This window comes from Passer montanus, unplaced genomic scaffold (assembly GCF_014805655.1).
Source record: "Passer montanus isolate IOZ18808 unplaced genomic scaffold, ASM1480565v1 scaffold15, whole genome shotgun sequence".
NCBI classification, from domain to species: Eukaryota; Metazoa; Chordata; class Aves; order Passeriformes; family Passeridae; genus Passer; species Passer montanus.
Window position 1 is genome coordinate 5,965,632 of NW_024362051.1, and position 144,179 is coordinate 6,109,810.

Sequence of the window (144,179 nt, forward strand, 5' to 3'; positions counted from 1 at the left end):
AAAACTCCCATTTTTTATTAAGTTGTTTTTCCATCCACACCAATGTGTGGTTGTGCAGCTAGCTGGGCTCAGTTGCACTTATTCTATAAGCATAACTCAGTGAAAGACTTGACCTCAAGAGATTTCCTGTTTTACAAGTGGCCTGTTCTTGAAACAAGAGGATAATAAACAAAGGAGTATTTTACTACCCTGATTCAGCAAATGGTTCCATATTGGTAAACTCCAGTACTGAGCAATAGGAGATCCATTTACTTCTTCTTTGCATATACCATCAGCATTTTCTTGCTCATCCACAGGAATTTAGATAATTATGTTAACCAAAAGCAGAGTTAGTCTGCAAAAGCGCCCTCTGCTTTTGCATGATCTTTTTTTCTCCATATTTGATGCTCAGTTATTCATCTACAACTCACAAAACCTTCTGCTTACCTACTTCAGTGATGACTCCTTCCCAAAGCTGAATTCCTGTATTGCAATGTTCAGTTTTACAGGTTAATAGTTTGTCATTTGCTTGAACACACAGGAACTCATTGGCAATTTATCATTCTGCCTTAGTTCCTTTTGTTGAATAGGCAGGTCCTGGTGAAGCTGACCTTTGCACGGGTTTAATGTTTCCCCTTCACACCTTCAAGGCTAAGGAGTTTGAGTGACATCAATAATTAATTTTTGAACAAATACAGCACACCTTTTCTATGGTTCCCCTCCAAGGTATGAGTCTGTGCATTGCAAAGGCATGTCATGGACAGGGGAGTCCAAAGGACACTGGTGTGGGTCAAAGTCTAAGATTCATCCTGTCTCAGTGCAGTTGTTAGTGCTGTGTCTCACCTCTGCTGTGCTGACATGTCCTTCTGGATGCCATAGACCAGACAAAAAATTAGGTGTGTGCACAGCAAAGCTCAGTGCATTCAAGACAGGCAGGACCAGCTGCACTGAACAACTCAAATATCTGCTTTGGGCACATTAATAACCACAGCAGTTCATTATGGGTGCAGGTCACTTCAATCAACTGTATATGTCAGAGAAATTCAAAAGAAAAAAAGATCCTCAGATTCTGCCCAAGCAGAAAGTTCCCAGGGGCAAAAGAGGCCATAACATTGAAAAACCCAGCAGTGGTCTTGCCCCTTCTTTTACTGTTCTGGCCTGAATGGGAGATCTTGGTTTGCAGGGCCATGTGAGGACTGGAGCATTGCAGCAGGTCATCTCCCTTCTCTTTCATTTCCAGGTGATGTAGGTGAGTTGTAATCCAGTTAAATGAAAGAGAAACTGTCCTCTTTGACAGTCTGATGAGAACTAAACACTCTCATAAGGTGATGGAGAAAAGTGGAGAGGATTCTTTAGAACAGAATATTTATCTCTTCTGTTATAGTTGACCATTGCTCATCTCTGATCTCTTCATTTGAACTGGTCACCCGTATTGGCACAAAAACCTTAACAGGCAGAAAAGTCTACTGTGAGAGTAAATGATACAAACTTGGAAAAACCTTTGCTAGGCCCGCCGTGTCAGCTGTGCTGTGTGCATCAGCATGTGCTGGCAACTAAGAAAAACAACAAGAAAAACTAAGAAAAACAACAGTTAAAAAACAGTCAGTCATTAAATGTGCACAGGTAATCTGTCTCATATTTTGCTTGCTGGGTATTTGTTATTATAATTTCTGATCTTTTCAAGGATGCTTATACTAAACAGCCAGGGTCCTTTTAGCCATTAGTACTTTTATCATCCCTCTATTTCTTTAAATGAAGCATCTTTGAAATACCTGATGTAAAATATGGGTAAACAACCCTTTTGATGCCTTCAGCTTTCAGAGTCCTGGATCCTAAGCCATGCTGGCCATGACTCGACCTTGCAAGAGACTGATCTGGGGAGAGGGGAGGAATCTGGACAACAGGTGCTCTGTCAGAATCCCTTGCCTTTGAGGGCAGCATAACTTACAGTGCAATTTGTATTGCAACATAAATCAGGGCTGCCTCAAGCTCCACGTAATTCCTCTGGTGCAGAGTCTGCAGTTCATGTGATACGGTGGGGGCTGAGGGCTGGTGGTGCAACAGATGTTGGTGAGGAAATGAGGTGACAAGTGACATGGCCTCCATGGCACCAGCCTCCGAAGAGAAGTGACAGACAAAGGCATTTTCTGACAGAGGCAACTCCTCGACAGCAGATGAGCAGAGGGAAGATCTGGGGAAGGTATTTTGCTTACAGAAGGAGGTAAACAGATGCTTTGGAACAGCCCATTCAGACTTCTACCTGCATTTGAGAAAATGGTGAAAATCTGAATCAAGATGGAGGCAAAGTGAGATGAGTGAGGTCTGTCCTTCTGCGTGCAAGGTGGAGAATTTGCTTTGCTTTTGAACATGTGGCAATGTGGCCTTTCTGTCACATATAGAAAAGGAACACTGGTGTGTTTAGATCTGCAGGAGTGCTCCCAAATATGCAGCATGTAATATTACAGGTTCTTCTGGGAGATGCTCAATGAATCTTCTTGCAGGTGGCTATTTATTTCAGTCTCCATGGGCAGGAAGCAGGGAAAAATTTGTAGGTGGAGAAAGCCTGGGCTAAAAAGTCTGTGAGGAGCTACAGCCAGGTTTGGTGAGAAGATCTGTGCATTATGTTATGAGATTCCATGTACATAAATCTGGATTGTAGCAGAGGGATCCACAGACTGTGCAGTGTCTGTGGCTGCTTAGCAGTGGTGGAGAGACATCTGCTTCTGAATACTGCTTTATATTTCCCTCTTGTCAATGAATCTGTGTGAATTCTTAGATGCTCAGCTCCTGGGGAATTCCCATCACCTTCATTCCAAGGATGAGCTGGAGCAGGTTCTCCCCATGTGTCTAACTCTGCAGGGCCCAAGTCTTGTTGCCCAGCAAAGCCAACACGAAGCCAGACAGCACTGGCCACTCATAATGCCCCAGGTCCCAGTGTAAGGAATTGAACTATCTCCATTCTCCTGAGTATGACAATGCAGCTGTGCCACAAGCCCCTGCAGATCAGGGGGCAGAAAATCCCCCTGAATCTTGCCGTCATGGTGTTTTGACCTCATTCTAGGGTAACTCTTGTGTATGCTGTAATGCCCAGACACCAAAAGAGCAGCAAAGATTGATATTTCATGGCCATTGTAGGACAAACTCAAACATATGGACACAGGATGGAGGTGGGACATGGTTCTCATCTAGTCATATTCTTAAGTAATGTTCTTGTCACAAAACTCTGAAAAAATGGAAGTCACCTGGCACTCGAACAGATGTCACTGTTCTTCATCCAAACCCCACTTCTAATCCTCTTTTTAAATGTATTTGAGACAGACTGTAACAAAAAAAAGGAGAGAGAATGAAGTCCGGGGAATCGTAGATCTTTACTGCACATACCACAAAGAGGCAGCACAGTGGAAAGCACTGCTGAGCTCAGAGGAGCTGGAAGGCTTGAAAGTTTGCAGGCAGGATTGCAGGAAGTTTCCACTTTTACTGGAACTTGGAAAATTCATTAGGCCTGGAAATTGCCAAATCTACTCCAAAGGGAAGAGAGAAGAATAATGTAAAGTTTGGAGAAAATTCAAACTGCTTTTTTTCTTTTTTTTTTCTTTCTTTCTTTTTTTTTTTTAATTTGCAGATTGTGAGAAATTGACCTGAGCTTCCAATTGTAAAATTTTGTCAAACATTTATGTTGGGTGGGGTGGATAGAGCCAGGAGATACAGTGATGAAGTGTTGGGCCTGGGCAGTTTCCACTGGCAGAGATCTTCTGGAACCCAGGCTGGATTTTAAAGCTCCCAGCAGGAGCAAAGCTGGCCACCAGTGCTCATTCTGTTCTGCTGCTCCATTGGCACTAATCCATACGTGCAGCAGCACCCCAGTTATTTATAGTTGACTTATATTCAAAAGTTGATTATGATTGTGCACCAGAAAGATGCAGAAGGAAACCTGGAGGATGCCCAAGGCAGAGGTTGTGTAGAGTGTGTATCCAAAGGGTGAGGGCAGGGGTAAGAGCACAGGGCAGGTTGAAAATGAGTTCTGAATGACAGGATTTGTTGGCCACTGATTAACAAAATGGAAGACTGAGGTAGAGTGCAAATTAGGAGGATTACTGTGTGTTCATAACTCCTCCCCAGCTCCTGAGAGATTGGTTTGTTCAACTGATTTTTTTGTTGGGCTGGGCTGGAAAGATATAAATTAGTTCAATGCATGAATATTTTCATTTAATAAAACTGCCCCTACATTTTTTTTGGAGTTCCCAGGCTTCTTGGGAGAAAAAGAAAGAGATCTATTATGTTCTACAAAAACAATGACATTTTACCCTCTGTATTTATCTTCCAATAGAAAATCTGCAGTCAGCCAAGGTCCCTATCACAGCAGCTCTCCCACCCTGCATTCCACATGCCCTTACAAACACCCAAACCCACTCAGAAAAGCACTTGACTTCATCCACCAGTCAGGGCTTCACTGTCCCTGCAGCAGAACAAACTACCCCAAAGTCTCACTGACAGATAAATCCTCTTACCCTGAAGAAATTAAAAATAGATGGGGAAGAATACAAAACCATTCAAAGACGTGATGTGTATCCCAGGAGCTGCTGGAGCCATGTTTGGGGCCATCCCCCAGGGCACTGGGAGCAGGCAGGAAGGGCAGGAGTGCTTGGTGCCCAGCAGCTGCTGAAGCCTGGGCGTGTTGTCCTCACGCCTGCTGCCTCCAAGCTGAGCATCATACCAGGGCAGGGCTGGCCAAAACCACTGAAAGCTCAACAACACCTGCTAAATGTTCATTTGGAAACTCCAGTGGCATCCCTTGTGCAGTGCTGCCTGGGTGAAACGTGCTGAGCTGTCCTCTCCAGCAGTGGCATGGGGAGGGTCAAGGCGAAGTGCCACCAAGGCTGGGGGACACGGGGCAGTGTGAAGCAATCCCTCCTCTCTCTTTGCCTCAGCTCCTTTGAGCCATGGCACACACAGAGGTTTTGGGGCAGAGGCTGTCCAGAAATTAGCCCATAATTTTTAAAATAGCCCCAGATTAAACCCTGTGTGGTGCCCCAGTGACACATGTTCTGGTACAGGCAGGTGTGCCCAACCTGCCCCAGTGCATTTCACAGAGCCCGAGAGAGGCAGCACAACCTGAGGGGAAAGTACAAAAAACAAGGGGACATTTTATACCCAAGCAGGAAAGGGGAATCCTGGGCCAATCACAGGATGATTTGGTTGGAAGGGACCCTAAAGATCTTCCTTTTATAACCCCCAGCCTTGGCAGGGACACCTTCCACTAGACCAGGCGGCTCCAAGCCCCATCATCCTGCCAGGAATGAGCTATCCCATCCTCTCTGGGCAGCCTGTGCAAGGGCTTCACCACCTTCACAGGGGAGAGTTCCTTCCTAAAACCCAAACTAACCCAGGCTCTGTCAGTTTGAAGCCATTTTCCCTCTGGTGGCTGACAGGGCTGAGGTGCTCTGCATGGAGGGCAGATTCAGACACGGGCACTGAGATGGGTGTCAGCTGTCTCAGGGGCACTGAAGAAATGTGGAGAAAAGGAATCACTGAAAAGTCACTAAAATATCCTCTTTCCTTTGAAAACCTCCCCATGTGGTTTGCCTGAGTACCAAGCAACTTAATTGCTGGACGCATTTGAGTAATATTAAACTCTGCTTTTTTATCCCCCATGTTCAAAGGAAAAGAGCCTGTATCGGTGCGATTCATTTTTTAAAGCCTTTTAAAAGTTCTCTTTGGCAACACCTCTTTGAAGTCTAATCCAATCTGCAATATATGTCTTCCAAGTTAATCCCAATTTTTGCAGGACAACCAGTAATGTTACATAAAAACCTTCCAAAGAACAACAGGAGTGCAAAGCACAAAATAGTGAAATCTCCTGATAAGGGGGACAATTCTGCTATTTACAACAGCATAAACCCCCAGTTCCTTGAGCAGTGTGTTGGCCATGCAGGACGAGCCCTCCTGGAAACCAATTTGCTTCCATTCTGCTGGGTTTATTCTGTATTTGCCACTCAAAGTGAGATTCAGGTTTAAAATGTTAATTTTTAATAAAGCAGCAGTTTTATTTTAGAAGCTTCCAGGAACTGGCTCTGGTTTGTGTTCATTGCAGAGCTTTATAGCTTTCTCAGGATCTCTAGACCTTCCATATGCATTTTCTAAGTACCTTCCTTCCCAATCTGTGCTGTATTATGTGTGATCCCTGAAGAGTGAAGTTAGGGACTCCTTCTGATGCAAAAGAAAGCACTGGGTTAAAAAAAAGGAGTGGAATGACCCTTAAATTGAAAGGCATACCCATAAGTAGAAATTAAATTCTGGGTTACTCTACCAATCCTTAAATATCACAAATAAAAATCTCTTTAGGGTTGGCAGACAAAGTCCTCTGGCTTCATGTCAAAGAAGGAAAAATCAAACCTGGAAATAAGAGGTGAACTTATACACACAGTGTAAGTTATTAATAAAAGAGTTTCCCAAGGGACATGATAGAGTCTCCATCACTTGAACTCTTGCTGTCCATTAGGATTTTCATCACAAGACCCTTTTTTCCAGCCAACTCTCCAGAACTCCAGTTCTCTGTCCCACAGGGTTAAACCTGATCACCTTCCTCATCTCCTCAGCCCCAGTCACCCTTTCTGCCCAGCCTAACAGGATGACTAACATAATTACACACCACAGAGATGGTTTTCTAAGCCTGTGTTGGTTTTGACATTGGGTGTTTCTACAAGGGCTCTTGTGCCCCGAAGCTTCTCCTCTGTTTTCCAGGAGTATTTGGTCTAATGAATAAGCAACTCTTCTCACAGACACCACCTCTCCAAATCTTTTATTTGCCAAAATCCATAAAGGATCTCAGTCACGTGCTGCAGACCGTGGTGCAGGAACAATTAACTTGAGTGAGAGAAGGGAAGCCCCTGTTATTTGTGTCATCCAGGTCCTTCAAACAGCAGCTCTTTTCCCCTGTGTTAGCACTCATCTCCAGGCTGAGCTGGGAAAGGCTTCATGTCAGGGTTTGCCCCAGCCACTCCCAAGCACTGAATTATGTTCCTGCTTCTGTGTCATCAGAAAAACTCCTGGGCAAAAGCAGTGCATGGTCTGAGCTGGTTTGGGTTTGGCTGCTGGCCTTTATGCTCCTGGATGGTGCATGCAGGGATATGTTACACACCCAAGCAGCTTTTCTGAGCCACAACTGCTTTCCAGGACTTTCATTATGTGGCACAGGTGTTCTGCATTATAACTCATTTTTCACTCCTAGGGCTGTAAGGGGATAGGGCAGTCCTACTTATTATTGTCTTTTTTTTTTTTTAATGATCTGCATTGGTGTTTGCAGTTTGCTGATGGCTCATTTGCACCGTGAATGGCATTGATATGTCTGCAAATGTGACCCAGAAGATTTACTGCCCAATTGGCAACACTGGAGAACCCTGAGACACCAGCCAAAACTCAGAATAGATTAGGTAGATTGCTATTGCAGATAAAATATACATCTACAGTGTCCTTCTCAGGGTTCTTTTGGATGCTGCTAAATGTGTGTGGCTATGGAACATAAATCTGCTTCCATCTGCATTTATTTACCTTGCAGAGTGTACATGATGTTGGTGTGTCACATGTGCCAGTGTGCTCCTATATATGAGTGTAAAGACAAGTATATTATGTATCTACCACATATTTTTCAGTTCAAGAACCTCTCACATGTCAATCCATCTGTTCTCTTTTACTGATGGAAAAGACATGTTTAGTGATAAGTTATTTTCCCTTATTCTCTTTCCTGAAGATGTGCTGTCGGTCTGAAAAAGAAAACATAATAAAAATGTTTACACAACAAGACACAAAGGTGGCATAGACTTTGCAAACAGAAAATAGTGATGTGTAGAGCTGATAAAAGCTTAGGTTAGATTTTTGTGAAAAAAAAAAAAAAAGTGATGGAAGCAGAATTTCCATTAGGAGCAATTTGCTGGCAGGAACTAATACATAAAATTTGCACTTTTTGGGAGATTCATTTTGGTGCCCAGGTTCTCCCTTTTACAGAGAAAATATGGTGTTTTTAGCAGAAGAAAAGCACTGTCCATGTATTTCTTTCAGTTGGAATAACAGTTTTCCACAGGCCCCCCCCCCCCAAGTTTTTATTTTATTTTGTTTTTAATGAAGTCTAGCTGTGTGGTTTCCTGACTTCAGTCAGAAATTTCAGAACTGGCTTAAATGAATATCTGTCTAGATGAGAAAATCTGAGTTAGATTTAGGTCATATGTTAAACACTCATGTCCCAAATCTTGCCTTGTGGCCTATTTTAGTTGGAATAACAGTTTTCCACAGCCCCCCCCAAGTTTTTATTTTATTTTGTTTTTAATGAAGTCTAGCTGTGTGGTTTCCTGACTTCAGTCAGAAATTTCAGAAGTGGCTTAAATGAATATCTGTCTAGATGAGAAAATCTGAGTTAGATTTAGGTCATATGTTAAACACTCATGTCCCAAATCTTGCCTTGTGGCCTGTATGACTTCATAAGTTTTCACCAGCATAATCTGACCCTTTTTTTAGACTGAAAAAAAGCTCATTAGATCATGCTGCCATCTTCAGAGTGAGTTGACCTCTTTTTCGGGTCAAAAAAATCTGCTCACCTCACTTGTGATGATTGGAGAACTCAATAACTGGTTATGGAAGCACTAAATTTGTGCAGCCATAGTGGGAAGGACACAGCCCCACCCCAGAGTTACACCATAACACGGCACAGCTATTATATGATTTTAGCTGAGAAAACCCATATTTGCATCCTGGAAGAGATTTGTCCAAGTTCATACCTCAAGGTGGCTGGTGCAAACCCAGTGGTTGTTGACTTTTTTGGGCAGCCAGGGGCTGTTACAGATCTGAAGAGACTAAATTCATTTAAGTTGGAGAAATTGAAGTTCAAAAAAAGGATTAAAATGTCTACATCCCCTGTAGTAAATATCTGGCCATTGTCACTCCTTCCTCTAAGCTTTACCTCCCACGGAAGTTTTCCCAAAATCAAAACACCTATGGTTATGGGTTTCTTTTCCCTGGCTGCAGAAAACCTGGCCTTGAGCAAAAAGCAGTGGAAGAATTTTGGCAAAAATAATTCCTCTGTCTTTACCAGAGCTATATTTCCAAGAACACAGCCCCTGAATAAAAGGGAGAGCAACTCATTCTTTTAATTTTAAACTGAAAACCAAGATTCTGCTTCACAGTTCTATGTGTCCTCTGCCTAGAAAAAAGACAGAAAGGCCAATGGTTTTGCACACCTACAAAATTCCCCCTGAGCTGTTCTGAAAATAAACAGCATCAAAACTGAAAAGTTTTGCTGAAATAAAACCCTGAAGTAATAAAATAAATGACTAACACTTTCTATTGGTCTACATAGCATAGAACACGAAACATACATGTAAGCAAGGCAAGATGGATGAGTCATCTTGACTTAATAAAATGTACAAATACTTGCTAAATATTTGAGAAGTCACATGCCAGGAGCCTTCATCACTTGTTTTGTTAGACTCCTGCTTTGCCAAGTCAAAACAGTCAGAAATCATAAAAAATAATCCACACAATCTGTCTGAAAACACAGTTTTCTCGCATTATTTTTCTTGCTTTACAGCAACGAGTCCCTCATTCTGCCATCAAAATTTTGCAATAGAGAGCATGACTTCCTCATCATAAGGTAAGCAAATGTTTTGCATTTATCAAGTTCCCAGAGCCTAAATGGAGGGAGAGTCAGCAGACCTCACATGTTTATGTTTCTTTACTGGAAATGAGCCACGGGAAGCTGCAGTTAAAAGGCTGCTGTGTCTTGGGGTTCAAGGGACACAATAGGCTTCAATGACTTTAACACTGCTGAACATCTGAAGCTCTTTTTGCCTTAAATATGAATTATAAGTGCTCAGAACCTCTGCAAACTGGGCTGGAAACCAGAAAATGACATTTATTAATGAAGTCCACTGCTGGTTCAGATTGATTCAAAATCTTGTTTTCCTATTAAAAAATTAATAATTGCCCTCATCTCTGCACCACCAATCTAAACCACATCCAACCTAGATTTTCAGCATCTGGGTTTCTCTGGACACATTTTGCCTCTTCTCTTGGAAATTTTGCCTGAGTTCAACTTGGTGATTTTTTTTTAAATTTTGGAGGGGATATCCAGATGTTTAGTAATCCATCTGGTTTATTGTGCCAGTTAGGCTGCTGACCACCCTGAAACTTCAGCTCTGTCCATTGTCTGTGAGCAGATCAAAGCAAATCCACATGTGATTTGGGGATGGTCAGACCTTTGGCTCAGGAGCTGCAGGCACAGCCTGCACCAGTGATAAACATGATGTGTTCAAGACACAGTGGGCTTACTGTGCCAGTGCATGCACACCAGGACTGAGGCTTCCCAGAAACGTCAGGCTCGTTAAACATGCCAAAAAAGTGAAAACCTCAATTGGTTTCTGGAAAGAAATATTACAAGGTAACCCAGCAGTGCATGGAAAGTCCACACAGGTGACAAGAAAAGCTTGTCACGTCAAACAAAAGCAGGGGATACAGCTGGACAGGTGCAAGAACAGAAGGTTCCCTGCTAATTTCCCTCCAAGTTACCTGTGCAGGCTGAACCTGTTACTCACTAAGCAGAAATGTAATAATCAGCAGTGAAACTGGCTGCTCTTCCTTGCAATGTGCTCCATAAATCAGAGCTCAGGTGTGGCCCTTTAGCAACAAAGATAAATAAGTGATTGAATGTCAGTGGAACAAAACAAGTGATGGAAAGGGCTAAATGTTATACACTGAGTTGCTGGGGTATTAAATTAGCTTAATTGACCATAGATGGATGAAATTTCTCTCATTACCTACCCGTTGTGTTTCATTTGCCATCGAAGGGCTTAGTGCAGCTTTAGGTCTCTGCTGTGCACATGTTCAGTGGCTGGGAGGAGCTGGTGCTCTGCTGAGCCAGAGTTCTGCAGTTATAAACAGGAAGAAATATAATTTGGCTTTTAATGTAAAATTTGTGTCCCACAGCCTTCCTCCCGTCAGAATTCATCATTTGTCTCTGACACAGAGGAGGAACCGCAGCATTACTGGGAAAAGGAGAGGAGTTGCTCCTTCTTGGAGATGGCCTCTCTCCAGCTTCGCTCCAGCTCAGCCTTGTGCCCTGAGACAGCAGGATACCGAACTCCAGTTGTAACTACAGAAGTCAGATTTCCAACTGACTGATCAGCTTTCCCACTAATGTACCCAGCAGTAACGTGAAGCACCTCTGACCCCAGAGGCTGTCGTTTGTCCCCATGGCACTCCTTTCTTCTCTGTCATCTGCAAGCAAAGGTGGCACATGCTCCATAGACAACCTTGTGCAAAACAAAAATTTATGAACCTCAATGACTTTGGAGAATTTGTCTGAGCAGTGTACAGGGCAGTACTGGGGCCCTGGTGAGAAATAATACAACCAAACACTCATTCACAGAGGGCAAATCAATAATTTTTTCCCATTCTATCTACTTTTTGCTGGAGCCCTGCTGAGCTCAACACCTTCCATTCCTTTGCTTTGGGTCCTAAAAGGAGCCACTAATTGTGAATTCAAATGGATTCCCCATATCCTGCTCTTCATGGTGCACACAAAAGGAAAATGCTCAAAGTCAAGTAACCTGTAGCTGTAAGAAGCTTCATTGACCAAGTGACTTTTTTTTTTAGTTTAAATGCATAGCACATCACAGTGACATTTTCCTGTGGGACCATTGGGTCACTGTGACTGCTCTCTTTGAAGGTTGAGCTGTAAGAAGATTCATTGACCAAGTGACTTTTTTTTTTTTAGTTTAAATGCATAGCACATCACAGTGACATTTTCCTGTGGGACCATTGGGTCACTGTGACTGCTCTCTTTGAAGGTTGCTTTCAAACACATTTTTTTTAAGCAGTCAATGACTGTGATAAACATAGTCTTTCATTATTTACATTTTGGTGTGTATTAGGCTCTGAAGGAAGAACTATACATTTGTGGGCTTTATAATTTTTTCCACTCAAATCAAGAGTAGTAGAGATTCAAAGAGGATAGCCCTTTCCAGACGGTCTTTGTCCATTGCATACCTCTAGTCCCTGGACCTTGAACCTTTCAGCACATGTGGAGTCCTCAGTGCAGAAATCAGGTTTTTATTGAGGGGCTACTGAGTGCCTTCCTTGGGGGAGATGGCCAAAGATACAGAGATCTCTGCTAGTCACACCTATCCCAAAAGCAAATTGCATTGGAGGAAATTGTGTGTGGTATATTTGTGGTTAAGGCACAGTTTTTAATTTGATTTTTGGTGAAATAATGCACACTGCACGTTGGTATTAGAAATCACTGCTGTCTTAACTTCTGTTTGGTTCTTAAGTGAATTTCCTTTTTTCCTGAACCCGCTGCTGGTACCTTACCAAATCCTTGCCTCAGGCCCTTTAAAAATTCATGTTCCTGTATCAGTGGCTACATGCTGTATTATCTATTTTTAGTTGCAAAATTTAGTGGCTATTATTAGTTTATTATAATAATTATATAATTATTATTATTATTATTATTTAGTGTATTATCTCTTTTTTGTTGTAAAAGGTGGGAATCCAAAAGAATTGGAAACCTGACAGCTGAGCACTATTGCCTCTGCTAGTAAAAGCAGTGCTTTTGACAAATCTGTGTATGAAATGGAAACAACACAAAACTCTTACAACCTATTAACATTATTGACGTTTAATTTTAATTAACACAGACTTGTAGAGGATGGGAAAGGAGCATCTTTAAAACAACTCTGTACTAGTAGTATCTGTGGTAGCAACACTGGTTAATTTCTTCTTCTTCTTCTTCTTCTTCTTCTTCTTCTTCTTCTTCTTCTTCTTCTTCTTCTTCTTCTTCTTCTTCTTCTTCTTCTTCTTCTTCTTTCTTCTTGTCAGTGTATATTCCTAAAATATCTAGAAAATGAACAGATTTCATGAATTGTACAAAAACCTCATCTAAGAATGAATAGGGATTATAGCAATAAGCGTGGAATAAAGGACAAATTTTGTAGAAGATGTAGAAGCCACCTGGGATCAGCTGGAACATTCACAGGGCACTTTTGGACCAGAAGGACACGCTGCTGCACTGTCTCTGCCTGCAGGAAAATTTGTACCTCCCAATAATATGGTACTACTTCTGTGAAGAAGGGGAAAAACCCTGCAATGTTTTGGCCTCTTGGAGAAAAAAGAAAATATGTTTTTACTTCAGTCCCTGTTTTTCAACAGTTAGGGACACCAATTCTACAAACTTTTTCAGTTATTTTTAAAAAGTTTATGTGGAGAATATGCAGACAGTCACTAAGTCATTTGTCTGTTGCAACAGAAGATTAGGAAGGGTTTGATCTTCACTCAGGGAAGGACATTGTCTTCACTCATAAAACCTTTCCTTTGAACATGCAGGGGTTCCTAACGTGGGCCTGGACTGCTCCCCAGGGCTGCCCTGTTAAACCCTGGCACTGTCCCACAGCGCCCAGGCAGGGGACAGTGGCTGCTGCCCTCCTGTCCCCCAGCTCTGCCACGGTGAACCCCTCGAGGCTGAGCTGTTCACAGGCTCCAGGGCTCCCCTGGGATCCAGGAGGGCTGCCCAGACCCTTCCCTGCAGATGCTGCAGGTCCTCCCTGCAGCTCCAGGGCTGCTGCTGCCCAGCCTCGCCCTCCGGAGCTGACCCTGCTCCCTGCACCACCCGGGGCTTTCTCTTCCCACTCCAGGATGGAAGGAAGCACATGTGGTACGGTGTAAAAACAGACACATCTCTTGGGAATTCCTTCTGGGAAGTTTTCTGGAATATGAAAAAGTTAAAGGATATAACCCCACAGCAAAACAAACTCAACACAGTGATTTATAAACTGATTTTGGAATTCTTCCCTGTTTGTTGGCTGTTTTCAAGGAAATCACTCAGTAATATATATTAATGATGATAACTTCACTCTATTATGTTTTTAACTACTGATATTCAGCGGCCAAAACATGGAGGGTAAGATTTATACAATTAGTTATTTATTAGTGCTGAAATTTTAATGAATAAGACTCTCTTTCCATTACTGGAACACTTAAATGGAATGGCATTTTTCCTTTTGGGTAGTATCTGCCTTGGTGTCTCCTTCACTTCATAAACAGGGACACATCAAAGATTTTACACTACTGTAAAAAACTCTGAAATATAATTCAGTGCTCCTATATGGCTGTTTTCCTAGGATTTTGAGAGTATGGAACTTATTTTCATTTCTGAGTATCTTAAAGGTCTTAGCACCCCTTCCTTTTTAGTAATCTTCTTTGTGTTTGCTGTGCACTATGGTCCTCCTAATAAAAGAAAATATTCAGGCTCCCATTTTACAAGCTTTTAAAAGAACACCAGACTCCAGTGACTTGGTAAACCTCCTTTTTTTACCCAAAGCTTGAAAAAAAAGGAGTAGATAACTTGGGAATGTGTGGCATTCTTATTTGCTTTGAAAGCCTTTGATTTGACAGTATTTGCAACCACATTTTGTATGCAGTGCTTCAAGAGAAGCAGTAACTGGGTCTGCTTATCTGGGGCTCTGCAGCTCCTTGGTGGGCATGACTCTCCTTAAATAAAATCCAAGCAAAATGTACCTTTGCTCCTATTCTTTAATTGCACACAGAAAACAAAGGAATTCTGGCAGTTTTTTATGTAAAGGGGGGGGGGATGGTATATTTAAACTCATTTTTAATACATTTATTTGGTGTCTTTGTGAGCAAGATCTTTCATTGGACCTGAAGGGAGAATGTTTTGTCACAGTAACCATATTACTCATTATATCAGAGTTTCAGGTTTTTTCATCAAATTTGTTTAAGTCTATTCTACTTACAGCTTTTCAAGTCTTTAAAATGACCACAGAGAATTCTGAATCTGGTCCTAAAATGCTTCAAATTGACTGCAAATTCAATATCAAGAAAAGAGAGACACCACAGGCTAGCCAAAAATTCTAGAAAATCTAGTGACTACGTGACATTGAAAGCACATTTTCCATTTTCAAAAATCTGTTTAAGTAATTTCTAAAACCTCTCCATTATTTTGTCCCTTGAGTGTTTGATTTCTACAAATGAAAACAAGTAATTTCAAAACATGGGAGCTGCTGATTATTTTCACAGAGTGATTTCCTCCAGCCCTACATTTCTTAAGTCAGTAAAAAAGAAAAAAACTGCCATTAGCTGATTATGTTTATCTTATTTATTCTGCATGTAGAAACTAACTATGACCAAATAAGCTTAATTTTTATAGCAAAAAATGGGAAGAGGTTTTGAGCTGAGAAAATCTGTTTTCTCATTTGTGTATTTCTGCATCAGCAGAAATAACAGACAGAGAAACAGCTGAAATATCAGTGGTGGATCATAAGCCCCTTCTCATGTTAGTCTGTGCAGCTGAACAGTATGATAGCAGCTTGTTAGGCTGTAGGTTTTTATTGAAATGCCTATTGAGTAAAACATAATTCATGCTGCTGCTCGCCCTTAAAACAGGAAATAATATACCCATTTAACTTAATCACAATTTATATTACATGTGCATATTTCTAAACAAGTGCTGTAGATGGAGAGTCTGGTAGCAATAATATTTATGAATTACACTTTTAGTTAGCAAAGGAAAATGTGTGACCTCTTACATTTTGTTTGACATTTGAATTTGGTATCCCGTATATGTGACACGGGTGATGGATGCTTATTAACACAGTGTATAAACAGGAAATGCTTCTAAGCTGACCATTTATTAGTGCAGTATAGTGCAGTGCTCAATCTGAAATTTGAATTTTAGCTGCAGTATTCTTCTCTGATGAGTGCAGAGCTGAAATAAAGGTGGGTTTCTTTTTTGTTTTGTTTTTTTTTCCTTGTTTGCATTTCTCTACAGAATGGACAGATTTAACAGTGTAAATCTTCCTGATGCAACTTGAGTGAGTTTATGAACCCAGACTTTTCTTTGAAGTGTAAAATCAGAGACAGAGGAAACCTATCAAGTGGAAGGATTTTGTAGAATTCAAGCTGAATTTTCCTGATTAAATAAAGAAATAAATGCACCCCCATTCCTCTCCGTGCCCTGACGTATGCACTGAGCCATTTCCCCTTTCCATCATTTCTGCAGAAAGGCAGTGGAGCACCATCCCCTCCCCAGGAGCCTGACAGCTGATCCACCTTGGATCTGTCCTCCAGGACTGGACACATCATAATTTTTCACTCACACTTAATTGCTCTTTCTAAAGAACCCCCCCCTTAAATTGCTGACAAATATCTGAAAAGCTTTGTCAGTGAAAGTTTCAACACTTCATCTTATCAAAGCAGAAACAAAAAACTCCACATATTTAGAAGGTTTCTCCCAGCAGAGAACAAGGATACAGTTTTTTCTAAAACAAAGCCAGTCCTCTCCACTTTTCCTGGTGATTTACTGGAGGAAATATATAGAACAATACAGAGACACAGTTTCCCTTTCTGTATCCCATTTAAAATGAGCTCTCAGGAGAGGGAACATGTATCTAGTTGTCCTAAGCACAGCCTTAATATTCCAAAGCATTTGGATAAAATTTATTTGTTTAACAAAAGAACTATGATGACATGATGAAGTGACTCAAAGGGAAGATTTTATTTTAAATATCTCTGTCCAAAGAGTTCTCCTGTATTGTACAGTGTAGGTCAGGGAAATTATTGTCCATGTAAAAAATCAGTAGAGCATTTCCAGCTAGCCATTAAAAGTAGCAGTTATGAGTCCATCTCAACCATTACAGCTAAAGTTAAATACCTTTAGTGAATACACAGCTTTCCACAGTGCAGGACCCAATCACAGGAAGGTTAGCAACCTGGAAATTGAAACTGGCAGATCTTTAATCTAACATTCAGCTTTTCAGTGGAAAAAAGTAACGTCTTTATAGATGAGAGTCAAAGGTTAAATTTAGTTTGTATCAAATTACAAAAATATGCTTTTGGTGAGGTTAGATTCTCATGCTCAGAGCAATTCAAACTGTAATGAAAGCAAACATTGAAAGAGATAATCCCATTAAAGATGAACTATTCACTTTAACCTCAAATATTTGGTAACTAAAATAAAACCATCCTAGTAGGAGGATGAAGTTCAGCTCTTAAGGGAAACTGGAACTCAATATTATACCTCAGACTGCACAAGGGGAAAAAAAAACCAAAACAACCAGCTCTCCTGTTTCTAAAATAAAATGTTATTTGAGGGGAACAAATTAATTCATGTTCTCCTCTTGAGGTCTACACAAAACAGTGGTGACCTTTCTGGCAGTGTGTGCTCGTACACCCAGGGTGAACTGTGCTTTTCTGCAGCAGCAGCCAGGGCAGCCACAGGAACCCCGGGCTGAGCTGCCACAGTGCAGGGAGGGCAGGGCTGATGTGTGCTCTGGGAAGAGGCTCAGGGGCACAGGAGGCATCCCAGAGCACAGCTCTGTGCCTGCTCCCCCTCCACTGGCACAGGGATGCCCCCTTCCATGGCACTGCCCTCAGCTCTGCAGCTGCTTTCTGAGAGGGAACTAAATCTGATAAAAACCTCGAGTTTCAGCTCAGAATAAAATCTGAACAATGCTGATTTCAGCCTCTCCAGGCTGTCCCCTGAGCCACCCCAGCCTGGCACAAGCAGGGATCCCAGTGGGACCCCTAACCTGGGGCTTGGCCTGGGTACTCAGTGTGGTTTGAGGTCCTGGTAGTTTCAGATTATCCACTTGTCTGAACAGAAAGGGGAGCAAGAAATATTTGCAAAGCCCCATTGCTAAAGAATTGAGCTCTTTAATATAATGTGACAAAGCTTTTGACTTTTAAGAAATACCAAAAAACATCTTTAATCCCTGAACTTCTGATACCCCATTGAAAACTCACCCATGAATGCAGCCATAGCCAGAGTCTTTCTTCATTCTCCAGAGGCCTGGATGATGATTTAAAGAATTTGGGAAGAGTCTCATATTCTTTCTTTTTACAACTTTAAATAGACTGAAAATATTTTTTTTAAAGGTTAAGAAAAAATATCATAGACTGATATTTCTTTTTTATGCCAAGTTTCAGCCTGGAGAAAATTTTATGGCTGAGTTCTAATCCACTGCAACCCCTGGTTTATAACAGAAATGCTGACACAATGATAACTGCAGCGTTACAAATGCTGGTGCTATGATATTTATTGCTCCCTGGTGCCAGCTGGGGTTAATCCTTATTAAATGCATTCATTTTCTGGCCTGGTGGAGAACAGATCACTCAGTGATCAGGCAGAGTTTGGGTCCCTGGTAGCGTTAATGGAAGATATCACAGAAGACACAGTTAGTGAGGAGTCTTTGAGGGGGCTACTGAAGGTGTTTTTGGGGATTAAGTGGCCTTCTCCAGGGGCTTGAGCTCAAATCCAGAGTGTCTGTGCTGAGAAGTGTCTTTGCAGCAATGGAACAGCACACACTGAGTTCTTTTAGCATCAAGGAAGGGCATGAAAGGAAACGTGGCGTGGTCATGTATCTGCACAGCCAGCAATGGAACAGATCCCACTGATTAAGAATTATCAATCTCCCAGGTGATATCCCAGGTGGGATATTCAGGTGTGAACCCAAATATCACAAATGCGTGAACCCAAATATCCCCAATCCTTTGCCATTGGACTGTCCTGTTTAATGCTGTTGGAAGAGTGGAGGAGGAGAAGATCCCTGCTCAAGACACACCAACTTATTCCTTCAATGCTATCCGAGAAATTGAAAACTACAGCTTAATTTTATTCACAAGTTTTTCACATCCCACCCTCACACATATTTATATTTTAGCAACAAAGGAACTGAAAATCTCACCATAAAGCTATGTGGGACTATGGGTAAATTTTTCCCAGAGATTTACACACCAACATGGCGCTTACTATATTTATATGGCAAACTGGACAAACATGAAGGAAATTTGCAGATTTATTTTAGAGAAGAATAGGATACAGTGGGCATTTTTGCATTTTGCTCTAGCTCTGGGTTCTGCAGAATGAGCCTCAGCTCACCTGCCAAGCTCTCAGCCCACAGACGTAAAGCAAAGGGGGCTGCTTGCTATGAAAAAAATCTCAGGACCAAAGGAGTGAGCATGTGTGCAAAGTTCACCATGAGTTCAGTGAATGATCATATTTTCCCCACAATAATAAATACTTCTATAATTTATAAATGCCTCGAAAGGCTGAAATATGTGGGGGATGCAGAATCAAAGTGGCTTGACGGGAGAGAGACAAAGGAATGAGCCAGAGAGTGAACTGACTACGAAAATTCCTCGTCTCTGATTTGTTTCTTTTAGAACTTGTCCCCAGAGAAAAGGCTGCACTTTCTAGAGAGGCTTAAAAAATCAAAAGAAATCCTCTGGGCTTGTGAACAGCCAAGAAGAATTTTAAAAACCTTCAATCTGAACGCAGAGCCAAAGAATAATACTCAAGATTTTCTGCTCTCTATTTGATAATCATTTTTTAAAATATGAGCAATGAGATGGGGAGAAAAGTCAGGCTTTTTATAAAAAGATTAAAATAAGAGATATGTTTTCTTCATTTCAAGGCAATGTTCTGCCTTGTTTCATGCAAGCTTTCTAGTAAAGGAGAACCAAAGTAATTTTCATCAGAACTACTTAAAAGAAAAACAAGGAATGTTCAAGGGAACAGAAAGCCATGTTTTCAGTATTAGGAAAAACATTAATGTTTTTATTAAAAAGTCATTTTGAAAGAAATGGGGCTAATGCACTTTCCCTTGTTATTCAGAGAAGCTGGAAATCAAAATAAAAATAGCTTTATTTTTGTTTAAAATTTCCACAGGGCAAAATGCAACGTCATGACCTTGTCTAACAGATGAAAAATAGAAAAATGTTCATGTGAAGAAAACAGCCAATGGAACATTCAGGAAGGTGCCTTTAGGAGGCAAAAAAATTACTCATTTTCATTTGCCCTCTGTCAGCTACAAAGGTTTTGTACTCCAGAGAAGCCCAGGGAAGCAGGACAGACCAAGCTCAGGGCTGCCAGTTCTGAGTGTTCCCAAAGCCCAGGGATTTTTCACGGGAGCTGGGAGGGGTGAGTGCCTGGCAGAGCCAGTTAGAATTGAGGGGATGGAGCAGGGGAAGGACAGGCAGGGCCAGCCAGACATTGCTGCTTCACCCCAGTGCTGTCCCCTGCCCCAGCCAAAGGAAAAAAGGGTTGGGAAAGATGGGTACTGTGCACTTGACAAAACTGCTGGCACAGAGAGATTATTAACAGGAGAAAAGGACAATAACCCTCATCCTAACCCTAACCCTAACCCTAACCTATTGTATTTGCAGGGACCCCCGTGGCAGGGAGCAATGACACATCTGACTCCATGTTCTCAGAAGGCTAATTTATTATTTTATGATACTATATTATATTAAAGAATACTATACTAAACTATACTAAAGAGTACAGAAAAGATACTTACTGAATGCTAAAAAGATAATAATGAAAACTCATGACTCTTTCCAGAGTCTCAACACAGCTTGGCCCTGATTGGCCAAAGAGTAAAAACAGCTCACAGCAGAACCCAATAAGGCAATCACCTGTGAGTAAACAATCTCCATACACATTCCCCACATGAACACAACACAGGAGAAGCAAATGAGATAAGAATTGTTTTCCTTTTCTCTGAGGCTTCTCAGCTTCCCAGTAGAAAAATCCTGAGCGAAGGGATTTTTCCAGAGAATGTGAATGCCACACTAACCCTGGGTTAGGCAGGAGGAAATCAAGCAGAGGGACACACCTCCAGAAATGAAACAGAACCTAGCTTTAGTGTGTCACATCTGTCCCCTGCACTGCAGCACCAGAAGATCACATACAGCAATAATAAATGTGCTGAGCTTGGCAAGCATTGCTGGGGTTGGGGTTGGGTTCCAGACCTGCCATGGCACCAGAAGCTTGTGAGGGGACAACTTTTAAATTGTAATTAATGCAAAGCATCTAGGATTGTGTGAATATAGAAAAGTTGGGGAATAATTTAACATGTTGTCAAAGAGTTGTGGAGGATATTTTTAAAGGAAACTATTGATTAAATTATTAACCTCCCTTGCCTCAAATACATAGGTCCTTGAAATTGCTCCAAGTCCCATCCAACCTGGCCTTGAACATTTCCAGGGATGGGACATCCACAGCTACTCTGGGCAACCTGTGCCACTGTCTCACCACCTCACAAAGAAGAATATCTTCCTGATATATCTAATCTAATCTGCCCTCTGTCAGTTTAAAGCCATTCCCCACAGTCCCTTAAGGAAGGCATCTGTTCTGATTTTCTTTCCATCAGAAGGTTCCAGGTGAAAATCAGAGATAGAATCCCAGTGCTCTGCAAACTAGAGCAAAGAACTCCTATTTTTAAACCTAAGGGCCAGTGTGGCAGCAAGTTAACATAATCTTCTCTGGATATCCCAGTACACTTTCTGTGCTGTACAAACACATCTTTCTGCTTTGATTGCACCTCAGTGTAATCATGCTTGCTTTCAGTGGAAATGTTGAGAAGCATATAGATGCTGTTTATACATTTTGGTGCACAAAGGCAAAATCTTTTCAGACCTCAAACTATGTATTTATCAAAATAAGATTTTGTTTAGGCTTGCCTAAATATTGGTTGTACATTTGGATGTGGGGTTTATCTAAGGCATAAATCTGCCTGAACAAAAATAAGAGCAAAATGCTTTATATATACTTATATTGGAAGTGTAAAATATTACTTTCCTGAATGATAAATATAACTCTTACAGGGAAGTACTGTCACAATCAGGCAATGCATCACTCTGGAATGTGCTGCAAGTCCTTTTGTCTTTTTTGTTACATAGAAAAAGAAAAATAAGGAATTAACTACTATTGAAACATCCATATGTGTGAGGCCATTAGTGGGAATTTATAATTCATACAATCTCACAGAATGTGACAGGATTTCCAAGTACTGAGCTGGCAGACACTCAGAGATGCTGTAAATTAACCCACACACGAACCTGCAGAGTCTGTCCTTTCTCTTTGTTGCCTCATTTCAGCTGAATTGTCAAGACAGGATTTCTCCCTGGATCCTGGTACATTACATACACCTGTCAAGCAGAAGCTTCAAGTCAGCCCTGGGGAGCATCTTTAAAAGACAGTCCTGCAATACCAATGAATTCTCCATCCACTGGCAGTCTGCTTTTTAATAGGATCATCGATTTAAGAACACACTGACCAAACCACTGCCATTCTCATGCACACACTCAGGGTAAAGAATGATAATACCTGGGGCTGCACCTCCTCTTGCACACCAGCAAATGAGGGTAGGTCTCAGCAGCAGTCAAAGGGAAGTGCCTTGTGTGAAGGGAGGGCAAGGAGAAGCTTTTCCAGAGAAGCTGTGGCTGCCTCACCCCTGGAAGGGTTCAAGGCCAGGTTGGATGTGGCTTGGAGCATCCTGGGGCAATGGAAAGTGCTCCTACCCATGGCAGGGGTTGGGATGAGAAGGGCATTAAGGTCTCTTCCTGCACAAGCCATTCTATGATTGCATGAGAAGGTCCCTGCCAGGCAGTGGCTGCTGTGTTTGCAGGGGCACGAGGCTCTGCAGGATGCAGAGGGGGATGCTCTGCAGGAAGTCTGCCTTTCAGTGAAATACAGCTCCAACCAAGATTTGACTAGCTCTCCTGAGTGTTGCTGATTTCTCCTAGCCAGCATTACAGTATCCTGGCCCCAGTGCTTGGCTAAGAGCTCGGCACAGAGAGCTGCTCCCCGGGGCAGCTTTTGCCAAGCAACTGCTCCCCTGACTTCTTTACCCCAAAGATTCATGCAAGGAGCTTGAGTGCTCAGCAGGGTCCAGGGGACACCCTCTCCACTCCTCCAGAGCTGGGGAACCACTGGTCTGCACATGTACCTCTCTAAATCCTGGCTGCCTGTTCAGGAATGTAGATACCAGCTCAGCCCTGGGCTCATAAAGCAGATGAAGTGTTGCCTTGCATTTCAGAAAGAATGTCTTAACACCAGCAGGACTTTGCTGGCTGCTTTTATGCAAAACCTCCTGTTTGTTTTGCAAAAGATGGGAGGATTCAGCTGAGTTTAGACTGGGTTAAAGTATGCCAGTGACTTTTTTCTTTTTTATTGTATTTTTTCAGTGTATGCTGGCTCCTAAATTTACGAACTATTTTTAAAGGACTCCTTACATAAGCATATTTAGATGGTTTAAATTTGTTCCTAATAAGTGGAAAGATTTACTAAAACAGGCCTGATGTGATGACTTGGGAGGGATTATTCACCACTGATGCCAATATATTCCAGACAGCCTGAAGAATTAAGCACTCTGGGTGTCGAAAGCAATCTGAGTACCACCTAAAACTTGTGCTAATGGAGCTCTGCTCTGCAAGGGGCAAGAGTGTCAAGAATGCAGTGCAAACCAAGGGACTGCACGGAGGGCAAAGGCAGGTAAGAACAAACTTTGCATTTTTATGGGAGATTTTCAAATGATGATGCAGCCAAGCTCTGCAAAGAAATCTGTCTGATAAAGATGTGAGGCAAAGCCCAGCTCTGATAAATGATGGGCTACGACTGCATTCCTACCAAGTGCTGCTGTCACTCACTAAGCAAATTTATCGTATTTTATTCTAAAGTGCATTGGATTCCAGGGTTAGGAATTTTCCTCTGACCCTCTTATCCTGCTTGTGGTTTCACTTTTCTTTAAGGAAACAGATTTAACCACTTATAAACAGAATTTACTAATGGTTTTTCATTACAATCTCTGAGACGGGAAAGGATTCCCAAGGAAGTGCAGACACTTCCATAGGATCAGTTCATGCAGGTAGCACTGGCATAAGTCAAAACAGGGTCCTGGCAGGCTGGCACACCCTGTGAGGAATGCTTTCCTCACAGAGAGATCATTCTGGCATTGATGTGTGGAGAAATAACCAATAAATTATAACTAATTATTATATAAATTATTAACAATAAATTATCATTCCTTCTTTGGAATTCCAAAAGAAGGAATGACAGGAATTATTTCCCAGGATGAAGTATGGCTAAATATGAGTAGGATGATTTTTTTTGTAAAACAGGCAGGCTCAGCTCCATCTGATGTACCTGCTTGGGTAAGGCTGAGTGCCCTGCAGAAGGCAGAGGTGTTGACTCATATCAGCCCCTGTCTCTGATCAATTTTCCTAAGTGAGCATTTTCCCAGATCGTGTTCCCCTGGCAGCTGCAGAGCAGCATGAAGGTTATAGTTCAGTAGTCCCAGCTTTCCTCCTCGTGGCCACCTGTTATAATGGAATATAGATTGTTAAATACCTATTTAAAGGTGAGCTTGATATATGGGTTTTTTTCTGTAACAGCTACAAGGATGTTATATTTTTGTTAATGGAGAGAGAAAAGGTTCATTTAATTGCAAATGAATAAACTCATCCAATGGCAGAGCCCTGAAAATCCTTTTTAAACCTAGTGTGGATATTAATTTATTTTAATTATTCTATTTCCTGTTACCCTCTTTGGTCAACTACCATTTCCATTCCAGACCATGCATGACCCTCCCTGTCACACCGACCCAAATCACACTAAACATTCAGTTCATCTGTTTTGTGCTAAAGTCATTACCAAAAATAGCTGACATTTCACTGGCAGTGAAATGTGTGGGCTCACTTCCTTTTACCACAGTCACCTGCATGTTTCATTAACAAGCAGGTGAAAGCCAACACTTCAGGAAGATATTGCAACTGCAGAAACCACACTTGGGGGATGACCGAAATATTTGTCTCCTGTTAAATGAGTGGGTCATATTGGGGGGCAGAAATGTGAGGAGGAGCCTTACTGTGAGTCCTGAGCATCCAGCTGACTGCTCCATGAGCAAGCTACATGACAAGGCTGGGGATCAAAAACACCCCAAAGTGCTGCCAGCAGCATCGCTTCTTTTTATTCTTTAACTTCAGAAATCAGCAAGTCTGAAATGTGCCAGGCTGAGGTCCAGGTCTTTCTGGGATCTGTGCAAGGACGTTTCTAAGAAGACTGTAGAAAGTTCCACTTGGCATGTCCTGCTGCATGACATAACTAGTGATCAAAGCACAAATTCCAAACCTTAAGCTTAACATCTTTCCTTCCACAGCTATAAAAATCAAGAACAGCATGAGGTGCTAGAGGCCTTGCCCCAGGAAAGAAGTTCTGTACACCAGAAACATGGATTATTTTTTTTTTTTTTGCAGTTTTTGTCATTGTTTTTGTTGCTAGCATGTTTGTGAGGAATGATTCAAAGATGTCTTGACCGCTCTGAGTAAGAGGTGACTGCAAGATAAACAATGACATAATTTTATTTCTATTTTTATCTATCAAATAGTCACCTTTGAAACCAAGGTGCGGAAAGCTTTGGCTAGGGAAATGGCACCAGTCTCAAGGCTGGAATCTCACTCTTGCTACACAAACAGTTCCCCCTATTCAAAATTAGCAGCTTGCTTGGGCTTCCCTACAGCTGCACACTAGCCAGGAAAGTTGGGATACAGATGTTCATTGGAGTACAGACAATAATTTTTAACACCATACAGCATGCAAGAATGTCAAGATCCTCATTACAGTCTGGAGGACAGGTACAGCTGAGGTAATTTTGTGCTGAGCTCCCATTCCCTGTGTTCCCATTGGCAAAGCAGCCTCATGGTGCATGGTGGAAGACAGGGTTGGGATCTTTGTGTTTCAGTGTCTCCCTCTTTGGGAGCTAAAGGCTTCAGTGGTACCTGGGCCTGGTCATAATTCTTGGATCTTCCTTTCTTCTACTCTTGTGAGCATTAAAAACATTCATTACCTTTACTTACCAGCGAAATGACTTTATTTTACATTATTTCTTCATACAAAATTATTCAGTCAGAAGATCTGCTTCACATTTGTCTGCTATGTAAATCATCTCAGAAGGGAAGTAAATTGTACTGCTATTGTCAAGTCCCTGGTGGTAAGAGACATTCAGCCCAATCTTCCCTTAGGTATTCCTGCAACCCCTACATTGCAGGAAAATGAATTGGCTAGATCCATGTGAAGCAATTCTGGCAGAGAAAACCACACTCAGCTGAAAGATATGTTTTAGCCTTTTGGATATAATTTCAACTTTTAAGATAACTGTTCCTTTGAGGAGCTCTAACTATAAATCCCAAAGTGCCCGCAAGGAGTTGGGTAGGAGCCAAAAATGCCAAGTCAGGGGAAAATAATTGTTTTCAAATGGTGACAAACCTGCAAGGTCGGTGGAGAACAGAGGGGCTGTAGTGCTGGATGGAGATAGCCCTTTAACTCAGGGCTGTGAGTTCTGTACACTAAACAGAGCCTAACATCTCAACAGGGTGTTTGACTGCTGCAAATGCAGAAGGGAACTGGTCTGCACTGGTCTAACTCACATGGCAGAAATGATATTGAAAGAGAATCTAAAGACGTGGGGTATAGACACGGTGTGCAGTGCTAAAGCTTTGGCTCGTTCTGGTTTCATTTCCCTGAGGTGAAGAAATGACAGATTTTGTATTTTTTAAAATTATTGCAATGCAAATAATTTGACAGCTTGGTCTGGAGGTTTTTTTGCAGTGAAATGTTGTTTGAAATTGTGCAAGGCAATACAATAATTATACAGTCAAGCATGTCTAAGGATGAAGGATACTTTGTGTAGAGGCTGTGAATTTGCCACTGGTGTGGGTTCAGATTCCTTCCTGCCTTGGACAGATTCCTACCCAGTGTGGGAGGGGTACCTGGGCTTCAGGAACAGCACTGCTTTGAAACTGCAGTTGCAAGTCATGAGGAATCAGCTTGAGGGAGCCTGGTGATTACTTTCTAAGGATATCTACACATTAAAAAGTATGCCTGGGGGTATAAATCAGCACAGCTCTGCTGGCTGCAGCATAGCTGCATCCATCTCCTCCAGCTGAGGATCTGGACTAAAGTACTCCAGGAGCACAGAGGACTGAAAACTACCAGAACACCTTTAAAGCTCATGTGCCAGCACACAAGAGAGGCATTCAGTTGTGTGGAGTGGACTTCTTTCATCTGGGGCAGTTAAAGAAGAAAAGTGAACTTTAGATTCTCACAATTTTACTGCATCTGTTAAAGCAGTATTGGCTTTCAGCAATGAAATGAGTATTCAGGCCAAGTGTCTCTGCAGAATTTCGGGCACTCCATGAACGGATAAAATTTCAATTGCAGAAACAAGAGAAAGTACCAGACACAAATGTACCACGTATTACATTTAAGGAAAGACAGTGAAGGGGCAGGTTATACCGTGGGAATAGGCAGCAGCTGGTGGCTCACTCTGGTGTTATGACTAAGTCATCGATGAGGCCACAAAAAATTAAGAAAATTAGTGAGGGCAGCCTGCCCTTAGGAAATCCAGGAGGGCTGCAGGCAAGCAGCAGAGAGCAGCTCTGAGCCTGGGCTCCACACCGGGTCCCTGACAGACGGGGCTGGCAGCAGCCTGGATCACTCTCTGGTGGCCCCTGGGGCCAGAGGAGGAGGTCCATTGGCAGCCCAGGCAGGGCACAGAGCCCAGGCTGCTCCATCAGAGCTGGGGGAGGCTGGAGCAGGGCCCCGAGGGGCAGCACGTGGGGCTGCTGGGGACCCTGCCAGGAGCCACTCACCTGTCCGAGCTCCTTGGCTCCCAGGGCTGGGCACTGGCGTGGCTGTGGCACTGTCCCAGCTGGCCAGAGCTCCTTCAGGCTCAGTGTGGAGTTCCTGGGCTCACCTGTGCTCCAGTGGCTCCTGTGTCTGCAGCAGCTCTGCTTCCCCCATGCTCGGGGCTCGCTGCACGTGTCTTTTCTCTTCCCACTGCTGGTCAGGACAGGCCTCCTGCTCATCCTTCAGTTCACCAAAAGGGTCTCAGCCCCTCCTCTAGCACCTGAAAACACAGTGCTGGGAAGGTCAGCGGTGGCAGGGGTGAAGGCAGAACTGGAGTAAGCACTGCACCCTTGTGCTGACAGCCCCTGCAATTGCCTTCTGTCTAGGTGAGAATCTCTCAGTGATTACTGGCTCTTCTGATTTTCATCAGCTGGAGACCTGCATCTTTGGGATTATCCTCTCAGCATCTTTGCCTACCCCTTAATGTCACAGGCTTTGGACTATTAGTCCACTTATAGCTTGTCTCAATTCCAGCCACATCCTCCTGCAAGGGTAACTCACAAATAAAGCAAAGTGGGAGTTGCCATGTTAATGTGCTTTCCTGGAGCCCTTGGGGAAAGGTCCTGAACATGATTTCTTCCGCTTGGATGGAAAGAGGAATTTCTGTTAGAGCCTCCATGAAATTACAGTCTTCTTTTTTTTTATGAAATGTAAACCAAAGTAAATATTACCTTAGAGTCTCCTATTCGTGTTGCAATAAAATGAGACACTTCCTTGGAAATGAGTTTTAAGACATGAGTCTTGTAATGTCGGGGTTTATTGGAGTGGAGTTCACAGCTGACCTGAGGTCTGGAGGGTTTGGAAGCAATATTCTGTGTGAACTTTCCCTTCTCCAGCACATGAGGTGCAAAACTGGCCAGTTATTCAGAGACTTCCCCACCCTTCGTAAGCTCGTGTGCTCATATATCTCTCATGGTACATAAAGAATGACATATTGCAGTGAATCTGCTAAGAATAGCTTGTAAAATACATCATTATATGAATCAGCCTCATTAGAAGTCTCCTTCTCTCATGATTTAAACCAGACACAGGAATGGAAACCAGTTTTTTTTTTCTCTCCTGCTGGCATGTTGTACTCAACAAATGTTGAAACAGAAGAAAACAATTCTCTGAACTCAAGGCCAGAAGTAGAAAGTAAGTACTGCATTACCCTGATGCCTTTCTGGCATAATTAAGGTCTTGGGTGTTTCCCTGGATGTATGACTTTCCAGCTTCATTAATAAAATATTATGTTGCTCTTCTGAGCAGCACATAGCTGCATTCCTCACATACCCCCAATCCCCCCGACTCAGGACCCTGTAACACCTCACTTTCAGCATCCTCAGCCATCCCAGGCCTTTCTCCCACAGCTGCTGCTGTTTATGAAGGGGATTATACAACATGGTGCCTGTGATAGCAGCAGACAAGGCTGGCCCAGGAGGCCTCTCAGCCCTTTTGGCTGCAGGGACTTGTGCACCAGATGCCACGGCTGTGTGACTCAGACCTCATTCAAATTGCTTGTCTGCTGCCAGTTAACTCAGTGAAGGCAGTGTTTGACTCTGACAAGGCAGATGCAACCCCAGCAACAGCCCAGGGGTGGCTGCAGCTCTGGGCTAGTGCCATGTCATGCAGGACTCGTGGAAACAAAGGGATGGCTCTGTGCTCCAAGGCAGTGAAACAAAGCCTTTCACTCCCATTTGTAGAGCTCACTGACAAACTGCAGGTACAGCAGCTTTTTATTGTTTCTCTCTTGTCACTTCAGGGTTAGAGAATGTTGTATTTCTTTTTATTTCTTTTAAACCATGCCAGCACACGCCCTCCACAGCACACTGCCTTATAAACCTCTGGCTGCACTCTTCTGAATCACACTGATTTTTTAATTAACTGTTGTAAGATCAATTACTCAGCTGCCCTGGGTTGCTCTGGCCTCCTGTTGCTTCCAACCATGCAACCCTGGTTCTCTCTCCCTGGTTAGCTCTGCGTTGGGGTCTGGTCACCACAGAGCCTTGTTGGCTGAACACCACCACGTGTTTGTCTCCCACCCAAGATTTTGGGCCAAGGACAACCCCAGGAGGCTTGTCACAATCAAGACATTGTTTGCAGGCAACCTGTATTTATCTTGAGCTTACTTGTTTGTTAAGCTCTGCTTTGACTTTTGCAGAAGTGGGTCAGAAACGCAGTCTGGATGAAACCTGCAGAGGTGATGAGCAGCCTCTGCCCAGGCCATGGAGGCTCCACAGAAAGCACCACTGCCTGTTCCCACAGGCTTCAGACACTGCCCTTCTATCCTGCAGTGTCCTCAGGCTGCTCTGGAACCTGCAGTGCCCTTGGTTGCTGCCAGTGCAGTCACTTCAGTGCACCTGGGAGCATCCCCAGGCTGGATTTCAGCACCACGTCTGCCTGGAGGGGATGGGCCTGCTGGGATGGCCAAAGCTGCACTAAATAACCACAGACAGACACAGGCTGGGAGTTCTGCCCCGGGGAAGGAAGGTTCTTTGGCTCTCCTGTGCTCTGGGTAGCTGTTATTTTTTGTCAGTAGGAAATACAAATGCCTGATTTTCCTTCTGCCAGAGTTTGGGTGTTCTAGCAGGTGGTCAGTAGATGGTGCCGAGGGTTCAGCACGTCCCAGGGATGAAGCACTGTTTGCAAATATCTGGGTACTTTGTGCAATTGCACCTCACCCAGTGGCATTTCAGGGTGTAGAACAAGCACATTTTCCCTTTATTTCTGGACTTGGTCATCCTTATCCACACATTTGCCTATGTGTCATGATTTGAAGGAATTATTTTTAATAGCAATTTACATAACCTTCATGTCACTGATGCTTTTGCTATGACAGAAATGGGTTTACTTTTGTCTCTCTCTCACTTTGTTCATCAATAACCATTTTAACAAGGCCTGCTGTGTTTCAGCTGTGATTTTCACCTTAGGACTGTGCATCCTTTGCAATACAAGCCTTGCCTGCTGCCCCTTGGATTTGAAAGTGAGGATCTGGTTCCCAAAGCTGGGATTTCACAGCTGTGGTCTGGCTGGTTTCCTATCAGCACATACAAAAGCAGTGAGCACACAGCAACAGCTCAATACTCACTTCAAACCCCAGCCTTCTCAGCTGGAACAACTGCTGGGTTTGAAGTTGTTTTGTTAACTTCTTTGGCTAATTGATAACATCTGCACCTCACCACCCTTCCTCGCCTCTCTAGCTGCTTTCAAATAGATGCACAGATAATACTGTGGCAGATCTCTGTTTCTGTACTAGTGATCTATTGTTACACTTTTGGAAAATTGTGTGAGAATTGGGGGGGTCTTTGAATAAAGCCTCCTTTATAAAGGCTCCTTTCACACAGTCTCAGAAACAAGCCCAGAGACACCAATAAACCCTCATGCTATTAATTTGGCATTTCTCTTGTGATCAGATAAAAGAACTTATGATTTCACACTTTTCCCCTCCTCTCCTTTTCCCTACCATGTTTTGTAAAGGTGAAAATTTATACTTGGTCTTTAAAATATTTGAATTAGCATTTATTTCTCATTAGTTTTAATTTTCTTCACATTACAATGGAAGGATCAGGAACTGGTATATGTGATATTTTAGTAAATAAAATCCTTGTATTCAGGATCACTCTTGAAGTCTGGTAATACACAGTGACACCATATAGGTCCCAAGGAGACATTATGGTTGTAATGGAAATATCATATATCTCATATCCCAGGTCTGATATATCAACTCAGCAATAAAAAGAAACAGGATATTTGCAACTATATTTTAAACAGGGATTTTTCTGTTACTATGAGAACATGGATTACTCAGAAATTTTGGTGAGAAAACTCCTTAATGGTTTCATCAATGTCTAACCCCACGAGATTTCAGTTCTCTCACTGCTATTTGAAATAGCTGTTAATGAAAATCAGAAATAAATGAGCGTGGTTCATTGGTGCCTGCATGTCCCCCCCTGAGCTGGGTCTCAGTGCAGGTCAGATTCTCTCTTCTCTCAGGCTGCAGGATTCCCAGGATCAGATTTGGGTTATGCCTAGAGACACGTGTGCCCTGTGACCTCCCCCCACCTGGACACCTTTCCCTTTTGGCTGGGCAGAGGTTCCCTGCTCCATCTCCCTGCTGGTGCTGCTGAGCTGGCTCTGGAGGTGTCTGTGCTGTGCAGGGAGCTGATGTCAGCTGAGCTCGAAGGGTTGATGTTGCTCAGCCAGCCAGGAGAGCCAGTGAATTTCCTTGTAAAAGGAATTGCTTAGGATTCAGGGAGACTTGTGTTACATAAGGCTTTGAAAACAACATTTGACACAGGATAGGGCTATCCCCTTTATGAAGTCCCCAACAGAACCCACATGCTGCCATGAGCACTGTCATTATTGCAATTCTTTTATTTTGTGCCCTTTCAGCACCACCAGCACCCACAAAAAAGATAAAATCCCAAATACAGATACCATAACTTCACCTAATGCAAGCTCAGCACATTTGGTCTTAATCTGAGGGCCTGGACTGGGATGAGTTCTGCAGGGCTGTAATAAAATAAATATTTTCCTGCACTGGGAACAGCTCAGGGAAAGGTTCAATGTCAGGTCAGCAAAGGGAGCTCTTTAACCATGTTTTGCTAGACATGGACCATATCCTTCTCTAGGAAACTGTCAGAGCTCCATAGTGCCTGTGGATGGGAAGTGATTGAAAGTTCTCACCTCTTGCTTATTTTAAATGTTAGATTTGGTTGGAATTTGAGCAAAGTTGGGCAGTGGGTATACAGCCCAGCTTGCAGCAGTAAGAATGTTTCCACCAGAAAAACAAAAATTCTTAGTGAATGAACGACTTTTGGTTGGAAGTCCCTTTCCTTCCCTGCTCAAATTGGATTACTTGCAGGAACAAAGGGAACAAGCAGCCCTGCTGCAGCAGACCAGTCCCAGGTGAGTAAGGCTGAGCTACTTAACAACTGGCAGTATAGGAAGAGCTCCTTTAATTGTTTTTTCAAACAAACCTGAACCCCTTGTTCTGCTATTTTAATGCAGGAAGCAAGGGAAATGTGATCCACAGGTGCATTATAAAAGGGAAGGCAGAGGTACAGGGGAAGGAAGCTTGCCTTTTGCTGCAGTGTGAGACAGTGCCTGGATGTCTTGTGTCATTGCACATCTGGTGCAGAAATAACCTGAACATCAGAAGAATTTGTTAAGGTTAGTAGCTTTCTGTTCCTTTGCAGACTTGTTTTTTGGTATACCACAGAGGAGCAAAAACCTCCCTCCTGCTGCCAGGTCATTCAGAACCCATTCCTAAGAGATTGTGCCTCACCAAAATTCCTGGTGTCAATACTACTACAAACTCAGGATAGTTTCCTTTCAATTTCCTGGGAACTGATTAGGACCTCTGGAAATAAAATACCATTCTTTGGGTGGGGATTCCTTAGATTAAACTATTTATTGAGCGCTACCTTTCTACAGCTGTGTACTGCTGCAAACTCAAGATGGTTTCCTTTCAATTTCCCGGGAACTGATTAGGACCTCTGGAAATAAAAGAACATTCTTTGGGTGGGGATTCCTTAGATTAAACTATTTATTGAGCAACTTTCCTAAAGGTTGATACTTTTCTAGTTTGAGACTAATTAATCTCTAACTTAAGCATGCATTTTTAGTTATTGAATGTTCTCTCTTTTGTACTTGGCAGAAACTTTTTTTCATTTCCAGACTTGTAACAGCCCATGCAAAGAACTCAAGGTTTTGAACAAATTCAAAAAGAGGACTTTGAGCAGAGCTGGAAATGAGTGCAGGAGTTCTGGGTCAAGGTACCTCTGACTGATTAATTATCCACTGATGTGATTCAATCTCCAGAAAGATCAGACATACCCACCATAAACCAACCAAGCTCAAAGCAAAGGTATGGGATGCACAGCTGCAGACCTAGGTCAGCAGGAAAGCCATTGTGGGCTCATACAAGTGGATGATGCTCCACACCTGGGCTTAGATATTCTGCTGCTTATGTAAATTCATCAAATGTATTCCATGTGCTCTCACACCTCTTGGAAGAGCCTAATTCTCCTTGTTGAATGAAAGATGTATTTATTGAGACACTTCAGAGGCCACTCTAGGAAATGCAGGTGGTTCTCATGGTTGGACCTGGATCACAAATGAAGACTTTTGCAGCATTTTCAGCAGAGGACTTTCAAGCAAAGATTGAGTATTTATGTTTTTGTTTGCTGTCAGTCAGTGAGAGGGTGATGTGTCCTGTCCTTGCAGAAGCTGGTTAAGTGAAAGTATTTCTTTATGACCATTGCCATTTTCCCCTTAATTTTGGTGCAGCACTAATCCCTCTTCTTTCAGGGTGTGTCAGTACACTTACAGACTATGATAAGTTGCCCAGCATTGAAGGTTTTACAACCTTATGTATATTTTTGAATTTTTTTTGGGACACATATAGATCATGTTAAAAACCAGAAGTCCATTGTTCAATCAATCAAGTTAATCCTGGTGCTCCTTGATAACTATAGCTATCACATTTCAGAGTGATTTTATTGGATATTACTGGGATTACTTGTAGTAGCCACTCAGTCTAGACAGGGGTTTCTATTACAGAGAACACAGACAAAAGGGTAAGAAATATTAATGCCCAACATCCATTAACCATGCACAAACTGCATATCAGAGAGTGGATCCTGTTCACTTGGCTGGGGGTCTCCCTCCCTTTTGTTTATCTCTCAGAAGACCACTGGCTTCTTAATTAAAAGGAAATACATTGTCTTAATAAAGGAGTAAAAAAGTAAGGAGCTGCTTGAAAAAATTACCTCTTAGAGCTCATAAAAATTAGAGACATTTCAATCAACAGTCCCAATACTGAAAGGCCTGAGTAATTTGCCCCAAAATCTCTGGGATGTCTTTCTCTTCCCACCTTTTTGTGAGATGGGAGCAGTCACGGTGATCTTGCTTTGAAACTTGGAAGGATCTCCCACAGTCCTGTTGTGAGAAGTATGATGAAACACTCACCAGAGCTGGGTAAAATCATACTGCCTGGGCTTTCTGAAACAAAGCCTGTGGAATGAGAAGCACTCCAGGAATGCTGTGCCTTGAATAAATGTGATGGGGCAGTGATGCTGTTCCCACTGTCCCTTGGAAGAGAGCTCTGCTCAATTAGGACTGTTGGCTGAATAAAATTAGACCTAGTTAACGAGGCACTGAGTGAGGTAATGAAGTTAAACTCCAAAGCATTTCAAAATCTCGTTTGATACTACCCACATGTTCATAGAATCATAGCATATGGGCAAACATTGTATTTGCTGCCTAGACCACTTGTGTCAGACTGTATTTTGGATAGGACATATTTCAGATTGTTGTCAAATTGCCCATCATAACATGAGCTCCACCAGGTCTTTGAGAGAATTTTGGGAGTCAGGGGAACAGTAGAAAAATCAAACACTGCTTGCATGTGGCTTGCTGTCCTGCATTCATGCATGCAAAGACCTTGATGTCCTTTTGTTCTTCTTTTGGGATCAAAAGTTATTGATCCTGTTGTTGGGAAGGGTATGGGATCATGTAGAAGCAGAAGAGTAAAAAACTTTTTTTTGTTGGAGGGTGGGAATGAAAAACTAATTCCCTAGTTATATTAGAAGCTTGCAATTATATCAAGATCCCCTTAATTCCTGGGTCATGAGGTTGATTATGGACTATAGAGACATAAATCAAGATTTCCCTTCAAGACTGCAGCTTGGTGTAGACTTGGAGAAAATACTCTGCATGCCAGTGCTCTCAGCCCCCTTTTGCATCTGACAGCTGATGTTGGTGTGTTTGAACATGCTCTGGGGGCACTGGGGCTGTGTTAGGCCTGTTCTCACTATGTCTGTCATGCAGCTCCTGGGGCCCAGCCCTGCTCATCCCTAATCCCCCAGAGCAAACCAGCCTGGGAGCGGAAACCTTGTCTGCTGTGGGCAGAGCACAGCCGTGGGTCTGGTGGGTCCCCCTTGCTTTACATCCCTGTTTTACAAATGGAAATGCTGCCATCATGGAGCTCCAGATTTATCCAAGTATTCCCTGATTCCCTGGGTCAGGTGAAGCAGCAGTGATGCCCTTGATGCAGTTATGGCTGTTACAATAAGTTACTTGTACTAAACCCATGGAGCTGGGCAAAGAGTTGGGTTCCCTCAGGTTTTAGACTCAGCCATGAACACTTTTTCTTCTGTTGTATGTATTTATCTTGATCCAGCAGCTACAGGTCTGCTTGCCCTGACAGATCTCTTCCCTTAAACTTTCATTTCATGGTAATAAACCATGAATTGCCAGGGTATTTCTCAATGGAGTGTCAGAAAGGAGAGGGCAGCATAAATTTCTGCTCTTGCTTCCAGGAAGGTTATCTTCCGAGAAGAATTATTGTTATAGAACATCAAGATCACAGCATACAAATATATATATATAAATTTGAGGCTGTTTCTAATAAGCATTGTCTCTAACCTGTGGTTCAATCTGGTTTAAATGTTCTCAACTTTTTGGGCAAATAACAGCCTAGAACAATATTTTTAGGAAAGGATAATGCTGGGCTGTGGCTGGGAATTTTGTGACTTTCACAACCCTTCAGAGGGCTTGGAGTAATGTCTGTACTTTTCAAGAAACAAAAAAACCCCACCCTCAGCCTGGAAAATCTTAAACTAAAACACCAGTCAAGACAACTTGCAACTTTCACTTTGTGTTGCTGATGTGAGGGTTCTTCTTTTCTGAATATAACTGGAATTTCTGAATTTGTTTGCTTAGTTTCTTTTCTCCTTTTTTCATACTTTCTTCTGGTACTTTCCTGAATGCCACTCAAGTTATTGCAAACTGAGCAATCAATGATGCTTCACCAATGTAATTAATTTTGGACCAAACGTTTTTCTTTAAACTTTGTCAGAGATGTGAATGTTTTGGAATTTAGGCTATGAAGGAGGCAATTATCCATGGGAAAGGCTGGCTGGTGCTGCTTCAGCCACCTGTGGGAGATCCTGATTTTCTTCCTTCTGACAGGTTTTGGATGACTCTTGGAGTTTAAATGATAATTGATAACATTATTCATCTCAGTGATTCTCTTGGCTATGCTCTTGCTTTGACATTAGTTTTTAATAAAACTTGCCACTTTAAATTTCATTTTAAACAGAAAAAAAAAGTTTTTAAAGTTTCAGATTTGGAAACTTTTACAGAGCTTAATAAAAATTCACTTGGGCAAAGCACAGTAGACAACTGTATTGGTACTGATGGTTTCTATTTAAAAAACATGTCTGTTTTGTTTGCTGCATCTTGCAGCTGCTGAGATTCTTTGTCTTGCTTCCTCTAAGTCTTTCTCTTGGCATCTCACAGGCATCAGAGAGGGGGGAAAGTGCCTCCAACACTACCATTGCAGAGAAGTTGATTTTGTTCTCTCTTGTATGACTCAGACCTTGTATCGGTGTGGGGACAACCTGGACAACAGCAGGGATGCTTTCAGTAAACTGGGATGGTGAAACACCCTACCATGCTTTATAAACTATTATAAACTAGATATTTAGGCAGCAGGATGGACAAGTGCACCAGTTCTTCATGCAGGAGAAAGAGACCTTAATCCTCACTGCTGCTCCGTGACCCTCCCGTCAGGTAACTGGGCAAAGTGCTCCCAGGAAAGCTTGTTGGGACAGAGATTGTGTTGAGCTGTTTGCAAGGTTCTGTAGAGACAGGAATGACAGTGCTCTGGGAATCCTGCTCTGCTTTTGGATCTGGCATTCAAAGGACAGAAAAGCAACAGCAAAACAACTCACAGAGTAACACAGATGACTCCAAGAAAATGATTTAAGGGAAAAAAAATCACATATAAATGTACTGGGTAAAACATCTGTCTGGGGAGTCTGGGATCTGACTCATCCTGCTGTCACATTCCTGGATGTCCCTTGCATCTCTAGGAAGAAGTTAGCGATTGAAGAAAAGGAAATAAATAAAGTTAATCTCTTGCCTAGCTAGTAGCTGTATCTCTTTGCCAGCTTAGCACTTCTGGCCTGTATATCCATGCAGGAACCCCAGTTGTACTTCTTTTTATGTGTATTGACTTAGTGAAGTGCAAACATGTTAAAAAGTTCACTTTCTCCTTTATACGAGTCTATAAAAAAGCTCTTAAAAATGGACTCATAGTGTTTCAATGAGACAAATGAGTGATCAGCTGAGACCCAACAGTCCTTTCCAATGGATTAGGTGCTTGTGTGAGAAATTCTAGGATGCTAATCAGCCTGGAGAATTTTCATGCCTCCAGCACTATGTAATGACAGAAAATATTGCAATGCCTCCAAGTTAAAATGGGACAGGCAAGGGGGATGCAGTAATAGGTATCATTCCTGATATTTGATTCCAGCTACAACGAGGCTTTCAGAAGTCTCTAGGCAGCAGAGATTTCTTACGCATTTATGGACACTGGGGTAAAACTAAACATATCCACTCTAGCCTGGAATTTTTTCTAACAGCTATTTGGACACAGTAATGTACAAAAATAATTATAAACACATGCACAAGTAGATCAGTGTGTGTTTTCTGTGCCTGCCTTTTGGAGGAATCACACATTAACATATTTTCTGAATTTTGAAAATGCACTGCAAAATTGTAGCTCAATAAATGGAACTTTATATGTTTGTCTAAACTGATGACACCAGTATAAAATAAAGATATTTTCCAGTTGGGATTTAGGTAGCTGTAAGACATGACAGAAGTGTTCATAATTAGACATTTCAGCACAAATTTGAATTCTCATGGAGTTGATCCAAAACCAGTTCTCCAGCAAAGCATGTGTCTGTTTAAACACTTACTGTGGAAGGGATCGATCCCACTGCCAGAGCAGTAAAACATATATTTTCTGTGATAGCACAGAAGTGGGTCACAGTTTACCAGAAGGAATCACTTACTGTACAGAGCTGTTAGACTTCATTTCTGTACATTAGGAATTTTTGAGTTATGTCCTGTCACAGCTGCAGGCGTGCAAGTGCTGTGTTTATATTCTGTGTTAGTCACTGAGAAAATAAAGATGAAAAAAAGAGGGTATTTCTTCAGCAAGAGGGTGGTGAGGTCCTGGCACAGGCTGCCCAGAGAAGCTGTGGCTGCCCCATCCCTGGAAGCGTTCAAGGCCAGGTTGGACAGGGATTGGAGCAGCCTGGTCTGCTGGAAGGGGTCCTTGCCCATGGCAGGCTCTGGAATTGGGATATCTTTAAGGTCCTTTCCAATCCAAACCATTCTATGATTTATTTCATGTTGGTGGTATTGTTGTTTTGGGAGGTAAAGAGTAAAACTGAGGCATTTCAAAACAGCCCTCAGGATGGTTGGTTCTGTACAGGCTTCACTGAGCATTAAAGGATGCACCTGAGTTGGTGCTGAAATGGTTAATTAATAACAGGGCTGGGAAATCAGCTTTCTGCCTGGCACAACTGCTTCAGGAATCCTGCCAGGAGCCAGGAGCTGAAAGCCTCACTAAAACCAACAGGGCAACACCATTAAATGCCTGGAGTCTTAAATGATTTGTGGTTTGTCAGGGTGACACGCTTGTGGTCTTCATGCAAATGCAACCTGAGAGACATCCCTGCTATTTACAGAAATGTGTAAGTAATGTAGCTTGTGAGTGTTCATGTTGTCATTACAAGAACAAAATTTTATCTGCATAATTACAAAATTATATTCTGGTAGGGATTCTTATTTAAGCCTGTTACATGCTCCAGTAAAGCAGAAAATCCCTTCCTGAGCACCGTTAATAATGGAGCATTAAGAATACACTGTTTTCTTTTCTTGCTTTATATACATCTATTTATTTTTAAAACAACTATTTTCTGGTGCTTTCTAGGTTTCTTTCCTGGGTGCTGGAGGGAGCATTTCCCTGGAGATGGCTACAAGAAGGAATGTCTGTAGAGTCATATCTGGTAATGTTCCTGTGCCTTGCTGGGATCAGCCCTTTCTCTCCACAGTCTGCAGCAGGGCCTGGCACAGGGAATTTAGGTGGGCAGTGGAGTGGGCAAGGTTTGTCAGCTCTGAGGAAAGTGCATGGCCCAGGAGAGGTTGATAATATTCATGGATTTCTTTCTTTAAACTGAACTTTATTGTGCAAAAATTCATGATATTTAGTGGTGGGCTTGGCAGTGTTAGGTTAATGGTTGGACTTGATAATCTTACTTTTTTTTTTCAAACTTACAATATTCTGTGGTTCTATAAGATGCCAGAGGACTGAAATATCTCTTATTTCCCCCCCTAACAATCTTACTGGCAGAATTCAGTGAAGTGAACATGCCCTCAGGGATGCCCCAAGCATTAACTCACATCTGGGCAGTACCACCTCCAGGATGGAGGGCACTGGGAATCCTTCTTGGGGGCTGTGGGGCCTTTCCAGGACGTGCTGTTATGCAGGGTCCTTGCAGCTGTTGGGTGCAAGGCTTCTCTGGAGGCCCCACCAGCCATTTCTGATGCTCAGTGAGCCAGCCCTGCCCTCTCCACACCTGGGGAATAAAGGTGCTACATCATCCTGTACAGTCCTGTGATAGGATTGGGAAACATGAAATAATGTTCTTAGAAATGAAAAGGGAAGGAAAGGAGTGGGAACCCCACACAGAGAAGCAGGTGAGGAGGGAAGGGCAGAGAGGGTAACTCCTGGCAATGAAGCTTTCCTGGGGGCAGCCCCACTCTGGGCAGAACCTGCCTGGCCTTCTCCTTCCACTGGTGCTGCTTGTGCACAACAGGGCAAACAGCCAATGATGATTTTAAAAAGGACACTATCAGTCAGTGAGCCACTGGGAATTTGTGCCTGGGAAGGCTGAGGAACCTCCAGTGTTCAGTGCTGCCTCCAGCTGAGAGGTGCTGGCTGGGCAGGGAGCAGGGCAGGGTCCTGCTCAGCAGGACAACCCAGAGCTGCACTGTGCCCTGCTGTGTAGGATGGCTCAGCAGGACAGCCCAGAGCTGCTCCCTGCCCTGCTGGGGAGGATGGCTCAGCAGGATAACCCAGAGCTGCTCCCTGCCCTGCTGGGGAGGATGGCTCAGCAGGATAACCCAGAGCTGCTCCCTGCACTGTCCTGCAGGGTCCATGGATATATCACCTAGTGATGTGGGAAACGAGCTGGTCTTGCCAGTTGTGTTAAGGCACAGCAGTAAATCAAAGAGTGGTAAAAGAAAGCAGGATTGACCCCTTCCTGGGTACTTGCAGGGCTGGAAGTGTAACACCAGTGTTAGTGGCTTTATTAGGGACATGTGCCTGCTTGGATTCCAGGCCAGTGGCTACACTGAGCAAACATTTGTGTGGATGGGAGGAGGGAACACATCTATTTTCCTGTGACAATACAAAGGATGACTAATTACACCAGCAACAGCTGCAGTGCACTTGAAACTACAGAAGATCAGCTGATCCCTACCATGCTTCCCCAGCCAACTGGCAACACCTGAGCCCTGCCAGGTAAAAACCAGGCTCTGTGCTTTGTCCAAGTCATTAGAGCTCCACTTGGAGAGAAGTGAGCAAGGAACAAGCTTTGCTTTACTTCTTAACATTGCTCAAAAAGAAAAAAAAAATACCTGGAATAAATATTTCAGTCCAAAGCAATATTTACTTGGGTGCTTAAAACTTTGTAAAATGCCCTGAAGGTCACAAGACATTCATCCTGCTGTGTATTTCTCTTTAAGAAGGTGCTTGTAAGTACTACTGGAACACATGTGTGATGAGGGGTTGCCATGGCAAACAGGTTTTGGCACTATTTAAGAGGGAGTTTTATTGCACAGCAGAATAAATAAGCATGTTAAAGCCACATACAGTAACTTGTTGGCACATACATTAATGCTCCCAAGGGCTGCAATAACTTAAGCACCCTCCCTTTAAACATTTTTCAGTGTTTTTTCTTTTTTATTGACTACATGCATTTAGTATTAGGGCTAGGAATGTCCCATTTCCACCCTCTTTTGAAGTGAGTAATTGAGGCAAAAAAAGAGGACCGTCTAATAAATCATAAAGGGGCATTGTGCACAGACAAGAGGGGCAATTTTCCCATTCCTAGCATACATGAGGATAAGCCAGTGTGAGACCTGTCTGTGTGCTAAATCCTGACTTGCTCCCTCTAGACATAGGAGTAGATTGGCGTGTTTATATTTCTGATGGAGCCTGAATAATCAGGAATAGTTTCACACTGTTTTCTGCAGTTTCTGTCTTGCTCTGTTGTGCCAGCCCAGTCTTCTCCCACATCACAGCAGCAAACTCATTACTTTGGCTTTACTGGTTTTATGAACCACCTGCTCTGTTCCCAGTTTGGCTCCCTGTCCACACCAGTGAGGAAGGCTCATTCCTCCCAGTGTTGAGGAAGTGCTGCAGGGAGGCAAGAGGCAAATCTGTGCCTGTGAGAGGGCTCAGGTTTGTGGTGCTCTTAAAGGTGAACATAAATTACATTTATAATGAAAGCTCTGCTTTAAGAAGAGTTATTAGTGTATTAGTCCAGGCTTTATTAGCTCGGAGGGCTGACAGCCATGTGGGAGGTGTGACACTGGCTCCCTCTTCTGTGGGAACCAGAAACTTTCCTGGGTTGCAGAACTTGGAAGCCGCCAAAAGCAGATGAGCAGATGAAGCCCCTGAAACCTCCCCCATCCCTCCCACCTCGGGACGTTGCTATAATTCACATTATTGTAGATGTGCTCAGGTAACGCCCAGCTGTGAGGCGGGGCACGGCTGCCTCCTCCCCTGGGGAGGGAAGGATGGCCCGGCACCCATCTGGAGCTGCTGGGAGCTGTGCCCTGTTTAAAACTGGGAGCTTGGCGAGTGTGGTGGACCCAATTCTCCTTAGTTTATTGGAGAAGAGAAATTACATCTCACCCTAAAAGGAGAGTGCAGGCAGTGCTGACTCCCATTATAGTCAGAGGAAAATCTGGATACATATTCCCTATAGTTTTAGGATGACAGCTGTAACATATTTTACTCTTAGAACCCTTTTTGCCTCCTGCTTCATCACCAAGATTACTAGACACCCTTCAGTAAGGCTTGGACTGATCATCAGAGCTACTTGTTTCTCAGGGCCAGGCTGGATGAACAGCCTGGTGTAGTGAAAGATGTGCCTGCACATGGCAGGGGTTGGAACCAGGTGATCTTCCAGGTCCCTTCCAACACAAACCATTCTGTGATTCTCCTCTATGATTCTAAACTTTCCTGTACACTCGGCAATTGCAGAAGCATGCTTGAGCCTCAAGAAACAAGGGAGAAAAAAGAGAGTTCATTATTTTATGAAAGGTACACATTTGTAATATTGCATACTGATGGGTTCATTATGAATTACAATTTGTTGAACAGGCAGATTCCTGCGGGAGGAACAGTGCACGACGAAAAAAGAAAGGTAAAAGGAGGGAGGTGATTTTTATCCTGCAAAGGTGTCTCCTGGGCGTACCCAGAGTGGAAGATATACCATTTCCTTCTAGCTGTTTGGATTTGTTTGCAATTAAAGTCTAGTGGAGCTGTCAGGGGCTGTTGACAAATATATTATAACCAACTTAGGTTAAGCGAGTTACTTAAAATTAATCCATCCCTGCACAACACTCCTGTTTCACTTCACAAGAATGTGCCAGGAGGAAGGAGTACAATCCTGACCACATTGGGAGAACCTCCTCAAGGTGGAAATTTGCAAATAGGGCTACTGTAGTATGTAATGAGAAGCTGCAGGGCTTTCAATTATCCCACATAGTCTGTCTCTTTGCAACTTGACTGACAGCTAATTATGCTGGTGCCATTTTTTTGGCAGTGGAATTTAATCTCCCAGATGGAAAGCAAATCAATCTGCCCATTGCTGCAGCTGAGGCATACTTTGACTCAACTTTAATTTATTCTCCTAAGCCTAAGAAGGTTAGTCATTTCAAGGTACAAAAATATCAAATTTCTTCCGTTAACCAGGCTGGTGAAAAGGTGGGGAAGAGTTGGGATTTTATGGGCTGTGCTGTGAAACATCGTTGCTCCTTCCTTTGTATTAGGAAACAGCAGTATCATCTCCCCTTGATTCCTGGTTGTGGAATCTAACAAGGAAGAAGCATTTATGAGCAGGTTGCTAGTGATAATGGTTAAACATGAATTGTGGAGGCATTAAGTGGGATTCTATGGAGGAGCAAACTAAATCTCTGAAGAACTTGACACAAAAAGGGATCGGTGGCAATTTTCAAGCGCTTTAGCCAGTGTGCAATAGCCTGGCTCCCTCTGGGTTTCATGCCAGGGATATAAATACAATCCTCCTACTTACCTGCACTCTTCAGGCCTATCAATTATGCTGCTCCTTCCGAGTTGCAGTTACAACTTGAGGTATTACCATCCTCTGTAAAAGCAGCACAGGGCAGAGTGTGTGACTGGTTAGCACTGGCTACAGACCTCATCTCCGACTACCAGCACCTGCAGCTCCTGTCAGTGCTGTTTCTCAGGCTAGAAACCCAATTTTAGCTGGGATCAAGGGGAAGGGAGCTCACAAAAACTTGGTGCTAATGAATGCTGGAAACCTGGAGCCTTATGTTTCTGTAAACTTTTGCCTCTCTGGTTGTTTCAGTCTGAGCATGGTTCTGATGTCTTGTCTGTGTGTTATTGTTTTCCCTTTTAGAGTGCTTCTTCTGAATTCTCTGTAGATGTTTAAGGCCAAGTTGGATTCAGCAACCTGGTCTAGTGCAAAGTGTCCCTGCCCAAGGCAGGGAGCTGGAAAGAGATGATCTCTAAGGTCCCTCTGACCCCAACCATCCTAGGACTCTGATTCTACTCTGGTTTTTGGAGTTTATACTAATAGGAAGGTTCCTGATTCACCTTCTTACTGAAAAAAAGCATTTCTAAAAATGCTTTGCTCACACCTAATGACTCCAGTTCCAGTCTTCCTCAAATTTTTACAAACTACAGTCACTTCAGTGACTCTCCTTAGTACTTGGTGCTAAAGGATTACACACTCTCCTGTCTAGCTATTAGCACCTATCTTTTTGTATTTCCATATTATCCTTATGATTATGTTAATACTGCTTCCAATGGACCCTTGAATTGCATTTCCCAATTGTGATAAAATCTTGTACATGGAAACATTTTTGGTGAAAAATTTCTGGAGATGTCCTGATGTTGTCCCATTGGTGCTTTTGTTTGCCCTGCTGCACACTGCTTCTCCAATGTTATAATTATGAGGGCCTGAGTAATTAATCTAAAATTATTTTTTTAAATCCATCACTCATTAAACAATTAGAATAATTATTTGTTCTCAACTATGCTGCAAGTTTAAACGCTGATGATAAAATGTAGTGTCAGACCTGTAACCTCTGAGTCAAGCACATGGAAGCAATGCAGTCCCACCTACTCTTTGCCTGGTTGCCTGCAAATAGGGAGCAGTGGGATCTCCAGGATGCAGCAGGGACCAGGACAGGCAAAATCTCTGCCATGTGTCTCTCAGTGTCATCCTTGCTCAGCCACCTGACTTCTGATGTGAATTGAAAATGCTATTGGCCACAAAATGCTTTAACATTTTACTTTTTTAACTTGAAAGTATTGAAAAATCTAGAGAATGTTTATTTTAACTGCTGTGTTCAGGTAAAAGACAGAATGAACTTACCAGAAGAGAAGAAGCTGTAAAGGCACCTCACTGACATTTTTCCATGTGTGGTCTTCCCAAAGTATGATTTTTTTTTTTTTTTTTTTGGCAAGTGAAGCTTGCTTTAGCTCCAACAAGCAAAATGCCACAGAGATTCCCAAAGTAATATCCTGGCCCCAGTGCACAGGCTAGCAGGAATTTCTCCTCTTGTTTTCCTTGTTATGAATGTAACCTGATATGTTACTTTTTAGGTTCTTGAATAGGTGCCATAATCTGCCCAGGCTGCCTGAGGTCAAGCTTGTTCTGGGATCTCTGGGTCTCTTGACAGAGCCTGCTGGATGTTGGGACCTTGGAGCAGCACTCCTTGGGCTGTGGGTGAACACAGATGGCTCTGGGCTGCTGGAGGAGGAAGCAGAGGATGCTCTGGTGTTTGTATGGAGAGAGAACATGGCAATCCCCCTCATGAGACCAGCTCCAACACTGCAAATGATTCTGGTTTTGCTTTTTCCTTACAAAAGCACCATAATCCCAGCAAATAAAATGGCACATCACAGGTGATCCCAATGAAGTCAGCCAAGCTTCTTATGAAGCCCACAGCTAAATAAGGAGCTGAGATGTGAGGCCAGAAGAAGCAAGTCCATGTGATTTGAATTGCAATTCAGTTTGCTTTAGGATTTTCTAGTTGAAAGACAAAAGTTGGCCCTCCCAGCCTGGTGCAGTGTAAGTGAGATCTGTTAAATGCCACTGGAGACTGTACTTTCAACCACCTAGAAAATAAATTGGATAAGCACTTCAGTTGACACTAAAACCTTCAGTTTAAAACACTCTCACATTAGTGAGATTTTATACAGTTTAATAAATTCTACACTGCTATCAGATCAGGATTCTGTTATCTGTATGCTCAGTGTGATGTGCGCTCTCCTGTGTTAAAAATCCCCTCTTGTACTGGAAAAAATCAAGGCCCATTTCAGTCCAAGTTAGCTGCTCATGAGAGTTTTTTGACGTTTTTCAATTCTTTTAGTGACATCTAGTGAAACTTGGGGAAAGTGCAAGTTCAGCTGAACTCCAAGGAGCAATCCAACTGCAGTAGTAGATGCTTCACAATTAAATGCCCAAAGTACTGTACCTTATTTCATTTACTGTCCTTAAGCTGCTGTTTAAGAAATGCGCAAAATGAATTTTGGCCATTAAAATTTTTAAAGTTTGAGCTCATATTCTGATGAAACACTTTATGCATTTGAAGCACAAAAATAATTTACTCTTTGTTCCCTTTAACTTTGGGTATTTATTTAGAATAACTTTTATTTTATATTTTAAATTTTGCCTTCTGTTATTGGTGCCATTGCTTCTCTACACTTGAAGGCTCCAAGTATTTCAACTTCTACAAAGAACACCCCAAACTTTTGCAGGAATTCAAGCTACACATTTTCAATATTTGGTATTCCTGAACTTACTGAAAAGTCAGATTTGGTCTGCTTGTTGCCCTGGGCTAATCCAGACTGGATGTGAAATATTCTTTCATCAGCAAATGAAGTTTTCAGTAGAGATGAAAAACGTCTGCCTCCTACCTAGCAATCAGCTAAGAACTTCAAAGGAAGAGCTGCCTCCCTCAGAGCAGCATCCACATGCAATAGCTTTTAACAGTGTAACTTCTTTTTCTCAAAGTACAAACCCAAGTGGCTTCCATAAAGTCTATGGTGGTATGGATTTCAGCTGTGCAAAGGACAGGGCCACCACTACAAACAGGGCTCATAAATATTTGGAAAAAATACAAAGTAGTTTCAAACAGGCCAGTATTAGATGACTGGAAAGAGTTCAAAAAATCTTAGGCCTTGCTTGATCTAAAAGACTTCAACCTCCCAAACTGAATAGGCAATTAGGGCAGATTCTGAACAGGAGGATCTGAAGCAACAACTGGGAAGGGTGAACACTCTGGAAAAATCCCAGCTGTGAGTGTCACTGAGCACACTCACATGCAGCCAGCACAGGGAAGATGCCCAGCATATCCAAACAAGCTTCCAGGTCACTGATTCTGATCTGCTCTCATCCCTCTCACAGCTAACTTCTCAGAACTTTAAAAATGAAGGCTTAAAGGAAAAATCAATCCGAGTACACCAAGAGCAACAGTTCAAACATTTTACTAAATCAATTCACACAGTTTCAAAATTGTAAATATAATTAAGGACAACAGGGTTTCTGTATTTTTTTTCTTCCAGAATCATTAAGACAATAAACAAACACAAATTAGGTTTATAGCATCTGTTCTTTTAAAAAATGAAAGGAACGCCACTTGATGTATTGATAAAGCACCACAACACAGTTACAAAATAGGGTTGGCCTGTTTCTTTCACAAGTAAAAGACTACATACTCCTAACAGCTTCCTGCTTCAATTCATACTTCATTAAAATAAAACTATAAAATCTTCTAGATTACACTAACTTCAGACAATGCCTGGTATAACAGTGCATTAACAGCAGTAATGCCAACTATCAGTGCCAACATAAAACAGTTTAGAGAGGAAAAACAAAACAAACAAAAAAATCCAAAACAAAACAACAAAGCCCCCACCTTTATTTCCCTAGATGAGCAAAATTTAAAATAAGGGATGCTCTGCCTCACAATGATTTAAGGATTTGGGGATGCTGATGGGTGGAAGAGGGGGCTGGTACTGTAGCTTTCTAGGCTTAGTTGGCATCTAGTTTGGCCATTTCCTGCACGTATATCCCTATACTCTCGCTGTCGAAGAGCACGAAGTACACCGTCTTGATTGAAGAGGACATTGTAGACACAAAATAGCTGGAGATGGCTTTCAGGATCAGCTGAGCAGCTGTTTGCTTTGGGAAGCCATTTCTAGAAGGAGAGAGAGGAAAAAAAAAAAAAAAGAAAATCAAGACTTGCTGAACCAACTTTTGATGGTTTAACCTCCGGGAGAAGGCTCCAGCTTTTCTCCAACACCTCACAGCAAATACAGCTGCAAAGCCAGCGTTTACAGTGTGAATTAGAAGCTGTTGATTTAGGCAAGACTTAAAATGCTCAAACAGAAGAAGAGCATTTCTAAAATATGAATACAGAATCTACACACACTGTTGGGCTGAACCTCCCAATACCTGATGTGTCAATTCTCATTTAACACGTAAGTAAACCAAGTGGCTGCTGTTTTCTGGAAAGCAATGTATTGGAGATGCAAAATTAAACCTGTCCTGAAAGCAAAGCAACTGTTAAAGAAAAGTAAAAAGGGACAGAGAACTTGATATAGAATATGAAACATGAAAATACCCAAGTGCAATATGGTCTTACCACTACTAAAGGTAGCTAAGCACAGGATTTTACAGGACCTAATCTGACAACCTTTCTTACAAACTTCTTCACATTTTTGTCTAGGAATCCTTGTCTGAAAGACTCATCTATTCTCAAAACGAGTCAAGCACAAGTAGAATGGTATGAACAAAGCTATGACCTGAACTTTATGATCTGAATTTTATAGATCCTGGCAAACTCCTGGAATTACACTTGGTAACGGCTTGAAATGTGGCCTGAACTTTGTTCCTGCATTACTCCTGAAGTACTGCTACTCACCCAGACCTGGGTTTTACCCTGCCAAATTCTGAGCCCTCCCCCAGCCTCAGTGATGTACACTCCACGTCAGTCTGAAGGTGATGGGACATGACCACTCTCTTAGGAGTAGCACCCAAAAGAGCCTGTTGAACATCACCTGGTTCCTTGGCGTGCACTTACAGATACCTGGTAGTTAATACTCCCCGTTATAAAGTGTGTACTATTAATACTACAAATAATTTACAGATTACACAGATGGATGAGTTTCTCAGCATTTCCTGAGCAGTTCAAGGAAGCTGGGCTAAATCCACCTCTGGCAATAACAGGTGAACATTTCTCAGCACTTGCTCACTGAAGCACCACACTGGTAGTAAAATGCTGTTGTAATCTCCTTATTTTGTGCTGCAACACACCAAATGTCAAGGACAACTGCCTGTGTCATGGCCCACTTGCTGCACATTGCCTAATCAAAAAACATTCTCAGAGAGCAATTCTAAGTCAGTCCTGCCTGTAATGTGATGTTATATGTGCTGTCTTGAAGATAATGTTTGTGATATTTCAAAAATGATGGCATGAAATAGCTTACACTGTTTTTTCTTTTTTGAAAATGTCTGATTTTTACTTCTACTGAAGAAGGGAAAAAAAAAAAAAGGGAAAAACATTGTGAGCAAAGCTTGTACTACTCCAAAGCCAAATGAACTGGTCAGGGATAATCAACTGAGAGCAGTTTTGACACAGAGCAGCTTCCACACCTGGGCACTTGCAGGTTATGAGTGCTACATCCTGGCATACAGTGAAGAGATCTTCCAGGAACTTTACTCCTGAGCTGTCATGCAGGGCAGCACCAAACCAGGGACATACACTGTTTCTGAACTGTTCTCAGGGGCCTCTGAAGTCACACAACTTCCAAGTGTGGTCACACCAGGGCACATGAAAGAGTGGCCTGGTGAAAGGAAGGCACAGTGCCAGGCAAGCTGATAACAATCCATTGCTCAGGACACCTCTCCCAAAAGAAACAAGAGAGAGCAGCAAAATCAGCAGAAAGGTGCTGGCCTGATGGCCATGTGTGGGCTGCAAGAAACAGAAGCCTGATGCATTGATCTATAGGTCTGAGTTAAATTCTTGTGAAAAGGCAGCTTGGGACTTTAGCCAAACCAGTGTCAATTCAGATCAAAGTCAGAGCCTCAGAATGAAATCCCTTCTCAGAGGATGAGTTCATGTTCAATCCCTAACTCTCCTTTCCCTTTTCTCCTGCTGGCCCTACCAGACTGAACTCCAGGCTACCTCTGAACAGAACCCAAGTCGTGCTTTCCATAAGTTGGCTGTAGCTGAGCATCTGGCCCAATGAATGCTACAAGTATGCTATTTTATTTCCCCTCGTGATTTATTTGAACTGCCCTCATGTAATCCCATTCCTCAACTATAAAAGAGAATGAAACTGTTTATGTGGGTTTATTGGGTGATGTCTGCTTGACAGATGCCTGTACTAGAACAGCTGCATACATGTGGTGTCTTTGGCATTTGTTATCTTTTAAAGCTTTACTTTTTTCTTTTTTTAATGCTTTTGACTTCATAAAAACAAGTAGAGAGTATTGTCAGAATATATTATGTTCTCTCCAAAATTAACTTTTGCTTGAGTATGTCTAATTAAGAGGAAAAAAAAAGGAAAAATGCATAACCTCATATATTACTCAAGGCCTTTTGATTCCTCTCCATCTTTTAAAAGCACCACTTCAACTGGCTCAAGTAACAATGACACGTATAGGCCAAGTGGAGGACTTGTCCCAGATTCTGCCTGTCAGTAACCAAATTTCAGAACAGAAAATGAATCCTGAGGATTGTTTAAGATTTCATCATCTTCCAGTACCAATCACCTACTTCATAACAAGGGCTGGGAATGGTTCTTTGCTGGGGGCTATCCAGAAAAGACAGGGCTGTGTGGAAGATACTTTACACGGTCCCACTTTTACATAACCAATTCCACAGACACACTGCACTCTTTACATTATTCCACAGAGGAATAGAATTTCTCCCAGAGAGTGATTCAGAGCTTCTCTTTGTACTGACCAGCCTGTGACCCTGACAGCTAATCCAATAAGTTACTATGAACCCCCTGCTTTATTTCTCTACTGTTCTGCAAAGTTTGCTCAAGTTGTCTCCTAAAAATGACACCTATGCAAATTAACCTTAGCTGGAGATTTCTATGATGCAAGTTGCTTAAATTTAGCATCCTAATGAAACTTTTATTTCTTGTCATTCACCCAAAACCTCAAACACTGTTTTCTGCCTTAGCCCACAGAATATGCCAGAATTAATCTAGTGTTGCAACACAGCACAATGGGAAGAATATTCTTGCTGTACACCAGCCAATTTCTTTCATGGCAAACTTAAGAGGGTCAGTTGTTCAGGGTTAAGAGACACAACTGTGTAATTCAGCTTAGATTTGGCCCTTGATCTTCCTACTGAGCCATCAATGAGGGACAGGTGTTCTCAACCTCCCTCAGCACCCCAAACCCAAGAGCTTCAGACTAAAGGTGCAGTCAGTCTGGACTGAGACTCTTAATAACATGATCCAACTTCCAAAGGCACTGAGCACACTGTACAGAGCCAGAGGACCTGAACTTTAGACTGAGGCTTTCCAAGACCTTGGCAAGGGTTTTTAAGGTTTTTTTTTTTTTTTTTTTTTTTAATGAAATAGTCCCATGATGTAAACTCTATGGAATTCAGCTTATGGATTTTGGATGAAAGCTTGAAGTGACTCTGCAAATCCTGAGAATCAAGGCACTTTAGGTTTGCTGCTTAAACAAACACTAAGCCATGTCTTCTGGCTGTTTTAAGACAGGTAAGTTTCATTATGCACTAAAATCAGGCAAAAGTGACCCCTTTTCTTCATGTTCTTTTCTGCATCTCCAATTTATATTAATGAGTTGATTGTCTGAAAGAAGTCTCTTAACATTCTCTTCAAAGTTAATTTTATGATCTTTATCCCATTTGCATGCTCTAAGATTTGCAGGGAGATCTATGAGCTCTTCCAACACTAAATTAGTACCCAGGAAAACACTGCAAGCTCCAAGCACTGCCTGGACAAACCTAGAAGAAACTCTTCTTTTAGGTAACTGATTCAAACAAGGAAGAAAAAAGCCAGCATTGTAGCAATATGTTTTGTACATGGGAAGGGACTGGAACACCAGATGGCACTTAGAGAACGTGACCTATTTGGCATCAGGTTTGCCTGACAACCTTACCTGCCACTGCCAATGGAAGGAAATGCGATTGATTTCAGCTTCTTTTCATCAGCCAGAGCCAGGCAGTTCTTCACTGTCTTCTCCAGCAGCTCCTCACATTTGTCTGAGCCCCAACCTGGGCTATTACAGTGGATCACAAATTTCGCAGGCAGTCCATGGCCAGCACTGACAACAGCTAGGAAGAATTGAAAATGAAACATAATTACCTTCCTCTCTTTAGGATTAAAGGAGTGCACATGTGATTAAAAGAGCAAACAATCAACAGACATTCCCTTAGCCCCTGAGAATGTTTTAGATTACAAATCACACAGCCTTAAAATATAACATGATTACAGAGACTTTGTGTTTTCCATTTCCAGCTGCATTTTGCTGTGATAATTTATAAATCATAGCTAGGATTGAGCTTATTTGAGAGAGAGCAAGAATTCGTGGCTGACATCAAAGGAAGCACATTTATACTTAGGATTGGGTAAGGAGAAGGGAAATATCTGTTAGAACCCAAACCCAGACAAGGGATGATCTTGCTTTGGCTGGGTTTACTGCAGAGATACAGTAAATACCAGGATGCTGGACAGGCACAAGGAGTTACAACTCCAGTGACCTTCAGCTACTCTTGCTAAACGTACAGAGTGTTCAGCTGGCTTCTGATCATTCCCCACCCCAAACTGGAGCAGTTCAGAGCTACTAGTGCTCTGCAAACCCCAAAGGAAGGATGGAAAAGAGGTGAATTAAGATGCCAGCTTAATTTCCAGCTTTGTCTCTGAATAACTATAATGAAGACATTTTGTGTGATTTCAAGACTTTGGGCCTGGCTTTATTTTAGCTTTTCTGTGTATGGGTCATCCAAGATCACTTGAACAATGCTGGGCTTAGTTTCTCTCTTTCATCACATTCTTGACAGAGGGGTGTAGAGGATGCATTTACAGATTTGCAGTGTTTGATTCACATTGTTTGTGTAACAACAAGCCAGGCCTTGTATGTACAAAGAAATGAAAAAGAATTTTTACCATGCTAATCACATCTTATCACCACAATATTACCATGGACATGTGGAGACTAAGAAGATGCAGCAGACCCTGCCTACAAACTGCTGACAGGCAGGGATTCTCCAGATGAGAGGCCTCCTTCTCTGCAGGAGAACATGTTCTGGGTTCACCACTTCCCATCACAGAGCAACAACACACTGTGCTCTGCCTGCCAGAAGCCAGGGTAGGAGGATCTCTGTCATTTCCGAACTCACTGGGCTGTGGTTGCAAATAAAAAGTTGTAACTTTGGTTTGTTAAAAAAAAAAATTGTTGGGGGGAAGCAAGCCACCCTAATCACAAGCTGAGGGAAGAAAAACATCTATCTGAAATCTCACAAGAACATACAGTGATCCTTCACAGAGAGTCAGCCCCTAAAATACCCTACAAAAATGTTGGTATAAAATGGTAACTTATGTCTTCACAAAACCATAATAAAAATACCAGCAATTTTTAAAAAAAATTAGAAAATCAGTCTATAAGCAGAGGTGCTTATAGAAATCCTCTATTCCATTCTGGAATGTTTATGAGGCATTTTGCTATTTAAGTATAGTAGAGGTAACTCTTGGCACATGATCATCACATATGGATACGATCTCATGGCTGCTGCAGGAAGGAGAAAATAGACTTTGTCATATGGATCCTGACCAGGGGTTAACCAGAACATTTTGAAGGACAATGGAAGCACAGGCATTTATGTTCTTATGACTTTGCAGAGTCCCAACATGTTGAATAGTCTCAGTGTTAGGCAATGTTAATTTGTCATAATGTGCAACTAAAACGTTGGCAGATTCTGAATACATCATAAATCCAAGTAAAATCTATTAAAAGCAGCTGACATATCTCTAGTCAGATGTGAAATGTGGATATCATCCTCACCCTGGAAGAATAAAATACTGTATTGATACACATGACCAACTTTAATATTTCTCAGGGAGTGTTTTCCAGGGTAGTCATTAATTAACTCATTAGGATTCTGATGAGGACAACTGTTCATTACCAAGAGCAGCTGTCCTTTACTTCAAATGCAAATGCACTGAAATGGGAAGTAAGAAAGATAAAGCCAATTATGGACTTATTCTGTGCTAGTCACATTCCAGGTAAGCATTCTGGTTATGGGTAAATTAAAGGGATGCCCAAAGAATTGAAAAATCTGAACCCTGGGTATATGTAGGATTGAAAGATGGATGTATTAGTTCTGCTCTAGAGTCCTCCAACCCCAATCCCTAACAGCCAGTTTATCCCAGTGCAGTGCAGAGCTGCCCTGGAGTAAGGCTGCCAAGCAACCCCCAGATCTGAGGGATGCACTAACAGCTGAGAAAAAGAAACTTTTCTTTTCAACTTGCCACCTATTTGGAGCAGTTTGGTCTGGGCTGGTAAGCAATCTTGTGCAGAAGTTAGTAAAAAGAAAAAAGTGGGTAATTGATTCTGCATATTTTTTCAGAACAAAAATTCCAAGAAAAACTTATTAAAATTTTTAAAATGCAAGGGAGAAAACCCCGAAGTATTAAGCTCCAGAAGTAAACAGTTGTAATTTTTCCTGTCAGAGCTGAATTCTTACATCTCCCCTTCGGCTGTAGTTAGGATTCGTTTACAAAACTGTGCACACTGTATTTATTTTTATAGCATAAACACAGATGGCAGAATCAGCCTTCTATATGAACAACACGGATCAGCAATTTCACAGATGGTGTAAAATTATATATTGCCATTATCAAACTTTATTACTCACATAGTAGATTTTTCTCTGAGATTACATAAATTTTGATAACTAGGCATCAAAAAGTCATAAGCTTTTATAGTGATGATTTTGGCACTGATTAAACTAAGTACCCAAGCAGATGCTGAACTTTAGGCACATGCTTAAGTTCAGTGAAAGTCAGCGGCATTTCAGCAAAGCAGATGTTTAACAGAGTTGGACTCAAGAATAAGCGTCTCATTAATTGCTTTTCTGAACTGTGCCCTTAATGATCAACACTGAGTGTGCATGCACATACCTGTGAACAGCCTGGCTCTACTGTAACACTACAGCACTGCCCATTTCCCAGGTAAAGGTTACTTAAGATGCAATGTGTGCAGTTTAACTGTGGAGAATACAAACACACAGCCCTTGGGAGCTGCCTGCAGACAGCAGAGCCCCAGCAGTGCTGCAGGGGAGCTGGGCTGTGTGAGCCAAGCCCCCCTCCCACAGGGCTCTGGGTGGGGGTCCCGAAGCGCGGCCTCACCTCCGGCTATGTCCAACGGCCCGTTCTTTTTGCGGAGCTCAATGACGGCTTCCACAAACTCCTTGCCACCTTTCTTTTCCAAAGTGCTCCCTGAACAGAGAATTGTTAGTTTACTCCTCTGATCTCAGCAGACACATGACTCATCATTCACTTTTGTTACATCACTCTAGAATTTTCTGCCCAAACATTTTTTGGGGACTGCAAAGTAAGATCTAAACCTTTTGGGACTTGAGAATTAGCTAGTCATTAAAAACAACAACAACAATAACAGAAAGAACAAAAAGACAACCCTAGCAACCCAAACACCTCACGCTGGTATCCCTTGCTAACATTCTCAGACTTGAATTTACTGTCAAAAAACATCTGACACGACATCCCTACCTCCTTCCTTCTCATGAGCATCTCTTAGTGTGAAATGTTCCAGAAGAATGTGCTAGCTCAACAGTGGTTGAAGGTTCGTAACTCCTTCCCCTAGGATTCATTTCCCCTCTTCTCTTACAAATTGTTTTAAAGAGCCATTTGCCACAATAAGAATTTGAAACTCACCTGATCTTGGTCCCTGACCCCAACAGGTGGCCCCAGGAATGAAACAGTCTCGTGAGTGCAGCGGGCTGCTTTACTTGGTAACTGCCCAGCTTGTTGAGCCACCTTTAACCAAGAGGAAGAGCCTCAGAAATAAGGAGAATCTCTAAGGAACACATTCCTCCAATGAACTTCTCTAACTACAACTAAGGAGCTGGAGAAAGTTATTCTGGGAGGAGAAGAGCTGTGCAGTGTGTCAGGGCAACCAAAAGGTATGCTGTTTACAAAGGCAGTCCATCACTAAATGGTTTAGATCTTATTTTGCAGCTCTAGTTTTAAATATTAATGAAAGAAAAAACAGCCCAAGAAAGCATTTTCCTAACTACATAAGCATCCCACATAATTTTGCACTGTGCATATTAATTATAAAGGTAGATAAATAAAAAGCAGTGATATCATAAAGGCTCTGATTTGAGATATTGCTTTGAAAACTGATTTCCAAAAGTTCAGAACTAGGATCTCTAAAGATCTAGACATTTATTTGGTGACACCCCTTACTTCCACTGATGAAGAAAGAAAAAAAAAGCAATTTCTGATGGAAGTGCACATACTATATGCTCCAGGAAGCAGAGTCCCTCCTCCAAGATTCCAGTTACTAAATCAGGTTATATAGCTCTAGGAACTAAGAAGACTGCAAGATGCTTTTGTTTTGTTTTGCTAAATTTCTTCCAAACTGAAAAGTTGAAAACAATGCATTTGTTTTCCATTCAAAAACTGACTCTGTGACCCTGAGTCTATTTTGTTCATGGGAGTTGATTGCTTTTGGGGTACAAAAGCTGAGGACAATTACAAAAGCTATGCCTTTTCTTTGGCTTTTTCATAACCAGTTCACAACAGGGTTTGCCAAAAACTGGATTGCAAGGTCAGACTGTGTAGGTCAGAGTGTAATTTGCTGTTTGTGCTCATTTAAGCTTTTAAGTATAAATACTTCAGTCAAACTCCTAAGGATTTTCTGAACTTAAAGTTGCCTATCCCAGTACAACTGAGTAGGAGGATCACCTTACAAACCTCTCAGAAAAGACAGTAATAGCTTTGTTTGTAGCAGCAAGGTGTCTTAGGAGAGTGCTGGGAAAGGAGATCCAGAGCAGCACTGAGGTGCTTGGAAGCACTCTGCCCTTCCAAGGCAGTGAGTAAAGCACAACACCCTGTGCCCTTTGCTGAGCCCATCCAGCAGATATGGCTGACTCCAGGGTCTTATAAAATCTGACTGAGAAGGGTTGGAGAGGGAATGAAACAGCCTTCCATTCTAGTTGTATTTTTGTTGCATATATTTCCATATCATTCCTGTTTATATTTATATGTATGCCAGTTATATCCCCCATGAGTCCATGGACTCTGATCAGTTCTAAAACCCATGACATTCATAATTCTTAATTTCTCTTGTTTCAAGGGGAAATATAATTAAGCCTTGTGCAGAACCTAGGAACAGCAAAGTTCTATTAAGTAGGTCATTTCTTTGCCATTGCAAAGCCGTTGTACATTTAATGGAATTTAGGTTTAATTCAATCCAGAAGGATCAGCTTTTTCCCTTCTACTGGGAATTAATTTATAATTAAAAGCAATGAACAACCATGTCAGTTTATTCCATTGAGCTCTCTTCTTGCAGATCTGGTACAAAGAAGAGAAAAAGTAATATTTGGTATGAATGAGTGAAATATTCTGCATTTACTCCTCAATTATGCTCTTCTTCTGATTAATAGTTAGGGTTTATATTGAAATCATATTTGACATCTATGTCGTAAATTAGCTTAATCTGGCAAAGGACAGACTGTATTAACCATTTTCCACTACACTAGCAAGTTTCTTGAGGAAAGTCTTGCTTCACAGCTTCAAGGTTAGTAGCTTATTTGCTCACAAGCATAAATATGTGTCACTCCCATGAGAACAAGATCATTATCTCATGCTTTCCAAGCAGGCATTGGTATCAGTGTTGAAAACAGCGTTAGCAGAAATTTAGGCTCTAAAATTCTCAGGATAAGCCCCCAGTACACTTAAATTGTTAGGGAAAAAACCAACAAAAAATTAAAAAAAATTTAGATGGGTAAAAGTTAATCATTGGAAGCTAAGCATTTGTGCACTTCTATTCTTTCTTACAGCAGTCAGAGGCAACAGGAACCTACACTAAGGAATGAGCAGTCCAACTTCAGGAGACAATTTTCTTTGCAGAGTAGCAAAGCATTTCTTTGTCACAGGGTAGGAGACAGGCACATTGGCTAAATGGGTCTGACAGACTTTGGAAGCATATTCTTCAGGTACAGGCTACTATGACACTCTGCATATTATTTAGCCAGCAAAGTCACAGTACTTCTGCCCCAACAGGTCAAGCAGAGCTATATTTCTCTGCTTGTTACTCAGAATGCAGCCCTTTCAGAAAAAACAGGTGGTGCAGGATGTGTGTCCCTCCAAGTCAGTACTGAAAACAAGGCCTCAGGCATGGGGGGAGCCCATTCTCACAGCGATGGTGAGGTCAAGATGAGATGCAGAACAGAGGCTGGGATCAGCTGACTTGTTCTTAAGCACTGCCAGCAACTTCTACATTTGGCCCAAGTTCTGATTTGCCTTCTGAAATTACCAAGGCAGTTCAATCAAAATACTCTTATCCTTTTATAAAATTCTTCAATATTCTGTATATCAGAGTGGTAAGATAAGGGCTAGGAGAAGAGTTACTCAAGGGACAGTTAAGATGGCTGGATAAAGAGGTCTGTCCTGTTTTCTGTCATGCCTCCTCTCATCCTTGTAGCCCAGGTGACTGATGTGTGTGCAGCCCTAGCCTGGGCTTGTGGGTGTGAGGACCGTGAAGCAGGGCTAAGGAAGTTCATCGGTCCATAAGGATAATCTTAAGAGTTTGGAAAATACAAACAGGTTAGATCGAGCCTGTCAATCCAGATATGAACATCTGAAACTTGGCAAGGAGAGGGTGCACTGGAACTGGTTAAAATCTAAAGATCAAGACTCAAACCACATTCAGGCACTTGTCAAACCAACAATGTTGTAAGTCATTTACTTGGTCACGTGCCTGCATTTAACACACTGTTCCTGCACTTCAATTTTGGTGGTGCACTCCATGGTTACTTCTGAAAGGCTGATTTGGCAACAAAAACCAAAAATGCCCACTAGGTTTGCAATAGTTCATTTGTTGTTACGATCAGTGGGGACTGCTGGAAGTGAGAAATGAATGCAGATCTGCATAGCTACAACAAGCTGGTGGCTGCTGACCATGCACACACATACGAACTCCGCAGCACTGAACTTGCCATTACCTACTTCACCACCGGTGTAGAAGTCAGAGTTTGTCGGGTGAACGACAGCATCACTGTCGATCGTGGCAATGTCAGCCTGTACAACTTGCAACTACAACAGGTAAACAGATGTATATCAACCACGTTGGACAGAGACCCAGCACAGGCTCTACATTTACACATGTACCAACGTCCATATTTTCCTACCTTTACATCTCCAAACCTTGCGCCAAAGGAGTATGCTGAGTTGTGTGTGCAGGTGTGTGTAGAGAAAGGGGTGTAGGGAGCAGGAGGAGGAATATTGAGTATGACATGATCAAATAAATGTTAAAATGACAAGTCAGAGCAATCACATGAGATAATTTCCAAAGTTTTAAAATCAGCGAATGCCCCATTTCACTTTGCAGAAACCTTGAACAACCAGTTCCCCACAGAGCATGACATTAAAATACGGAATCTGTTTAAAAAAGAGAAATTCAGGATCATCAAGACAAACAAAATAATTAGTTTCTCCATTTTGTCAGCACTAATAAGCTGACAGCCACTGATTTTCATATGTAATGCCATTCATCATTTTGTTTCTAAAAATGCCAGTTTCCTTCACACGTAGGAAATTATGTATTTGCAGCCAGGATTGTACATAATTTGCTTTAAAAAATACAAATATTGTTTGTATGTTTAAAAGTAAGGCATATCTTTTAATTATGTGCTGGAATGGCTAACTTGCAGAAATAGATGTATTTCTAAGAAATGCTGATATAAAAATTAGCCTTCTTAGATCTTTTTTCTTGTGAAGTTACTTCTCTACATTCCCATAGGAAATGCAGCAGTATTAGAATTACGGGTTGTATTCCATTAAGGAAGTTTCCAAAAAAGACAGCAGCAGGTCTACTCAAATAAGAAGGGAACGCAGTACATAATGCATGAAAGGCAATTTTTGTTTTCTTGAAGAATAAACTTCTATTACAGAATGATTTTTTTATTTCTTATCAATCTGAAACAAGAGAAAGGCTTCAAAAGTGATTCTCCACCCATGACAGTTCACTGTATAATATCAGTATTTGTTTCCAGCTGAATGTAAAAGTGACAGTGAAGAACTGAAATATAATGGAAACAAATTATTGACTGAATTAAACATCAAATCAAGGTATGGAAGATTTGGGACCGCTAAATGTGTAATAAGCCCTTTCAAAACTTTTTAAACCTACTCTAAGTATTGAAATAAAACCCCTGAGATTGCAGGTAGAATGGAGAAACTGCTTATTTTGAGAAAAACCTGACAAAAAAGTATTTTAGTCCTCAAAGTATCCAAATAAGAAACCCCCCAAAATAGCTAACAGTCACATATGATCATTATGGAAAAGAATTTAAACTTTTTGAACTGAAATCAGCTAGAAGACTAGCAATAGCTGCAAGTGTTCAGAATTGGTCAAAAAGTGTTTTGAATGTAGTTTTTCAACAAAGCAGGACCTGCAAGATTTGAATTTCTGCCCTGATTAAAGGTATGAAGCCCTAGAGAGTAAATTCTGGGTTCCATAATTTCCATGTGACCGTTAGTTGTGTCAACCCATGCCCCATTTACCTAGGTCATCTTTAAGGTCAATGTCAGCATTGGTAGGATTGATAATGGCCTCCACCTCGAAGCCGGCTAAATTACTGATTTCACTGTGAATAAGGTTCAGCTGAAAAGAAAAGCATGAGGTGGGAAATAACAGGACAGCTGGGAAATCACAGAGAAGCTGCAGAAAAGTGAGCTTTGCAACACAGATGGAGATAGCATCACTGCAAACAAATATGCAAAATAAAAGGCAGGTCATAAAGGGATATTAGCCCAAAAAAATTCAAACACAAGACTCAAACATTGTTCATACTGGAGAACATGAGTGTACCAACTAGTAAGCTCTATTTTGGTTTTACACTGGTAACTATCTGGGATTCTTATTATTATCCAGTATCTAAAGAGGGCTTACAAGAAATCTGGATAGGGACTTTTCATGAGGGCATGGAGTGACAGGACAAAGGGAATGGCCTTAAACTAAGGAGGGGAGGTTAAGATTAGGTATTGGGAAGGAATTCTTCCCTTTGAGGGTGGTGATGCCCTGGCACAGGTTGCCCAGAGAAACTAAGGCTGCTCCATCCCTGGAAGTGCTCAAGGCCAGGTTGGATGGGGCCTGGAGCAACCTGGTCTGGTGAAAGGTGTCCCTTCCCTGCCCATGTCAGGGGGTTGGATTGAGATGAGCTTTAAGGTCCCTTCCAAACTATCCTGTGATTCTAATTTTGCCATTAAATGATGGTATTTGTTTCTTCCCCAAGTACAGAGATGAAGGACACTCTAAGCATCCCTTATGCATCAGTTACAGGGATGTGCTGGGACTATTCTGCACTGAAACAGGATCAAAGCTGCTGCTGCTCCTTCTTTAAGCCAGCAAACATGAGCCTATCTCTGAGAAAGCAGACACTTATCTCCAGCAATTCCTCCATCCTAACAAGGGGATGTGGTTTTTTTCTTTCCTTATCAGTGGTCACCATGTTCTGTATTACAGCACTTGAGTCCTCATTAGTTCTGCAGCCTTTGGGAATGTCTGGTGAGGTACTGTAAGCAGGCACATGACATTATGTGCTTATTGCTTCTAGTTTTTATTTTGTTTGCTTTACTTCCTTTTGTGTCTTTTAAACCCACCCATTAATGCTCATTTACTCCTCTAAGTACCCCCATATATTTCAAGCATGTCTTCCAATTTCTTGTTATAAATCAGGAGGATTTCTCCTGAAATCACAGGAAGATTTCTCCTCTCTCCTGAGGCACACAGGAAACTGCAGGAGGCAGCACAGTGATCTGGAGACTGAACTAATATCTGCACCATGTGTTCTTAAGAGACAGTTTGGGGGTCTCCTCATAGGATGTGACCCACAACACAAAACCAACTGTACAATTTGATGCAACCTACTGGGAATGCTAATCTTGGCAAAGGTCAAAACTGCAGCTATGGGAAGTTTCTAACCAGGGTTTGAGCAGGTTTGACACTGCTTCACAGCTTCTGTTGGAAGTCTGATTTCATAGGAACCTACTGACAAACTTTAAATACTTTAAAAGTGCAACAGATTTTCCAGACTTTTTCATTTGAGGAAGTACATTAGCTACAGCATAACCAACACCTGAGTTTACAATATGTATTTTAGATTATTTTTCAGGTAGCTGTTTGGGTGATATGGAAAGCAATCATGAAGGAGAAAGCTCTCATTCATTTATGCAATTCCTGCCACCAGCTGCAGTTAGGCCAGGCTTTCCTTTTAATCCAAAAGCCCTCAGCCATCTTCAGGCATGACACTTTATATCATCCATATCAGAATTTTATCTCTTGTTTGTTGTAGCCCACATTCTTAAAGGCAACACTTCAAATAATTTCTTTGTGCATGTTAATTTATTAACAGGGAATATGAGCCAGTCCATGAAACCCATACAAGTGAATGGGACATTTAAGGAGGCCACCATCCCTATATTTAAATTTTCGGAAGAAAATATTTCCATTTCATTCATTTGATTCTATGAATTGACCTTCTTTGTCTTTTTAAAAGTCTGCAATTTCATATAATTTGCATATGTTGCTTAAGTAAACTATGTTACCTCAAACTAGGGAGATTTTGACTAAAAATGAGTGTATTTCAGCCCTGTTTTAAGTACAAGTCTGTTTGGGAATTTGTAATAAAATCTAAGAAAGCTTCCTTTCCAAATAGCTTGGAATCCTTTAATACTTCACACGTGGTGAGTTAATCATACTGGAGTTTGAGTCTTGAGTTTGACTACAAGCAACTGCTGTTTAAAAAACCAGTCAAATCAAATCAAATCAAACCAAAATGTTAAAAAACTTAATGAATTTTAAAATTAAAAAAAAACCAACAGCAAAACACATGCACACACCATGACTGTTTTGTGGAGATTATAGTATGTTCCTAAACATATTTTGCTCATTCTGTCATTTTTTTTATTCCTAATTCTGTGCTCTACAAGTTTTTGCCCCAGATCTATCAGCTGCAGACTGTTTTTGTTTTGCACCTTAAATCTATCCCTGAGCCTACTCATATTTACATAACAGCCAGCTGGTAATTAAAGTTTCAATTTAGCAACAACAAGAAAATGCTTAAAAAGCTGCCCAAGACTGATAGCATGTGTTGGCAGCTATGTATTAGTTTACTAAATTCTGCATTTACTGCTCGATGTATGTTAGCTATCAATGTTAGCTATTCAACTGCCAAAAACAAAGAAAAAATTAATCAGAATTCTTCCTGTGGAATTAATCCTCCAATGAATAATTGCTCAATTTCACTACCCAATAGTATGAAGCATGTATTAGGCAGAAGTGATCCCCTGAAGGGCCACTTTAAAATAATAAATTGATACAACTTGCATATACATGTGCAACAAAGAACGGACATAACTTGAGGTAACATTTCAATTAAATGTTAGTTAGATAAAATGCAGATGGCACTTAGCACATCCATGAATATTTCTAAGCCAAGCCTGGCATTTCTAATTTCAGACAAAATTACCTTAAAAGTCTTGAAGCCTTTTCTGGTATGAATTTCATACTGAAAACTGAAGATGCTTAGTGCAGACCAAAAGCTGAGGTCTCTTGGAAAGTCCAAACCTTAGAGCTTAGGCTTGAGATCCTGTAACCCTGCCTCTACTTTGTAATACTCTCAGGAAAAACAAACTAGTTAATGTGCACAATGCCACATTTCCACTAGGATGTCACTTGTGGATGTGCAATCATTTACATATTAACTAGATTTTAATAATTAATGTGGCACTAATAAACTTCTACAAGTATAACTGAACGATTCTTTGCCATTTCATGACCTCTAAGACTTTCCAGCTGAATGTCAGCATTTACCTAAAGATTTAATGCAATAACTGTAATTTTAAAAACTGAACAATACCCAGGTTTGCAACATTCTCATTTGTGGTTTTTGCATCAAATTAAATTTAGGGTTATTAGAAGGATGAAGAGCTGCTCTTGCAAATAAGTTCCTTCCCTTTCCTTCCATAAACATGGAGCCAATAAAAATATTTTTTCCATTAAACACTTATGAATGGTGTGATATCAAAACCAATACTGTTTTCTTTCTTCTCTGCATTTAGCAAAGGATTTTCTGATCTGGCAGATAATGGTTTTGCAAACCAAACAGATGTGCTGGAAAAGTGTTCAAGAATGTCACAGAAGGTTTAAAAGATCCCGATTGATTGATCTCAGCAGCAATTCTTCAAATGCCTTCTCTAACCCTCAGAACATGATCTGTTTGATTTGGAGTGTTCCCTCACAGGAGAGAAACAGGTTTTTCATTTTTTTAAAAATTTCTCTTTTCATTATGTGTTACAACAAAATGTTAACACCCGGTCCCTCTCATGTGCAGAGCTAAGTGACAAGGACCCAGTGCAGGGTTGGATGTGTCACACCAGTAATCTTCTCAGGGGGCTGGACTCAAGTGAATGAGAAAGCCAGAAAGTCCATTCCCCAGTATTAGGACTCACTGGGAAGCTGTGCAACAGACACTGGCTTTGCCCACCACAGCTTAAAGCAGTCCTGGAGTTCATGATTTTCTTCCACTGAGCCCAACAGCAAAGCCCCACTGACTTGCTGGGTCAGTCTTGCTGGAACACAACTCTAGGTCTTATTACAGGTTTCCTATGGCAACTAAAATGAGCTCAAAATCAGCTCCAGAAGTCTGAAGTGACTTGCTTTCTTGAAACAGTAATTTTGGGTTCTAATTTAGTAATCAAAATGTTTTTGAAAAATTACCCCCCCTAACAGAAGTAAAATAAAATCCAACCCTACCAAACCAGCCACCTAGCTGTAGCTGTAAAATTAAATGTGGAAAATCAGAAGTATTGAAAAAAATGTTACTCTCATGCATGTTACTTGGCAAACAAACTGGAGGATAAATGGAGAACAACCTCAGTATGAAATAAAAATGAGTCAGAGGAGTTACATTCCACAATGGACAATGGCTCATCTTTTATGGCTTACAACACAATGATCTGATTATTGAATGATAGCAGAAAGATGCAGTTTTACTTAAGAAAATTTTGCATCACAAATTAAAGGCAGGTTTCAGGATAAAAGACCAAATTAATTTAATGACTCATCTCTTTAAATGGATCCTCTTTAAGCAGATATGTATTTGTATTAAACCAACCCACATCCCAAATCATATTCACAGGAAAAAAAAGAATTGTTGATCTCTAGCTTTTCATAAAAGCATCATTCATTATTACACAACATTAACTTCTATAAATCACAAAGCAGAACACAGCATAAAACCATTACTATGATCAAATGTCTGAAATAGGTTTTGATAAAAACCTGTAAATCATTTACATGAGCAATGAAGTGGGCTGACTGTTGGAAAAAATACATTTTATGCTTAGAATAATCTCTTTGGCAGATGCTTATCTGTAACAATTATGTTGTTTATGAAAGAGACAGATTACAAGCACACAGGCTTTCCTTCTAATTAAGTATTTAATTATGTAGTCACATGAAGACTTATGTACTTTTTAAAATGCTCTAGAAGTTGTTTCGGAGAATTTCTTTGATGAGGAAAACTGATATCATACATCTCGATTGCTCAGTGGGGAAATGTCCATTGTACCTAGATGTTTTGTGGAAAAGGGGGTAGTAGGAGGGGGCTGTTCCCTAAGCAGCACAGAAGAATAGGTATTAATTTATAAAAATGCAGGATCATACCTTCTGGCCAAGAAACAGGCTTTTGGTGGACAGGACTGTGAAACCATCTGCAGGAGTTCCCTCTGTTGTACTGTCAGCACTGGCTGATTTGCTCACTTCTCCCTGCTTCTTCTTCCAGAAATATAGTTAATTAGTTAACTCAAGGCTCTGAGAAAAACAGTTTAATGACACTAAGATATATGACATGCACTAAATGCTTAGCAGGCAATAAAATGCCTGTACAAACAGTGGTGTTGGATTTTATCCTGTAGTGCCTGATAACAGCTGAAGGGATCAATAGGAAAAACGACCTCAATGTCTGCAGAGCTACAGGCACCTCCTCTTGCCCACAGCAGTGCAGTTGAGATGACAGTTGTCTTAAATGTTGCAGGAAAACATATAAACAGCCCCAAACTTTTAACAGCTTTCTAATGGCTTGTGTGGACAAAGATTCCAGATCTCTGTGTGTGGGAAGACACTCATTGTAAGCTAGAAACTGACTTGTCCAAGAATAAATTTTATGTGTGAAGGAGGTGCTCCCAGATTTCAGACTTATTTTTAGAAATTCTCTTTTGTAATGTGGCTGTCCTTAGAAGCAGTATCAAGAGAATACATCTACTTTCTATCTGCCTGCTTGCAGGAAATGGGCTGAACAATTTTCTGTTTTATTTAACATCATCACCTACTTTCATCTCCAGAGAAACTGCTGGAGGAGAGAGGAGTTCCCCATAACCACCATTTGTTTTTTCAACTTTATTACTGCAGTGAAATAACAGGTTTCAGGAATTAATTGGTTTACAGAACAAAAAGGAGGATTAGAACATTTTGAAAAGGAAGTCAATTCACAAAGGCTGTGGTTATAAACTCAATTGGTGCCAATTTCACATTTTCAATAAAATTATTACTTACAATTTCATATAAATATTTGGTGCCTTAGCAATATCTGTGTTGAAACAAAAATAAAGGACACCTGGAACACTGAGCAAGCTACTGTTCCCCTACTGTCCCTTTTCAAAGTATATAAACTAAGTCTGAAGCCAAGCAACTAAAATGACTTTGATGCAAGGCTACATTGTGCTTTTAGAAGCTGTAACCATGCTTTACTTTACACAAGTGTTTTGAAAATTAAATTTTCATGGGTCTTATTTCAATTCCCTAGGAGTTTACTGTTAGCCAAATACCAATATAGTAAGCAGACAATACAGTTTATTGTGTGGAAGAAAAACAGAACCCCACAACAGACTTCCTGCTTTTGTAATCAAGCAGGGCAAAAAATTCCAGATTTAGGGGAATTATTAGTGCATGGTTATTGGAAGCACTGCATTTGAAATGTCAACTAATAGGTGTTCTGAGGGAGAAAACTAAATTCAACAGCTCAAAAAACCAAAAGAGTGAAACAATCAGAAGAGAGACCAAGTAAACAGAAACAGAATAAATAAAGAAGCTTTGCTTGACCCAGAGGGAACTTTCACATTCCTTGTCCATTTCATGTGAAATTCCTGTACTTTTCTTCCTACTTGCCAAATGTATTGCTTAACTGTAGTTGCTTTGCAAAAGAAAAAACATCCTTGGCCACACATGTACATATTGGAAAGATTTTCTACTCCTACAAACTGAAACCTGTAAGGCATGACCAGCACAGCCCCACTCTTTCTTCTTGTCTCCTGGCTCACTCTCTGCCCACCTCAGAATGTTTCTTACAAAGAACAGAGTATTTATGGCCCACCTGTGGGATGCACACCTGGGACACTCCTGAGGGTGTTCAGGCTCCAGGCACACCAGGGAGAGGGCAGAGCTCATCCTCCCCTGCTCACACTGTGGCTGAAATCACCATTGGTAACAACACATGCAACGGAGAGCTGACCCAGTGTGAAGCTCCCTGCAGCTACTGCTGGCAAGCTTTAGGTTTAAAATAAACACATTACTCTACCTTGGATTTCCTTGCTCCCTTCTTGCCGCCTGTTTTCTTTGATACAGTTTTTTTCTGTGATGGAGACTTTGCCTTCTTTGCTGGGGGTGGAGTGATGATGGCTTCCAGTTTTCCTTTTGATCCCCGCTTCTTTGCCAACAGCTCTGGGTGAATATTGGGTAACACTCCACCACTGGCTATGGTGACCCCTTTCAATAGCTAATCAAAAATAAGAAAAAAAAGTTGTACATGACAAATTCCAGTATTTACTCACTGATAAATAGAAAATAGGATTTACTGCAAATTTTGTATACTGCCTTGAGTTGCTCCACCATTATCCTTGAAGAAGACATGAGAAATGCATGAAATTGAGCTGACCACATACTTGATTTTAACTATAAAGGGGGCATGTGTTCTTGCACACATGCTTGTCACTGTCAGTATCTCTAGGGCTCACCTGAGAACTGTTTCTCTGAATCCATGCCATGAAGGCTGTTACCCAATGAGGAAAAACAAGACAGCCCCAGGCACACCCCTGAGGGCCCAGCAGGGCAGCCTGTGAGAGAAAAATGGGACCCCAAAATCCAGGGTGTGAGACTACAGCAGGTGCCACACTGTGAAGAACCCAGTATATGTTCCAAGTGCTGCATTTTCCTGCAACTGTATTATTAAAAAGGTTGTTTTTTTCTTAGAAAAAGAAACTTCAAAATGGAGGGCAACATTCATACAAATCTCTATACCTGTCTTTCTTCAAAAAATATGCAGTTGAAGATCAATATTCAAGAGTGTGCAGTTTATTCAAGCCTTTAAAAGCAGAAGTGAAATACATCATGTTCTGTATTTAAAACCACTTTAACTCATTTTTATACATCTAACTGGGACTAATTCACTATTCAGGAGGATACAGACAGTGACATCAAAGTCCCCCAGGTACTCCCACCTTCTGATTTGAATTTACTGCTCCCCAATCTCAACTCAGTGAGGCTCCAAGCTTACAAAGGGATAATGAATGGAAAGTATTACCAAATTTCAGGCAAAACCAGAAGGAGGATGGTTGGGGGAATATTATTTTTTCCTGCTCCATCATGATATACAGATTAGGAAAAAGTATCTTTTCAGAGGGGTTTTTACAGTGCCTCACACCAAGATACATTAATCACAGCCACTGCCTCTGGCTGACACCACAGCACTGTCATAATAATGCCAATTTTTTTTTTTTTTATGGCCAGGTTAAAGGCATCTTTAAGTCTGCCAAGGATATAGACTTGCAAGAGTTTAGAGCTCTTCTGTGGTCACAATAACAGACTTCAGTGAGTACAGGATAGGTCCCACTGAGTCCTCAGCTGTCTAAGGGGGAAACTAAAAACAAACAAAAAACCAGCATCTGCAGGATTTTCTGTGTCCTTGAAGAATTTATGACAATACCCCAGTCCAACAGAAGTGGTTGTAATAGTGTTAGCAAACATTTTCATCTCCATTGCATTTTTACACATTTTAGGAGTGCTGAAATTCGTAATTAAGCTGAGTGCTGTAGATATTTGCACAGCCAGCATGCTGGTGAGTGTTTCCCAGTGTGCTGCTCAATAAGCAGAGCTCTTGAGTTACAAGTCAGCTATATGAAATATAGCAATTTAAGAAGCCCTAAGGAAATCCTGGCCTTCACATGGCAGAGGTTTTTCTTACCTGATTTAATTCTTCATCGTTTGCTACAGCCAACAGGATGTGTCTAGGAGTGACTCGACCCTTCTTGTTGTCCCTTGCAGCATTTCCAGCCAATTCCAGAATTTCCGCTGGGGAAAAAGTAAGCTCCTTTAATTACAGTGTGGTCATTAAGAAAAGTCAATGTGTTATTTAGCATCCATGCAAAAAGGTATGGGAATTGCATCATGTTACTGCTAACTGCTGTAGATACCTGCAACAGACATCTAACTCTAAAATTATTTTGTTTTATATGTCTAATCACTGAAGAACAAATGCACACTTAAGTCCCATGCTTTAAACTAGAATTTTTTTTTATTCTTTTGAAGCAGTTTCCCCAGATTCCTCACTTTTCAGTGTTCTCAAGGCTACTGTGTGCTCATCCTTAGGACCCCTCTCCTGTCAGAGGACAGAGCACAGTAGACACACAAATTCTATAGGTCCTTTTCTCAAATCTGTCAAATGTGAGTTCTGGCTTGCATCACTTCTACTTTTTTGTTACTGCAAAAGACACCATTGTCAGTGACTCATTTTTAGCATTAGGGAACCATGTAAGCACACATCCAACTTAGGACACTAAAAATACAAATTCTGCTGCTACACTCATTTAAAGATTTTTTTTTTCTCTATTTGAGAAGAAGTTTTTAACCAGAAAAAGTAATTGATGAATCATGTTTGTTTGCTCCTCATAAATTATTCCTTAGAAGATATTTCCAGTGCTGATAAAATAATGTTTAACAGCTAGGCATTTAATGGCTTTTATTGAATTAGGAAAGATGAACTTGCTCCCTGTACAAGGATCTTTGAAGAGAAAGACTGGAGCACTACCTGCTAACTGATTTATCTGCAGCTCAACAAACCTTGGGCAAGGATGCAATTAATTACAAGAAAGTCTAGGGAATAATTTAAAAAATGACATAACATGTTTATCAGACTCAGTAATTATGTGCTACTGCTGTCTCCATTTCACCTAACCTTTCATCTCCCTCTCTACAATCTGTGTCTCACTATTGCACTTGGTGGATTTCCTTTTGCATATCTGGTAACGTGGAGAAAAAGAGGGAAAAAAAAGGGAAAATGTCTTTTTTTACATCTATTACACACTAATATTAAAATGTAATATTACAGTAATGTATGAGCTTGATTTCACATTTAAGAACTGAGTATACCATGAGAGCCCTCCCATAAGCTTGATTTAGAGGCAAAGAGAACTGAATTAAAGCATTAATCTGCAAACAAAAAAGACTAAAATCAAAGTTCATGTGACCACATGCCTTTACCACTAAATCTTCAGTAATACTATACAGCACAGACTACGACTTCTCATTAGACTGATTTTAACATGATTCACCAATTATTTTTCATCCTAAGTCCCATAACAAGTAAGCTATTATGCTTACTGGAAAACTTTCAGCTGCTTCTGGATATTCTACAGTTGAACGTCATTGAGGATTTTGGTGTGTTTTCACCATTTTTGTGCTCTTCAAAGCACACAATTAACTTTATTATAGCATGAAGCACAATATTAAGTCTAAACCCCAAAGTAACTCAACATTTCATGCTGACAACAATTACTTTATTTTTAAAGCTGGATTAGCAGGGTAAGGTCAACCTGGCCATGCTTTCCACACCTCCAAAGAACTGATTTAAATTGGCATAATCCCTTTCACATATTTCTGGCAAGGCCCAGCTCAGACACGTGAGGTTTTGCTGCCTGCAGCCCGTGGTGGCAAAGCCCTGCATCACCTCACAGCGGACACGGTGAAACCCTGGGTGCACCCCAGGCATCCCCACTGACCTCAGCAAGGCTCTGCCACCCAGCAACGCCACCACCTCCTCACACCAGGAATGCAACTGTTTGTACCTCAGACTTAATCCCAGCTGAAAAGCAAGGGAAGGCTTTGCTGCTTTTTGGTTTGCCTGCTCCCCCACCTCTGCTGCTTTCCGGCACTGGCCCCGCTGAACAGTCAGGCCGTGTTACTCTCTGTGACTGATCAGCACAGCTATGCAGACAGGTCATTCTGGAACTAAAGGCTCTAAGAAAGTGTTATGCCTGTAAAGCACACAGGAATGTTTTATTTGTTCCTCATAAAACTAAAATGTCTGCCTCGTACAGTGGAGAACTGTTCTTGTAAGTGCTAAGCCCTCTTCCTTGGACAGGAAACTCATTTTGAAATTACAGTTTTCTAATGGTCCTTTAGGGAAGTTGAGGTACCCCACTTCCTCTTCAGGAAGAGAACGCTTTGCACTGGTGTTCAGGACCACAAAAGAGGAGCTGGGGGAGAGGGAGAGAGGAGGAGGCCATGGAGGGTGGAATTTCTCTTCTGGCCTTCTCCTCAGTGCTCCAACAACAATCAAGTATTGCTCGTACATGCAGAGAGACCCACAGCACTGAGACCTGCCAAACTCAGCTATGTACACAGGGCTGGTCAGAGGGGGACTCTCCTATCCAAAAACAGAGGATTAGGAGGTATTCAAACTGAAGCCAACATAGGCAACAGCTTTTTGATTTAGAACTGACAAGAGACAAACCTAATCCAAATCCAACAGATCAGAGCACTTAGAAATGCTGGAAATGAAGACTTTCTGGATGCAGACAGGATTCAGACTACTTGCCTGGATTTTTCTTGCAGAGAGCACTACTTTCACAACTGTCTAATGCTGCTTTAATTCTGGAGATTGAAATGGTGTTTTGCCCATTTTAAAAATCAATTTTAATTTAGAGAAAAATCTAGATCTCTCCGTAAGAGAGTTGATTCAAATTTTCAGAAGAGTAACTGTGGATTTACCTGGAAAAATGAGTAGGTGGGAAAAAGTATTTAAAATTGAGACTGGACTTGAACTCTTAGGTCAACCCATCACTTTGGAAGTGTCATTCTACCAGGTTCAAAGGTTTGAGTCACTGAGGAGTTCTGTTTCATTAAAAGCAATCTTCCCACAGTAGGAGAAAACACACATTTAAAAATCAACTCCAGCAACCAAGCAGGGTCAAGAGAGAAAGCTTTCCTTAGAATTGTTGAGGCAAAAGAAAGTGTTAAGAGCTTCCATGACATCAGGTTTCACTCAGCTTGTATTTATCCAGCCAGAAGACCAAAACAAAAATGTTTTACAAAAATGAGGCCTCACAAAAAGGATGGAAGTTGCATAATGTCTATTCCATTCGTTTCATATATTTACTCAAGGCATTTCCCCTCTAGAGAATAATTACATCACTACCACTCGGGCAGCAGGCAACTGCAAGACTCACTTTACAGAATTACAGAACATGAAGAGCTCTATTTTTTAAAAAATGAAGAAAAATCCCAAGTTTTTCAATATTATATGGTTTGGAAGGTAACCTTCAACTACTATATACTTGAATCAGCGTATCATGAAGAGAAACTCCATCTGCACAAATGACTTTTTCTGTGCTTTTGAATAATTAAAAAAAAAATGCAAACCAAAACGTACCACTTTAAGTACAGATCTAAAACAAACCAGAAAAAGGTGTGAGAACTGTATAATTAGGAAAATAAAATTAACTAGGAATGCAATGCCAGCAAGTGATATATTCATGTATGGATAACTGTTTAATAGCAAAAAAGGATGCCTCAAATCTGACTATACTGTGAGCGTATCAATTAGATTTAAAAGACAGTTATGATTAGTATTTTTCTTTTTAGTCACTATTAAAGTAGAAGTGTTGAGTGGGAAACCTTAAAAGTTAAGCAATTTCCTTTAAAATTTATTACCAAGGCAGTTTTCATTTAGATCACTTGAAAAACTTCTTGGTAATAGTTAGAACTGGGATTTGGGCAGTGAAAACTGGTCTAAGCCTGTTCTGAGCACTTGGACCAAAACTGCTTTTCTTCAGCAGAGGTTTTTGAAAGTTCAGTTAAATATTTTTAAAGGAGAAAACCAAACCGGTTGTGTATCTTCATATTTAAGCTTGAGATAAGACCACAGGAAAAGCTGTTCTCAAGACACTTCCTACTCAAACACAACCAAAAAGTGTCAGAAGCCTCCACAGAAACCTCATCCTGGATGAAGCTTTCAGGATTCAGGACTCAGATTTCAGTTTTCCTCATCCTTTTCCTTCAGAGACCCTGGTCATCTCTTAGACACCCTCCTAACTTCCCAATTTCACTACTTGCATTTCCCTGTTTCACATGGGGTTGCTCTCTGCCCTGAGTATTATTACATTGGTATTTCACAACACTTGCAAATTCTGGAACAGAACACAACACATGGTTAAAATGAAAATAGTTACTATTAGGCCAAACAAAGCAGGCACAGTAGAAACTGCAGATCTGGATGCTACGAAAGCAAATGCATTCTCCTCCCACTCCTGGAGAGTGCTCCAGTTCATTTATCACTGGTTTTCAAACAAAATATTACTGGTCATTACTGACTAAAACTCCTCTCAAGCCTAAATAAAAAGCCTTTAGCTTATCATGCATTCCAGGCTGTAATCTTTCTCAATGTAAACAGTAAATTCAATTGGTCTGACTTCATCCCCAAAATGTTTTTTCTCTCTTTTTTTTTTTTTTGCTTTACATCGCAAGCTAAATCATTGCTGTTGTATCGAATCTCTTTGTCCACCTTGTCTTCAGGGAGATGAAATCATATCTTTGAAAATTAAACTCTTAACAACTAACAGGTGATGTGCTGATACAAGGCCAATTTCTGAACACACAAATTCCAACAGAAACAAGTCAGGGGTTTCTAAAAGAATTGTGAAGCCACTCCTCAAAAGAAAATTGAAAACAATACCCAGAAATCAAAGAAAAATGAATGTTGATACAACTCCACTGAGAAAAATATGTATTTGCTACAGAGTCAACCAAATGACAAGGAGTCTGCTTATTGTACTTCAAACAAATCATCTTTCCCATCAGCATTTTATTGACTTGAGATTCATTTTACATGATTCCAGAAGGTTTTAACCCAATCAACCCCAATCAACCAAGGCTGTTAAGAGTTTCCTGCATTCTTCTCTCTGAGTATTCCACCCAATCCCCCTGGAATCTGCAGTTGCAAGAGTAAAGGTAGAATCATTTAACAACACTTTCCCTCTTACGCATTCCAATAAAACAGCCTTGGTTCAAAGTCGTGGAAATCTGATGCAGTGAAAATCAGTTCAAGAAACTTTACTGCTTTGAACAAGCCTTGGTGAAACCTTAACTCTCAGCAGGGCAATCGTTCTCTTAGGATGTGATAAAAACCCCAGTCCTTTCAGCCTTTAGTGTCTGAGCTGCATCACTAAAACTAGGCCCCCTAAAGGAAAAACTGTTAACTTTGCCAAGTTATAATAAGTTTTGCATTTCTGTGAGGCAGATGACAGACTGCTGTTTACATAAAAGACAAATTCAGGCCACAAAAGCCACTTCTGATCTGACTTACACATCTCTTTGGCTTTTTTCTACACTTTTTAATACCATCCATTATTTTTTTGTAAGAAATCCAATGTTATTTAACTTCCTTTATTTATTTATTTAGATTTTAAGTTCTTGTTTATTATTGATCCATAAAATATATGAGAGCTCAATTTTCAGGGAAATCTGAATTTCAACTCAGATGTTATTTATAACAATGGCCACACCCTCAGTACTAATTTAAAGAGATAGCCTAGCTCATCTCCACAAGAATCCTGATCTAACTCAAATCAGCCTTTATTCTTTTTCAGTGGAGCTTCCTCTACCTGGCAGTGCACTTTGCTGTTCCTTGTAACAGCTTACATATGTTTTAGAAATGCACCCAAACATGATTAAAGTAACTGCTGCCAGACGTTACCTGATCAAGTGCAGCATGTGGCACTTGGGGACATGGTTTAGTGCTGGACTTGGCAGCGCCAGGTTAACAGTTGGACTTGATGATCTTGGAGGGCTTTGCCAATTTAAATGATTCCATGTATGCTTTGGTCTGGCTGTTAAAGAATACAGGAGACTACTCACATCCTGAGACTGGGTCCTGGCTTAGTCTTTAATGCTGCATTTCTAAACACTTAAGACATCAAGAGGACTTGCTGTAACTTCCTTGGAGCAAAGCCCACACCCAGCCTGACCTCTGGTTCTCAGCCAGTGCCCAAGTGCAGGTGGGCTGGGGCATTAAAGGAGCAAGAACATTTTCCAGAGCATTCCCTCTGATTTCAGTCATGTGCAGCTGAGTGGTTCCCCAAGTTAGAAATGCTGTCTTTTTGTTGAGTTCCCCAACAGATTTTACTCCTGTGGATGTGTCTAATGGTTTTCTGAACCCATTCAGAAAGGTTTAGCACATTTTTAGCATGCACAACAGCATGCACTAACAAAGCCAGCTATACCACAGACAGTTTTGCAATTTGGGAGAAAAGTACCTCCTGTATGGTTTAGAAATACTGTATTTCACTGTATATCCCCTAAATTTATTTTTCCCCAATGAGGTTTATACTGAGGATGGAGCATTTCATCTGACGGCACCAAAGAATCCACATGGAATTTCATTTCTAAAGATAGTTCAGAGAAAGATATACTTTGGAAAAATAGAAGACCAAAGACAGAACATTAGCTGAACTCAGGTATTCTAAATAATACTCATGGAAAAAAGGTGAAAAAAATCATGTTTACAATACTTGATACAAAACCTTCTAAAATTCGAGAATATCCGAGGAAAGAAACTGCTTGGTAAATACACTGTAGAGTCAGAGTGTCTTCCTGCTTCTACCCAGTTATCCTACAACTGTCATTCCAAGAATAAAGGGCCAAAGAAGAAAAGACTTCAGCTTTATAGATTCTTTTATTCTTCTTCTCAACAAGGAATTCCATGTAAGACAAAAGTATGGGTACGAAAAAAAATGTGTAACAAAATCAGCCATTTTTGTTTTACACTTCTCTTCCTCACCACTCTTCCAAAGGCTGACACCAGTATTAAATGAGCAGTAATATAAAGACAAAGTCATTACTCTGTTGTAACTGAGCCAAATAAACAGATGAAATTACTTATTAGAATAAGAAGTATTTCATGCTAGTTGAAATATAACTGAAATATAGCAAAAAAATTAACCTTTACAACGGAGGAAATATTCACTGACCATGCCATAAAAACTAAACCAGCCCCATCCAGCATTTTGTACATTCCTGCAATACAACATGTCACATATTTCAATGTTGCATATTTACCCCTTTGAACTAAGCTGACATAGCAGTATGCACTGTTAGAGCTTTTATTACAAGAAAACATACTTGTTGGTTCTTACAGTTTTTCATCAGACCTGACCTTTGCAGCTTGGAGAATATATCAGGACTGTAATCAGGTCAGAAATTTTGTACTGAGTGAGCTTTTGTAACTCAGAGATCCACGGAAGTTTACGGGACTACACAATAAGACAGACACGTACGTAAGTGCTTCCAGGGCTGGAGCCAAGGGAGGCCTTATAAGTGAAAGAAAACTCCTCATTTATATACATTCAAAAGGCACTGATTCATGCATTTATAATTCAGAATGTTGGTCATTCAGTTGATAACAGTGCAAAGTTTTATATCTGAAGTTGCACTTCTTACAAGTAAAGCAATTTTAAATTGTGATAATGCAGCTCACTTGAGAGCATGACATGAGTCTTATGTAGAAGGAATGTTACAAAGGAGTGTTCCTATCCTGATACAGCCAAAAGGTCTCTGCTTGTGAGGTTACTGCCATGAACAACCCTGCTGTATTTCAGGAGCAGTATGAATCCATACTGAAAGCACACTGCATACAAAGAGGCATTTTCATGCTTGCTCAGGGAAGGCACAGGTCCTATGAGCCCCTCATTTTCTTCTGGCATCTTTGGGACAGAGTTTGTGGTACACCACCATAAGATGAATTAGTGTTTCTAAATCTGCCTGTTTAAATAGAAGAAATGTATCTTGGTACTGAATGCACATTTCAATGGTATCAAAAAGATATTGTCAATTAATTATCTTCTTAGATTTCATTACTCTCCAAGGATGGTTATTTATGGGAGTCTCAGACTATCTGGAACTTGAATCTGCTTGTAACCTAATGCTTTTTTACTGTGGACCCCTGAGCTTCCCTCTGCTTCCAAGCAGGAGTTCAGTGGAACATCTGCTTTGACAGAAAGGGCAAATCATTGTTTTCCTCTGTGACCCTGTAAGATTTTGGTCAGTGAGCAGAACACAAGAGGTGAACAGCAGTTCAATTTGCTCAGCTTGGACATTGCAAAGCCTGAAGTGAGCAGTTAAACCTCCTGCTCTCAGGAAGGACTTTTCTTTTGCAGCCAATCAGCAGCTGGATCAAAAATGCTTCCCACATTGAAAATTCATCAAGATAAAAACGCAATGAATTGAGCTGCAGCACATGAACTCCCATTATTTGATTCTGGTGACATCAGAAAACCTGAAAACAAAAACTCGGGTAAATATGGGAATGCCTCAGATGCAATTCTAACCACGGGGTTCAAGAAGTGTTTATTTTACATTTCAAGAAAATATATGATCAATGGTACCACTGTGCAAAAAAACCCCAAAAACACAGCTGAGAAAAAAGATCTGATTGAGAAAACAGGTATTTAACATTTTCTCCTACCTTCATATATATGTAACAAATATAAATCAGTCTCATTTCTTCTGTATTCCTGTGCTCCTGCTGTTTTATAAACTTCTTCTCCTCATTTGCTACGACATTTTGGCAATTCGAAATTATTTACAGTGTAGAACAGATGATGGGAGGGGGGGAGCAGAAATCACTTGCAGGCCTGGCTCTTTCTGCCTTTAAATATGCTCAAGAGATTTCTGTTTTTCAAGGGCAAAAGAGTATCTTTTTCCATTAGTAAGAAAGGCTGGATTACATATTGTAAGTTGTGCAAGCAATACGCCTGCAAAGACCATACTTGATGAGATGTATGGCAGGCCCAGTTCTGACAAATACAAACCACCAAAATTCAATGAGTGGCTGCAGTGCCCCAGATGAAGTCTGTGGCCATTCTCTTGACTGACCTAGAGTTCTTTTTTGACATAAACTAATACTGATGCACTACTTTTCAGAGAAATTATGGGGGGGGATTGCAGCTTTCTGAAGTCCACATTTGGAAAGACAAATAGGTGAGGAACCATTGGAAAATAAGTGCAATAAGGAAAGAAGACAATAGGAATCACCAACACAGAATGTGCCAACTGAAAACTGTTGATAATGGTTAAAATTAATTTCTGCTTATGCTGCAGAACTGATCCACTATTCTGACTATTCCCTGCAAGGCAGGAAACATTGCATGAAAGGAAAAGAAAGAACTGTGCAAAGAACTGTGGATGTTCTTTGGCATCCACACTGTTCCTCCAGAGTAAAGAAAGGAAGCACATCCACCTGCTTCAATACTGGTAACACTCAAAGGCACTTTCTTCACATTTATCCATGAAAGACACACTTGCATCCTATTTACAGTGGACATAACACATTATTGCTATAGATAAAAAACAGGAAACAATAAGAAACTTGGCTTAAGAAACCAAACTGGATACACTGCTTGTGCTGATGAGAGAATTATTTTCTAATGTTACTTCTAGGTAACAAAAACCTTTAGTGAATAAGTAAGAAAAGGAGGATACTCATTGTGCAACTTGTTTAAATGTGAAGTATATTGAAATCTAAAGACATGTGAAATCATGGAATGTGTACTCTTACTTTCTGATCAGGAGATGTAGATAAATGCTAAAAATAAGCTACTTTCAAAGTACAAAGTGGAAAGTCATAACCCCAGATGAATCCAGAACAGACCTTCAAGTCTGAACAGCTGGAAGCATTTCAGAAGCTCAAATCTCAAACTGAGATTGAACAAAAATTGAACAAAAATTCCCATATCTGACCACATTGTGGGCTAATTTCAGATTTACATTGAAGTTAAACCTCAGAAAAGGCCAGCAAAATTTAGCACCTTACCTTCTAAATGAATAAAGTTGGTTCCATATTCTGCACACTGATAAACCAGTTTTTAAACCATTGTAGGTTCCTTTCTATTAGGTCATGTGTCTGTCATTTCCACTCCCGTTTTGGTTTCTGAAGTTTCTCTTTCCTATGACTCCTTTTGATATTTTATACTTCTCCTTCCTGGATACACAGGATTGCTTTTTGATTTAGCCAATTTATTAGCATGCTAGTTCACATGGTCTCCTTCCTCTTATGTCATGTTCCTGGTTTTACTTTGAAATGGTTGAAATGCTTTGATTTGGTCTCAGACCATGTGCTAACATAAGGATCTTTAAAAACTCTCCTGGAGAGAAGTCAGGATTTCTCTGGTTTTGTGAAGTAATAACTGCCAAGAGGTAAAAAGAACATAAACCAAAAATCTCCATGCATTCCATTTCAAGGGGCTGTTTCTTAATTACACTGAAAAAGATGAATGACCTGAAGTTCAGAAAACATACTGAGCACTAAAGGCTAAAAAATTATACTATACATTGTGCGAAAAACTTAGAGAAAGGGAAAAAAAACCCCACCAGATTGTAACAGTAAGGGGTCTACAAGAAAGCTGGAGAGGGAAGAACTTGTAGTGATGGGACTACAAGGGGAATCACTTCAAACTGAAAGAGGATAGATTTAGATTAGATATTAGGAAGAAATTCTTCCCTGTGAGTGTGCTGGGGCACTGGCACAGCTGCCCAGAGAAGCTGTGGCTGTCCCATCTCTGGAAATGGCCAAGATGGTTTAAGGCCACCAGACTGGATGTGGTTTGGAGAAACCTGTAGTGGGAGGTATCCCTGTCCAAGGAAGGAGGATTAGAAAAAGATGAACTTCAAGGTCCCTTCCAACCCAAATAATTCTATGACAAAACCAGTACCAACTCTAGAAGGAAAGGTGTATCTGTGCTTTTGAGATGCATCTGTGCACAGGAATGAAAGAAAGCCATGAGATACAAGTTACTAGGATTATCTACCTAGCCTTCCAAGGAGACAGAAAAACCACAGCAAAACTTCCTAAAAATACTTAAAGGGATAAAGAAGGAAAGTATTTTTTCCTTCAGCTATTCTTTCCTCCTGCCTTTTGTTTTTCCTAAAGTGATGTTTGTTATTTTCCTTGTTGTTATTAATGTCGTCAGACAAGTTCCCAAGATGCACAGCAGTTAAAGAAACACCTTTATTTCCCCAGCCTATTCTTAACTGCCTAAACTATCCCTGCCTCAGTCAACACTTTAAATGATTCAAACCAGTACCTGTAACATGTGCTGCTCATTAGCAGAGCCTTAACCTCACCTGTATTGCTCTGTTTCTTTAAAAGCACAGCATTCAAAGCACCCTCCACCCTAAGAAGCCTTTTATTTGAGTTGTTATTGCTGCAAGCAGCAGCCTAGCTAAAGGAAATGTTAATTTTTAAGGCCATCTATGAAGTTTAAAAGGATTCTTTTAAAGAAAAGGCCCAAATAAAGAATACTGAATGTTGACAGGTGAAGGTGAAAAAAATTATATTTGATGGTATTAATACCCTACAGAAAATAAGCACTCTATTAATAACTTGGTAATATTACCAATATTCATCTTTAGGGGAAGAAGAAACTTTATAGGAAGAAATCTTCTGTCCTTCGATGTCGAGAGCCTTTACAAAACGTATCAAATATTGTGGTAAGGTCAGGTTGCTTCAGTTTTAAATACTCCCACAAAAGTCAGTGCTTTATAACTTTGTGCTTGAGTCAAAGAAAAACCTGTATCTTTGAGAGACTCAGCACAATACAGCTTAAAGTCTCCTGTCCATTGAAACACTTAAACCTACAGCAAGAACACCAACACAAGCAGATGCACTGGAAAAAGAAACACTGCTTTGAGAAATAAGATCCAATTTAAACTTTTCCTTAGTCATGCTAATAGAATCTGGCTCCAAACACTCATCTATCTGGCACTTGTGCTTTTTGCTAGATCCCTACACCACAGGAATATACTTGGACATCAATCTGGCCACATGAAGGTGACTGAACCTTCTTATCCTTTTTTTTTTTTTTTTAAGCAAACCATTACTGCAAAAAGCCCATATGCTGATGCTATTACAGTTGGGGTTTTCTGTCAAAAGACTGCTTTTGTAATGTTGTTTGGAGAGGGTACACTTGCAATGTCTTAAGTTTTGTTTGAGAACAAAGTAACTATGTAAAGATCTTTACTTGCACCTCTGGTTGTTTATGTCATTGGGAAAAGCATTTTATTCCTTTGAAGCTTATTTCTAAATGGAGGAAAAATAATATTTTTGTCCTGTGAGAAGATGAGGATGACATATTTATTTAAGGTATTCTCATTCTGATGTGATGAAGGGAACAGAAATAGAACTACAACTGTAAGCAAATAAGCCACATAGATCCAGGGCAGATGAACAGTTTGCATGTATACACAGACTCAATCAAACAAATTGCAAACAGCATGTGTAGTCTGAAAAGAAATCTGCAAATTGAACAAAAATGTTTAAATAAGGCTGTAAACAGTCTCAGCCCTGTGTAAACATGGAGAAACTCTCTATTTAAAATTAATGTATATGCTTAACAGACAATTATAACCCAAACAAACTCATCAGGCACAAAACCAAAGCAAAGAGAACTGCAACAATGTAGTCCACAGACACTGATGGCAGTGGGAACCCTGACTGCATGGAAAGAGTATGTTTACAAGTGGTGAAAGCAAATTCTATGCTGGAATGAACAAAAGTCATCAAGGCTCTGAGGCAGGGGTGAGGGTACCTTGATTTTTGCTTAGATATGTGATCAGCAAAACACTTCAGCTGTAACTTTTTTCATTTCTTTGGGATTTTTTCTGTGTAAATTCAATTTGTTTTACTGCTACTGTTTCACATAATTCAGAAACACCTACCAGTTAGATATTCCAGTACAGCAGCCATGTACACAGGAGCACCAACACCAATCCTGTACTTCGGGTGGCCTTTCTTAATGTACCGGAGCATTCTTCCAACAGGGAATATGACCCCAGCCTTTGCGGAGCGGGAAGTCTTGGTTGACTTCTTCTTTCCACCCCTGCTGGACATCTTGTCTGTATCAGGTCTGAAACAGCACTCTGTATTTAGGAAGAAGTAAAAAAAAAAAAAAGGAACAAAAGATAAAAGGTTATTAATAAGGACTGATACTATAAGACCACGCAGTGAATTCCAAGGCAAGTCAGCATTTTGGGGTAGGCAATGCATTAGAGTGTCTAAAACATACAGACAAGCTGTATTTTTAGAGTACACACAACAAGAACTTAAAATAATTTCCCACAGAATGCTTAATTCCCATTGTAATTTGGTATAACTTCATACAGAAAATATATAAAACAAGTTATTTCCTAAGAATCTACTTTCCTGAAATTCCTAACAGATTAAACACAGCTAAAATAAGTTCCCACAGAATGCTTACTTCCCATTGTAATTTGGTATAACTTTACAGAAAATATATTAAAAGAGTTATTTCCTAAGAATCTACTTTCCTGAAATTCCTAACAGATTAAACACAGTACAACTAATGGAGCAAAGAGTGATAAGTACCAGATTTAAAAGAGAGCTTCTGCACTGCGGCAGAGGTTGCTTTCTGCAAGGAAAAACAACCTCTTATCTCCATGAAAACCTTTTGGCAGGGCATTTGAACAGCAGTGGTAGGGCAGTTAGGTTCATGCAAAATTACATTCCAAACTATGAGAAACCACATCCACTAAAGCTTTCATGAAGTGTATTCACCTCCTCTAAAAAACTCAATTTTCCAGATGTGTGAGAGTTGACAGAACAAAGGCCTATTGATGGCAAAATACATCTCCTGTACAGTAGATATGCTATTTTTAGAATGATCTGAAATAACTCCCTTGAGATTTGAACCTACCAAAACTCAGCCATCCCTACACTGAAGACCATATTGCTTCAACATTCCCTCCAGGAATCTGACAATCTTCTATCTGCCACCTTTCCCTGACAGCACAGGGCTCTGAACACCCAGCACGTATCTGACAACTGTATCTCAGTTTATCTCGCTGAGGGAACCTACTGCTGATACAGCTGTCAAACATATTCTGTCCTCTCTTTGATTTCTGCTCAGGCTGTAAATAGAAACCGACAAATCCAAAGAGGTGGAGGGTTCACAGGCTCTCAAGGTGTCTTTGAAGGTTTAGGCAACTCACTGGGTTTTGAAATTACCTCAGAGGAAAGGAGACAGTGCCCATCTCCCCATCTCTCCCCTCCCTCATGTCTGAACTCCAGGGAAACCAGCGGGATGCATCAGTGATACAGACACACCTCTGTGCCCCCACTTCTCCCCTTGCTGCACAAATCCTACCCAACACACACGCAAATTCACTGATGTGTTTACACACTCCACAATGAAAACCCCTTTAGTTCTGCTTTCCCAGCACACCATTTCTCTACTTCCCCTATTTTTCACTTGTTTATCCTGAATTCTCTCCTTGCTCTCATGAACCTAACTGTATTTTCCACATGCCAGAATCCACAATGAAGTGATCTCAGAATTAGGCAAAACAGGTTCATCAACCCCACTTCTAGTTTTGCAATTTCTGTTCTGTGCTGACACATCCTGCACCCTTCAATTCTCAATGAGTCAATAAGTTTCAGGCTACATAACTGCCAAACAAATACCAGTCAGAACAGCTAAAGGAACATAAGCATCAGAGGTTTCTTCTTCTTTCCACTTCCCCATTCCATTCATCACAATCTATACCTGCACAGCACATTAAGTAAATTAAATGCAATGAGTTTACCGTTTTTTAAAGCTAAACAAAATAATCCCATCTTTGTAGATCAGATGAAAGTCACACTATGTTTAGGAAACTCATGTCCAGAAACAGATAGGAATCTTTGGAAAGGGGAAGCCATCAAAAGGGCTCCTTCTTTCATCTGCTGTGGACTCAGCTCTGTAACAGCCATTATTCTGTGAAGAAGAGGACAAAAGCCAATTTTCTTGCCTTGAGAAATGACCCAAATGCAGCTCACCAATGATTTTAAAACCATCCATTTAATTGCGTTTTCTCATCTAGCTAGCTCTGTCTTTGTTAGCAGGAAGGCTGGGTGGGGCTTTGACTTGTCTATAGACCTTCTGCCAGGAATTATTTTCATATTTCATAATCCATTTTCATCAACAGTACTAGTGATGTTTAACCTCAAATGTTAAGATGTTCACTGAATGGAACACCATGGAAAGGGGCATAAGAAATAGCTGTGCTGCCCTGCAATATATTTGGTTTGTAACTGAAAGGTCAGTGATGAAAAACATAATTTTTCTAAAAAAAGCCTGCAAGCCTTAACCAGTAAACTTCCATTAATCATTTAGTGAGTTTATGAGATATTGGAACAGCTGGAAGAGAATATGGAAATCCTTACTTCCTAATGTTTTCTTTCTTTCTTTGGGAGAATGTCATTTTAGCTATTAGCTGCTGCAACAATTGCACCAAAGCATTAGTAAAGTAGGTAGTAATACAGAGTAACACCAACCCATATATAAAATGGTGTCTTTTTTTTTTTAATAAACTTACTTTATCACCTCTGCAAATTCTACAGCTAATTTCTTTATTTTATGCACTTAGGTCCAGGGTATCCTAAATAATAATATGAGTAATGTGACCAGCTTGCCAATTCACCTGATCCCCTTATATGGATCATTAAAGACCTTTCTAGCTGTAAGTTTATTTCTGAGGAGAAACTTTGCCTGAATCCAAAAGGTGCTGGAGCACGGGGCTGCATAATGAAATAACAAGAACTTCTGAAACTTCCAGTATTAAAGGTGAAATGTCATATAGATGAGTTTCAGACTTTCCCATCTCAAGGATCCCATTCCCACACGTATGCCCAGATTGCTTAGATGTCGGGGGTGGAGGGAGGAAAACTTCAATTAAGTTTCAAGTACCACTTTTACTGGTACCAACCATGTAACCATTTGGAAGGTGAAAGTGAGAGCCTGGCAAGGAAACCTTTTTCAGAGCTTAATTGTGTATTCAGGATCATTACTTTGCAGAACCTGTTTGTCCTGCCTTTGAGCTGCAGGATGGCCCAACCAACTCTCAAATGCCTCTTCCCTATTTCTAGTTCTCCACCAAAAAAGAGAACAGAAAGAGATTTCACTTGCAAAAGCCACAAGAAAATGTATTGAGGTGAAATGCAAAGAGCATGGCAACAGATCAAAAACCAAAGAAAGCTGTATGCCTTACATGTTCTGAAATGGTTTATCTTTGTAACACCAGAAACTCTGGCATGCTGCCAACACTAATGAACTGGAGCTGTGTGCTGAGTCACCGGGAGCCCACAGATCACAGAGGCAACCGAAGGCAGCCTTATCACACACATCCTAGGTCAGACAAGATTTCAGCAGTATAATAAAAGTAAGTAAATATATTTTTAAATAAATCACAGTCAATGGACCAGTACTTTCCTTGCTTTCTTCTGTCCTGCCTTTGTAATGGAATTTTTGAGAACTTTACCAAACACATTGTGAAGTCTCCAAAGATTTGACAATAAAATAATTTTGTTTCAATGTGAGAGTTCACAAAATTATCACTGTGATAATTAGGGGATATCATTGAGGAGTCAACTATCTAAGTTCACCTTTGACTTCAAATCAAATCTAACACTATATTCTTCAGTGGCTCTGCTGTGCTTGGACAGACCACCCTAGATACAGAATTTAGCACTTGATTCACAGCCTTTTGAAACTCCTTAAAGGTGGCAAGGTTCACACCGCTTTCTAAGATCTCCAAATGCATAAATAAGATTTGATGATGTATTAATTGGGTCACAGCAAAGATTCAAGCTACAAGGCTCTTCTGCTGTCATGTCTTTGTGAGCCAGAAATACATCTCCTAAGAAACAACCTTAAGGTGTAGCAATGGAATCAGCATAATTAATATTTACTCTTTGAAATTGGCTGGAGTAACTCTTGGCCATATTTTTCTGTGTGAAGACAGATACTCTGCTGAACCACACTTTCAAGTACCATCTTCCTCAAATGCACAAAGGCATCTGTTTTTCTGAAAGGTTTAACATGACATAATTCTTAAAGTACAGCCTGAACATCCTGGTAAAGCGATACCCAAATTCCAAACACCAGCAGTTCATTAGTTCAGTTGATTTGACACCTTGAGCAAACAGCAGTAATAAACCCAGTCTGTTATTAACGGTTTTCGGGTACTGGCTCTCAATGACTAAATAAATTACTATGAATCTTGCTGCTGTCAGACAGAAACTGTTCTGATTGTGGGCTCACACTGGTGTATTAACTGCACTTAGCAAAGGGATGATTCAATTTAGGTCTGCATCATCATATCAGTAAGTAGTGGAATCCAGGAGATCATTACTACAATAGGAAAAATACTAAGATGTAGTAATTACTTTTCTTTCAGTACAAAGACTAAGCTGGAAAGTTCATTTTTGTATCACAAGAGATTAACTGCAATACTCTTTTCTTTCCATTGTTTCAAAGGATTAACAATGTAAGTGCTGCCATTCTCTCTTAAATCTATTTATATCCCATAATAATAGCCACTCGCTGAACTCTTGCTGAAAACATGCGTTTGACTTTGCTGTGACAATGAACTTGCTCTGTTCTTAGCTAATCGAAGCTACCCTGGCATATTTATAAAATGGCATAGAATGGTCTCTAATAATACTTGCCTGGCACAACAGAGTCTCTGCCTGGGACTGTGGTTTCTAGGTACAACAGAACTAAAAAGAGCCAATCACTCAGTTACCATTTGATCTGATGTGATTTCAAACTTTAGCTCAAGCTCTTTATCAAAGCAGTAACTCTTTGAGGTCTGAGACACACAGAAGAGTGGAAAACAGTTGTTCCAGAACTCCATTAACTTCTCATCTGAGAAGGTAGCACCATACATTTATTTTCATTTTCTTGGAAAACCAAAAGAACACTCCCCATCTAGGAATGCACAATAGGTGTATTTTCTGTTGAAGATTAAGACAATTAAAATTCCTACAGCAGTAACATAAAGGGTGGGACAATGAGGAATAATGTTTTCACAAAATCTATGTGCTAAACAAAATACTGCTGCACAATTGTATTCAACTGGCAGAAGTCCCTCCCTCCCACAGTGGGTCTGAAACACCAAAACAAATACCCCTTAATGTGCAAATTTCCACTAAGAACAGTGCTGGGAGTGTGACAAGAGTTTCTGCCGGGCATCCTGCCACCAACAGCCAGGAAAACGTAAATACAATTGTCTTCACTGACCACTGCTGGGAGAATTGGCCTGAAATAACCATTTATACATTATAGGTTTTTGTATACTAGATAGACTAGAAAGCATAAAAATTTAGGGTGCCTTAAGTCACTGGACCATTTGTGAATTCAATGCAGAAAAACTGTTTTAAATAACACTTTGAAAACAACTTTGTCTTTTAACATTTTTGTAGGAAAATAAAAACATTAAAAATTCATGTGGATGCTTCCAAGGCAAAATTCAGATGCAGAACAAAATTTAAAATAGATAATATACTGCTAAGAGAAGGGATTGCAAGGACTTGATCCATCAAGGAGATCATGAATGGCGTGATTCTTGCATCACTCCTGGAACAAGGACCATGAGCTGAATCCTGACCATCCTGTCTTTAGAATGGGCCTGGGTAAGGAACTATAGCTTCTTTGTGTGCTCACAGCATCCTTCCCAAGCAAGCAAGCAAGCCAGCCAGCCTTGCAGTCTTTCCACAAGTGCTGCATTTTTCTTTTCCAATTTGATGTCTTGAGATGACAAAACCTAATGCTCAGCATTACCCACAGGGCCACATTTCCTCTCCCAATGGAGGATCTATCTGGAGGCTCTTTTCTCCACTCCTGGCATCAGTTACAGACCCCTGCTCCTTTATTCCTACTTTACAACCTTGCTGGGGTAGGACTACCTTTTCTGTGGAACAGACAGCAGGCTTTGATCCTAGCTGACAGAGTTGCACAAAAATATTTCTGTACTTCTCTGAGAGCAAAGGTTCATGATTATTCTTCCAGACTGTGCTTATATCACCTACCTTATCAAGAGAACATCTTTTATCAAAGCTCATTGCTATGTATTGGCAGAACTAGGCAACTCCTAAGAACAAATTTAAACACACTGGTTTCTTTTAAAACTAAACTTGCAGTGGTGGACTTCCCTTTTTGCTCATGCTCTACAAAATACGCAGTGCTTAAGCACCTTACTGACTTTACTGTCATTAAACCAAATTCTAATCTTGCCACTAGTTTTTATATCAGTTATGGCTTAATCTACACTGTCAACATTTGGCTTTGCTGGCAAACAGAGGGGGATAAAGCACACACAGCAAAGTTACTCTGCAGAAACCCAGAAGGCCTAGATTTCAGTGTGAAAGGTTATGAAACATAATGCAACAAAATAACCTGCAACCATTACTAAGTAAACAATGTAATGCCTTTCTTTCACAACATTAAATAATAAAAAAAAAAAGCCAAAAAAAAAAAAACCCCAAAAAAACCAAACCCTGAACCCCCAAATACACTGGGTAGTTTTCTAGGGACTACTTACTACTTGATGCAAAATCTTTCACCTCCAACTGCATTAAAACATAATTGTCAAAGCAACTGTAATTGTCTTGTTCTAACATAAGTCTTTCAACTCTGGGCTGTCCCTGAGAACCCAGGTACTGTTTTTATTAATGGCACTCTTGATCCTCCACTAATTTATTTCTTTCACTCATCAGAATGGGGGAGGCAGTGGATCTGCCAAGTTCTCTACAGACCTGTTGCTAAGTGACAGCCACACACAGTCCTGGGGAAAAAATGGTTGTTCACTTGCATGGTCAGAAGATAAATAACAAGTCTCATCCAAGTATATTTCAACAACAAGTCTCTTTCCATCTCTACAAATGAAGCAACCTCAGCTTTACACCACCCTGCTTGCATAGGAGCTAGTTCCAACTGCTGGCTTCAGACACAGTTTCACAGGCCTTCTACAACTTACTTTAAAAAATTACGGAAGAAACAAAAGGATTACAGGGAGATGCGAGTCACAGAACGAGTCTGTTGCCCTCTCTGTCTCGTAGACGCACAAACACAGCACAGGCTCGAGTGTGAGTCGCAGCGCTCTGCTGGAGCCGAGCCCCGGAGCCGGCATCCACCTGCATTGGCCCGCGGTGCCCTCGGCGGAACACCCGCACCCAGCCCGGCCCCGGGCTGCCCGATCCTGCAGGCAGACATATTGCAGCCTCTGCGAGAGGTGACAGTCCTAAAGGAATAAGGAGCCCTGTTTCCAGACAAACATTTATTTCTGCTACTCTCAGAAGCCTCTGCTTACGGTTTAAAATGCATCATTAGGCTTTTTTAAATTAAGTCGTTCACACGAGGCAGGTAACTTTTACACCACGGGTGCCTCATCCCGAAGTGAAACACACGGAAAACGAGTCCTGCTGTTTTTTGCCTTGTGCCTTTCGCAGTCTCGCTCGATTATCCTCCCCTGCTCGGCGACCCGCGCTGGGAACGACAAGGACGGAGCCCGTCCGTGCGTGGAACAGCGGGGACCGCCCCTGCACCCCCGGCCGCCCTGCACCCCCGCCGGGCTCCTTCCAGCCCCACACCGTCATTCCACAGCGGATTCCAGGGAAACACAGCCCCGCTGCCACCATTTCGCGGGGCGCGGGTGGATCTCCCGGCTTCACCCGAGGCACTGCAGGAAGCAGCTGGACCGGCTCCCGGTTTCCCTCAGGGAAGGGGAGCGGCACCTCTCCGTCCCGCGGCGCGCCCGGCCGGCTCGCGGCCCCCCCGCCGCCGCCGGGTGTCACCGCGCCGCGACAGAGCCCCCCGCGCCCCCTCCTTCCCGCACGGCGGGCGGGCCACGGCGGTGACTTACGGCGCGGACAAGATGTCTCCGGTCGGCCGGCGGCGGCCCCGCTGCTGTCCCCGCTGCCGTCCCCGCTGCCGCTCCCGCTGCTCCGCTCCGCCCGCGGGGCCACCGCGATCGGCTGGACGGGCTGGCGGAGCTCCCACAATGCCCCGCGCGCCCGCGCGTCACATCCACCGCCCGCCCCTGGCGGCGGGGCCGCCTCACGGCGCCGCACGACCTGGCGCGGTCCCTCTCCGTCCCCTCACGGTCTCCCCACGCTCCACTCACAATCCTTCACGATCCCCTCACGGATCCCCTCACGATCGCTCACGGATGGGCCACGGGTGCCGCGATGGCGGAGGTTCCCCGGCTCTGCTGGCTCTCCTCCCGCCCGCGCGGGCCGCGGGCGGCAGCTGGCCCGGCGCGGCTGTTGAAAAGCCCGGTCCCTGCGTGCGGCTGGGCTTTGGCACCGCGGCCCCCGCAGCTGCTGCCGGCCGAGCCATTGTGTACAAACGTGTGCGCTCCCAGATTTTCAGCACGGGGAGGTCAGAACGAGGGGTTCGCGCTGTGTTCTCCGGAGAATGAAGTTCACGGAGGGAAGAGAATGAGCAGCCGGATTGTTCCGTGAGGGGCACGCACCTTCTTCCTCGTGATATACAAAAATGGCTCAGTGCCATTTTACCAGGGCTCCAGATGGAGCCTTTGGAGGCGTTTGTGCACGGGCCACACGGATGTCCTTGAGGTCACCTTGCCGCATTGGTCGTGCTGGGTTGCTGCTGCCCCTTGCCCCCACGCCCTGTGCCAGACCGAGGGTTCACTCCCTTCTCCATCTCTCCTCTCCTGCCTCCCCAGTTGCCTCGCCCACCGGCTGACAGTGGGAAAGAGGAGCTGCCACAGCCGATCTTGGCTGCAGGACAGACAAGCCACAACAGACTGCCTCTGTGTTGACAATGGTGGGACTAGAAGCAGCTGGAGTTTTGAATGTCCTGGAAGATTCCTGGCTTGCTAATGCTCCCAGACTCTTGTGCCACTGCCATTTGAATGGAGCATCCTATTTCTTCAGTACCCAAAGCAGAATGCCAGCCCCTAGCCTCCTCCCCAGTGTCCCTTGCTGTTCTTCGTGGGTAGAGCTGTACTAGGTGACAAGTGGCATAATGCCATTACTAGCAGATTACAAGGAGTTTCTCTCCTCGTTTTCTCATCAACAACTCTGAGCTCCAGCTCTCCTTATTTTGCTGAATATCAGCATGTCATTACAGGGCCTTTGTCATACAAAATAGAAAGCAGAAAGGAAGAAGGGGATTTAAAAGAAAAAGAAAAAAACATGGGAGTGGGAACAGCCTATGCAAAATGTGTGGTTGATCTGAGAAAATCCTTTCAAAAAGTGTTTCAGGCCTTATGATTGCGGTGCTCTCATCCATCTAAATGGACAGACCTGGTCTGGTTTTTAACATAGTGAAATTCAGTGTCTCCTGAGACATCTCTCGGTGCAGCACACGGTCAAATGCAGCCTCGTCCTGACTGCACTCACTCCCTGAGTGCTGATTGTACCCTGCCTGTCATGCAGTGGGGCAGTTGTGCCTAACAAAGGCTCCCTGCTGGGTGAGTACCCTGACTGCCCAAGGATATGGATACAGTCCTTACTAGGCCATCTGCCAGGGCTCTTCTTAGGAAGCTGAGGACACACTCTGCTTTCCCTGTGTTCTATCCACACACATCATCTCCTTCCCACCTCCCCCTCCTCCTCCTCTTCCTCCCCCGCTCCCTTTTTCCTTGCTGGTGGTGCTGCCCACGCAGTCACCTTTTCTGTGTGCTGTGCAGAGCACCCAACAGAGCTGGTCCTCCAGTGCCTGGCTCTTCACACTTTGTTTTCCGGGCACCCACACAAGCTTTATTTAAATAAAGAGAAATCCAACAAAACAAAAAACAAACCCAAACCACAAAACCAACCCTCCCCCAAGTATCTCTGTTGATATGAGCTGCAAAGGCCTGTGTAAAATTAAAGAACACAGAACATTGTCTAATGGGATTGATGGAAGGCTGCAAGGGGTAGGGACTTGTGGGTTGTAACTGGATGATCTTGCAACCCAAAGGTCCCTTTCTATGCTCTTCTACTGTCATTGTTCATTTTGTCTCATTTGAAAGGGAGTCTGTGCATTTTATGCTTTTGAAGAAAGCCTTCAAAACTTTCAATTTTATTTTTCAAGGCCTTCTGAATTGGTGAGAATTTCTGGAGTGGGAGCTGCCTGAGTTTGCAGAGGGCCTAAACAAGTTGTCTGTGGAATAGGATGCTAGCATGAAGACTGCTGTTGATAATGTGTAGTGTTAGCATTGACTGGCTCACCTCCCAGCAGAATACAGATTTATTATATTGAACATCTGCTGGATTTACAAAGAGTGCCCATTTTGGCACACAAAGTATCATGACTGTCTAGAAGTTTCTACAAAATGTAGTGAAACTACACTACACTAATTACCTCACTAAAACCTTGGCTTAGATTTTATTCTCTTTGCCAGTTGTGATATATTTATTTATCTATAGAATGATAAAAAACAACTTTCCGGGGTTCCACTGCCTTTATTCCTAATATAAACAGTTCATATTCTTACATTTATTTACTCTTATTTTATTTTGACACTCTGATTCTATAATCAATTCTAAGAACCTCAAGGGACTATTTGCAGAAGAAAGTTGAGTGATTGAGAATACAAACACTTAACTTGTTTATGCAGCAGAGGTGGAGAAGGAAATATCAACTGGGAGGGGGCAGAGCAGCGTGGGAAGGGCTGTGGCTGGGGGTAATCCTCTTAAACTTAGGTAAGAGTTTTCACTTTGGGATAGCTATCCTAATTTAAATGTCACCTCTTTCGGCACTGGTATCTGTTGTATGTTTATTGGCTAGTGAGAATGCCTGTCCTAAGTTACTGCAGGTTGCTGAAATATTCCTTCAGGATGCTGTGTGCCTAACCAGCGGATCCCTGCTGTTTTCCTTCAAGTACAGATTCCTCAGACATGTGCTGCTTCTCAGGAGGGGTTATCTGAACCTCCTTCAGCTGCTCAGCCTCCTCTCTCTTTGCAGGCCATGTGACTAATCCATGCTTCTCACCTTCAGGTTACAGTGACACAGATAAATACACCTGTACTGTGCACCACGCTGCTGGCGTTCTTGCCTTCACCATCAGAGGGGCACAGTGACTTTGAACTGAATCCACTCCGTGCTCATGCTGCTATTGTGACCCACAGAGCTACTGCCTGTCCCAGGGGAGTGTTAGCTGTGACTTCCAGAGGGCTGATCCTGCCTTCCAGCAGATTGCTGTAATCCACCAGTGTCGTTACCATCCCGAGGAATGACGCACCTCAGGACTTGAATGGGCCAGGCTTTGCTTTCACTTCCCTCTCTTTTCCAGCCACTCTGAAGGAACTCAACTTCCCTGTTATTCAAAATTAGCCCATCAAGATCAGGAAGTTCTGCAAATAATGTTGCCCACAAACCGGTGCTGGAAGCACGGTGTGTTTGATACCTGTTTGCTTCAGGGTCAGAGCCATTGATCTTAATGATCCCTTTTTATCTCCTCTATCTAGACCACCAGAGAATTGCAGTTTGGTTTCAGCACAGTTCAAAACCTGAGAGCTGCCTGTTGAACTGAGCTGCTGTTTTACATTCAGCCTTTCTTTATCTGCCACAGGTGAACAGCATTAATTCCATTTTCAAACAGTCAATCTTTGCTTTGACATCCAAGTCATGACAATTGGGACATCCTCCCTCTTCAGAACATTTCTCCTGCCTCGACATTGTCAAGGCACTGGTGACTCTATTAATTGCCAGGCGTGTTGTTCTGTAGCAGAAGTGCTGACTGGTGCTGATATGTTATGGTGAGATTAATACTTCCAGGGCACAAAAAGTGGATGTCTAGAATTTCTTTCCCAGGCTGGAAGACAGAGATAAGTTAGTATCAATAATTTACTTTGTTCCAAATCTTTTTAGGCAGGCGACCTCTTACTGTTTTCCCCAAGATGATAGTTGTGTAAATTTTCAAACATGTATGCCATTTGTCATTACTTTCTTCTAGAAAAATGTCAGTTATGGAAATTTTTTTATCAATGTTTATACTCACTGTCAGAAAATGTTTAATTGCTTTCAAAATACTTTAAATAAAATGTAAGTTTTTTTAAAAAAGAAGGCAAATGTCTTAAATTTTTAAGATGGAAATGAGAGCCAGTATGATAACTGCACCTTTTTAACCCAGATTGGGAAGTCATTCATACAGTTAATGAATGCTGGGACAAAAGAAAAAACTGAAGTTTGTAAAATCATTATTAATCTGTGGATTAGGGATAATATTAACCTGCAATATGACGCACTTCAAAACCTGCTTCTTGTAAATAGAATCTAAGTGCTTTTTGATTTATAAAACCATTAGCCCAGCAGCAGTGTGACACAGGGGCATCAGGAAACTTAAATGCCTCTTCCAAGCAATATGGAAGAAGTGTGCTGTGAAACAAACCTGATGCCCCCTGGAGTACCCAGGAACAGGTGCCCTTGTCCCTTGCTCCTGTGGTGACAGTGCTGCCAACACAACCAGACTCCCACACTGCCCTTTGAGCAGATCAATTCATTCTTTACTGATTTTGAAAACAGCCTCTTGCATTGCTGTATTTCTAATGTCAAGTGGCAGGGGAAAGTTCTGCATTATTGTGCAAGGAAAATATTAAATCCAAGAGCTATGATTTATATTATTAAGTCAAAGAATTCAAAATTACTTCACATAATGATCAGCTCAATGGTTTCTGGTGGCTGGTGTAAAGCTTGGCAGATAGTAATATAGTAATAACTCACATTTCTTATATTTAGTTATTAGGTCCCATTGCTCCACTACATTAATTTTCCATGTAAGCAATAGCTGTACTTGCCAGAGGGATTTTATATAATTGCAGATGGTAGGAGACATAGTTGGTAATTGCAGAAATGCAGAGGGAGATGTCCAGGAGATGATCTTCTGTTAAGATGTGGCCGTTGCTATGGAATAATTTCCTAGCTGCTGTTCTGCATGGGATTGCTATGATGCATCATTTCATATAAGAGGTTATTTTTAAAGCAGACCCATTTCTTTGCCTGCAAAAGCAAAATCAGATCACCTCTCTGAGGAATATTAATTTAAAAAGCTCCTGTGCTGGACAGCAGACATTATATAGAATATGGTTCATGAAGGAGGCAAGAGAACTAGAGTCCACCATAATACCAAGCAGCAGTGAAATCAGGTGCTTGCATATCCATCTCATCAAACCCTTCTCCTTAAATTAAGCAAAACTTCCCTTGCACATGCAAATATAATTTGCTGTCATAGCAAACCATGGTTACCAGAGGGTGATGTCCTCAGTTTAACCTGAGCTTCATAAATTCATTATATCAGAGACAGCCCATTTTTCCTTCTGTTTGTTTTGAAGTATGTTCTCTGTGTGGAGGTACAGAATGAAGAAGTGATGCTGCCAGCTATTTGTGATGGACACAGAAGTATGTTCATGTCAAAAGTGCCAAGTGATGTGGTCAGCCTGGCTATTACTGAAGGAGCCAAAGAGTGCTGGGAATGCAGTAGGTGCTTCATTGCTTTGTAAGAAAAGTTTCCATTTCCCTCTTTAGGAATCATAGAATCCTAGAATGGTTTGGGTTGGAAGGAAACTGAAAGCTCACCTCATTCCAACCCTCTGCCATGGATAGGGACACCTGCCACTAGGACCAGGTTGCTCAAAATCCCATCCAGCCCTGATGAACACTTCCATGGATGGGGCAATCCCAGCTTCTCTGGGCAACCTGTGCCATGGCCTCACCACCCTAACAGGGAAAAGTTTCCTCCTAACATCCAATCTAAGTCTCCCCTCTTTTAGTTTAAAATCATTCTCCCTTGTCCCATCACTAAGGATAGGACATCTGCCCTTGGAATAAGTTTCTATCCATGTTTTATAAGCTGCCTTTAAGTACTGAGAGTCCACCATGGATCTCTCTGGAGCCTTCTCTTCTCCAGGTTAAACACCCCCAGCTCTCTCAGCCTGTCTCTGTAGCAGAGATGCTCCAGCCCTCTGAGCATCCTCATGGGCTCCTTTGGACAGTTAAGAAAACAGTCAGGAATTGTAAATTCAGTAATGCTGGCTCAAAAAAGCCATATGGCAGGACAATGGAAAAATGTAATTCAGTAATAGACTTGACTGACAAGGTCTGGTGAGTGCTTTGCTCACCTTAAAAATCTTCATTTTGGGAAGTGTCTGTGCCGTGTATGAAGCACATGGAGTTTTTCCTGTGACATGGGCAGAAAAACTTTTTTGAAGTAAGGAAGAAACAAAGCAACAACTCCCTCTATGGGAATTACCTGTACTGCAGCCCCAGGCTCTGGGCAGCTGAAATCCCCTGCAGTGCCTTACCTGTCTGGCCAAGCCTCTGCTGCTGCTGCTAATTCCAGACAAGCTGGGTGGGCTGATGGGGTGCAGATGCTGAGGGTATGAACTGTAACTAATTATTTCTGATTAAAGTCTTGGTTTCTTGACAGCTACTCAGAACTTGAGCTTTTTAGAGAGTACACATGTTAATGAGAAACCCTATGATTATTGCCGGGTTTTGCATTGCTTTTTTTTCTTCCCTAACAGGCTTTGCACTATGGTTGTCCTCCCATGCTACTTTTGAAGGGGTAAGCAGCATCAAGCTAACAGGGAATCACCAGCTGAGCAGGTCCATCTTTCTGTCATGTTCAGGTTCTGTCACTAAGCACAATAAGAATCAGCAGGTGCCTGTAACATACATATTATTGTGTGTATGTGTGTTTACATAAAACCCTACAATTCATGTCAGGATAGTTTATTCTTGTCTACTTGCTTCTTGCTGATTCATCTGATGATGTTTTTATCCATAAAAAATGGCTTATGGAAAGTACTGGGGTGAATATCAGAGAGAAATGGGCCAGGGTATTTGTTTGGAAGTGCTTAGAGGGTCATTCTGAAGCTTGTGGATTAACCAGGCAAGCAGAATTAGTCTCAAGTGTCAGTTGACCTGCCCCACAAACTGAGCTATGGAAAGTAAATGTTCTCTGGGTGATAGTTGTGGTGAATACTTTCCAAACAATTCATGCAATATAAATACAGTCACATAAACTGTTTATTTGATAATAAATTCATATTTCATATTTCATATGAACACAAAACAAAATGAATATATTTTTATGCACTGGTTTGAAAAGAGTCTAGTCAGTGTTTGATGACTTCCTGATTGTACTGATTATTGTCAATAACCCTCATAGCTTGGAAATATGCCTCTTAAATTAATTTTTGATTTCCCTGTATGCCATGCACTGAATTCTCAGAGATTTCTGTCTCATTAGTACCATTACATTTTTATAAAGTCTGGCTAGCTTTAAGAAAATAGAAGATGCATAGTTTTATGCTAAATTACCCCTATCACACATGGAAAAATTCACTAATGGCCAACATTTTTCTTGAATGCACCTCATATTCTAAACTGCTCTACAGATTGTTTTTCCACTGAAGTTGATTTTTAGGTACTGAAATAAAAAATGAAAACAACATCCTAATTTTCTTTCAATGTATGGTTTTGTAAAAACACAGGCATGTAGGAGTCTCAATGGAATTAAATGTGAACTCTGCACAAATCCCTCATTGTCACATGTGTATGTTGTGTTCTCTGTGTGTATGTATGTACAGTTAATGTTCTACAGTTACTTGAAATGTATCTCTGGAAACTGGATATTGGAAAAAAACCATCTGGTCATCAAACCCCTGTTTCAAGCCCTCTTCAGTAAATAAATTCCATTTTTTTAATTGAAAGGACATTTGTTGCTTCTCCTTAGACCCATTTGTGTTTCAGAGTATTTCAGGGTTTGTTTTGCCAAATGTGATTAGTGATTTTGCAAATCAGATCTTTTAGACGTGTTTCTATTAAACAGAGCTATAGAGATCATCAATCACTTTAGAAAGTCTTGCCTGGTATTTTTCTTAATGGGATGTATCATAAATCTTCCTTAAGCCCCTTAGCACTGGAAGGGGAGCATCCTTAAGCCCCTTTACCATCTGTATGGGCAGACATGATGCCATTAAGGAGCTCAGCCAGCAGGTGGAGTTTAAATTGCATTTAAACAGCAGTTTTAGACTTTGATTAAGGTTTATCTGAAACTGTGCTACTGGAAATGCCTCTTAGGGACAGTTCTGGAAGAGAGTTGGGTCGGTAAAGTTTCGTTGCCTGTCCGACTGTTTAAGTGTAGACCACATTGCTGCTGCACAGGTGGCATGGGCAGTTTATTAACTTGCTTGCCTTGAATTTGGAGTAATGTGGAGGAGTGCTAAATAATTGTCATTATGTGTAAATTAAAAAAAAAATCATCTGTCATTTTTATGTATATGTGAACAGACACGAAGGGAGAAGGAGCACTCAGATGAACTGAATTCCCAATTTAAACTGTTTTATTTTTTGCCTTAATTGCAAAAATTAGGATTAGAATAAGTTCAGTGTAGTATTTGATGGCAGTGCTTCACTAGAAGCTGCATTAAGCACTGAAAGAGATGGAAGAGTCAAGAAGTATCTGACAAAAATCATAACACTGCAGTGGTAGCAATGGGAGGTAGATGAGAGCAAGGTTTATTGCATCTGTCACTGAGCTTTATTATGAACCTAATGCTGAACAACAGCCAAAGCAAGAGAGGCTGGAGCTGGCCAACGCTTCTGAGCAGGATATGGCTATGGCTGGCATCTGCCTGGGAATGGAGCCAGGCTCCAAGGCTTATACCTCAATCTTAGAGATGAACTATGAGCTCTGGCAGCACTTTATCTTGCACTGTGAGTTCTGGTTTGAGGTTAAAGACAGGAACTCCGTAGTAAATGCTGCTATATGATAAGCTACTCTGTTCTGGAGGCAGCTTTTGCTGTTATCCAGGAATCAGTGTAAGAGGTGTGTAAGACTGTGAAGAAAAACAATGCAGGCATTTGCTTTGTTTAATAGAGTTGTAAGCGGTCCTGGCATCCAGGGAAATCCTTATGTCACAATTTTTAGGGAAAAAAAAAATGTTACACTGTGCTGTGGTGATTTAAAGGTTGCATCCTTTTGGCCAGGAGTGGTTTGCAGAACCTCACATAAATGGAGTCTATAAAATTTAGAGTCCTAGTGGACACAAATCAGATAGGAACATGCAAAGAGGAAAGGGAAAGCAAACCAGATGGGCTGATCAGGGACTGCCAGGTTACCTTGACTTCCTCTGAGCTATGCAGGAGAAGAAAGGGAATTGGCAGCCATTGAAAGCACATGATGACACAACTCCATTGCTGCAGAGACAATGTGAATTACAGGCAAAACACTGAAGCAAATTATACAGACTGAAATTTCAGTTGTAGAGGCTACAGAAAAACCAGTGCTTTCATCTAAACCAGGTTTGTCCTGAACTAGTGACACTAAACCTGTGACAAAGGACTCAAAGGGAGAGCTGCAAAGCACCACAAAAATCAAGTTCAAAGCAGATGACACAGGCTGGAAAAACCTTTTAGAAAATGTCCAGACAATGTTTGGAAGCATTGAAATGATTTTCAGATCCTTGCATCTGAAAACGTGCTTGTATTCTCAAATCAGCCAGCAGAACACCTCGGGAGAGAGAAGGGAGTAACAGGAGCTGTAAAACGAGCATCTCAGCACCCACAACGGCTGCAGCACCAGGGAGCAGATGGACAAACTGCACTAGACCAAAGTAGCATTAAACAAACCAGAGCCAGAATTTACTACCAAATACCCTGAGTTCAGTGAATACATTTCACCTGGCAAAAAAGGAGAGAATTTTCTCCTTACTAAGTGCCAAAAAAAGGAAAGTTGGCAGCCGATGCTGGAGAAGGAGAGCGGCCGTGGCCGCGGAGGCTGTCATAAATAACGCGGGAAGCGTTCCGGGGCCAGGCCATCCCTGCCTGGGTGGGCTCAGCCAGCCAGCCCTGCCTTGTTCCTGCTGTCTCACCAACTGCAGAAATTAACAGCGTTTTGCTTGCCACCTTAGAAAACCTCAGCAATCCAGAGGCCTGGATGATGTGCTTTCTGCCACAGCAGAAGGCTGACTCTGCTGATCGAAGGATCTGTTCCAGCGCTGGATCTCGGGTTTCAGTTTCACATCATCACCCTCTCATGGCTCACCAGGAGGCAATGCTGAATCAGCAGCTCACTCCATGAAGACTTTTTAAAGAAAGCTACAAAAAACAAAGAAAATATATGGCATTCCCCTCTTGAAATGGTACACTATAAACAGGCTTTCCCACCTCCTGGTGCAATGCTTCATGCCTGATGTCAGAATACTTGTGTACCTTGGTGCTTACAGTCCCAACATCATTTTACCTGCCAGGATCGAAAAGAATCACAGACATAATGGAAGAAAAATGTGAAAAGGATGAAGACTGAGCTACTGGCAAGCTATAAACCTCCCTGAACTCGAAGTGGAAAGTTCTGTCAAGATCAGGCTATTTCTGTTTTAATTAAATAAACTCTTCTCATATTTCTGTTGGACTCGATGATCTTAGTGGTCTTTTCCAACCTAAACCATTCTATGATTCTGTGTTATTTTTCTTTCTTCAGTTTCTAAACAAAATCTAACTGCCAGTGAGTGTATGGGGTATGAGGTCAGTGGGATGTACCTGAAATCAGATGGGATTCCACAAGTAATGTGCTGCTTGGATTCCCACATATTAACTGTACAGTGATTTTTTTATTTCAGACATCAAAAGAAATGAACAAGAATTAAAAAGAAAAAAGAAATAAAAAAGAAGGAAAAGATTCAAGGACAGTGAATTGCTGTACAAGATAAAAGAGGTGATGGTGAGGTAACACATAGTTTCACCTTTTGAGTTGTATTTGAACCTCAGTCAATCAATTCTGCAATGAACTCCAGTTTTACTTGGATTTGCTGTGTATTCTGTGTGATCTTGTCCTTTACTGCCAACACAGCCGCTGGGAGAAAAATTGCTGCTAGAGTATTGCAAAACTAACTCTATTGTAATGTCTTTCAGTGAGGGTCAAACAAAGTTTGGTGATTTTACTTTTGCCAGGGTTGAGGAATATTTGGACAGTCACCTCAAGACTGTCACAGAGACTGCTAGAGGAGGCAAGTGTTGTTTTATATATGTGCCAAAAAATTGGCAAATTGCAGTGAGGCTAGGGAGAGCAAGGCTTCACTTCATTAGTCAGTAAATTACGACAGATGGTTTTAAAATGACTTCATCAGCAGCAAGGCTTTGTTTTCTGCAGAGATCCTTGCCATCACCTCAATCTGAAGACAAAGCAGACAGTGGGGGTTTTATTATCATCAGGTCTTTGCTGACTTCTAGCAGTCAGAGGGAATAAGGAGGGAGGAATCTAAGGTGGGGAAATGGCCGTGGAAGAGGATTGTTGGAGATCATCACTTTGGTTTGTAGGAAACTCACTATTTCTTGTTAAAGGACCATTGTTTCTGTGCAGGAGCTCCTGATCTCGTATCGTGTAGCTTTAGGCATTCAGGATACCTATGGTAGCTCATCACCAAGGTCTATTGCTTTTTTAGGGTGTTCTCCTCAGGCTGAAATGTCCCCCTTCTGCTGCAAATGGTGTGGTCCCTGTGGCTGTGCCATGCCCCAGTGCAGCTCCCCTGCAGATGGCTGTGCTGGAGCTTGCTGTGAAACACACACAGCTCTGCTTTGCACACTCCTTTCTTTAAACCTGGGAATCAGCTCCACGGCTGTGAAAGCAGTTGTTCAGAAGGCAAAGGGCACCCTGGTTTTGCTCTCTGGCTGAGGTAATTACTGAATTAAAATGAGTAGGTTATGGTCAGTTTGCAGTGTGTAGGAATTGCTATTGACTGTTTTGTGGAGGAATTATAGCATGGGAAGCAAAGAAATAGAACACTACAGCTGGAATAAGCAGATTTGAGCTGTTGAGGCTGCAAGAGGGTTCATCAGAAAAGAGTTTGGTGATTTTATCGAATAAAGGCCTCTGTCAGATGTGCATCCTAAAGATGTGTATCTCTCTTTAGGCCGTACTTGCTGTGTATCACATGAGGTATTTATTATTTTGCCTTATAATGCTATTTGTCCGTGCTCTGGATTGTGTAAAACATGCTGAAGGAGCTCATTCTCCCTGGCTCCTGGACTCCATTATCCAGACAGTATTAGCTGGTCTAAATCTATTTCACCAGAAGGCATACAGGAGACATGGAACTATATTAAAACATTTAAATGTACAACCCAAATATCTCTATTTTGCTTACCAGAGAAGCTTTCAGCTATAAAAGAAGAATTAATGTAATTAAATAAAAATTCAGTGTTAAGATAATAGAGAAAATTGCAGGGAATGTAGCAGAATCTGAAGCCAACTTCTGCACAGTGATGTAGTGTGATTGTGTCTAGGACTTAGTCTGTACTTTCAAGAAATAAATCTTGAATGTAGCTACAGAGCTGCCAGGGAAATGGAAATGAAGGGATGTTGGAACAGTTTCCTCAGGGTCTGGCAATAAATAGTAAGAAGGTTAGAGAAATTATGAATATATCCAATATTTTACTGCAAGTTTTAGGGTGGATGAGGGGAAGAGTGGCATGACAGAAGGTCATGTGCCATGCACAGCCAGCACACCAGGAGCTCCCTGGTTTGATCAAGAGCTTAAAATACTTGAGACCCACTCAGCTCTTTCTCTTTTTCAATCCAGAGAGGCTTCACGGCAGGAGGTTTCAAGTTTCATCCATTTCATGGTTTGGTTGATGCCCATATATGAAATTATTAGGAATATGAGCAAATGCTATCCACATCCAGCTGGTGAGTAACAGAGCTGGGATTTTTATTTCTGGGAAGTATCAGCCTTTTCTCATGAGCCAACTCAATTCCAGCCTGTGCATCTAAAATTTTCATCAAAGAGTTTTGGGTAGGAGACGGAGCTGGTACCAGAGACACTTGTTAGGGTTTCAGGCAGCTGATAGCAGGATAACAAATGTGCAGCAAAGATTTTCAGAAGTGTCAGGAAAACACGGGGTCATATTGGTTTGTTAAAGAAGCAGAATTAATCCAAGTCTTCTTCTCATACTTTCACGAGCACTGGCTTTCAGAATCAGTCTTTCTCTGATGGCAGGAAGGAAACCAGACTGCATTTTCCTAATAAAAGAGTGAATGTGAGGAGGAGGAGGAGACATGTTGCAGTTCCACGTTTCAGGAAGCAATGGTTTCAAGACACGGCCTTTTTAATCACTGTGGCTTGACAGCCTTGCCACATCATTGTGTTTTTCCAGTTTGGGCTCAGGAAGACTAAAGTAAACCAAAATAAGTCAGACCAAATTTGTCCCTCCAAAAAGACAATTAAAAAATTTGAACTCAAAACATGCCAAGGTTTACATTAAATATTGGAAACAAGTGAGAAACAAACCAGAACAACATGAAGGATCTGCATGTCTCTAAATGGATGCTAACAAATCTTAGTGACTGGCCAGATGTGCTGACTGAGAGGTGGATCTCCTCAGCTGGACTCAAAGTTCTGAACTCATCAAAGTCTAAAGCTCTAGGAACAAATGGCAATGAAAACAGCTTACTTTGGTGGGGTTGCATTTTCAGACTGACAGCAAAGAGAATGTACAGTGAAGAGTAAAGAAGTTTTAAATTGTCTTTGATTAAACTGGCTTCAAAAATATAAATAAGCAATTATACTAATTGGAAATATTTGGCTCTGAGTTGTCCGTTTGGGATAAACTGGCACAGCTCCACAGAAATGATAGTTCTGTACCCTTTGACACCAGGAGCCAACGGGCCCACGGTGTTCAACCCCAGTGGCACTTTGAAGGCTGCAGAGCAGCCCTGTTAAGCAGTCTAACCAATTTCCAAACTCTCCCCCACCCTCCTTTCCCAGGTGTGACTCCTAACACTGCATGTTTGGTCCCTGCTGGCCCTGCTGGTTCCTGCTGTGCTCTGAAGGCACCCACGGTGCTGTACATTCCCTAGCAGGCATTGCTCCTGTGAGAAGAAAATTACAGCTCTGACTTTTATTATCGCCTTACCACCACCTCTTTTTCTATGATTCATATTGCTTTAAGAGATTAGTTTTCTTTACCATTTAACCTTTCTCAATATTGCTGCCTGAACCAAATTTATGTCTTGGATAAAGCTATGTCCTCCTTTTATTGAATCCAGGTACTTTTCATAATGAAACTAGGGTCATGTGATCTTTGATTGTGGTACTTTAAATTCTTTATTGAAAATGTATAGTATATATTTTTATGGCATTAATTAAATGTTGCAAAATAAATGACAGCATAAAAAATAATTAATGTCTCTGTTTGGCTCGTTATCTCTTTGGATTTGATATGTGTTCAGAGCTGGAAATTCATCTGATCCATATAGATTTAGATGTTTCAGAGCACTGCCTCATGGCAGAATTTAGGGCTGAAGAGAGAGGGCTCATTTCATGAGTATGGTACAGTATTTTTTTATTTGCTTGCAAGTTCCTTGGGTAAATTGCTTTCTCATCTATACAGGATGTTATTCCACCTTCATCACCAGAGAGTATCTGAGTGCCTTCCAGCCAAGCATTATGTGATCCAACTAACATCTGCCATGCTCATTCTCTCTTTCATCCTTACCCCAGTGTGTGCATGTTTGGTTGTTGGGTTTAGATCTACGTGCTGCCATGTGTCAGTGTTACAGAAAATCATATGTGCATCAAACAGTCCTCTAAATAACTTGCATATTGATCCTGCAAGACCCCTCTGGTTTATGGCCTGAGAGCCCAAAAACTGAACTGGAGGTATGAAGCTATTATAATCTTGAAAGACAGAAATAATTATAAAATCCATCAGGATTTTATTATCTTTATGTATATTTTTATGCTATTCCAGCATCCTGGAGATCTTTAACCATGAATTAGAGCATTTGTACAAGAAGCTGTACAGGCTGTATTTTGAAATCATTCACAATCTAATTATAAGATAACAGATCTTGTCCTTTGATACATTAAACCACCTTAATATAGAATAAGGATGCAGTTGCCTATTAAATCCCATACAGAATTTCTAAATGTCAGCAGAACTACATTTCTGTTAAGTCTTGCAAGCAACTCCTATATGGGTATTATTATTAATGATTATATTGGTTTTATTATTTTTCCAAATAATAATGTGCTGTACAAACACAGAGGTGTTTAAAAACTCTTTCTGGTGCACAGCAGGGAGTTCAGGTGCTGCTCAGATTCTGGTTCAAACCCTGCTAGGGCTTCATGAAAGAAACCATCTGATGAGGTATTTCGGGAGAATATGGAAGCACTTGAAAGACAAGTCCAGTGTTAGCGGACGATTGACATTTATTGACTTCCTGCACCATCTAGTGGGGATTAAAATTAATTGCTCTCATTTTATGAAGACTCTAAACTGTTCAGGATGCCTGTGGCTTCCTCTCCCAGGCACTGAGAACTGCACTGGAGGAGTTTGTTCTGATCATCCTTTGCACAATGGGACCAGGCTTCCTTGGGATCATCAGTGCCACCCAAGGCAGTGAATAATTGTCTCACCCAGTCACCTACAGGGACCAATCCACTGAACTGAGGCCAAGAGGACCACGTGGAAGGGCAGGCCTCAAGGAGCATTACTGGTGTGCTGTTGAGCTGTGGCCATTAGCAGGACTGCAGAGTCAGGCAGATCTCCTGGTCATGGGAAGCAGAGAAAATACCTGCACATAGTTCTGAGGGGCTCACATTGTGGTCGGTGTGTTGAGATGAGTTTCTAGAAATCTGAATGTGGTTCCTCCCTCTCTCTCACGACTTCATTGCAATTAAGCTCTGAGACTGTCCTGAGTGAATAGGACTTAGGAGAAAATCTTTTCATTACACAGTGAGTTTTAAAGTTCCCCACAAACCACAGAGGAGAAGCCACGATTTGATCCTACACATGAAAGAAAAATTAATTCCTGTAACTTTAATATAAGACATTTTCTTGAACATATTTTGCCTAATTATCAGTGAACAGGATGACATTAGGTGATTAAACTCCTATTTTCTGTACAGGAAACAGGAGATGCTTTTTCTGTTGCTGGGCAACAGATATGCTTTCAAATTTGGTGTAAGTAGTGAGTGATAAACATTTTTAAATAGACATAATATCCTGACAGAGGCAATCCTGATTGCTATAAACAGGCAGGAGGCTGGAAAATCCCACCTACATAATATAATTTATGAATTAAAAAATTGCTCAAGCTAGCTCCAAGAGAGGAATATAAAGAAAAGCTTGAAGAAGCAGAGGGAGATTCTCCTCTCCTGAGAGACAGCTGTAATTGTTTCCATGTGAGCGTGTTTGTTATTTCTGGTCCTTCCCTTCTCAGTCACTGTTTGCTGGACCTGGTTGTCCATGTGTGTGTGAAAGGAATCACTCTCTGCTGGGAAATTGGCGCATCAGAGGCTGGAATTTGTCTGTGGGAAATGTTCTTTACTGCAGAATTTCTCCCCTTACAGAGCTTATCTGATGTTATTTCTTGAGAAATATGGACCAAGTGGATTTGAAATGCTGCCCAGGTAGCTTGAAAAGTCTCCCTTTAGTTTCACTTCAACAGGATCCCAGGGAATTCATTGACCCATAAGGAGCTGGGCTCTACAGAGACATCTGCTCATCTTCCTCCTCCTTGAGAAGGTCCCAGCAGTTTCTGTGAGATGTCATGGTGACAGGGACTCTGGGAGCCTTTGCAGGCTATGCTCAGCTTTTAGCATGACAGAAACCAGGAAGGATAAAGCCCTGAACGTAGTGTCTGCTTTGTTTTCTCCCTGTGAGTGCAGGATTCCTGTTTTTCCACATGAATTTCACACTGGCAAAACATAATTTTGTTGTTGCTGTAACATCCCATTCTGCATCCTATTTTTCAATGACAGAATTTCATACAGCTTTGTTGAAGGTTTTTGGGTTTTTTCTTTTTTACTTGACACTGGCTATCACTGACACCTACTTTGCTGCTTTGTCTGAGTTTGGAAAGGTCTGTTGCCTTGCACTGATCTTGATGTGAGAGGCAACTGGTGTGTAAAGTCTGTTACTGAGCCCCTAAAAATACCCATTCCAGCTGCCACACTGTTGCTCTTCAGGCACAAATGACACACTGTTTTAAAATAGTGTTTCCTTTAAAAGCCCACATTGCAACATATCAGAGCAAATACCTTCCTGGAGATGCTGCTGCATTCCCATTGATCCCCAGCACTTTTCAGCTCTAATGGTGGAGAAAGTGGAGAAAGTTTTATTTCTCACCTCCCAAGAAGGCAAAGGGCCTCCTGCCACAGAGGTGCAATGTGAAATTTCCTGGTGCTTGGGGTGCTGGAGCAGCAGGAGATGTTGTTGAAACTCCTGTCCCATCCATAAAACCTAACAACACCTTCTTGGGGAAGGTCTCACTCCTCTGGCATTGGCAGCTGTCTGTTAACACAGCCCCTGCCTGGTGAGCACAGCAAGCTCCCTGGTCTTTATAGTCTTTGAGAGTGTCAGAAGCTGCCTTGCAAAGCATCTTCCTAGGATACAGAATCCAGTTTTCACAGGCATTTGTGACTATTCATATTTAAATTCACTGAGAAGGAAAAAGGAATGTCAGCAATTTTGGATGACTCTTATACTGAATTCACTTTTTTTTCCCCCCTTTTAAGCTATTTTTTTGCAATAAATTTTGCCAAAAACATACTTTAATTGTGTGCATTACTTTGACAGATCTGGCGGAATTGCAAACAGAAATGACTGCAGATGCTGTGCTGAGTCTGTAAAAATGGAAATTCCACAAATATTGCTCTTAAAAATCTGGCTTTCAGGACTTGGCTTACTTTTATTTTTTTTTTATGAATTAATCCAGGTGATGAGAGACTGAAAGTGCTGGCTTGAAATGCCCCCTCTTGCCTTTCTCTGCTCAACTCTGCCCACACACCTCAGCCCTGATCACCTTTTCTAATTAATGTCTGACCTTCTTTGAGGAATCATAGAATCACAGAGTGGTTTGGGTTGAAAGGACCTTAAAGACCATCTCTTTTCAACCCCTCTGCCATGGGGAGGGACAAGTTCCACTATCCCAGGTTGCTCCAAGCCCCATCCAGACTGGCCCTGAGCATTTCCAGGGATGGGGCAAGCACAGTTCTCTGTGTGTTTATGCCAAACTCTGAGATATCTTTGCTGCTAAGACTGTTGACCACAGGGAGAAGTGACCTTTGTCACTTAGTCATGATCCCAGTAAACACCATAAGCTCTTTCTAACCCCAAAATTAGTAAAAAAAAAAAAAATCCCAAACCTGTCTTGTTTATACTTAGGCTTGAACTTGGGAGTTTTCTTGGCTTTTTTGTTTATTGCTTTCCACAGTAATATTGTGTCCAGCAAATTCCTGCAGACATTGCTATCTTTGCTTCTGATTTTGATTCTGATCACAATCACAGAAAAATAAAAAAAGTTGTTCTGGAACTTAGGTGGGTGTTAATAACTAATGGGACCCCAACAAATTGCCTGAAATACAAAGGTGGGTCAGATGAATGGTTTGTATATAAGTAACTCCCGGTGAACCATCAGGTGGGAATTAAAATTTAATTTAGAATGTACTATCACTGCTGCAGTGGTGGTGGTGGTGATTTACTTGATTGACTGCTGGTTTCTTTCACCTTTGTGAGCCTTAGGTTTTTACTATCTGAGGAAATTAAGGCTGAATTGCAGCAGGAAATTCCTTGTAGCCAGGTGTTTCTGGTTATCCCATGAATAGCTCGGCTGGTGGGGAGGCGAGGATTAGGATGGGATGGTTTGGAATCTAAATGATTCCTAGTACCACACATTGACATTCTGTCAGCTCTGTATTTGTTCTCAGCAAAGGATGGAAAATCCTACTGAGCTGGGCAGCAGGTCCAGCAAGCAGCGATAATTCCATTGTTCTTTTTCAATACTTGGGGTGGAAAACTGGTTTTATTGGGTTGTCTTGGTTTAATGCATTGAATTTAAAAATCACTATTGAATTCTCTTGGATTGTGATTTGAGTTGCGTTAAAAATGAAGTGGCCTGCTCTACTGCTCCTGTTCTCCAGCCTGCCTTTGTGTTATTTTTCTTCCAAATGAAAGCAGGAAGGGCCCAGCCTCAGTTCCACTGCCTTGCTGGGAGATGGGTCAGGCTGGAAGGTCTCCAAATGGTTGAGCTGCTCTTTTGTGAGTGAATACAATCAAAACAAGTCCTAACTGAGGAACTGATGACCCTTTGCTGAACTGTGGTGGTGGTGATAGGCTTCATAATTCAACTGAGTAGGTGAATAGAGAAAAAAATGCACTTTGATGAAAGTAGTGCTTTCTGACCTTAAAATTCATGATGCAATGGACATACCATGCAGTGACAGGGCAGGCTGATTGGCACAGAAAAACAGACTGACTTCCCTTCCTTGTCCAGCTTTGGGGATGTGATGGAGCTGTTCCTGTAGCCAGTCCTGTGGCAGTTGTGACCTCTGTGCTCGACGTGGCCCATTCCAGGGGTATGCAACTGTTCCCCAAACACAAAAAGTGCTGTCTGCCCTGGGCTCAGAACCCACCAAACTATGAGACCTTGGTGAAGAGATCCCTCAGCAAGAGTGGAATATCCAGGAATAAATCTTCTACTGCCTTGATACACTTCTCAAAATATAATAATGCTGCATTCCCACTTCAGCCAATCAATAAAGGTATTAAAAGAGACAGAAATGTTCTTTCCTTTCCCACAGCTGAAGAACCTGTATTTCATGTACTGCAGGGAAGCCAGCAGCCAGCTCTGGGAGCTCCTGTGATGTGCAACCTGGCACCCAGACTTGAAAAAGAAACAGATGAGGAAGCAAGAGAATTGTTTCCCCAAGCTCCCAAAGCTCTAATTCCTGCAGACCCCTGGGCCCGGTTGCTTTGTCAAAGCTAAGTGGATGGAAGCAGGACCATTTCCCTTCAGCAGTCATTAAGGAAAATGACTTCAGGTTATTCAGGGTTTCAGGTATTGCTCCAGCAGCCTAATGGAGTGATAACCAGTTACATCTTCCTGGACTGCACCAGCAGACACAACCTGAGTTTGTAAAACACCAGAGGTATCAGTTCTCCTCCAAACTGCAAATGGAATAGCCCCAGAATAGAGTAAATCTGTGCAAACCATCTTTGGTGCCAAATGGAAATGTAATTTGCAGGCATGTCTCAGCAGAGAAAGTCCTTTCCTACAGCAGAAGAAATTCAAGCAGCCACATGGAAATACTTTCATTTCAGCATTAACCATCAGAGGAGATGGCTGTTGCAGATCGTGGAAGCCAGGTAATTTAGTTCTGTATTTTGAATATGTGCAGCGCCAAGAAGTATTAGGAGATGTGGAATGTTTAATGCAGCCCTGCACCATCAGTGCTGCAGAGTCAGGAGGGGAACAACAGCAAAGCTTGTACTGAGCTGATTGATACCTTCATGGAGCCACAGCACAATATTCCTCTGGGAGCTGGCTTTGAAAAACCTGAGCTTTGCTCTTTGCCTCTTAGTCATGAGATACAAAATGAGCCTGGATGTTGCCACCTTCTCCATGGTGTGGTTCTGACAGTCAGCAGCCTGTGCCTGCCAGGGGGTGAGGCATGGAGCTCGTGCCCCCATCCAGTGTTCAGCCCTCCCTCCTCTCCAACCTCCCTACCTCCAAACCTGTGAATTCAAATAGCTCCAGGGTAGGTGGATTTTTCCACCCTGTTCCAGGTCTAATTTCTCTTTCAAACTAGTACTGTATATCTTTCTCCACCTCCCACTTGTCACTTTATGGCTTGCTGGATCTGTTTCCTTTAATGCTTGAAAATATACAGTTAAAATCACTTTAAAATTTACTAATATGCCTTTTTATTTGAAAGGCTTATTTCCCCGAAAGGCTTTCCCAGTCTTATATGAGGGCATGCTCTCTAATATTAAACATTTTTTTGTTAAAAATGGGTGCACATATGTTTGATATTTAACTCAAAACAAATGGTGAGAGTGGAGAACATAAGCAAAATTACGCTTTAGATAGCTATAAAAGGTCATTTTTGCTTTAAACTACAAAGGATGAATAGGGGCATATGACACACATAATAAAGGCAGAGGTAGGCTTAAAATGACCTCAGGCTACTCTGAGGTCAGCTGCTAGCGTACAAGAAAAGACACATTTTACCCCTCTTTTTTGCCACCCAAAAGTGTGGAACAGCAAGCTGGGATCTGTGTGCAAGGAAGGTCACTTAATCTCTACCTTAAAACCCATCACATTTTTCTCTATCATTTTCATAAGGGATACTGAACTCTCAAGCCTAATAATTAAATAATTGATTCCAAACTAACCCCCCTCCTTCCTGGCTGAAAACTGGAGAAGGGTTTAACTTGTCATGCTGAAGAAACCACTGCTTGTGCTCTGCCATATGATGAGAAATTTCTCATTATCAGCATCCAGATGATCAGCAGAAGTTATGTGTGTTCCTCTCTGGTGAGGGCAGAAGGGTTTCTGCAAAGGATACTGCAAACAACCAGAACTTGTTTTCCCTGTAGAGGTGCCAGTGCAGCACTGGGCAGAGTAACTGGGTTTCCTTTGGGTTGTGGATTGAGCCTGTGCTGGGCTTTTTGGTCAGGGCTTGGTTTGAGAAGTGCCAAGAACTCCCCGTGAATCGTGAAGGGGAAATGAAGTGGGAAATTGGCCATTTCTCATTTAGAGCTGGCATGGGACCAAACCAATGGGAGCAGATGAGATTTCCAATAAAACCTTCCTGAAAGGCAAAGGAAGGTAGAGACAACATGCTGGCTGTAGTCTGGCTCCAGCCATCTGCCCCAGGAGTGCTGGGAATGCAGGGCAGGGGATGAGTAGCACCTTGTTGATAAAAGTGATGTGGAAACTTTGGCTCAAATTTGGTCATCAGGTGGCTTTTGCATCTGCCAGAACATCTCTTCTGCTATTAGAGACAGATAAGGGAAGAAATATGGAACAAGAAAGTAAAAACCTTACCTGTAGCTCCATCCCTGTAAGGCTTATTTGAAACCTTGTACTTATTTCTGTATTGAGGGGGCAAAGTTAGAGTCTTACTGTTTCTTTGCAAAACAATTCAACATTTTAGTTGATCTTTTTCCCCTTCTTCTTCTCAAAGCACAAGTAGGTAATTTATCTTGGTGGTAGTTGTTTAAAGTTTATTAAATTCTGTGGGTAAATCTAAATTTTAGACATGAGATATGTATGCACATTTAATGCATTTGGAGCAGGAACTCATTGCATTTTCTGATTGTTCCTGAGCTTTGTACTCCAATCTGTAATCACTAGAAAGCAAATTGTCCATAGCTCCATCCCATAATATAGAGGTTATTAATGGGAACCAGGTATCCTCCTTCAAAGGAACAGCACCATCAAGGCTCATATCTGTTTCTCATGGTCTAGAAAACATTTCACAGGTTTAATGATTATTCAAAGGGGGGGGAAAAAAATCTGGACAATAAATTCAGGAGCTAGCTCGGTTAGAGGTACAAACACATTCCCTGTCAGAAATTCTTCTTACTGAAGCCTGATAGTCTGTGCTTTGTCATAGCAGGCACACGAGCTTCCAGCTGCCAACACGAGGGCACGCTGGCAAACAGCCGACCCAGCTGCTGCGGTGACAGTGCCATTGTAAACTTTTATTTTTTATGCTCAGCGTGCATTGAGAGTGATCCCTTTGTTCCATATGGCTTCCATATAGTGACACTGCATCCTGTGTAGGAGAGGTCAAGGAGTGGATTATCAGCAAGTGTTTCAAGTCAAGAATGAAGGGAGCTGGCAGGGCAAATCCGCACAAAGCCTGTTCTGTGCTTCCCATCGGTGCGGTGACCTCTGGGGTTCGGTGTCTGTGTGTTCCCCCCTGCTCCCTCCCTGTGCTGAGCACAGCACCGGCCAGCCCGTTAGCACAGCATTTCCCTGGAAGGTTGTTAGAGGCAGAAAGAGAACAAAAGCAACGCTGAAAGGCTGGCTGAAATATTTAGTTATAAGTGGGGAGCCCAGGAGCAGGGAGGGAGCAGTGCAGGGAAGGATGTGCTCCCCCCATCCCATCCCCATCCCCTTCTCCATCCTCACCCCACCCTGCTGTCACACTGCCCAGCACCCTCGGAGCCAGGCATTGTGGCTGGGTGTGACATTTGCTCACTTGCAGTCACCTGGGGCCTCCCCAGCTAGCCAGCACTGATGATAAATGGTGGGAAGTGGCTCAGTACCCGTGGGTGGATCCCATCAGGCCCCACAGACCTGAGTGTGTCTCAGGGGTGTAGGAGGTCACTGCCCATTTCCTATGTTGGTAGGTATGCAAAATTCATAACTTCATTTAATAACTCCTGACCTGCAAAACCCCAGTGATTGTAAACTTCATGGAATTATTACTGGGCAAGTCAAAATCATATTCCATTTGAACATTCCTCATATAATATCCCCACTGCAGTCAGCACTGAAAGAAAAACAGTGTTGCCACGGCTGTTTCTCTGGTACCTAATGAGTTTGCTTTGGCTGGGGATCAGGAGCTTTTGGCTGCTGTAGGTTACATTGACCACGCAAAGGCTTTAGATATTCTGGACTGTACCTTGTTGTTTAATGATACAAAATTAAATTGGGGCTGAGGGGAGGGTAATCAGCTGGTTACAGTGATGCTGGAGAAAGTGCATGCAAGCCCTATGCTCAGGCAGCCTCAGCAGGAGCAATGCCAGAGGGGAGCTGGGCTGCAGTAGGACTGGGGAGAGAGGACAGCAGCCAAGGGACAAGGACTGAGCCTCTGGCATGGCCCAGGGTGCTGGGAGCATCAGGGATGCTTGCGAGAAAATCCGTGTTGAATCTCTTCAGCTTCGCATCATCTATTTATAGGGAAAATGATTTCTCCTGCAATCTGAAAGTCCTCTGAAGTTTGTAGAAATGGATTTACGAAGACACATCACCTCTTGCATGGGAAACTGAGGGGAATGGGTGAGGAGGGACTTTGAACCCCTCCTGCTTAAGGATTACTCTGGAGTGGAGGCTGGTAACCCCTCTTAAAGGAGACATTTCAGACTGTGAATAGTCTGGGAGTGATCCAGAGAACAGGGAATGTGTAATCAGTGCCATAAAAAGAGAGGCTAAACAGAAGCACAGGGATTGGTAAAACTGTATGTGGACACATTGGGTAAGGAGTGATTTGCCCTTTCTGTCCTCAGAGAAAGGAGGGAGTGCTCAGGGAAATGACAGGCAAACACTCCTGAACAAATAGAAGTGTAACAAGGTCTTGGAAGCAGTCCTGGATCTTAGGTGGCTGGTGGCAAACATGCTGCTCCAACCTGGAACCTCGGGTTTGGTTCCTTACATGCCAGCATGGAAGAACAGGGAGAACGCTTAGCTGGCTGGTGGCAAACACGCTGCTGGAACCTCGGGTTTGGGAGTCCTTACATGCCAGCATGGAAGAACAGGGAGAACCATCACACTGTATTCATCCTCTTCCTCCTTTCTTTTTCAGAAGCCTGAGCAGCAGCCACTGTCAGCTGGTTCATCTTTGTGTGACCCATTACTGACATTTGTGCATACCTTTGATTTTATGTCTGTTTTGCAGTTATTTCTTTGTTCACCCATGAAAACAGATTATCATTCTCTTTAATTTTATGTGTCAGAAGGAACAGATGCCAGCAGTGAAAACAAATCCAAAAAGTTCTTCCCTTATGCTCTATTTACACTGGATCATCTTCTGTCTGATTTGATTTCAGCATCAATATTTTTCCTTTTTTACCCTTGTGCCATGCAAAAAAAACAGATAGTAAAAATGATGGCATGATTATGTTCCTGTAAATAATATTATGTTGACTCTTCTGTGTAGAACAATAATTTATTTGAGTTAAAAAGGAATATTATTGAGCGTTTTTGCCTAGTCTAAAGTCTAAAGCTCATTTAGAATAATAAAATCCACTTTTCAGCTGAATACCCTGGAGTGTTTAATATTTCAGTTTTAATAGTGTGGCAAATAGATCTAGAAGCTGTGGATATTTGGTGCCCAGGTGTGACAGAAAATCCTGCTAGTGGACTGTGCCTTTCCTAGACCCTGAGTGCCCAGGTGGCTTACACAGCATCCAACTTGGCAAGCAAATTAAGAGTAGAGCAAAAATGTCTTTTCCCCATTCCTGTACCTTCTTTGTTGGATTATTTTTAAGGAACTATGTAAAAATGCTTCACAGATGGCATTTCACTCTGTTACCAAAATGTATCCAGTACTTCTACCCCAAGAATGTCAGCTCCTTTCCTGGTGACAGTGACATGCTGAGCTGCCTGAGGTCTGTCCTCTGTCAGAACACACAGAACCAGCTCATCCCATTAAGTGAAAAGAAAAGGTTGGGAACCTTACACTGCCTGGGAGATTTGTGCCTTATCACCATGCAAATGCACAAATGCAAACACTTAGGAGACATCAGTCCTGTACAAAGTATTTGATTTGCCTAATTCAACCAAAGACCTTTGAGATTTGATTTGGACTTCCTGGGTGAGACTCTTCATGGATTTTTCTTGGGAGATTCATGGCACTGGAAGCTGGAAGCACATTAGATGGAGTACCACTCATCTATCACTGGCCAATAAATGTTGCCCAGCTCCTTTCTGTTTGCAACCTCATAACTTCTGTTTTGCCAAAGCACGTCTTCCAGGAAGACATCCTGCCTTCATCTGAGGACCTCAAGAGATAGAAAATCCAATTCTGCTTTTATAATGTGTAATCACCCCCATCACTCAGCCGAGCGCGGGGTTCCGGCTCCTTTCAGCTGGCATGCAAACAGCCATTAGGGCTTGTTAGAGCTTTAGAGCTGCTGGGAGTTTGCTCTGGACTCCTTTGGACTAACTCACATTTTCAGCATTGCCAGCATTTTTGCATCTGTCATTTGTGACTTTTTTTTTTGTGTGACCATGAAATGTTTACAAACTTCCAAAGAATGGTGAAGATCTGCTGTGTTATCTGGGAATGCAGGATCAGTTACTTTAGTTCAGACATGCACCTTCTTTCAGAGTCATGGTGTAACAAAACCATTAAAATTTCCACGTTTTTCTGCATCAGCACATTAGAACCTGCATGAACTGAAGCATTCATTTCTTATTATTATGGCTGTTTATTGTTTAACCTAAAAATGCCATGAGGATGCTGGTAATACTCTCACTTGTTGATTCCAAAAGAACTTGATGCTTGTTTGCTATCTAAACCTGTGCTTGTAAAGTATTGGAATAAAATGGGAGCAATTTATTGTAGAGATCAAATTTTCTCTCAGCAGGATTAAAACTGCCACAGCAGTAAAGAGTTTACAAACTCACTAAAGAACTGTAATAACTTCCCTTCCCACTGCCGGGTCAAGGAAAGGTAATACATGTTTCCAATCAGCTTTGAATTGAACTCAAATTGTAGGGTTTATTTCACTTTAATCCATATGTGAGTTCATGTTAAAGGTAAGAGAAATCACAGGACTGCAAACACGGAGTAGAGTTAATTAAATTCTGCAGCTCCTTTTGGAAGAAGCCCTGGCTCTGAGTATGCGTGGAGGATTCCAGGGTGCTCCTGAGGGCAAAACCAAGTGGGAAGAGGCTCAAAGGGTGCAGCAAAGACAACAGCATATGAACTTACAGGGACCAAGTACATTCAGAAAAGTCTAGCAACACTTGGGAAATAGTTCTTTTTGCTAACCTGTAAAAGCATACACCACCACCCCCTGTCCCAGCCCCCCCCAAAAAAACCCTTTATTCTTTTTCTTTTCCTCCCTGCCCCAGAAAAAAAGCAGCTGCAGTTCCTCAGGCACTGGGGATAGATGGGAACATAGCTCATTGTCAGCTCAGACCCAGATGAGATCTTTCTCCAAGCCAGTCACCACTGCAAATGCTGCTTTTGGAAATGATAAATGTTTATTAGTCTTCTTTCTCTGTTTCCCACTTATTGTGGGAATTGAGCTTGGTTTTTTATTTTTTCCTTTTTTTCCTGGTTTTCTGTCCAATCTCATTTTAAATGTGCTCTGGAAAAGAGCTTCAGCTAAGTGGGAGAGACTATTCATGTGCTTACAGTTAAGTCTTCATTCCATTGCCTTGCAGGGCTGGGGCCTGAGCTCTGGCCACTTTGCAGGATCAGGTGCACTAAGCCCTTGCTTATCCCTTTGGCAGGACTTCTTCAGAGACACTGTGCAAACCTCAGCCCCTGGCTGCATGCACCTGGGAGGAGATTCAGCTTGAAGCCATAAATGCTTATTTAGTATTCCTTTTTTTTCCTCTTCTTCCACATCTGAGATGAGCTCTTGGAGCATCTCCAATACTGACAGAGGTGTTCAGTGCAAGTCAAAATGGAACAGTTTGCCCAGGGAGGTGACAGATGCCACATACCTGGGAAGATTCAAGGTCAGTTTGGATGATGCTCTGAGAAACCTCATGCAGTTGAAGGCTCTTTGCAGGATGCCTGGACTAGATGACCTTTGAAGGTCCCTTCAAACCCAAACTATTTTATGAGTCTATGATTGCATGACTGTTGTGGCTCACTCAAAGTCTCCATATCACTGGGGACATGTTAGATATGGGACCTGGGGGTGAGAGATGGCTGATTACTGCAGGGAGGGTGACACAGTTTTGGTTCTGCATTAAACCATGCCCTTATCATTGTGCCAGGCTGATCAGCGAGGTACAAACCTCAGGAGAATGAGTTTTGTATGTATTTTGTTGAATGGTGGATTTCAGTCACTGTGAATGGTTTGGAAAGTTGAATGCTCACCAGAGCACCCAACAGAAAGAGCTCTCTCAATGCTCTGGGTTCTGGTGGTTGGTGCTTGTCTGGAATCCCTGCATCCAGGGAAACAAAATTTTCTTCCCATGTGAATCTGACAGTGAAAGCGTTTTCTATTTAAAAATGAATCGTGTTCCACAATGAATTGCATGACATGTGTGAGGATCTGGAAAAGCAAACCTTTCTCAAGGAGTAAAATGTGACATTTTAAAAAGATGAATTCCAAAATATTGCACCATGCATTCATTTTACCCCATGCAATAAAATAAAATTCTCCCTTAAACAATTTTATTATTCCTAAATTTTCCACAGAATATCAGTGAAAATGCAAGTCATTTAAGTGTCAAATGTCAGATTTATTGTCTCCTGAAGGATTTCTTCATGGCTTTAACAGGCCTCGGACCAGGGTCTGCAGCATCATCTACTGGGATGCCAATGGCAACTGCCCTTTCCGGGTAGGCTTGGAGCGTCACCTCCTGCAAAAACTCATCCACTCAACAAAGGAGTGCTTCAGACTTTGCTGAGAAGAGCTGGGTTTGTGCTAAGGAGTTCTCCAGTTTGTCACAACCATTTTAATAGCAAATTCTCATTTTCCTGTATTCCTCTGCTCAGATTCTTGTAAGACTACTTGAAAGTTATTTGTCGTCAAGGGCACAGATCTGTGAAGAGGCTGTTTTTGTAGACATGCCCAAGAGCCTTTCCCATTTCTCATCCTAGCTACTTAATTTTCCCTCTATGGAGAAATGTTCTTGGCTACTCTGAGCTTCTGTTTCCTGAAGTTTCCTTGTTTGCCAACTCAGATGCTCAAGTGCTCAGTTCTCGGTGCTTAGAGGTGATTTCAAAGCAGTTCACTGTAATTCTTCTTCTTATATAAACACTTCAAAATTACTTCAGCAAGCTGAAATACTTGTACATCAGCAAAACAGCTTTTGATGATGATGATCTTGTGTTCTGTGCATCCAAGTACCTTTGACTCAGATGGTGTTCTTTGATATAACAAACTTTTCTCTTAATAACTTCCTGACTGCAAATTCAAGTTTTCTTTTTCGCAAATTTGAAGGTTTGAGCACAGACCTGTTTTCTCTGTTAACACTTAAGTGTTTTAAAACAATTCTTTTCTTATAAACTCCCGTCTCAGACTTACTGAGTTTTTAATATTGTTTTTGTTTGTAGCATTGTCCACTCATAGAAACAAAGCTAGTTCAGGTCTTGCTAGTCTAGCTTTTATTATCACATAAATTTTTTTGTTTTTTACATCAGTCACCTTTCTTTAGCTGGATTGATCAGCCTAGATTTCTGGAAAATCAGTTCCAGGTTTGTAGCAAGAAGACACTTTTGTGACTGCATCCATTCTACTTAAACGTGCAGTTCACCACCTCACTGTAATCCCAGTCTTTCTCTTTATGCTGATGACTTTCCTTGGTCACATTTCTGAGGTCAATTACTAGGAAAAGGTTAATATTAAAAGATACAAGGCAAGAAGGCTGACTCTACATCCTTCATTCTGAATCTGTACGTGCTCTTGCAATGAACAGATCATTAACTTTTGCAATGCAGCTGCTGAGAGATGTCTTGAAGTACTTCAGCTCTCCAGTCAGGGTGATAGCAGTTCATTAAAGCACAGTATCTGAGCCCTCTGTTCAAAGAGGGTTTGGAGATCACTGCTGTTTCTCCCTTCTGTTACCACAGAACCAGGAAGGAAATAGAGCTCGGCTGATATTTTATGTCCTTGTGCAGAATGTGGTGACCTCAGAGTTGAAGCACTTGCACAGACATCCCTGTCCTGTAAAAAAGCAATCAAGGGTTTGTTACCCAACACAGGAACCTCAGTGCCCATTGGTTAAACTGGAAATGCACTTTCTTCTGGGAGCTGCATTTGGAAGATAAATCTGTAATTCTGTAACAAACTGAGATTTACATTTAAACTAGAAAAATCCATCCTTTTTCTTCCTTCTGCCCCACCATTGCTGCACCTGAGGCACTGCTCCTGAACGAGTCATTTTGCATCAGTCTCACATCCAGCAAAGCCACATGAAAAGCTGATGAAATTCCACTTTATGAGCTGATTATAGGTTTTGTCATTACTCTGAGCTGAAGATGTTCATATTTGTGGCATATGTTTAATCCAAGGATCTTTGCAGATGAGAGTTAGATGCCGATGTCTGTTCCTGAGCTACCCCATTGCTCTCATCAGTGGTCCCACACTTGTGCATGCAGTGGCTTTTCCCTGTTACTGGCTATGAACAACATGCAGATGGTGGTTTTAGAGGAGATTTGCCTAATGATCATGATGAGTTCCTGGAGACAAAACCTCAGAGGAAAATCTGGCTATTCCATGAAGAAATATGTGAGGATTGTGTATGTGTCCAATGCTGCAGGAGAGGAATTCAGCCTTCTTCCTTCCCAGGAGTGTGTGATTTATCTGGGATGCAGCAGGTACAGCTTGGACACAGCCCCCAGTTGCCAATACTCAGGGATGTGAGTGTGGTCCTTTGTCTCCAAGGTGTCCATGCTGCAGTTCCTGGGGAATGAACAGCTCAGGGAACCCTCACAGCCTGCAGCTGCCCCCTACTTAAGCTGAATTTCATACAGAGCTCTGCAATCAGCACAGCTGCCATTAGGTTTCTGGGTGAAATTCCAGGTCTGGAGCAGAGCTCGCAAAGCCTTAACCATTTCATGACCTGGGTAATAAAGAGAGGGAGGGGAAGAGGGAGCTCCTCCCTCCAGGGAGCCGTAGCAGCAGAGAGCACTGGAGGGGCTCAGGCCAAAATCCCTGGTGCCTGGGGGAGTAGGTGAGAAGGCATCCTGATCACAGCCCTGCTTTCTGCAACGTGCTTCCTCTCATTTGGTCCATCAGGTTTAAAAAACTCGCAGGCAAGCTGCAAGGACCATCTGTTTTCCAGGGTCTTCAGGGATGAGCGCAGCAGGGAGGAGGAGGTGGCTTAAGGGGTAATTGAAGGTCCTGAAAGTGTGTCTGGTTTTCTTTGAGGGAAGAGTGGGTTTAGGCAGGCTCTTTGTCTGCAGCTACAGATGATAAGTGATGTGATATATTTTAATGCATTGTGGGGAGGTGGGATGATTTGGTAAGACCTGACGAGGCTCATTTCACAGACCATGCAAAGATCTGCTGCTGCTGCTGCTGCTGCAACACAGGTCCTTCAGAAATGAGGAAGGAGAGAATAGCCAGGAGAACAGCACAAGGCTTGGCTAGGCACCAGGGAGCTTGCCTTGGGTTGGACTTTTGCCTTAAAGAGGATTTTTTCTGACTTAGATTCCCTCTGTTTCATGCTCCCAGGCTGATGTGGTTAGAAGAAGTAGAGTAAAACCAGTCTAAAAGCAGAAAAGGTGATGCAGTGCTGAATCGGAGGGGCTGTAATGGACAGAGGGAACCTAAACCCCAAAGAAATTATGACTGCAGAGGTTTACTTTTTTCTATGTAGTCTGTTGCCTCCAAAGATGACAGGGGAGCATAATGCCTGTTTGATGAGACTATTGCCTTACAGGAGGTTGAAAACATATATTGCATTAATTTTCATTGCATTTTGGCTGAAACAATTTGAAATATGTTTCTATATCCAACCAAATTCATTCTTAACTATCACTGTTGCACATTCAGCAAGAATTTATAGGCAGTGTTAGAAGTATTCATATCCTCACCTACTGTTTGTGCTGAAAGCCTCTATCCTGGAAAAAGAATTGCACTTCCTAAAGTTCACCCACAGCACTGTGAATCAGGATCTGGGATGAGCACACATGCATCATCTGCACTGGCCATGAGGGTCTAGGAATGTTTATTTTTATGGGAAAGAGCTACTTCTCCTATCTTGATCCTTCAAGTCCACTGAAAGAGGTCTGCTTTGGTCCCTAGGTGGAAGACCTGCAGAGTGGAGCAGATGCTGTGGCTGTTCACAAGAGTGGGCAGAAGCAGAGTTCTGAGTTCTGAATTGTGTCCCTGCCACAAACAGGCTGTGGCCAGGCCGAAGGGCTCCCTGCAGACACCTGCATCCTGCCCGTGGAGGGCTGGGGAGCTGCTCTGGGTGGGCCTTCAGCCCTTCTGGCATCCTGCTGGAGCATGGGAGAACTCTCAGTAGGGCCTGGAGTCTTCTCTGCAGCCTTGTGCTTGTGCTGCCTGTTCTTCATGTCCTGCAGTGCCTCCCATGCCTGGGACATGGAGTGGAGCTGGCAAGCTGATTGGAGAAGATCACAGCTAATGAAGCAAACATGGGGGCAGCTGAGAAGAGGAGATCCAGCCTGCACAGAGAACATCAAAGATGTGGTTCTCATTGGTTTTATTCCATTGCACTGGGCAGAGAGAGGGCAAATCCGCTCTCAAGGAAGCTGGTGCAGCTCCTCTGAAGTCTGCTCATTCCAAATTTACCATGATGGATTTGAGAGCCAAAACTGGCCTGAAGTTTCCTTAAAAATGTGTTAAGGCTTTGGGACAGACTGTGCTTCTCTTGAATATGTGGAGGGAAGGGAGCAGGAATTTCCCTCCCTTACAAAACCTTAAGCATAATATTGGGGAACAAAAAAAAGACAAGGAAGTGATGGAGATGACAAATAATTCCTGTGAAGCTGCCTGGCCTTTTGACTGATCTTTGGCTATGCCAATGTCCTGACAGTAAAATCACAGCAGCTCTGCACTCCTCATTCCCTGTCTCCAGTGGAGACACCCTGGGGACAATGCTGTCTGTCTCCAAACCAGGGTGTTCCATAGCTGTGCTCTCTGTCATGTCTGGAGGCTCCTGCCTGGGGAGGTGGGGCTGGTGTCAGCCTGCAGCACCCACAGGAGCTGCACTGGGGTGCACTTGGCTCCAAATGCTTCAGACAGAGGGAGGTCCATTCCTGTGTGGTGAGTTTTGAAATCCCTGAGGATAAGCTGAGCTGTAAGACAGCAAGACTGCAAGAAAACATCATCTATCCACACAGAACAGCCACAGAGGGGCCTGCACACTCTGCTTGGAGCTGGGGCACCACTGTTTGATTAAAAATAGGCACTGAGTTAGTTTTGCTAAGAGATTTAACATCTTCTGTGCATTGCTGATTTAGTTCCTGAGGAGTAAATAACATAACACATACTACTCTCCTATTTCATGGTAATCCTCACCCTTTGTTGTCAGAATACAAGCCAAAGGTGCATATTTTTCAAGGAATTGTTTGAATTGCTCTCCTCATCCTGGTTACTTTTCTTCACTTTTTCCTTCATCAACCATCCTTTGGGTATTAACCTTGTATTTATGCTCACATTAACCAGGGTCAGCATCAGAAAATGCTCTTGCTCTTGCTTTTGCTCAGCCACCTGGAGAAACAGAGAAGGGAGACACTACCAGACACACACTAATTCCTAACATGTGTTTCCTGCCAGTACTGGCCTCAGCAGCTCAACCACATAAGTCACCCCGGGGATAATTGCTGTTTGAGTGCAGTCTGTGGATGTGCACGAGTCTGAGAAAGCTCTGCCATGGAGGGAGTGTGCTGCTGAACCTCAGCAGGCTGAGGGCAAGGAGGCAGACTGGGTACACTGTCACAGTAGCTGGTGATGTGCAAAAGATTCAGTTTGGCTTTATCTGAGCTACTTGCATAGCTTGGTTGAATAATAAAAGGAAATGCCTGTAAATTGGGATGAATATCTGGCACAACCTCCCCCCTCTGTTTGAATATTAAAAGTGAGGCCTGGCAGGCTGGGTTTCTGTGTCCACACTATTTCCAAAAAATCCAGCAGCAGCAGAAATGCTCTGGGCTTCTTTTGTGGTTTTTCTGGACACATGAGGTTGGGCTTGTGGACTTTTGTCTCATGCTGAGCCCTGGGATGGGCTGGGGCTGTGGTGTGTCCCTGGCTGGGAGCAGACATGACTTTTGATGCCAATGGCCTCATTCAGCTCAAGTGGTGAAGGCATCTGACCCTCAGTAGCTGCACAGAGTGTCTGAGGGTTTGGTGGCCTGGAAAAGAGGCTGTTAAGGAATGTGATAATTTTGTGACTATTTATTTAACTTCTGTGTGCAAGTAGATAAATGATATCTCGTCTAAGAAAGCCACTTATGTCTGACACCTCTGCGTGTCTGTAGTTTTCATTGCTACATGGCACAACCCCAACATTTAGATAGAGTGGGATTTTTCCCAAGTGTTTTGCTTTGGCCCATCTTTTTGCCTCACTGGAGCAGATGGGAATTTTACTGTTGATTTCAGTGTGAAGTGAGTTTCAGTCTGGAAAACCCAGCAGTCTCCTGTGGCAATTGGGTCATGGCATGTGATGATGTTTTGTGCCTGCTTATGGAAGGACATATTTGAGGACGAGCCCAGCTCAAACTCACTGTGAGTCCCAATGACTTCAGAGCTGAACCTGGCCAGGAGCACTGCTCACAGCTGAGGCCATATTCCTCATAATCTTGGAAAACATAATTCTGTGGAAACTTTTTGCCATTTGGAAATTAAGACAGAGCAGCCCCAACCAGACTCTTATTTCTCATGCAATTGACTTTCCTAATGCTTGTGTCCCTCGCAGTGCCTGCCCTCTCCTACTTCTCTTGCCCTCCTGAATCCATTGATCAATTTTATACAAATTGAGCAAATGATAAGAAAGCTCTGAGATACTGAAATGTTAAAGTTTGTGAGGTCTCCTTGTAATGTCTGAGAAATATTACAGCACCAGCTTGCCCAGAGGATACTCTGGAGTCCCCACAGGTGATCAGCCCCAGAAAAAGCTGAAGCTCCTGCTTCACCTTTAAAACCAACCACCAGAGAAATAGTGGAGAGAACCAGGCTTTATTAGTTTTGCTGTTCACAGACTAAATCACTGTGCTAAAGCTCATGGAGAAGCTAATATTCTCATTTCTAGCTTTCTACAGGGGAGGGGGAAAGGTGTTTAGCAGTGGGAATCTGGCTGCTTCTAAAGGCTCTGCCAGATTCCTGCTCTGTAATGCCAGAACCTTTCCCTATGCCAAGCTAGGATGCTGATGCTTTTGGATGCAACCTTTGCAGCAACAGCAGCTCCCCATGCAAGGGATGCAGCTCCTGGTGAGCCCCTGCCTGCCCCCAGAGCTCTCTCCATGCCCACAGCTTCTTCTGGAAATTTACTGTGAGGACAAGGAAAAGCAAGGGCTGAGCTCCTGGAGCTCTCCAGGGGGAGCCAGCCTTGCCAGCTTTTCCATTATGCTGTTTGTTACATCGTCTCTTATTTCAGTGGATGTGAAAGCTAAAAGGTAAAAGGATACTGTTGGAAATGTGGTGTTGGAGGGAAGCCCTTCCCCACCCAGCTCTGCTTACCAGGCCTGGGAGCAGAAGGGAGCACAATTCACCTCTGACTCAGTTTTTTCCATGCAGTAATTCCCAAAGCAGTGTCCCTTCTTTAAGCTGTCTTTCTTGCTTTTGGAATTTCACTCCTCCTTGCCTCACTGCCGGGACTATGAAACCAGTTTGTGGCTTTCCATTTTCCTGTGCTGAGTTTCAGCCAGTGCTGCTCTTGGGGCTTTCCAAAGGCAGCCGAGGTGTGAGTTCTGCTGGGGCTCCATCCCAGCTGCCACAACACCATTCCTTCCCCTGTCACTCCCTTCTCCTGGAGCTGGGTGTTTGGAGGACTGAAGGAACGAGAGATGTAGACTGGGAGGAGACCTCAAGCCCACCAGGTCTGCTCACACTTTCCATCAGCTTGCTGGGCTTGCCCAGCCAGTCTGGCTCCCAGAACAGCTTTTTCTCTCCTGGTTTCAATAAGCTGGAGCTGCAGCCATTGCTTGGGTTTTGTTTGAATTATTGTATGTGCTAGGTGCCTCACAGGCGTGTAACAATCCTTTAAGGCCAATTCTTGTGCACTTGCCTTCACCAGCAGATCTCCACATGCTTTCCAAAAAGGGTTGACATCTCTGCTCTGGTTATCAGTGGGGAAGCTGAGGCAGGGAGCAGGTCTGTGTTCAAAAAATATGATGCTGTGGCCCCCGGGGACATAGTTTAGCAGTGGGCTTGGGAGTGCTGGTTAAAGGCTGGAGTCAATGATCTCGGAGGTCTCTTCCAACCTAAATGATTTTGTTGTTCTAGGCAGAGGCTGACCTGGGAAGTGAAGCACAGTCTCATGCATGCTGATGGCAAATATCTCTCAAGCCACACTGCCTGGAGTGTTTAATGTTCCTGCTGGAATTCACCAGCCTCCTCTGTGAGGGGACATGGAACTGGCAAGGCTGGCTCTTGAGGATTCATCTTGTGCCCAGTGCTTGCTGCTCCCTGAAATCCTCAGCCACTTTTTAAATGCTGTCTGTCAGTTCTTTGTGGGCCACCAAGCAGGGGTTTCTCATGTTGGGTCAATTCTTAATTAACAAGGTTTAACAGGACCTGGGTTATCAGCCAGAAATAAGGCTTTGCTTTAGCAGGAGAAACATAATTTATCACTTCCACAGTGCTCTGGCTCTGCATAAACCCCCAGTGCTTCAGCTGAGCATATTTTGAGGAAAAAGTCACCCAGTCCAGGCTGCCCCTGGGGCTGTGATGGCTCCTAGAGCAGTCCAGCTCTGCGTGTCTGCAGATTTCCAGCACAGGGGTTTTATTCCATTTGCATTCCTCCTTTGACGCAGCCTTTAAAAATCTTCCTTGCTACTGCACTCTGAATGGGTGAGATGGTTGCATTTTACTCTAGTTCTCTTTTCATGGTGCAGCTGGTTTTCATAACCAAATAAAATATCTGCTGACATGAGCATCTTCTTCAGGGACCCTGTTCTGCGTCCCCTCGGTGATACCCACGTGCCTTTCTCTGGGTGTGGACATACAGCTTTGTTGTCCTGGCTTTTGTCTTACCTCCTCAGCCGACCCCAGTAATGAGAAGTTAATTATTCCCAGAGACAAAATGTGGGGTCAAAAGCTGCTGCTCCCCCCAGGTGTGACATTGCCATGTCTGTCACCCCACAGCCGCCACAGGACAATGCCAGCAGGCAGATCTGTGCTGGTGCTGCTGGGGCTGCTGTCATCTGGCTTTCCTAAAAGAAATATACACATATATGTGTGTATATAGGCATATATTTCTATTGCTCAGTGTTTACCCAGGAGCAAGGAGATTTCCACTGCAGGGAATTCAGCTCACGCATTCCCCACTGCAGCAATCCTGCGCCGGTCACAGAAGAGCTGGGAGAGGAATGCTTCTTGCTAAAAATAAACACAGCAAGGCTGGCTATCAAGACCTTTCTTTGCCTTTCATTGCCAGCTTAAAAGGCTGCAGCTCACATGATCCTTTCCCCCCAGGTGCTGCCAGCTGAGGGATGCTGCTCCCCGGTTCAGGTCGCTGCTTCTTGTGCTGCGGCAGTGCCATCCCCTGCCACACCCTGCCATCCTATGCCATCCTCTGTCACCCCCTGCCACCCCCTGCCATCCTGTGCCATCCCTGCCATACTCTGTCATCCCCTGCCACCCCTTGCCACGCCCTACCATCCCCTGCCATCCCCTTCCATCCCTGCCATCCCCTTCCATCCCCTGCCATCCTGTGCCATCCTCTGTCATCCCCTGCCACCCCTTGCCACGCCCTACCATCCCCTGCCATCCCCTTCCATCCCCTTCCATCCCTGCCATCCCCTTACATCCCCTGCCATCCTGTGCCATCCTTTGTCATCTCCTGCCACCCCCTGCCACCCCTTGCCACGCCCTACCATCCCCTGCCATCCTGTGCCATCCTCTGTCATCCCCTGCCATCCCTGCCATCCTCTGTCATCCCCTGCCATCCTCTGTCATCCTCTGCCATCCCTGCCATCCTCTGTCATCTCCTGCCATCCTCTTCCATCCCCATCCATCCCCTGCCATCCCTCTGTCCTGTGTGGTCCCTGCCATGGGGGATGGACACAAGGGGCACTCCCAGTGCTCTGCTGGGTTCCCCGGGTGGATGGAGCCACAGGAGTGTGTGCCTGTGCTTTGTGCTGTGCTGCAGGCCCCGAGATCAGGAGTGCTGAAGTGCTGACACAAAACTGGCAGCTGAAACGTCCTCACTCCTGAGGATCCAGAATCTCTGTGCTGTCTGTGCACAGCCCAGGGATTTTCGTTTCATTTTTTACTGTAACTACCTTCTGTGGTCCATAAACTATATTGTTTTCATTTAATTCTGGGAACATAATGAATTTCTGTGGGCTTGTTTCCTGTTCAATGTAATATCTTTGCTAGATGTGAGGTTTATTTCACAAGCTAGTTATAAATTCGTTCAGACTTGCAATTGTTTCATCTTGGGAGCAATCAATAAAAAGAAACATGAGGGAGATTTTAGACCCTTCACATCCACTGAAATTCAGGGATGTAAATCTGTCGTCTGACGATTTTTTTTTCCCTGAGTGCTGAGTAATGTTGGAAAAATGTTAAACCGCATACTGGTACCTCAGTGTGCCTGTGGAATGGCCAGAGTGTGAAATTCTCCCTTCTTTACCCCCAAAAGAGTCTTCAACATGAAAAAGCTCATTGGGTGTTGTGCAGAGGCAATGAAAATCTGCCAAAAAGGAGGGTGTAACAGTGTCAGCTCTGTTCCTTGGACAGCCATCCTTCATGCCATGCCCTTACCTCAGCTCAGTCTACTCCGCCTATCCACACTGTCAAGTGGATAACATCTATTTTTTCCTCAGTTTCCTGACAATTTAGGATAAAAGCTAACCTTCCTGGAGTTAATCTGCAGCTGGCCCTTCTGTGCCTCCTAGCAGAAATACCCAGACTAAAGCTAACATCTGGCTATCAGCAAATAGATTTAAAACAGCAAATATATATTTAATTTTCTAGATTTATCCCCTTTATTTTTTTGCCAATAGTGAGAACGTGAGGAGCTGCTGGTGACTCTTTTGAAAAGCTTGCCAAAAAAAAGCCTAATTTCTCTTCTCACTTGTGCAGGCCAGTTGCAGATTGCTGGTGGTGTCAGTCTAGCATAAATAAAAGCAAAATCAGGCACAGGCTCCTGAGGTCACCAAGAGCCACCTGGGAGACTCCTCAGCATCCTGGTGGTTTTCGACTCAGCCTGGGGATGCTGCTTGTGCCATCAGGTGCTTCTCGAGGGGAAATAAAACCATGGTAATCCAGCCCACTTCTCTTCTGGCCATGCATGTCATTGGCTTTCTCCTCAGGATGTTTCTAAAGCAGTTCCCAGCCCTTTTATCCGTGCAAATGTGCCTTAGATGCCAGTGAGCTGGGCTGGTGCTGGGGTACAAGCACCTGGAGGCATGCAGGAGCTCGGGGCAGCAGAAGCAGCCCCATGAATTCCCTGTGCAGCACCCACTCCCTGCCCAGAGGCTCTCCTTGCTCCCTGGGGAGCTGAGACTTCCATTTTTCTTGCTGCTTTCACACAGAGATGTTAATGAATCAGAATTACATTGAGCCTGGGCTGAATTTTATTTTGCTTGAAGGCCAGACAGCAGAAAGCTTTTTTATTTTTTTTTCCCCTGGAGGTTGTTTTGCTCTAGATTTGAGAAAAGCATGGAGTGTGAAACAGCAACAACAGCTTGAGAAGCCCCTGTTCCCACTGTCTTGAGTTGTTGTGATGACTTTGAGTGCTCTTCATCCATTCCAGTGCAGGCTGAACTAAACTCACATGGACCATTATTGATGCAGACCATTAAGTGGGTGAGGAATTAATTTACAACAACAAATTCTACATCTAGTGTATTTCCAGCCCTGAGATGCTTTAATAATAAGCCAGATCTTACCACTGAATTCAGGGATAATTTAGGACCTGGTGGCATTAATTAAAAGTAGAAAAGTCTTTTAGCAGCAGATAAATGATTTTGTATTGATTTTGTATATTTTTCCTGCCTACTTCTCTGCTCAGTTTCAACCTCCCAGCCCTAAAGCTTAGTGATAGAGCATCAATCTAAAGTCACAAACACCAGGTGAAATATGGACATTGAGGCTTCAGTGTCTCTAAAATTTCCCAGCTTTGTGTGGGCAGCCTTAGGGGGTTTAGCTGAAATACAAAAAGAAAGGCCAGAGATAGTAAAACCCAGCATTTAACACTGGCCTTCCAACTCCTCAGGGTTTTGTCCCTCCGCAGTGAGGTGCTGGCTGGGCTGAGGCAGGACAAGGCCAGGGTGACCCCAGTGCTGAGCCTGGGGCTCTGACAGGGGAATGGGTGCCAGGGGAAGGTGAACAGGGAGCTGCAGGCACAGGTTTTAATTCCTTTGTGTGTGCTGCATCTCCTGCTCTGCTCCCCTGGTGCAATGGGGGATGTCAGTGGGGCCAGGCTGCTCCTGTGTGTGCAAACACATGGATTTACACCTCTCATCTGGAGAGCTGTGAAGCAGACAGCCCCACTCAATGGAGATCCAGAGTAACTGGGAGTGAGCCTGGGCGTAAGCACAGATGTGGAATTTAATCATTTTTTTCTTTTTGTTTGAAGAATTTGTGATCTCAATGGGGAGAGAAAAACTGACAAGAGACTGACTCCTGATTTTATTTGTGCTGAGATGTCCCAGCACACAAGCTGTCATGGAAACTCAGAGGAGCATGAGCAGATCTGGCTCCCTGTGTCATCCTGCCTGTGACGGGCCTGTCCGGCTGTGGATGGCAGGTGAGGGGCTGCAGCTCCCCTCATCCCACCCAGCTGGTGAGAAGGGGCCTCATCCAGCTGCACACCCTCCCCTCAGTGCTGCTCTCAGAGGGTGATGGTGTGTGCTCAAAAATCCCTGATTAACTGGAGGCAATGGGAATCTCATGTGCCAGGTCCACACAGGAGAATTTGTTCCATAGTAATTTGTGCTCAAATTAAAATCATCAAATACAAAAACTCGTTCCTTATGGTGAATCCAAAGAAACCAAAAAGCAGTAAGGAATCACATTTGGGGACAATTCAAACCCACCTTTGTGCTGAGCTCTGGCTGTGCTCTGGCTCACCCTGCTCCATCTGCCAAAAGGGTTAGAAATGCACTGTGGGTTCCAGGGCTTTGTTCTCCCCAGAAGTTGAGGAAAGTCCATGAAATAGGTTTTCACCTGGTGTTTTTCTGGTTCTTTTTCCAGATCTGTTCAAGACACACAGGAGGGAAGGTACATGACAAAATCACTGTGGTAACAGACCTGAGGCTGGTTCACTTGGATGTTTCAGTGGAAATTTTGATTTGAATCCTTCTTTCCCAGTTTGATGTCAGCTTGTCTTCTGGCTGAGTTTTGTTCAGCATTTGCAGCTTTTTTTCTTTTTTATCCCTTTTTTTTTTCTTAATTTAGTTTTGGCCTGTTTTGAGGGGGATTCTTTGTAACCTGAAACCCAAATCCCAGCCCACTGCTCTGTGAAGAGGCTCACAGTTTGCAGTCCAGGGGAGCTGCTGCTCTGCATCCCATCTCCTGCCCAGAGCCACCCACAGGCTGCTCCTCCACGAGCATTTAGAGAGTTCACTCACAGAAAAAGTTCCCCCTACCAGTAATAATTAGAGCTCAATTATGCCCATAAGTGCAACGATGAGCACTCTGCCTTGTTATGTCAATGCTGGGCCCTACCCTGTCCCACACACCAGGGTCATGTCTGGCCCTACTGACATCATGGCAAAATCCTCATCCCCTGGGTGTATTTCATCCCCACTTTCATTTCTCACTATTTCTCATCCAATACATTAATTTATTAATCTTTATTTCCATTTCTCTTCTGCCCCCTGTATGTTTGTTTAATGTTTAATTGATGTCCCTGATCTGGTTGTGCAAATAACTCTTCTGTTCATAGCAGGTCCACAGTAAATCAAACCTCGAGGTGAGGACACAGAAGCTTTGTATGGCAACTGAGAATTCAGGCCCTTTCTCCCTCTCTGTGTCTGCCTCATGTGTATCTCCAAATTTGTGTTATTGCTTTGAAAAAATCTGTAATGACTCATTGCCTCTCCTGGATCTACTGTCAGTAACGCAGTTAGTTATAACCAGTTAATTAACTGTAAACTCTAATTACTTAAAGTTCAGTCCTTTCCTGTGATTTTGCTGTTGCAGGAAAATGCCAAATAATAACCATGCTTTTCAATATACCCTAGTTTTATTTTTCTTGGGGAACATACAAAAGTTATGTGTAAATATTTCTTTCTCCAGCAAGCTCACTTTATTATCCCTTTTCCTTTAGCTTTCATTAAAAACTGCCCCTGCCCCTTCTTTAGTTTGAACATATAAATAAATAATGCTTGATCCAAACAACCTCAGCCATAAAAGCCTGCTTGAAAAGAAACTCAGGCAACTACCACATCTGGAATAATAGTTAACATATTTTAGAAAGAGACTTCATTTTTCTCACACGGGATACTAAATCATGATGGCTGCATGTGCCAGAAATAACACAGTGGGATATGACTATGGGAGGACGTGAACCTATAACGAGGTTCAATAAAGTACTAATCTTATGGGGTAATGCAATCTGGTTTGCTTTTTGCTTAAAGAAAAGCCCGTGTGTGTTTGTGTGTGTGTGTGTGTGTGTGCTCAGACACACCAGTGTGCCCATTGCTGCCTCCACACCTTTCAGATCAGGGCCATGCAAGGGATGGGCACTTCAGGGGCAGCCCCAAGCTTGCTGGGAGGTTGGTGTTAGGGTGTCAGGGAGCCACAGAGCCAAGAGCTCCAGGGACAGTGGGGCTGGAAAAGGCAATGCCAGGGCATGATGGCAGGCCCTCAGCATTGCTGACACTGCCCTGGGCCAATGGGGGCCACCTCTGGGTGTCTCAGCAGCAGCACAAGATGCCAGGAGGGTTAGGGTGGGGGTTGAGAGAGTCAAAGAGCCAACAGCTCCAGGAACACTGGGGCTGGAAAAGGTGTCCCAAGGCGACCCCAGCAGGGCCCCAGCATTGCTGCTTCTGCATCTTTCTGATCTGTACCAGCCATGGTGTGAGGAACCTGAGCCCCAAAGTCGAGCTGCTGCTAGGCTTAGGGTTAGAGCTAGGTTTGAGAGCGTTTAATCCAGATTCTGGTGTCTTCTTTCAAACTCTTTTGACTCTTTTGCAATGCAAATCACTATTTCAAAGCTCATTAGCTCTTTCCCAAACTAGCCTCATTCCCAGAAGGATGATGGATTCCACCTGCCCCATCATTTCACTGGAAAGAAATCCAGTGGGACAATGTAGAGCTGTGAGAGAGCAAGAGCTTCACCATCTACTGAGCATCTCCAGAGGTGCTCAGTTGTTCAGCATGTTTTCTTCAGGTTTGTCATTATCCCTTTTCCTCCAGTTCATCTCCAGTCAGAAGGGGATCCCTTAGTTACAAAGACTGGATTTTAAAATAATCCTTGATCTTGGGGAGATAAAAGATGGGTCTCTTTTTACACCTTGGAAACGGTACACAGATGAAGATGACAACATGAATGAGAAATACAGGAAAAAACTAACCAAAGAACAACTATGAATTACAGAAAACTCCTTCTAATGCTGAAAACCCATAGCCTGAAGTTGCTAAAGGAAAATGGAAAAATTCCTATTCCTTCAGATGTTTTTTCTTTCTGTAGAGCAGGAAGACTGGCAGGAGTGGTTGTGTGCCTACTAAGAGGAGACAGGGTTTTTCCTGTTTTTTTCTGGAAACCCATTTTCCTTGTAATATCCTCCACCAGCTTCATCTCCACCATCCATGGTCCAGCTGTGCAGTGGGCAGCACATTCTGGCCTGGAAGGATGGTGCCAAGGTCTTTGCACAAAATCCACAATGGAGGATGCCACCCTCCTCTTCCTCCCCTTCCCTTGCAGTTCTTGCATTCCCAGTGGAAGAGGCACTTTGCTTCTTTACTTCCAGCTGATGTGAAAAAAGGAAAATAGCTTGGCCAGGGCCTCAAATCTCTGGAGCCTCATTTAATGCATCAGTGGACATTTTAATCTCACACCATTCTTCCTTGCCTTCTCCAACTTTATCTGCAGGAAACTGGTACAAATATATTCAGCACTTGGGCTCCTTGTGACACAAGAAAGGCAAGACACATGGATGCTTTGGCTCAGGGAATGCTGTCCCGGGTGGCTTTTATCAAACATAACTCAACATTTCCCCAGACATCGTGATCACCAATACAGTACCAGCCCCTCTGAGCATGCAATTTACTATGCTGTAAATAAATCTAACTTCAGCCGATAGATTTTTTGCCATGTAATCAGTCTGCTTTCATAAAAATTCCCTTCTCTTGGCATTCATTCACATGTGCCTTACAAATGTGCACACTGTGTTGAATCAGATGTGTGGGAAATATATATTTTTTCCATATGGATCACAATATGCCATAAAAGGTTTTCCCCTGCCCCCCTCTCCCCTCCTCACAGTCTCTTGAGGGCATATATCATAACAATTGAAATCTGATGAGAAAATGAAAAAATGCTTGGTGTTCATATCTTCCGAGTAGTTTTCCAGAGTCCTGCTGCTGAAAGGGACATAAATCATCATCAGCACTCAAACAATGTTGTTACCTGAATATACAAAACAAAACACAACTTGTTTCTTGCTACTGGAAAGAGGAAAGTACTGCAGCCAAAAAAAAAAAAAAACAAACCCCTTCAAATTGTCAGTCAGGCTAAATTTAGCTGGACTCTTTTAGCTGGTGAAGTTACACATGCTAGAATGAACAGTGGCCAAAAAAGGGGTGCAGCCCATTGCAGGCATGAAGAAGGAAATCTGGAACATTCTGGTGCTGTTTAGCTGGTGAAGTTACACATGCTAGAAGGAGCAGTGGCCAAAAAGGGGTGCAGCCCATTGCAGGCATCTACCTGGCATGAAGAAGGAAATCTGGAACATTCTGCTGCTTTTCTGCCCTGGATGATGTCCAAGCTGGTGGTCACCCAAATCTGCATCCCTCAGCCCTGGATCCAGATGTGCTGGGGCAGGGGCAGCATCCTGTGGGATAAAGAAGGGTGAGAGCCCTGCTGGCAGCTGCAGAGGGCACACAAGGTGCCCTGGCTGCCTCCTGCTCTGGGGTGCTCTCTGACCCTGGCACCGAGGAGAAGGGGACGGAGCAGCCAGCAGAACTCTTCAGACTCATCACACCTCCAAGCTGACAGCACTGAGGTCTTCCTGCAAGATCCTCCTAGCACTGGTCTGGTCTGACCTGTCCTCTTGCCAAAATGAAACTTGTAAACCCAAAAGAAATAAACCAGCAAGAAATGTTTCACTAAGAGGTCACTTTTTAAAATGGTATCTTTGTAATTGAAACATCTGAAAATGACAAACTGTCTCTGGATAGCTCTGCAGACAGAAAAAAGTAGGTGATAACTGTTACAAAAACATAATCCAAATAATTCACTTCCTGCCCCAAATTTTGAAGTTACGCTCTGAATCAAAAACCAAAATGCCTTGAAAATATCCATCAGGTTACTGTGTTTGAGGAATACTTTCCCAGAAACTACACTCTGATCCAGAATATGCCATCAGATGGAAAAAGAGGATAAAAACTGGCATTGAGTTATAGTTTGTGGGTGACAGCAGTGTGCTCTGTGCAGCACCTCTGCTGTCCTTCACAGGCAGGTTTAGCACCCCTTGCTCCCCTCAGCAAACACAGGGACACTGACTGGCTCAGGATCTTCTTCTAGTTTGGACAAAATCAGCCACAAGACTGCAAATAAAACTCCTGTCTCCTGCTCCCATCCTGCTAACTACCATCATGTTCTTCCTCTGTCAGGGTGCAGAGGGCAGTGAAAAAGAGAAAAAGAGGAAAATCAGTCTTCTTCCAGCAACCCTCTGGTACCCCATGGCATCTCCTCTCCCCACCGTGAGCACCTGCATCACCTCAGGGTGGCTCTGGAGAAGGAGCAGGGTTTGTGCATGAGCAGGAGGAGAGGGTGGCTTTCCCACACCGCAGCAGCTAGTCCCAGCTTGCTGGCTCCATCTTCTGGAAGTGAGACAAAGTAGAGATTTCTCAAAGCCTGAGCTTGTATAATGAGTTTATAACAAAGCCCTGCAAATGTGGGCCCTGCAATATGTCTGGCACAAATAAATCCTTTTCATAATGTATGAAATTTGTAATTAATCTCTGTAAAACACCTCTGCAAGAAAATATGAAAGGAGGGCATGGCAGTGTTTAAATGAAACCCAAGCTGCAGGTAAGGAGCAGAAGATGAAGCATTTCAGGGCTAAACCATGCAGGTTGGCTGTGGTTTTTTTGTATGTATCTGACAAAAAAGCCAGCAGAGAAACAGCATTTTCTATCTCCTTTTTAAGTCATTCCCCAGTTGGTATGGGATGACAGGAGATCCAAAGCATAAAAGCACTGTGGTCACTCAGTGGCTTTTCAGTTAGGAAAAAAAGGGAAGAGAAACAGCCAAGAGATTATTTCAGAGCTTTGCTGAGTGGCTCAGCATGCGCAGGATGGAGCATCCCAAGTGCACAAATTATCAGCCCAGGTGTTGACATTTGCCCACACAGTGTCAGGATGCTGCCTGAGGGATGCAGAATGCTTCCATTTAAGATGCAGTAGATTTCCACAGCCTCATGCTCAGTGTCTGTCAAACAGACTCCCCCTCCACAAGCTGCATTTTGGTTTATGCTGCCAAGTTTAGGTTTCTGTGCTTGGGCTCCCTTTGGCTGTGGGATGCTGCAGGTCTGGAGTACACTGAGGCAGTCAAGCACAGGCACCAGGAGCACAGCTCTAGAAGTTTCATGTTGCTCTTTTGTTCTGGGGGTGCATTTTCCCTGCAAACACTAAGCCCTGCAGATTTTCTTAGAGGCACTAATTAATTTCCTGTAACTATTGCAATTGCACATCTTTGCCCCTCTCAGAGCTGCAGTTCCATTCCCAATCTGCCTCAGCAAAAAAGACTCTTTGTAGAATCCCAAAATATTTGGGTTGGAAGGGCCCTTAAAGATTATCTTTTTCCAAACCCCTGCCATGGGCAGGGACATCTTCCACTATCCCAGGCTGCTCCAAGCCCCATCCAGCCTGGCCTTGGACACTTCCAGGGATGGGGCTGCCACAGCTTCTCAGGGCACCCTGTGTCCCAGTCTCACAGGGAAGAATTTCCTTCTAATGTCCAATCTAAACCGACTCTCTTTCTGTTTAAAGCCATTCCTCCTTGTCCTGTCACTCTCTGCCTGTGTAAAAAGTCACTCTCCATCATTTTGGCCAGCTCCCTTTAGGCACGGGAAGGCTCAGTGTCTCCCTGGCACTTTCTCTTCTCCAGGCGAGCCCCCCCAGCTCTCTCAGTGTCCAGAGCAGAGGGGCTCCAGCCCTCGGAGCCTCCTCGGGACCTGCCCCACGTCCCCAGCGAGCCGTGCTCTGCACTTTATCCATCTTCAGGGGCAGCATTCCTGCGCGCTGCCGGCTCAGTTTAGCGCCGTGCCGGAGGGTGGTGCTCGATGCAAGCGCTGCCGGGCGCGGGGCAGCCCGCGGGATGCGCGCACAGCCCGGGACGGGCCACCCGGGCAGCGGGTGTTCCACCCAACTCACCCTCCACGCACATCTCTGTTTGGCCTGGAAAGCCTTTCTAAAGGTTTTACTTAACTTTCTACGGGTTGCTTGTAATGATCTTCTGCCTCACGCTAATAAAATGTAAGGACATATTAGGCATTAAATATGTTAAATTAAATATGTATTAAATATGTTTCAGCTTTGTAAACTCTTACGCTGTTAAAAAAATAAATAACACAGAATCAGAGAATGGTTTAGGTTGGAAGGGAACTTAAAGCTCCCCTCACTCCACCCCTCTGTCATGGGCAGGGACACCTGTCACTGGACCAGGTGGCTCAAAGCCCCATCCTGCTTCTGCAAGACCAAAGTCTTGAGAAAACCAGAATAAATTCAAATGCAGTAACAATTTCCCAGATTTCTGCAGAGAGAAAGGTGGGCAGAGGGTCTGACTTTTGGGGCCAGCAGCCCTTTATTTCCCTTAGCAGCACTATTTCAGTGTCTCCAAGGACATCCCCACTGTGTTCCAGCACAGGCAAAAGCTTCCTCCTGGTCATGCATCCTCATTATACCCATCAGTGTAATTAAGTAGATTATTAATGCTTATCCTATTTAAAAATAATTTTTTTCAGTGGAGAGATTAATGCCCTGAGCAAGCAGCAAAAGTCTTCCATAGCTACACTGCTGTTGCTTTAACTAGACATCAGCCCTGAGCCACCAGAAGAGAGTGAAGCACATGAGCATTTATGCTCACTGGAAAAGCTGCAGAATTTAATTCTGAAATTCCCAGAGATACACAAAAATGTGCAGAATGATTCCCAACTGTTTCAGAAGGCTGAGGATATCTAATCCCGCAGACATCTTGTGTATCTCACCTCCTTTCCCCACCCCATTGCCTCTCCACATATAAATCTGTGCTTCTGATCTGTGAGTTATGATTTTTAAATGCTTATTTTGGCAATGTGTGGTGGTGGGATGTTCCAGCTTTGCCTGCAGGCTGGAGAGGGACTCTCTCCTTGGAGACTGGTATAGACGTGAGACACTTGGCCAAGAACTTCCTGGTAGAAATCTCTGTTCTCTGAAGCAGAACTCTTTAAGGAAAAAGCCAGGAAGCCAATTTGGACATCTGTATGGTTTTTGACTGAGATAATCGTAACCAGGGGATAGTGGCCTGAGCAAACAGCAAAGCAAACCACAGATGATCTGATTAGTTTTCTGCTGTGGACATTTTATCTGTATGTTCAACACAGAATGAAAGACCATTCTTCAAAGCCCTCAGCGTCTTTGGGGAAATCTTCTGTCATTAGTCCCCATGGTGATGTCAGTCAAGCCCTACCCCGGCTCCCGGGCAGAGAAATCCATACCTTGTCCCAGCACAGGCCAGGGTGAGGGGCTTTCTGCAGGAGCCTTGCAGCAGATATGATTATATTGCTAAGCAGCATTCTCTTGCTGCTGGAAGGCACTTGGAAAGCCTTTCTATCTCTTTCCTTCCTCAGGGATAGACAGGAGAGCTTCATTCTCCTTCTAATGGCATTCCTGAGCAGATTTGGGAGTCTTGTAGCCTTGGAGGCTGTTGCTAATAACTGTTGCTATTAAAATACAAATAAATTTGAACATTTATTTTGGTCATTATGGATAATAAAGTGAAGGGATAAAGTATGAATACTGCTTTTTTTATATGTCTTTTCAGGACTTGGAAATCTTTGATTGATTATAACAAAGAGTTTTTAGTGTCTCTTAGGTGTGGCAGTGTAACCCAACCCAATGGGATGTGGTCGGACTCCAAAAAAGTTTGTAAGTCCCATGGGTACAGAGATTGAAGGTTATGCTCTTCCAGCTCATCATGGCATGGTCATGACTCCATTAAGCATCTAGTAAATGTAAATAGTTTTCTAAATTTCCAGCAACCCTTTGGCCAAGTAATGTATTTTATATTTAACATAGGCAGCAGTTGCAACACTTAAATGTTTTCAATGTGCAGGATCTGAAAATGCTATGGGATTATTCTGCTCCCCTGTCCCACTTTTAATCTGCAAACTGTGTCAATGATGGACAAGAGAGAGGGAAAAGACTGGGTTTTATGGGCTGGCAGTCACAGACTACCTGGTATTCTTGGAGAATTGGCAGGCTCTCCCTAAATAGCCTTGCTGTCCCTTGAGCCTTGCCATTATTTGTCTCTTTATCAACACCAGCTTCACCTTTTCCCTTCTAGTTTGCCTTCAGAGGCAGTTATTACCAAATATTCAGGTTGGTGCATTTACCAGCTTGGTGCACAATATCAGCCTCAAGACAGCAGCAATTTTCCACTTTAACTTTGCTCCCTTCATGTTCTCCAACGTGACCCACAGCTTTGGTCACCTGTTTTTCCTGTCCTAGGAAAAAGTTGGGTGAGAAATAAATTAAAGGTTCAAATTTCAGTGCCTTGAGAAGTCATTTGGTTCTGACTGGTCTCCAAAACCATGAGCCCATCTCTTTTGTGTGTGAGGGCAGGCTGGAGTTTGGTGTGGCCCCGGGAAGATCCCATTCTGACGGGCGCCATGACAATAAACATGTTAATTAAATTAATTAATTTAAAGGGGCAAAGGTTCAGTGGGCGGGTGGTGCTTTTGTATTTCCAAACCAGTTAACTCAGCTCAAATTCAAAGCTGACCAAGACAGATCTGCTTTGACTGGCAAACCCCAGCTCTGTGCAGAGCCACAGCCATGCTCTTTGTACGAGCCCGGCCCCTGCCAAGCCTCTGTGGCTGGGATGAGGCATGGCCTTAGGTTAGCAGAAATGCAATAAGATATCAAATTAGTTGGGGCTCTGTGTCCTTTTTGAAATCACTGGGAGAATTGTGATGCGCCAGGGCGCAGAGTGCTATTCTTCCTATCTCTGAGCACCATTGTGCGGGGGTGAACAAAGCCAAGAGGTGTAATTTAAAGGTGCTGTGACCTCCCATGAGCAGCTCTCCCCATTGTGAGGCCGGTTTTGTTTTCTGTATGTGTTTTTTTTTTTTCTCCACTGAAATCTCCTGATCATAAATATGCATGAATAAAAGAGCCAGGGGAGAGGAGGGGAGGGGGAAGGGGGCTCATAACCAGCTTGGATAAAGTCCTTTTCTAAATTTTCCACTCTCGGCTTCCTGACATCGGATGAAATAAGGGACCACACCACCGGATTAGCTCAGCCGGAGTTCCTATTTCCAATTGTAAAAGCAGAACCCTGGCATCATAACAATCATTATAATTATCACTTGCAGAGGGGTCTTATCATATAACAGCTTCTTTTTACTCGGGATGGAGTGGGACCAAAGGGGGCTGGGGGAGATAATTCCAACCACAGGGGTTTGCGTCTTCATTCATCACTTTCCAAACAAGCCAGTGGAAAGCTGAGGTCCCCGAGCAATTTACAGATTACAGCTCTCTCCTGGTACAGGGATGTGTGTGCACACACACGCCCGCTCCACACATCCCACACAGACCAGGTACGCTGCGGGGGACCCTCAGAAAGCAGGATAAAACACTCCCCCCGCCCTGCTTTTCTGCCCCAAACTCAGGCAGAAACGGACGTAACCTTCCCTTTTAAGCCTAGCAACTCCAGCCTGGCCGCACAGCTCCTCCTGGATTAATCTTTCTTTTTTTTGGCTCAGTGAATTGTGGTCAAGGCCATTGTAACGTGAGTGCTGCCGGGGCTCGGATTGGCTGGAGGAGGCTCAGAGAGGCCCCTTTTCACAGGGGACTAATTGCTTTAGACCACCAGTATTTGGGAGCTACAGATGTCTTCCTTAATTTGCCTAGAGAGCACAATCGGCCCCATCTGTTGCATTTTTTTCCCCCCTCTGTCTCTCAAGTCGCCTTCTTCCCCCTGTCTGCAAAGGCCTAAATTGAAAACTCATCAAAAAGTAATACAAGAGCAGTTTGGCTGGGAAGCTGCTGCCGTGGGGCTTTGCCTTTAATAAAGGCCCCCCTGCTACTTTTACACATGGGTTGGGGAGCAGAGAAAGGAGGAGGAGGAAAGCAGAAACAACCTAGAAGGAGGGGGGAAAAAAAGCTAAAAACTAACAGCCAGATGGGATATTTGGAGGCTGGATAATTTGATGTGTCATGGCTGGAGGAGAACAAGGGGCAGCCCCTTGTTTTCTGTGTGTACACACAACAAAAAGATGACTTCTAGAGATGGGAAGGGAGAGGAGCCGGGGGCCGGCCGGGGGATCTGCACATCCTGATGTCACTGGTGTCGGCAGTGGTCAGGGCCCTGCAGCCCATGACTGCCCCAGAGCACACCTCCAGGGACAGAGGGAGGTGGAGAAGGGTCAGAAGAAGGGAAGAGAGTGATGGGCCTTTGCCCTTCTGCAGAGACAGAAAGGTGTCTTGGCCTGGAGTTGTCTCGGGGCATTTGTAGGCTGTGGACTGGGGATGCTGCTCTGCACCTCCCTTACCCAAGAAATCAGAAGAGGGTGTTGCATTCTTCTTTCTTGGTCAGTGCTTCACCTCACACCCAGCTATGAGCAGAAAGAGAGGACAAGCCTAAAAAACACTTAAAATATTAATTGGAAAGATTATGGCAGAAAATACATCTCATCTTTCTTCAAAATTCCCATCCTGGCCAGCTCAGGTCACACAGCTTATGAGAGTGTCATAAACCCCCACACTGCTTAGTGCAGGTAGAAATGGTGTTTTCTTCTGGCAATTTGGAGCTGGTGCTCTGTGGGGACATGGTGAAGGCACCAGCCACCCCTAACCTGGTGTGTGTTTGGACTCTTCCCCTGCAAAAAGCAGTGGATTTGCTCACAGGCTGTCTGGGAGACAGTAAATGTTACCCCACCAGTGACATGAGTCAGGTGGGAATTTAAATCTCCCAATTCCAGCCTGATGACACCTGAAAGCTACTGCCTGTGTTTGAAGGAACTGCCCATTTCAGCTCACCTGTGATTTATTTCACAGAATCATTGAACCACAGAATAGTTTGGGCTGGAAGGGACATTAAAGATCATTTAGTCCCAACACCCCACCTATGGGCAAACACTAAACCATTTAGCTCAGAAGATTTTTCTCTACTTTCCTCTCTTGCCTTAAAATAACATTTTGGTGAGATAAGTCTAAGGGAATGTGGCAGGCTGGTTGTTCGCTCACCTGTGTGCTAGAAAAGAAGTCCTCCAGTGATGGAGAAAGCCCCACACCTCCTCCTTGCACCCAGCCAGAGCCTGTGTTGGCTGCCCCAGCACTGCTTTGGCAGGATGGCTGCTGCAGGGGCAGCAAGGGCTGTGCTCAGCCTGTGCAGGGGAGGGCAGGGAGCTGCCCGTGCAGGCAGCCCGGTGTGTGGCAGCTGTGCAGGTGAGAGGTGCTTCCTCACTGGGCTCTGTCCTGAAACCTGAGCCCAGGTGCCAGTGCTGTGGCCATCAGCACCTGATCAATCATTCCCACTTCCTGTCTGCTCATCAGGCATCTCCCCCTGAGTCCTTGGAAAGCTTTTGTTTAGATGTCCAGTTAGGGAAGAAAAAAAATGCCCATTAATCTTGAAGGACCCTCTGAAAACAATGTGAAAGAAATCACAGCAGAAGTTTGGTGCTGCTGCTGGGAATCCTGCAAGGAGCAGCCTGTGGGCTTGGGAGCCGTGGGATGGAGCCAGCAGCTCCCAGCAGCTCCCATTCTGCTGCAGGATAGCTTCCAGCCAGTGCCACCACCTATTCCCAGCTTGCTTACACCATCAGCAGCTTCTCTGTAGCAGAGGTTTCCTAAAAGGAAGGGAAAACAGTGTTAAACTGGCACTGTGAGCTGGAGGCATGGGAAAAGGTGCTTCACTGCTGGATAGTGGGATCCACAAAGCACCCCCAGCCCCTGGGCTGGGCAGAGATGGGGAATGGGAGAGCTGCAAGGGCACAGGTAGCTGGTTTCCATGTTCTGTGCACTGCCATTCTGCTTGGGAGTGAGGAAATTCTCCCCCCTGGGGAATACCAAAGGTTTATCTGTCTCAGTGGGGTCCCAGGTCCCCTTCAGTGCTGAGGAGTTCTTGAAGAAACAGCACCACAAGCAGCCTTTATTGCTGTCCTCACTTTTCTTTCCTTATTGCTTTGTTTATTGCTTTTTGCTTTTCCTTGGATACCCCTGATTAAAAACCATGTAATTATTGCTTCTCCTAAAGGGGAAAAAAAAAAAGTCAATTTATCAAACTGGGAAGGCCTTGAAGCATTGGTGAAGAACAAAAGCTGAAGTACTGGGGCTTCAGAGCCCAGGCTGTGTCCCAGGAGTGGAACCTCAGATGAAAAACCCACAAGCACAGCTCTGTGCTGGGGCTGATCACTTCCCAGGGCAGCCCTCTCCTTGGGGAGAAGGTGTGAATGGCTTCCTTGAATAAGTCACTGGATAGCCTTGGCCAGTCTCAGGCTGGCTGCTGCTTCCTGCTGGCTGTTGCTGTCTCACTGCTCAAAAACCGGATACTCTGTTGTGACATTTGTTTTTCCTCTGATGCATGTCAGAAAATAAAACAGCAGTGTGCTGTGCTGGTGGGGAGCAGAGATGCTGTGGGGTGAGAGGAAAGAGAGCCAGGCTGGTGGGCACCCCTCTTGTCTGTCTGTGTTTCCTGTAAGGCTTAACATAAGGATCAGCAGTTGAAAGCTCTCAGAAGGAATATGGCAATGATAAAAGGGAGCTCTGGTTCTTGTTGTCGAGGCAGCCCAGAAACTGTTGAAGAGGCACTGGAAAAGCCATTGAGCTTTTGTCTAATAACTCCTGTGATAATAATTAGCTCAGCCAAAGCAGATTTTAAAGGGGCTTTAAAGTTCTTGTTCAGTGGCTTGAAAGAAAAAAGGCAACCAGAGTCTCTTCTCATCTGAACATCAATGTGAATCCCACAAAATCCCATTATTCCTCTTTTATATAAGCAGTTTGATCAGTTCAGCCTTTTCCCTCCCCAAGGCAACAACTTTCCCCCTTTGTGCATGTTTTCCCTTCAAAATCTGAGCACCTCACCATGTACACACACCATGCCCAGAGCCTGGGCTCCTTCTTCCCTGAGCCCCTGCAAGCGGCACTGACTTGCTGCCCCCATCATGCCAGAAAATGACCAGGTGGAGATAGAGCAGAGAGCAGGGAAATCTGCCTGCAGGAGCACCTGCATCCACCAGGACATTTTTCTTAAAAGAAGAAAGAATTTGATATATAAAAAAAGTGAAATGCTCTCACACTTTGCTTTAGCACTTGATGTTTGGAGACAAAACCAGATGGTCCAAAACTCACATCTACATCCAGAGTGAACTGTTTGCAGTGGAAGTTAAAATTCTGCTAAAAATCAATTATTTGGGTAAT

General features: G+C 42.6%; 1 protein-coding gene and 1 long non-coding RNA gene across 6 annotated transcripts; one reads left to right on the forward strand and one right to left on the reverse strand.

The window, feature by feature from the left end:
- The first annotated feature begins 32,527 nt into the window (after positions 1 to 32,527).
- Positions 32,528 to 46,184, forward strand: LOC120498770. 2 transcript variants are annotated; one of them, XR_005626730.1, is made up of 4 exons: positions 32,528 to 32,656; positions 33,164 to 33,353; positions 39,279 to 39,354; positions 45,234 to 46,184. It is a non-coding gene; the product is annotated as an uncharacterized LOC120498770 (long non-coding RNA). The 2 variants fall into 2 exon arrangements; XR_005626731.1 differs by lacking the exons at positions 39,279 to 39,354; positions 45,234 to 46,184 and adding an exon at positions 36,791 to 37,407.
- A 920-nt stretch (positions 46,185 to 47,104) lies between these two features.
- On the reverse strand, positions 47,105 to 90,081 carry LOC120498482 (core histone macro-H2A.1). Of its 4 annotated transcripts, none has more exons than XM_039701293.1 (9): positions 89,953 to 90,081; positions 81,973 to 82,173; positions 69,170 to 69,276; positions 67,508 to 67,705; positions 65,599 to 65,706; positions 58,874 to 58,964; positions 55,032 to 55,121; positions 51,784 to 51,958; positions 47,105 to 47,833 (listed from the first exon to the last, which is right to left on the reverse strand). In XM_039701293.1, exons 2-9 carry the CDS (start codon positions 82,142 to 82,144, stop codon positions 47,668 to 47,670), a joined length of 1,107 nt encoding a protein of 368 aa, XP_039557227.1. In that variant the 5' UTR covers positions 82,145 to 82,173; positions 89,953 to 90,081; the 3' UTR covers positions 47,105 to 47,667. The 4 variants fall into 4 exon arrangements, with proteins under 4 accessions (XP_039557227.1, XP_039557225.1, XP_039557226.1 ...); XM_039701291.1 differs by lacking the exon at positions 58,874 to 58,964 and adding an exon at positions 60,435 to 60,534; XM_039701292.1 differs by having other exon boundaries at positions 65,599 to 65,709.
- Positions 90,082 to 144,179: the final 54,098 nt, after the last annotated feature.

Excerpts from the sequence above, each read along its gene's own strand:
- LOC120498482 (XM_039701290.1), bottom strand. The coding sequence starts at position 82,144 with ATGTCCAGCAGGGGTGGAAAGAAGAAGTCAACCAAGACTTCCCGCTCC. Across the intron at positions 67,706-69,169 it reads ACGATGAAGAATTAAATCAG|CTATTGAAAGGGGTCACCAT; the intron begins GTAAGAAAAACC and ends ATTTTTGATTAG. Across the intron at positions 47,834-51,783 it reads CCTTCCATTGGCAGTGGCAG|AAATGGCTTCCCAAAGCAAA; the intron begins GTAAGGTTGTCA and ends CTCTCCTTCTAG.